The sequence below is a fragment of the Urocitellus parryii genome, chromosome 9, assembly GCF_045843805.1.
Source record: "Urocitellus parryii isolate mUroPar1 chromosome 9, mUroPar1.hap1, whole genome shotgun sequence".
Taxonomy (NCBI): domain Eukaryota; kingdom Metazoa; phylum Chordata; class Mammalia; order Rodentia; family Sciuridae; genus Urocitellus; species Urocitellus parryii.
Window position 1 is genome coordinate 32,255,555 of NC_135539.1, and position 106,785 is coordinate 32,362,339.

The 106,785-nt window shown below is 45.6% G+C and overlaps 2 protein-coding genes across 2 annotated transcripts; one reads left to right on the forward strand and one right to left on the reverse strand.

The window, feature by feature from the left end:
• Nucleotides 1-1,742: 1,742 nt before the first annotated feature.
• Nucleotides 1,743-59,535, reverse strand: Myh16 (myosin heavy chain 16). Its single transcript, XM_026404152.2, has 43 exons — nucleotides 59,326-59,535; nucleotides 56,843-56,986; nucleotides 53,908-54,064; nucleotides 52,868-52,895; nucleotides 52,456-52,552; nucleotides 51,714-51,806; nucleotides 50,742-50,805; nucleotides 50,267-50,365; nucleotides 48,783-48,886; nucleotides 46,950-47,088; nucleotides 46,292-46,560; nucleotides 45,091-45,261; nucleotides 43,751-43,930; nucleotides 42,084-42,210; nucleotides 41,037-41,095; nucleotides 39,666-39,753; nucleotides 39,164-39,281; nucleotides 37,848-37,968; nucleotides 34,531-34,667; nucleotides 34,073-34,154; nucleotides 31,197-31,370; nucleotides 30,225-30,452; nucleotides 29,361-29,465; nucleotides 26,906-26,992; nucleotides 26,488-26,633; nucleotides 25,357-25,447; nucleotides 24,905-24,961; nucleotides 24,179-24,265; nucleotides 22,387-22,632; nucleotides 21,250-21,367; nucleotides 19,338-19,465; nucleotides 18,785-18,981; nucleotides 17,678-17,810; nucleotides 16,607-16,823; nucleotides 14,524-14,660; nucleotides 14,330-14,433; nucleotides 11,646-11,838; nucleotides 10,514-10,717; nucleotides 9,457-9,582; nucleotides 8,141-8,311; nucleotides 7,331-7,531; nucleotides 6,052-6,279; nucleotides 1,743-2,058 (listed from the first exon to the last, which is right to left on the reverse strand). The coding sequence occupies exons 1-42, from the start codon at nucleotides 59,533-59,535 to the stop codon at nucleotides 6,079-6,081; spliced, it is 5,838 nt and encodes a 1,945-aa protein (XP_026259937.1). The 3' UTR covers nucleotides 1,743-2,058; nucleotides 6,052-6,078.
• A 23,687-nt stretch (nucleotides 59,536-83,222) lies between these two features.
• Nucleotides 83,223-106,173, forward strand: Kpna7 (karyopherin subunit alpha 7). The gene is made up of 10 exons (XM_026404185.2): nucleotides 83,223-83,288; nucleotides 85,536-85,664; nucleotides 93,007-93,089; nucleotides 93,497-93,765; nucleotides 95,199-95,281; nucleotides 97,141-97,404; nucleotides 99,038-99,271; nucleotides 101,091-101,273; nucleotides 104,127-104,273; nucleotides 106,123-106,173. Exons 1-10 carry the CDS (start codon nucleotides 83,223-83,225, stop codon nucleotides 106,171-106,173), a joined length of 1,509 nt encoding a protein of 502 aa, XP_026259970.2.
• Nucleotides 106,174-106,785: the final 612 nt, after the last annotated feature.

Here is a 106,785-nt window from a genome sequence, read left to right on the forward strand (position 1 = left end):
ATTATTATTATTATTTAGTTTTCGGTGGACACAACATCTTTATTTTATTTTTATGTGGTGCTGAGGATCGAACCCAGCGCCCCGCACATGCCAGGCGAGCGTGCTACCACTTGAGCCACATTTCCAGCCGGATTACTAGTTTTTGAGGAATGACATGGAGAATTCCCACTTGACTGAGAGTTGGCTAGCTACTCTGTTAAATATCCCATCCAGCCCTAAAATTTTAAAATAATTCCAAAATTCTGTGATTTGGTATCTCCAGAAAATTCACACATGGCAGTTAGAGACCCTGCCACCAGAGGGCAATGTTTCACATTTGATTCAGTTGTAGGAAAGGAAACAAAATTCCCTCTGGAGCTACCTAGATGGTGCCAAGTTTAGAACCATCACAAGGGTGATGTGGACCTAGGGGATGATGGAGATAGACTCACCAAGGAATAGTATCCCTCTCTTCATCGCCATGAACAATGGTTTCTTTTTTCTTTTCTTTTTTTGTATTGGGGATTGAACCCAGGGTCACTCTATCACTGAGCTACATCCACAGCCCTTTTTTGTTTTTAAGACAGAGTCTTGCTGAGGCTAACCTAGAATTTTCAATCCTCCTGCCTCAGCCTCCTGAGTTACTGGAATTATAGGTATGCACCTCCATGTCTGGCTCTGAACAATGATTTCTCTTTCTTTCTCTTCTCTTCTTTCTCTCTCTTTTTTTTTTTCAGTAGTGCTGGGGATCGAACCCAAGGACTTGTACAGGCTAAGCAAGCACTCTACCAACTGAGCTGTAACCCCAGCCCCTTCAACAATGATTTCTGTCTGCCAGTGTGTTAGAAGGCGGTCAGAGGTCAGAAGAAGGACACACCATTTCCAGAGAGCCAGGGTTCCCAGGGCTGTGAAGTGGCAGGAAATCGTTCCTTGTGTTTGCCCTACAGCTGCACTCTGAAGATTAGGAAAGCAAGGAAAGGAACAGGGTCCAGGAGTATTAGAAGGTCATAACAGAAACCCTGCCACACCAGGGAAGGCTGAAGGATCCAGGAGTATTCAGCCTTGAGAAGAGAAAACTTGGAGGAACTGTGAGAACTGTCTTCCATTTGAAACCCAGGACCCTAGGTTTCAAATCCAGGGACATCAGGAGATTGACCATCAGGGGCCAGGTCTCAGCTTGATTTGAAAACTAACTTTTTGGCACCATCAGAGAGGATTTACCTTGGAAGTCAACTCATTCTATCATCTAGTCACTCTACACATATTTACAGTGTGACCTCTTCAGGCCTGGCACTCAGTAGTTGCTGAGGATACAGCCATGAACAAAACACACAAAGCTGCCCTTCAGAAGCTGACTCACCTGTGTTCAAACATTCTGGGAGACACTGAGGCAGAATATGCATCAGCTTCACAGGATGTTAGCCTGGATAAATCTTAATATCCCTCAGGGGGATTCTACAAAGTTTTTGGTCTTAATAAGCCTAGTTTGTCTTCAGTACTCTGTATACTTTTTTGGAGTTTGGAAAGAACCTCATCAAGACTGCGTGGGGATTATGGTATCCAATTGAAGCAAACCTGTGAATATAGGTACACAACAGAAATCAGGTATGTGGCAATTGTAAAAATTGCCTTTGGATTTGGAAATCTTAAAACAATAAAATTCCTTCATTTAAAAACAAGCTCTACTCAATCCCTTATTCATGTTTCTTTTATTTAGGTTATATGGGGACAGAGACAGGCATTACAGTTATCAACATGAGGAATTCTTTCTAGAGAACAGCCAGGTCACATATTCCGTCGTTGACATGAACATGTAAGATCTCAACTAAAACAGACCCATTGTTATTGTAATCCAAATGTTTGATGCAGCCCCAAAGAAACTACATTAAGTTTAATTTCTCTAATGACTGGATGTTACATCCCCAAAATAATTTTCCCCCATTGCTATTCTTATTCTTCAGCACTTGACTTTTTCTGGCTTGTAATTTCCTTTGCATAGTAAACATTCTCAGGATAGACCCAGTTTTCCATTTTCACATTTTCTTCCTCTCAATGGGCTGCTGTTGAAATCTGTATCACCTTCGGGGAGAGAGAGAGAGAAAGAAGGTCCATATAGGTCAGTGCTGAGGATTCTGACATCTTTGTTCCTTCTTGCTACAAACTCCCTGAGATGCCTAGGCTGCTGCTGCCCAGGCTTCCTTGTCATGAATACCACTGGGTCACACCTACCTTGTTCTGCACAAGATGCGGGTTTAGAGACACTTTCTTTGGACTTGGCACATTTAAGTAGTCCTGAACACCTCACAGGCCATTGAGAGGGCCAGATTATTCCCAAGAGCCTGCCTGTGGTTTCTCATGAGGGGCCCAGAGGTTTGCTTTGCCATTGTGACATGAGTATCTCCCCCAAAGAGAAAACCTGCTCCTCATCACATCCCACAACTGGATTTTAAAAATCAGTGAGACTTTCATACAAAGTTTATGGTATGTTTGCACCTAGCAGGTCTTTTGCAGCCTCACCCCTGCTTACCTTGCTGTCTCCTACCACTCTCCAGCTCTCCAGCCTCATCCTGAGCCCCTCTGCTGCAGTCAGGCTATGCCCTTGTGAAAATCTCTCTTTTGTACCATTTTTGTTTTGTGGTACTTGGGGATTGAACTCAGGGGCACTCTACCACCATGCTACTTTTCAAGCCCTTTTTAATTTTCATTTTGAGGCAGGGTCTCACTAAATTGCCCACGCTGGCCTCAAACATGTAATGTTCCCGCCTCAGCATCCTGGGGAGTAGCTGGGATTACAGGTGTGTGCCATTGTGCCTGATACCCCTCAGTACATTTGCATATGTTGGGCTTTCTCTTTGGAATTCCCTTTCTCCTTCTGTGCCTGGTGAAGGATCAGTCTATTTTAGATTTCTTTTAAAGTATCATATTTATTTGATTTTCATTTTTAATTGTAATTAATATTAGAGACTGATTTTCTGTAAAATAGATCAATCATGTATTTGGATGTCATCGTGTAAATCACTCTAAAAATTTCTAAAAACTTCCTCTCAGTTTCTGCACTTCTGTTGTCATGAGGATTAACAAATAGTGAGTGACCTAGAACAGGTCATGTCTCTGTGGAAATGCTCTACCCTGCCATTCTGGGTTGAGCCAGTCACTCCTGTTTTTTGATCCCCTCCCATGAAATGCAAACAGTGTATCACAGAACATTGGCTTGCTTGCTTTTCGTGACTGAGGCATACATCTACTGCTCCACCTGATTCTGAGTATCTCAGGGGAGGACATTCTTTCTTATTCACCTCTGAATTCCAGAGCACAGGCCTAGCCCATATTCAGAGCTGGGTCAATATGTGTGGGAAAGATATGATGCCATTTTAAGAAATTAAATTCTGTTGTAGCTCATGAACATGAAGGCAGGGTCCTGGCTTATTCGCTAGTTTGCTTGAGGAATTCCATTGCACAGATGATGTATCCAGCCCTATAACCAATAAGAGGAAATGGCTAAGGAGGGAGGTGGATCAGTACATGAAGAGCAGACCCCCGTTGCCCAGCCTCATCACCTCTGGACACTGGTGGCAGTACTGGCCTGGTGCCATGGAAGCAGAGCCTTGCTATGATAGAGCAATTGGACCTCCAAGGCCAGCAGACTCCAGGAATAAAGACCCCAAAACAGGGCAGGGTGATCTGCTTTAAAAGTTATCTAATCTTGGAAGATAAGACTTAGGTGTGAGAGGCTGAAATGCCACCTGAGTGGCCTCCTGAATAATCCCACCCAAGTGAGAGCTCAGCAGGAGGGATCCCTATCAGATTAATGCCCTAAAAGGAGTTGGTTACATGTTAATTATAGGACTTATCCAAAAGATAGCCTCTGATTTCCTTAACTTTCTGAGCTATTATTTCAGAATTAGAAAATTAAGAAAAAGATTCTGTGCCTTATTTTTGTTTCCTCCCTACCAAGTGGTAAGATAAGGCTAAGCTTGAATTCAGATGTCATCTGGGTTATCACTTTTTGGCTAAAAGCCAGAGGGTTGATCCTGAGAGATTGTGATCTGTAAGTATGATTCAACCAGATGTTTGAACATAAGGCCAAGTAAATATAACCCAAGAATAAATAAAACTGATCCTTCACCAGGCAAAAAAAAGGAGAGAAGGGCCTTCCAGACAGGAGACCCAGCACACACAAAAATGCAGAAGTGGGACTCTCACGAGGGAACAGCATGACTACAGCAGAGGGGCTCAGATGAGGGAGAGAGCTGGAGAGTGGTAGGAGCCGTAGCCAGCAGGGTAGGCAGGGGTGAGACTGTGAAAGGCCCTATTGGATGTAAGCAAAAGACTAGAAGTAATCCCCAGAATCCATGCAGGTTGATGTTTACGCTCCAAACACCATCTGTCTCCCCTGCCCCCCCCCCCAACCTGAACCAAGCCCTTGATTTTGAGCTATTCTGGTTAATCCCAAGCAGAGGGCAACCTTATCAATCTCCATAATAATTCAAATTAAAAACAAACAATTTGCCTTTTCAGAACATGGGGTTTGCATGACCATGGGCAAATCAGACTTCTCTGAGTTGTGGGGATATTTATACCCACCTCATAGGGTAAATAAGATAGCATTTGCCTTGTCCCTAGCTCTTGTGTAAGTAAGAGAAACCTCTGTTCCCTGACTCTGTTTCTGTAAGGGCAGATTTCAGTTATCTCAGTGGTTCTTAGACTTGTTCACTTATCTGAGTCACATGGAGGACTTGTTATACTCCAGATGCTGGACCCAGCCACAGAGATGCTGGTTCTGTAGGTCTGGAGCAAAGCCCAGTAGATATCTCTAACAACTTTCTGGGTGACCTGGATGATGCTGGTCCAGGGGACCATGTTTTGGGGAAACACTGCTCTAGAATAATGTCCTTTACTGCTCTCCTGATCTTTCCCTTGCATCTCTGCATGGCGAGAGGAGAGATTTAACCTATGTTTGGAAGGAGGAGGCAGAAAGACAGGGTAGAGCCCTATCTACTCTCTGCCTTTGGATCCACCTGTCCTTGGCCTGAGGTGCTTGTTCTATAGGCACCTTTAATTCTGAGGTGAAGTACGAGGATGCCTGTGTGAACACACAACAGAGCCACAGCCTCATTTAGAATTATAGCATAAAATGGGCATTTGAATTTTATATTTTTGTTTCCTATATCTTTTTCTCAATTGTTTTTGAATTAAAGGGAGTAGGAAAGGGCTATTTTAAGTTGTCCTCTTGAAATCCCACCTGAACTCAGTGCTCAAGGAATGGTAGCTGCAACAAGGGTGATTATTTTCTTAATGTTAGAAACTGAAATTCAGCCAGTCTCGATGGAATCCCCATGAAGAATGCTATGGTGGGGGATGTGAAAGAAGTTTGCTCATTGTCCCTGTGCTTACCAATATCCCTGTGGCTCTCCAGTGAAAAAAAAAAGCATGTTGTGGGCTGGGAGTGTAGCTCAGGGGTATAGTGCTTGCCTAGCATGTTCAAGACCCTGGATTCTATCCTTAGCATGTCAAAGAAAAAGAAAAAAATCAAGTGTGTTGGCTGGACATGGTGACGCATGCCTGTAATCCTAGTGGCTTGGGAGGCTGAGGCAGGAGGATCGCGAGTTCAAAGCCAGCCTCAGCAATGGCAAGGTGCTAAGCAACTCAGTGAGACCCTGTCTCTAAATAAAATGCAAAATAGGGCTGGGAATGTGCCTCAGTGGTCGAGTCCCCCTGAATTCAATCCCCAGTAAATTCTCCACCCCTAAAAAAAAGAAGCAAATGTGTCCTGAGCACCTGTGTTCCAGGTCTAGGGTCAGTGGCTCACATGCAGAAGCTGCCTTCTACTCAGCACCTTCCACTACCAGCACCTGTGGTGCAGGTGGACAGCACCCACTGGAAGGGTGTGAGAATCCAGAGGAATGTTGCCACTGAGGCATGGGGAAGCATAGGAGATTAGGACCCAAGAGACTGCAAGCCTTAAAGCATAGGTAGCACCACTAGGTGGCACTCTGGTCACTACCAGGAGCAAAGCAGGTGCTGCGGAGGTGAGATTGGAAACTCGGCAGTGAGAATGGCATTCACACCTACCTGCTATGGTCTCGGACTTGGAGGACCTCACTCCTCAGAAAGGGTTTTGGAGGAACCTGTCTTGGACACTTGGATGATCTCCACGGAGGTGATGCCCTTGCCGGCCACGCGGTGTCTGGTACGCAGCTTGTTGAGGGCAGTCTCCGCCATGCCAGCCCGCTCCTCTGCGTCATCCAGCTCATGCACTGTCTTTCTGTATCGCGCCAAGGTCTGATTGGCCTGCTCCTCCTGTGACAAGAGCACGGTGTGTAAACTTGGCCTGTCCTGGTTGAGTGTGCATTTTTATCAGTTCTGCAGGGATGTCCAGGGGTCCAGTCATTACAGCAGACCTAGGTGGGGGCCATCCTTCACCTTGCCAGGGACAACCATTCGCAACACTTTTAGTTGATTATTTTTGCTTTGTCATCCATATTTTAAATGAAATGTGCTTCTGTGGCTGCTCTGTAATTGGTGGTTTTAGGCATCACCTGTGTCCCACCATGGAAGGTTAGCCCTTTTCCCACCCAATCACACATCTCCTTTCTCCTGGTCTTCTCAAAGAGTTGTAGTAATTTTGGAAATTACACGGTTACAACTATGGTTTGGGTCCCCATCCCCACCCCCTTCTCCAGGGTTAGAACCTGATTTGCTGTCAGTCTGGCTTTTATTGAGCCTTTCGGAAAGAGCATTGGGTGCACATTTAGCTGATGGACTTAGTGTGGTGGCTCCAGACCCTAAAGCAAATGACATCAGAGTCACCCTGTCCTGGAAGGGGAAGTGTGGGATATGAGGTGTAGGGCTGAGACTTGAAACTGCTATTTGCTAACCAGTTGACTTTCACTAACATTAAAATCAGTATTCTACTCTAGATCTGTTTCCTTGCCTATAAAATGGACTAAGAATCTTAATTTTCCTGTCTCAGCATCAGGAGGATCAAATGAGAGAAGGTTCTTGCTACGGTCCATCCAGGAGATAAAGAAAAGCCCTGCCAGAGCCACTGGAGTCAGTGGAAGCAGGACAGAGGCAGCCCAGACCCTCTCCAGATGGCACCTGCAGTTAATGGAAGTATTTGTGGGGGTTATTTTTTGCTTTTTACGTGTTCTTATCTTCAGCGTGCTGTATCTGGTCCCCTTTCCACACAATACTGACAAGGTGCCAAGGACACAAGCCTCATGAAAGTCATCTTTGAATGAATACTTGACCCTTTCCCAATGGTTGGTTCTAATGGAGGCAGATGATGACCTGGGCTGGGGAGTAAGTGTGAGGGCTGGGAGGGTGGGGGAGCCTGCCGAGCACTCACCGCCTCCTCGATCTGCCGCTTGTAGACCTTCAGCTTGTTCTGCAGCTTCTCCACCAGCTCCTGCATGCGCTGGTTGGTCTTGTGATCCTCCTCCGTCTGGAAGACCAGCTCTTTGAGGCGACGTTCATTCTTGCGCAGCGTCTTGACTGTCTCCACATGTCGCTTCTGCTCGCCGTCCAGCTCCGTCTCTAATTCCTTGATCTGAGGAAGGAAGAGAGCAGTGTGGTTGAGGGAACACAGGTTTTTGAACTTCAGAGCTCAGAGACATTAGATGGGCTTATCATGGCTACAGTGTCCACCTCTTGACCAGAGGTGAGTGAATGAGGCATGAATGGGAAAGCGAGGTGGGCTTGGCCTTTCATGGGCCATGCTATGGGTCACCAGTCACTGTCTCCCAGGGTCTCAAGTTTCCTCATCTGGGAAGTGGAAGAGCCAGGAAGTTGTTCAGGTCAACGAAACCTTCTGGGCCTTTCCAGTTCTGATGTTTCACAGGGTAAAGATGAAGGCCTTATAAAACCAAGAGAGTACTTAGAGGGAGGAATAATGTTGGACACAGATGCAGAGGAAGAATAGGAGGAACTGCTCTGCTCCAGGGCCAAGTGCATTTTGGGAAGAAACATGATGGGGCAGAGGATAGGAGAACTTTGAATAAATAAATTAGAACTGTTGTCTATGCTTAATTTTAGTTCCTAGCACTTGTATAATCCAACATCTCATCAAACACACAGGTTTGTTTGTTTGTTTGTTTGTTTGTTTTTTGGCAATAGACATGCTGACCTCCTGGGACAGAGGGCCCAGCATTGCCCTTACCCTGGCTTCCAGTTTCATGATGGTACGTTTCCCTCCCTTCAGAGCCAGCTGCTCAGCCTCCTCCATCTTGGCCTGCAGGTCTTTGATGGTGACCTCATAATTCTTCTTGATTTTCTCCAGGTGCATGCAGTGGTCCTGCTCTTGCCGGAGTTCTTCTGCCATGCGGGCAGCCTGCAGGCAGAAAGGAAAAGAGCATGAGTAAGAGCTGGGGGCCACCCAGGCTTTTTTTTTTTTTTTCTCCTTTCTCTCTCAGTGACTAGGGATGGAGCCCAGGGGTGCTTTACCACTGAGCTGCATCCCCAGTCCTCTCTTGGTTTTTTTAAAATTTTGAGTCAGGATCTAAGTAGCTGAGGCTGGCTTCCAACTTGCAATCATCCTGCCTCTGCCTCTTGAGTTGCTGGGATTATAGGCATGTGCCACTGTGCCCAGCTGCCACTCAGGGTCTTAAGTGCCTTTGAGAGATGAGGGAACTTGTCTGCTGGCCTCTGGGAACCAAGTGGTAGACAACAGGCTCTTTGCTGATGTGTTGATGGGTTTGGGGGAGAGGGGTCCCCATGTTTCCATGTGCCCCTGAGTGAGAAGAGGGAGGCAGGCTCATACACGCATGGCCAGGCTTCCTCCCTCCTGCTAGCTGGGAGCATTCAAGCAAAACCCTTTGCTGTCACCCTGGAAGGGGGTATAGCATTTAGAGCTGGAAGACCTAGGACTGAGTCCATTCCCTGTGTGGCCTTCAGCAAGTTGCATATCTGCTCTCAGCCCCCTTGTTCTTGCATTAATTCCACCAGTTTTCATGGAGACCTACACAGTGACTAACAATGTTCTTGAACTCTAGAAATTTCCATCAAGTGGGAGGAACCTGACACTAAAGATCTGTATTCCTTCATCTTCAACATGGAATTAAACAGAAACTATCACTTAAGGTTGGTGTGAGTACCCAAAGGGATGTTGGGGTAAAAATACTTGGTGGTACATACTGCCAATATCCACCTCTGAGACCTTTTGCCTTGAGTCTGGTTTGCCTCCAGCCCACTTGCCAAGAAGCCTGCCCAGATGAGCCTACTTCAGTGATTCCTTTGATGGAGTCTTCTGGACTCACACTGTAACCTTTCACAAGATCTTGAGTAGTTTGTAATTCCACCCTACTCTCCTGTGTTTGACTTTTTAGAAAAGCCCTGGGCTCCTCCAGAGCAGGGCCCTGTCCCCACTGCAAGACTCCATGAATAAATCTACTCTGGTCCTTCCATTGCAATGTGACCTAGTCCTCAGCAGGTGCCAGGCCCTGGGCACCACTAGCTGCTAGCAACACCAGCACTTACGTCTGTCATGGCTTTCTTGGCTCTCTCGTCGGCAGAGCGGAACTCGCTGATGAGCTCCTCATGCTCGTTGGAGATGCGCTGGACGTCTGACTCCAGCTTGCGCTTGACCACGAGGAGGCTTTGGTTCTGGAGGAGGAAACAGAGTCACTGCCATGAAACAGGGGTCTGCATAGCCCTTCCTGTGTTCAGGAAAGAGAATGGCCCTCTCCCAGAAGTACTGGCCAGAATCCCCAGCAGGAAATGGTCCTGGGCTCTCTGCATGAGTGAGGGTCTCCCTTCAATTTTTCTCTGGGTTTTGAAACAGAATTTGTATCAAATGCACTTCTACCTGTGTGGATAAATCCCTTAGATCTATGAATCTTCTCATCCCTAAAATGACATTGTAACCCTCATATGTCTCACACAGATTTATTCTTTTGGTAATTCACAAGAGATGATGTAAATAAGGAATTGGCTGTTCTGATAAAGGAGTGCACTGTGAGCAGAAGCAGTATAAGTGTTGTCACTGGCAGCAGATGGGGTTCCTAGATGCTGACTATGGGCCATCATTTCTCATTTTAAAAATGAATGTCATAGGGTTGGGGTTGTGGCTCAGCGGAAGAACACTCGCCTAGCACGTGCGAGGTCCTGGGTTTGATCCTCAGCACCACATAAAAAAATAAATAAATAAAATAAAGGTATTGTGTCCAACTACAATGAAAAAATAAATATTAAAAAAATGAATGTCAGGGGAAATAGCTCAGTGGTAGAGCACTTGCCTAGCATATGTGAGGCTCTGGGTTCAATCCCTAACACCACAAAGAAAGTAAGACTACAGAATATTCTAGGTCCTTTCCACTTCAAAGTTCAATTATGTTGAGGATTTTTTTGCTACAACTTTTTTAAAAAGCTCAGCAAATGAATTCTGAGGATTCGCCAAGTGGGGACACTGTCTGCCTTTGAGTTTTGCAGGAGCCCCTGTGGTTTGCACCCATCCTGGTCTCACCCCAGCACCCACCTTTCCCCATGCTCAAGTGGGTGAGTCCGAGAGGCACCAACCCAGGAGATGCTGTCCTACCTGGATGTTGACCTCGTTGTGCCGCTCAGTGATCTCCACCACCTCCTGCTCTAGCAGCTTGCGAGAGCGCTCACTGCCCTCCAGGCTCGAGCGCACCTCCTCCAGCTCTGTCTGCAGCAGGCTCAGGCGCCGCTCCTGCAGGTTGTACTGTTCCCGCAGCTCCTCATGTTGCCGGGCATCCTCATCCATCTGGACCTGAAGGTCCTGGAGGGCAAAAGGACCCAGCCTGAGCCTTCTCTGGCTCTGGTATGAGCTGGAGCTGGACCACAAGGGCACCATGACATTTGTGGACCAGGTTAGGCAGAAAGCTGGGACAAGGACTGAAGGTGAGGCCACAGGGAGAGAGTGAGATATAGGTATCTTAGTTCACAGTGTGGTCCAGGGGACTTATCCATCAAAGGGACAATGTAAGGTCTGGGCATTCCTAATGGCAGAGCACCTGGTGTTCCCGGGAAGGCCCTCCCAAGGCAGCCTTCCCTGACAACCTTGGAAAATTACGGTCTGACTGGCTAATTTTGGCTCCCTTCCTCTGCCCTCTTCTTTCTCCAAGGCACTTATTGCCATTTTTAAATGCTACAGTTTTATTTATTTATTGCTTAATATCTATCTGTAGGGATGATTTCTTTCTTGTCTACTCTTCTACCACTCATACCTAAAATAGTGCCTGGATGGGCAGGTACCAAATAACAAGTGCTGAATGCATAGATCCAGCTTTGTATGCTTTAACCACCAGCTTCCATGATGGAGGGTAATAAAAGGGCCTTCGGCTCTATTTGTGTTTCTTTCCTAAGGTGAGTGGTGGGCATTTGGGTGTTCATTATTCCTTATTTTTTCTATGGCTGAAATAGTTTATAAAGTCAAAATGATTTTTAAAATCCAGACAGTCCCAACTTCATGTTCCCTCCTTTCTTCCCACTTTCCAGTTGTCCAGAATATGAATTTTGGTGGTGAAGGCCTCCTGTTGGAGAGACAGTTCCCAAGTCTCCTGCTCCCTAGATTGCCAGCCATCTGCATGCTCACTCTCATGCATTTATCCTTGCTGAAGACACATGAAGCTAGCTCCCTGTAAGCCTTCAATCTTGACCAATGATGCTTGCTTTGGGATTAGTCCCTCATCATTCAGATTGCTTACCTTGATTTGCTGTTGCAGTCTTTTCAGTGTCTTTACAAGTTCACTGTTGTTCTTGTTAGCATGGTCTAGCTGGATTTCCATCTCATTCAGGTCTGTTTCCATCTTCTTCTTGAGCCTAAGTGCCTCTGCCCGGCCCTTGGCCTCTGCCTCCAGGCTGGCCTGCAAGGACTCGATGGCCCGTTGGTGGTTCTTCCTGTAAGTACAAGCAGAGAAGAAGACCTTGGCATATTGTGCCCACTGATCAGTCTGTGCCAAACCTCCCTGGATAAACTATCTCTGAACATAAGGATGGATATGTCCACCATGTTGTGAGATTAAACAAAACCTTAACACATTTAAATGGGGGAGTACAATGCTTTGGGGAAAGGAAGGGAGGGTCATATTTTCTAACATTTACCATGTGTCTTGTGTGATCTCAATTCATTTACCATGCAAACTAAACCTTCAGGGAAACCCAGGCTCCAAGATACTAAAAGTATGTTAAAGTCCACCCATTTCCCCCTCAATAGAATCATGATTCAAATCCAAAGGCTAAAGTCCTTGGTTTTTCCATTAGAAGATGTGGGTTTTGGCCACACAGTCAGGTTTGCATCTTTCTTTACAAACAATAGTCATGGGGCAAGGAAGTGGCTCAGTGGTTGTACACTAACCCAGCATGTGTAAGGCCCTGAGTTCAATCCCCAGTATCACACCCACACCAAAACTATTAATTGGTGGTATTTAATGTGTATAACCAATAAACATTTAAAAAAAATTTTTTTTTTTAGTTATCGGCGGACACAACATCTTTTGTTTGTATGTGGTGCTGAGGATCGAACCTGGGCCGCATGCATGCCAGGCGAGCGCGCTACCACTCGAGCCACATCCCCAGTCCAATAAATATTTTTATTGTAATCAACTCAAATATTTCTATAAAACCTTCATATAAGTCTCATTAGTCTTTTATAGGAGGAGATCAGAGGAAGTAATTGAGGTGTTCAATAAATACATGTTGAATCACAGAAAGTAAGTGGTTAGAATGTAAAGATTTCTGTCACCTCCCTTTTTAGATCCCCAACCTGTGGGCTTTCAGTTTCCAGATATGGGACACAATATCAAGACATTTGCAAGAGTGAATAAAATAGTGAGTTAAAAAATAAATACAGAAAAAACTACAAAATGTTGTTGAAAAATTAAATAATTGGAAAGATATATATGTTCATGGATCAAAAGACTTACTATTGTTAGGAGGCAATAAAATTATAGGGTTCATACTTTCTAATTTCAAAGCTTATTACAAAATAATAATAAGACAGTACAGTCCTGTTATAAGGATAAACATATACACAAGTGGAATAGAATTTAAAATCTAGAAATAAACTCACACTTATGGTCAATTCTTTTTCAAGAAGGATTCCAGGACCATTCAATGGTGAGAGAAGTCTTTTAAAAAAATTGTGGTGGCATAACTGGACATCCACATGTAAGGAATGAAGTTGGATCCCTACCTCAAACCATATTAAAAATGAATTCAAGATGGATCAAAGACTTAATTATAAGACCTAAAACTAAAAGACTCTTTAGAAGAAGATATAGGCATAAATCTTTGTGACTGAATTAGGCAATGGGTCTTTAAATATAACCCTTAAAGCACAAGTGACCAAAGAAAAAAATAGATTACTTGGGCTTTTTCAAAAGTACAAAAACTTCAAAAAAATCACTTTCAAGAAAGTGAAAAGATAAGTTGGACATGGTGGTACACACCTATAATCCCAGTGACCTGAGAGATGAAGGCAGGAAGATCACAAATTCAAGAACAGCTGGAAACTTAGTGAGACCTTATCTCAAGAAAAAAAAAATTTTTTTTGAAAGGATGGGGGATGTACCTCAACGGTAAAGTGCCTCTGAGATCAATACCCAGTAACAGGAAAAAAAAAGTGAAAAGATAACCCATGGAATGTAAGAAAATATTTGTAAATACATGTTTGATAGAGTCTAGTATCCCAAAGACACAAAGAACTCTTTCCTTTTTCTTTTTTCTTTTTGGAAGTGCTGGGGATTGAACCCATAGCCTTGTGCATGCTAGGCAAGTACTCTACCAACTGAGCTATATACCCATCCCTGATACAAAGAACTCTTAAAACTCAATAATAAAAGTACAAATAACCCAATTTTTATTTTATTTATTTATTTTTAAATTTTTGGTTCTGAGAATTGAAGCCAGTGGTACTTTGCCACCGAGCTACATTCCAAGCCCTTTAAAAACTTTTTTTTTTTTAAATTTTAAGACAGGGTCTTAATAAGTGTCCCAGACTGACCTTGAACTTTGAATCCTCCTGCCTCAGCCTCCCAAGTTGCTAGCATTATGGGTATTAACCACTGTGCCTGACTCAAATAATCCAATTTTCAAAATGGGAAAAAATTAGACATTTATCCCCCAAAAGTTATATAAATGGCTAGTAAACACACAACAGATATGCAGCATTATTAGCCAAGGTAGCTAAGCTAGTTTGTTCTTAAAGTGTTTGTAAACCAGACAGGGCCACCAGTGTAGGGTACCACCATTACTCCCATTTAACAAATGAGGAAACTGAGGTTCACTTAATCTGACCAAGGTCACATTAATAGATGGCAGAGACCCAGATTTTCAGACTTCACTCAGCACCCTACTTAAAGTCAGCTTCCCACCCAATCAGATCCCATACCTTGTAGCTTCAAATTCCTCTTCTTTCTCATGGATTCGCCGGTCTATGTCAGCTTTAACCTGAGCCAGTTCCAGCTGAATCCGAATCACTTTGCTCTCTTCAACCTACCAGGAATATAACCATCAGTCTTCCTGGCCAAGAAGGTGTGCAGTCCCTGGCCAAGGGTCCAGCCCCAAGTGATACCACATGGTTACCTCCAGGGAAGACTCAGCTTCTTCCAGGGCCACCTGAAGTTCTTCCTTCTCAATCTCCAGTTTTTTCTTCAACTTCTGTAACTCATGCACACTCCGCCCTCCTTCACCCAGCTGATCAATGAGCTCCTTTATCTCCTCTGAGAAAGGAATATTCATGTGAATGAGGTAAATGAAGATCATTAGAATCCAGGGTCCTGGCATCACGCAGGTGAGAAGCAGATAATCCTAGCATCTTGGAATCAAAGAAAGAGCAATTTTCTTCACATCACAGACTCATGGAATATCAGGGTTTGGACACTGTAGAACACTGGATTCAAGCTCTTGGTTTTACAGATGAGGAGCCAAGGCCCAGGGGACTCCCCCTGCCAAGGCCTATTAGTCCTACACACTAGGTCTTCCTTTCTCAGAGTCCTACCTGGTGCTCAAACCAACTTACAAAAAACCCCTCTGGGGAGTACTAGAGCCTTTCCCATCTCCTTCCCCAGTTGGAGACCCCTCAGTCGCCTACCCAGAGGAACTCCTGGGAACACACTGCACCTTGGGACAGGTAAAGATCTAGGCCTATGACCAAAGGTGTTCAAGAAATACAACTGTCTTGACTCATCCACAACTCAACTTCTAGATGATGTCTCCTGGAGTACAGAGAAAGCTCTCTTAATCCATGGTTGGGGTTCTCCATTCCAGGTGGCTTTTGGAGAGGATGTCATCTAAATCTCAGTTGTTGCAGTCCACCTGTGCTGGCATTAATGATAAGTCCGTGGCTCACATAGCCCCATCTTGTATCTCTGCACCCCATGGCTGTTCCCTGAACATCACTGCACTGCCATGGGACCGTGAGGAGCTGTGTGCTGCGTCACAACCTCTCAGCCCCAGCAGGCTGCTCAGCCATTCTCTTTCCTGGCTGCCACCAGACTGGGGCTACTTCTCAAGATTTGGTCGCACATGGGGTTCACCTGCCAATGAGGTACATATTCCTCTGCTCTTAACCCCCAGGTTACCAGGGAGCTTCCTCATCTGTATGTGAGTAAGGGGGGCCTGGACCTATTGGCTGAACCAGTGCTTGACCATCACTCCACTCCTATTGATTTTTGCTCTCCTAGCCCAGGCTGCCTTTATTTGGTTCAGCTCCCTAATCCTTACCTCATGTATTTATTATCAAGTCCTTTACTTTTGAGGTTAAGACAATGGAGCCCTTCCAGCTCAAATACATGATTCTCAAGATTCTCTTCTCTAAGCAGATAGATCTCCTGAGAGGGACTCATAGCACCTTGGGCAGGTTTGGGGACCATTGACATCATCTGCCTTTGCCCTCCATTGTAGTGACCCTATATCAGCATGCAATTTAGATACAACTCAAGGAAGAAAGCAGATTGGGGAACCCAAAATTAATCAAGAAATCCTGCAATGACTAAGATTTGTTTTTTGTTGTTCCCTAGAACGAGGGGCCTAAAAGCAGTTCTTTAATATAAAGAGTGACATCTCTTGCACAATTGGGTTTGTAAGAAATGTGTGCCTATGACAAACATACACATACACACACACACAAATAATGACTCAGTCAAATCTTTATATGTCAAAATGATTTGCAAAAGACAGCCAACATTTTAAAAGCAATATCTAATGGAATGGAATTCTAGCCTGAGGGTCCTATATTTCATAAATGTATATGAGGCTGGGGTTGTAGTTCAGTGGTAGAGTATTTGCCTAGCATATGCAAGACCTTGGGTTTGACTCCCAGCACATGTTCTCTCTCTCTCTCTTTTGAGCTCTTATTTGTGTCAGCTGCTCTTTGGAGTTAAGAATGCATACATTTATTTTATTCTATTGTGACAACCTCACAATGAAGTAGTATTATTTCTTTATTTTATTAATGAGGAAACCAAAGCACAGAAAGCTTACGTGATTCTCCTAAAGTTACATTCTCAAGTGCCTCTAGAAAGTATTTGCTAGCCAATAACAAACACTTATTAGGCACCTACAATGTGCCAGACCTGTGTTCAAGCAGGTGATGTACACAGGAGGAAGGGGCTCTGGCTGTCCCCATCCCTGCAGGCCCACCCGCTCTGCCCACCCTCAGACTTACCCTGCAGCGTCTTATTCTCTTTCTTCACTGACTCAAGGTGCTCCAGGGACTCCTCATAGGCGGTCTTGATCTTGAAGCTCTCTGTCATGTACATGCGGCACTCCTTCTGTGAGCTGTCCACCTCCACCTGCAGCTCCTCACACTTTTGCTGCCACTCGGCCAGCATCTTGTCAAACACTCGCTGCTTCTTGTCCAGGGCAGCTGCTGCAGCATTGGCCTGGAGCAAGGTGGAGATGGTTTAGGACCTTTCTCTGGAGCCTCTCATGTGGATGTGAGCTTCCTAGTAGCCACTGGAAATGGCCACATTTTCTGAATCAATTGCACGTGGTCCAGCTGGCATGCTTCAAGGTCCTTTTTAGACCAAGATCAGGGAGGTGTGTGCTAATGGAAATCTAATTTAATTCAGCTCAAGACAGCAGATCAGCATGAACCAAGAATGCAAAAGGAAATAGTTAGCTACACAAGGTGTGCAGGATATGGTTTGCATAAGAAGGAAGAAGAAAGGGGTATTATGTAATCTTGGGGACAAATCTGACCTTTCTCTTGGACCTATCTATCTAATACAGTCAGTCCTCCTTACCTTTGGGTTCTGTGTCTGCAGATTCAACCTATCATGAATCAAAAATATTTGAAAAAAAAATTGCACCTGTACTAGACACTTTTTTTGTCATTATTCCCTAAAACAATATAACAACTGTTTACATAGCATTTGCATTGCATCCATTATGATAAGTAATCTAGAGAGGATGTGCAAATGCTATGTCATTTTAAGTAAGGTATTTGAGTACCCACAGATTTGGGTATCCTCTGAGGTCCTGGAACTAAGCCCCTGCAGATACCGAGGGAAAATGCTGTGGCTTATTGAGTGTTAGGACCTCAGGTCTCAGTTTATAAACAGGTACTCCAACAGGAGCTGTGTCCAGTGCACTACTAAAGACAGGATCTGTGTTCCACCCTCTTGGGCCACGAGTTTCTTCCCGATACCCCCAGACATGTGGCAGTCTTGCCCCAATACTGCTATGGGCCACCTGCCCAGTAAACACGCAGCCTTTGAGCGTTTGACCCTCTAACCTTCTCCAAATCGATGGTGAGGTCCTCGACTTCTGCCTGGAGTCTCTGTTTATTTTTCTCAAGGGAGGCAGCCCGGGCCTGGGCAGCTTCAGCTGCCTCTTCTGCTTCCTGGAGCCTGGCAGCCAGCTTTCTCCTGTGGATGAGGGACAGAGGTGCCATCAAGGAAACCTAGGAGCCCACAGGCATGGCCTCACATTGTTGGGGGCAGGGTTGTATGGCACTGAGTTCTGGTGTCAATGTGGGAAGAGATAAAGATGCGGAGGAGTGTTTAGAGGAGAGTGGTCACTGTCCATTCACTTCTTCATTCAACAGATACTTTTTTTGTCTCTATTTTGTTCTGAGAATATGCAATCCAGACCAAGATCCCTGCCCTCATGAAACTTTTGCAATGTTATATCACACATAGAACTTGAGTGCTATAGAGAGGAATAAAGCAGGAAAGGGGACAGATAGAAGGTGAGGGGTGACTATGATTTTTAAATGAGATGTCAGGAGAGGCTCTTTGGGAAGAGGATAGAGGAGCAAAGACCTCAAGAAAGGGAGCTGGGACCCTGGGAGTTCCTGGGGAGAGGGTTTCAGGCAGAGATGGATGCTTAGGTATTGAGATTTGGTTTAGCCCAGGCTGTTAAGCATGGTATCCACTTCTCTAATTAGTAAATAAGGAAGAAAATTCAAAGGAATTTAGGACATTTGCTACCAAGCTGGTGAGCCTGCAGAGGGGAAACCTTTGCCATTGAGTGTCCTTCCAACATCAGCCCAGCCCACTGCATGGGAGCGTGCATTTAGCAAGGCCCGAGATGCTTGAGCACCTTGAGTCCTGCCTGAAACTAGAGCCCTGGTTCCTGAAGCCCCTGCAGGCAACCTGGATGCATCAAAGCAGAGAACACAGGTAGATAGTCCTGATTACAGGTGAACCCTGAGGACTGGCAGTGCATGCAGCAGATAGCCCACTGAGAGCATAGACGGGCTCCTTTGTCCAGACACTGTCCTCCCTTTCCAGGAGCCCATGGACTTCCTTCTCCTGGGCTTGGCAATGTCCTCAGCAGTGACAGGACACGAGCACCACACCCAGCCCTCCTGGCTCTCCCATCCCAGGCTGATGCTCACTTGGTCTCCTCCAGCTCCTCAGTCCTCTGGATGGCATCAGTCTCATATTTGGTCCTCCAGGTGGTCACCTCAGTGTTGAGTTTGGACACGAGGCGCTGCAGCTCCGACTTGCCTCCCTGCTCTTCCTCCAGCTGCTCCTTCAGCAGGTCCAGGTCATGCTTAGTGTTGGCCAGACTCACTACGGCTGTGCTGCGAGACTGTGGGGATGATGCGGGGATGAGCCTATCACTGCCCCTGGGGGGCCAGTGTAAGGCTCCAGGGCCGTCACTTAGCTCTACGTAACATTGCATTCACAGTGACAGCGGAGAGAGGGTGGGAAAGACACATGATCCCACAGCAAAAGCCACCAGGGCTTTATTTTGCTTCTTCTAATTATTGTCCCCAAGGATATGTAATCTCATTTAGTTGTACACATCACATAATATAGTTTTGTAGTTAAATTTTTCACTTGCTATTGTGTAAAATGTTCTTTGTGTTCCTTCTTCATCTTCATAACCTATAACTTTCTTTAAGGAAGTAGTTCTGTCACTACTAACCCAACCCCTCAACAAACCTTTGACTCTTCATCCAGCTGTCTCTTATAATCATCCACTTGGGACGTCAGAGATGTTTTTATCCGTAGGATTTGATTGAGTCGGCTCTGCGATTCTTCATATTCTCTGCTCAGTTCACTATTTTCCGCTGGGTGAGAAAGGAATGGGAGAAATAAATGGATGAAAAATTGGTAAACTTGTTCCTCAACAAGATCTGAAGTTTCCTAAGGCATTGCTGCTCAAGTGCCCAACAAACATGGCAGCTTGGCCAACTGAACCAGAATGGGGAGCACAGAGAAGCACCATGCCAGTCGCCCAGGGTGAGTCCAGGAGGGCAGAAAGGCCCAGGGGTTGCCAATATCTAAGGGACTAGTCCCCAGGTCTGTCTGATAGGAGATACAGCAAAGGAATTTGGTGAAAACAGCAAAACAGAGTATTTAGTTTTTACCATGTACTCATCACTGTCCTATAACCTACTCTCCCATCATTTGTGGAATGACTACGGAGTCAGAGACCAAGAAGTTCATGAGATAAAGAGAAGTATTTCTAGTTCTATTCTGTAACTCACTTCATCTCACTTTTCTTATTAATCAAATGGAAGTATTTATTTTGAAAAGTATCCAGGCTGGATATGGTGATGCACACTTGGAATCTCAGTGAGTTGAGAGGCTGAGGCAGGAGGATCATAAGTGTAAGGCCAACCTGGGCAACTTAGGGACACCCTGTCTCAAAATTCAATAAAAAAGGGCTGGTGATGTAGATCAGTGGTTGAGTGCTTGCCTAGCATGGTGTGAGGCCCTGGATTCAATCCCCAGGACTATATAAAAAATGTTCAGAATACGGGAAATAAGGTCAAAGAAGATCTTCAAGTTCTCTTGATGTCCCACTGGAGCACAATTTAACAAGCCCACTGAGGGGGACTTAGTGTTTTGTCCGGGCAGTACTGGGGATTGAACTCAGGATTTCATACATGCTAGGAAAATGTTCTCCCACATTCCCAGCCCTCCTTTTTTGTTTTGACTTTGAGACAAGGTCTTGTGAAGTTGCCTGGGTTGGCCTCAAACTTGCTATGCTTCTGCATCAGCCTCCTGACTCACTGGGATTACAGGCATGCACCCCCACACCGGGCCCCAGCTCTTTTAAAAATTTTATTTTGAGACAGGGGTTTGCTGAGTTGTCCAGGCTGGCCTTGAACTTGCAATCCTCCTAGCTGAGATTACAGGTGTATGCCATGGTATTGGGCAGAAAGATTTAGTTCTTTAAGGAAATTCACCTTCATTTGACTTACTGTTTAACCTCGATTAGAATGCAGCCTCTGCAAAGTTAGATGTTAATTTGTATATTGATAAACTGAAAATCATTTTTGTCATAGAGATGCAAAGGATTTCTTCTGATAGAGAAGAAAACAAAACTAAACAATCCCAGAGGCCTACAGTATTATTATCCTATAGGACATTAACCTTTTTACATCTAATTTAGCAAATTTATTTTAGCATCTCTTTCTCAGTTGACGATATAAATCTCTGCTCTTCAAAGTGGCATTTTTCTGATTGTTTCAATAATGAGTTAAATAAATCCTTGACACATGTTCACTTTATACTAGTATGTGGACCCTGTTTTAAGTGTTTGAGAATTGTATTTCATCAATATTAATGTTCCTCTTGCTGCTGTCACTGGGTAAGTGAAAGAGCAGATAGGAAAAGGCTTTAAATAGTGTCCCCTGGTTTACATTGTAAAGACGTTACTTGGAATACTCAGCAGGTAGGAACAAAATCTCCTGTCTCATCATACACAAGGAGATTGGATATGAATTTTCCAAAGCCAAGAATGCTCTGGGGAGAGGACCGGGCATTTTTCTTTCTGTCCCCTTGAGGATTCCAATTTCTTTCCATGCACAGCTCCTTTGGGAGCTGCAGGGAAAAGCACGCTCACCTTGGAGGCGGGTCCTAATGGCATTGATTTCTGCCTGGTTCCTCTCTAGCTCGGCCACCTTGGCGTTGGCTTCTGATAAGCTGTCTTCCAGCTTTCGGACATGGGCTTCAGCGTTCAGCTGCTCAGAAACAATGAACTCAGTGGAGAAGAGTCCCCTGCTTCCCCCTGGACTTTTGCCCTCTGTCATGTTTCTCCTGAATGGCCTCCCAGGCCACCTGCCTGATACTCAAAGAATGTCCTGTTTCTATCAAATGGGGATAGAAAATTGCCATTTTCTACCAACCTAACCCCAGAGCCCTTTGGGGGGGGGGGCACACAGCTACTCCCTCCCTGGTTCATTTCCCTTTCCTAGCTCCTCTGGACTCCTGCGGACCAGAGCCAACAAGAAAGAGCAGTGGGCTGACTTAAGGGAAAACACTGGCATTAACTCCGGGTCGGTAGGTGAAACGGGTACTAGAAAGACACCTTGTGAGCGTCTGAAATTTAGAGACAGTGTAGTTGCCTGGGACAAGGTCTCCTGGGGCATCATCTTTGCTTATCTTCAGAGCCCTGTCTCTCTGGTGTCACAAGAGGGTTGCTTACATGGTAGATGCTCAATAAACACATTGAATGGCTTATTTCACTTTATTTCTTATTTTGCCTTTGAATTGTGACAATGTAAGCATTTGTCTTATTACTTCTACTAGTCTCCAATTCCTTGAGAACATAGTAATACTAATGTAATAAAAATTGTACTAGTACTTTTTTTTCTTTTCTTTTTAATATGGTACTGGGGATAGAACTCAGGGGTACTCAGTCACTGAGCCAAATCCCCACCCTATTTTGTATTTTATTTAGAGACAGGGCCTCACTGAGTTGCTGAGTGCCTCACTTTTTGCTGAGGCTGGCTTTGAACTCTGCGATCCTCCTGCCTCAGCCTCCCGAACTGCTTGGATTACAGGCAAGCACCACAGCACCCAGCATACTAGCACAATTCTTAGTACCAGGCACTAATATAGCCCCATGAGGTAGAAATTGTTGTTATCATCCCACTTTACAACTTGGCCAAGGTTAAATGCCATCTGGGGGCTCTGTGATCAGTGTCCCTCCACAGCATCCCCAAGTGAAGGGGTACCTCTGGGAGGGGGCCTCCCTCACCTTAGACTTCTGTATGGTCTCCACGCTGGCATTGAGGTCGTCTATCTCAGCCTTCATGACTTGCTTGTCCTTCTCCAGCTTGGCCTTGACCCTCTGCAGGCTCTCCACGTGCTCCGTCAGCTCAGCCATGGAGTCTGTGTGTTTCTTGCGCAGCGTGGAGGCTGTCGCCTCGCTTTGCAAGGCCGCCTCCTCCAGCTCCCGCCTCAGCTTTAGCAGCTCAGCCTCTCGCTTGCGGTTCTGCTCAATCTGGTGTCAGAAGAGGAGGAGAACTTAGCAGAACTGTCCTGGCCACTGTCCATCTGCTTCTCAGTCCCCTGATATTCCTACACCCCACTAGAGGAAACTCCTGGTGGAAATGTCAGCCCTTAGCCTCTCCAGGGTTGCTCTGAGGATTTGTGTAGACAGTGTTGCGTGTGGACTGGGTTTCACACAAAGATACATTCAAAACCTAACCCTAGGAACCTCTGAATGTGCTCTTATGTGGGAATAGGCTCTTTTCAGACGTATTAGTTAAGGTGTCATATTGGATCGCTGTAGGTTCTAATTCCTTTTAAGAAGTGGGAAATTTGGACCAGAGGGACATAGGGAAGGAGGCCACGAGATGACAGAGGCAGATTGTAGTGATGCATCCTCTCAGGTGCAGCAAGCACAGCAGGCTGGTCTATGTGTGTGTGTGTGTGTGTGTGGTGGGGGGAAACAGATTATCCCCAGAGCTTCCAGAAGGAACCAGCCCTGATTTTAGGCTTTTGGTCTCCTAACTGTAAGAGAATTCATTTCTGTGGTTTTAAGCCAACCAGTTGTAATCCTTTGTCACAGCAGCCCTAGGAGACTAACAAAGACTGAACTTGACTGTTTCTCCCCTTCACCTCTGTGTAACTTCTAGAGCTTTCCCCACTCCAAGTGCAGACCATAGCCAGGGGCATCAGAATTGCCTAGGAACTCGTGGGAAATGGGAACTAGAATCTATGGAACGAGAATCTACATTTGAATGAGATTCCAGTGATCCACGTGCCCCAGAGTTGGAGGAGCTCTGATCTTGACTAGTATTCCTGGGTGCTGGTTATTCCTCATCTACCCAACTTCTGCATTCATTCTCTACCCAGACCCCTCAGCATCTACCCCCCCCCCCCACCAGACAGCCCTTCCTCCCTGGTCCAGCTTCCAAGGGTCCCATAACCCTGCTTCTTGCCATCTCTTTGGAGAAGAAAAGGGCCGCTGTTGCTAGTGTTGGGACCTCAGCACCCTATTGTTCTCTTAACTTTTCCCTACAGTGGTAGAAGTATCCCTTCATCAATGCCAGGTCAATCAAGCATCTAAGATGATTTTTGTTTCCTACCAGGTTGAAACATGGCTGGGCACAGCTAGGCACCAGTTCTGAGCATGCACCCTCCCTTACAGAAGACTTGGCCAGGCTGGTGAGGAAGTGGACTCAGAGTCTAGAACAACAGGGAGCGCGTGCTCAATCCTCCAGTGATGGTGAAGCACAATGGTGTGTGTGGTCTCCTGGTCTGTTGACCTCAGTATAACTGTACTTTTTCGATAAATGCACTGTATTAAAAACATCTGCTCTCTGCATCCAGTCCATATCCTGCTTCCATAAATACCACCACAAGTAGATGGAACCAGGGACTCTCATGCTTGCCCTTTGTTATTAATTAATTGGTTTCTTCTCAAGTTAGTCCAAGAAATTCAGCAAGAACTGATTTTTATCCCCCGGCTCAGAGTCCAGTGCTTTTACTCCCTGTAGGCAGGCAGGTAGGGCTGGGGTTCCTAGGCCCCCAGGTATGGGTACCTGAGCAGTTGTGGCTCCACCAGCCTCCTCCAGCCTGTCGCTGAGGTCTTCAAGGTCCCGGGACAGGTCACTACGTTGTTTCTCCACCTAGGGTGAGATTCAGTGGTGCTGCTGAGACCCACCCAGAGCTCCTCTCCCCAAGCAAAGAGTGCAATCATGTGTGAGAGCCTGGGTTCTGCTCTTGGGGGGCCCTGCACCCTGCCTGCCCTCCCACATGTTCATCCTCCCCACCCTGAGTGGGCATTAGGACCCATCCCACTTCCAGCCAGTTTGGCTGAACTTAAGAGTTTAGGCACCTTTTGATCCTGGCCTCAGCCCCTTTGCAGGATTCCCACCCCAAGCCTCCATGCTTTTTGTTCTCCTTAACACATGCTTCCTCCTTCTACATCTTTGTACCTGTGAAAACAGGTGCGATTTTATTCCCTTTGCTTATACATTCCTCCTGCATCAGCCTGGTGAATCTAATCTTTGCAGGCAAATGTTTCCTGCTTCAAATGTCCCAGGCAGAACCAGCCTCTGGACCACACACAGCACCTTTGTATTTCATGTCATCCTACACGCGGCTCTATAGCACAGTGCCTGGCACGTACTAGGTGCTCAAGAGACAACTGGTCTTGATGCCTGCCCACCCAGTTGGCTTCCTGGGCATGAGTTTTTACTCTTGGTTGGATGTGTGGTTGGCACTGGGTCCTTTGACTCGGGAAGATGTCAAAGGACTTCATTTACCTTGGCTCGCATTGCCCTCTCGGCCTCCAGCTCTTCCTCCAATTCCTCAATTCGGGCCTAGAAGCCACACAGTGAGACAGATAAGGGTGGTGATGGTGTAGGGGGTGGGCGGGTTAGAAGTTAACTAATGGGAATGGGAAATAGGGACAAGAGCATATGATGGCCATTGTCCAAAGCAGAGAGAAGCAGGGCACAGGGGGCAAGTGGAAAGGCCCCAGGGCAGGAGGGAGCCTGGCATATGTAAGACCCAGGGAGGAGCTGGCATGGCTGGACAGGGAATGGTAGGTGGCAAGATCCAGGGGGATTTGACTCTGAGTGAGGTAATAGGAGTCAAATTCCAAGGATTTCATGGCAGTCTTGATCCTCAAGAAACCTCCTTAGCTGATGTGAACAGAGAGTGCAGAGAGGTGCATTTCAAACAGAGAGCTCAGACTTCTGGGTCCTGGACATACCTGGTGTTCCTTTAGCTTCCGCTGCAGTGTGGAATTCAGAGATTGCTCATCCTCATATTTAGAGTTGACAGAATTTATTTCCATATCCCTCCTGCAAGGGAAGGTTTGCTCTTCTGAGGAAAGGGTCCCAGTAAGCTATCGAGGGAATGGGACCTGAGCTGCCAGAGGAGGGCTTGGACGGCTGAAGCTACTCCTCTCTCAACTTTTGGCCTTCAGTGTCACCCAATGGAGGAGTCAGACCTCAGAATCTACTCACTCACTCACTCACCCATTCACACATTATTATTGCCACATATGTTTATTGAGCATCTATTATGCCAGTTGTTGTTTGGGGCTCTAGGGACATAGTGAACCAAAGAGACAGAAATCACAGCTCTGGTGTAGCTTGCATTTGAGAGGCTCCAGAACCACAGTGATGCTTTGCCTTTTTAGGGAAAACTGTTCCTTAAGAACTTTCCATAAAGTGCTCAGATGTGTGAGTTGCATGTGAGAACCAGGATGCCTGGGATTGAGTGGATGAGGAACATGGGCAGGGCCTCGTGCACCTCCTGGGTATGCCACAGGGGAAATGTGCCAAGATACAGATTTAGCCGACATGCTCCTCTGGTGCTTTAAAGTTACTTTATCAAATGTACTTCCAAGATACAGTCTCCAAATTCTGCTCCCGAAAATCTTTCACCATCCAACTCTACATTTTCTTCTCTTTGGGTACTTACTTGGTTCAGGTTCTTGCCTGGACTATTGCAGTAGCTTCATACTTTTCTTCCTCCTTCCAGATTTTCTCCACTCCACCTGTCCTCTATGTCAACATCAGAGTGATATTGATAAAACACTCTCTCGACTCCTTGCTATCCTCAAGAGCAAGCTCACTGGTATCCATGGAAACTCCTGGGCCTGCCTACTCCTTGGTTTCCCCAGGGAAGTGGTTCTAGTCTCTTTTCCTGTTCCTAAGAGGCACTTACGGTGAGAGTTTGGGAGCTCCCTGCAGTCAGGGCAGTACCTACTCCTTTGCCTGTCCTCCATGCTGGGCCCAGAGCCTGCACGTGGCAGGTGCTTGGGACATGCATTCATATGCACGAGGCCCTTGAACAGTGCCTGGCACAGAGGAGATGAATGCCTGCGTAGGCGTACTTTTTCACCACCTCCTCGAGGTCTAGCTTGGAGCGCTCCATTTCATTGAGGTTGTCAATGGTCATCTTCAAGTCACCCTCAGCTTTCCGACGAGCCTTTTCTACCTCCGCCCGGATTTTCTTCTCCTGCTCCCAATTATCTTCCAGCTATTGAGTCAAAAAAAAACCAAAAACCAAAAAACAAAAAAACAAAACAAACAAACAAACAAACAAAACAAAACAAAACAAAAACAAGGGAAGGTAGAAAAGGGGATTTTTAAGCTAGATTGCAAGAAGGAAGCAGTCTGGGCAGTCCCTTAGCTGTAGCATCAGAAAGGCCCCCACACCCAGGAGATGTGTCACTCTAGCCAAGGACCCTATTCCTCAGGATAGACCTGGCCCTGAGGGGTAGGAATAGCCTCAGAAAGTGGGGGTGTTACCTCATGGATCTGGGTGCTCAGCTTGCTGTTGTTCTTGGTCAGGTGGTTCACCTTGTCCTCCTCAGCTTGCAGGTCGTCTAGGGTTTTCTAGAAAGAAAGATATATACCTGTGTACCAGGAGGCACAGCGAGAGCGGCTGCGCAGACCTGGTTCTAGTCATGAGTTCTGAGCCATGTTGTCTTAGGCCTTGGAGACTCGAGTTGACTTCAGTGAACAGCTACTGGGGGCTGCTCCTGGGCAGTGGGGGAGGCTAGGAAAGACAGACCTGAGCACCCATCAACCATAGGTGGCTCTCAGGGGGGTCATTGGAGGCCCTGGTTCTCCAGGGGACATTGGAAATCTATACAGTGCTTCTGCTTGTCACAATGACTGGAGTCTCCACTGACATTTGTCTCTGGGTGATTCCAGGCCTCCTGGACATCATATCTTCCTCTGGACAATCTGGCCTCATAAAGAACAATTCTGCAGTTCACAGGCCTGATGTCCCACCCAGGAAGTCACCTAAGTGAAATAGCCATTTATATTCATCTGAACCTAAAACCCAAGCCCACTTTACACATAATTCAACACTCTTTTCCATTTAGTCATTTTTCAAGAATGATCTGCCATGGAAGCTGAGAGAGGATTTGTTATTATTCCAAAGAATTTCCCAGGGACTGTTCCCAATTCTATAAAATCCATATAGGGCTGGGGATGTGGCTCAAGTGGTAGCACGCTCTCCTGGCATGCGTGCGGCCCGGGTTTGATCCTCAGCACCACATACAAACAAAGATGTTGTATCTGCCGATGACTAAAAAATAAATATTAAAAAATTCTCTCTCTTTAAAAAAAAATTTTCAGTTTAAAAAAAAAAAATCCATATAGATGACAGCCGCTGCACCTTGGTGGCCAACTTGTAGCGCATCCTCCTGTGTGGCCTGCAACCATCAAAGATGTCTCCTGGTCCATCTGCCAGAGCTTTTACATATTGATAGGTGCATTATTTATTATAATTTACTTTCCCTTAATTTCTCCTTTATATCAAAGGGCATGCTATCGATTTTTTTGGAGTTATATGTTATTTATAATTTTGAGTTCAGGATAGCTAAGAGAGCTTTCCAAAATATACTTGAGCCTCAGTACTCGGATCCCCCCTTTGCCCATTCGCCTACATGCTAAAATGTAGCTGTAATTACAAATCAATACTCTTGGAGCTCTCAGGGTCATTTGTAAATATGCACACAGTGGGGAAATTTTGAATTGCCCAATGTGCACATTCCCAGCTGTGGCTGAACCAGGTGACACCTGCCCTTGTTTCAGCTCTCATAATGTAAAGGAGTGTCATTTTTATGCTCCACTGAGTGCCATATTTTTTTGTTTGCTTTTTGTTTAAAATGGCCCCAAGCATAGTTCTGCAGTGCTGTCTAGCTAGTGTCCTAAGGAGAAGAGGGCTTCAGAGTCCCTTGTAGAGAAAACACAGGAATTAGGTAAGCTTTGTTCAGGCCTAAGCTGCAGTATATTAGCCATGGTTTGATATTAATGAGTCAGGAATGGTATCAAAATAAGACATTTCAAAACAAAAACACATAAAACAAAGTAACATATTGGTTATAATTCTATGTGTTATGTATTGACTGGTTGACAAAAATATTAAGACCAGAGGCTCACAGCAGCTAACCCTGCATTTCCCCCTAGGAGTTGTGGCTTGTATTTGCTAGTCTGATGCTTGTGGTAACTTTATGGTCAATAAAGTTACCACAAATAGCAAGGATCAATTATAGTTGTTATGAAAGGGGGCGCTGGGCCTGATAGGTTGAGAATCACAGCCTATGGGAGGCAGTCTGAGAGGCAGCAGGAAGAGGAGCTCCGGGAACATGCACTGGATTCATGGTGTCAGTTAATATACGGCTCCACCGTCTGCTCTGGGCATTGACTTCCTCTTTTCCCCTGTCTGCAGAGGCACTCTGTGCCCTGGTCAGCACTGGTGGCCAGTCAGCACTGGCTCTGCATTCAGGAACCTCTGTAACAATAGCTTTGGGATGGTAAAATGGGGCTCCCCCATGACCTAAAGAACTTGTGGCCTGCCGTTGTCATGGTATATTGAAGACCCTGGGGCTTTAGAGCTCACAGGGCATTTCCATACAGCTTAAGTGACACACCTCACAGTGTTTCTGGGACCTACCTGACTCACGATAATTAATGGTTCCCCCTTTCATTCTCAAAACTCTCCTAGTTTGGGTGACAAATTAAATAGTCATCCTACCTAGAATGAACCTAGGAGGCAGGCAGCAGGAGGCAACCACACCCACCTCACTGATGAGGGAATTAAGACTTAGGGAGATGCCTTGTTTTCCCCGAAGCCCCAAGCTGAGGGGTGGCAATGGCAGAATTTGAAGGTGGTCTGCAGTCTCCATATGCAAAATGTATTGGACAAACTCCACTTGCTCTGCCAAGGAGAAGGCCAGGGGGTGCCCACCTGGTGCAGCTCCTCCAGGGCCCTCTTCTCCTTCTGGAGCTTGGCGATGTTGTCTTCACGAAGGGAGAGGTCTCCTGACAGGGTGCGGGCCTTGTGATCCAGAGCCTGGAAACAGGCAGGGAGAGAGAGAGGGGTCCTTAAAGTGGGAAATGGCCTCGGTGGGGAGGAGAAAAGGAGCTCTCCACCTGCCTGACTGCACCCTGGGGTCTTCAGGGAGTTTGGGAATTATCAACACCAGGGGCATGTCCCAGACCACCCAAGGCTGGATGTCAGGGGTGGAGGGGAACAGGGAAAACCAACAGTCAGCCTTCTTCTACTCAAACATGGTCCTCAGGCATCAGCAGCGACATCACTAGAAACAAGGACCCTTCAGGCCCTGCAGTCCTGCAACTGCACCTTACCCAGCTTGTGAACCCCACCCACCTGCAGGGCAAGATGGGGGCCTCAGGGCCAAGGGCCAGATAGATGGCATCAGGAGTCAGGGGAGCACCTGGTGGGGTGCAGAAAATGCTTGTTTGGGCAGAATATCCAACATAATGGTGGCCCTCTCACCATTATGAGAAGAGCTCTCTGTCCCTCACTTAGCTTCTCTGTCCCGAAGAACTTTCTACAATGATGGGAGTGTTCTCTGTGCTTTCCAATATGGAAGCACTTAACTGTGTGGCTGTTGAGCATTTGGAAGGTGACTAGCGCAGCTGTGTTTAAGTCCTCTCAAATTCATTGAAGTTACACAGTCCCACATGGCCAGTGGCTAGGGCACTGGGCATTGTCACTGTGGGGACTTTAGGTGTGGCCCCTGCAGGTGAGTGGGCTAGGGGGTGCCCTAGCTTGAGAGGAGCATGGTAGACCCAGGAAGCTGCTCACCTGCTTCTCTTTTTCTGTCTTGGCCAGCGTGGTTTCCAGGCCCTCCAGGTCCCTTTTGAGGTCACTCAGCTCCCCCTCCAGCTTGCGCTTGCTGGCGCTCAACGAGGCCGATGTGCCCTCCTCCTCCTCCAGCCGCTCCCGCATGTCAGAGATCTGGCTCTCCAGCTCCATCTTGGACTTCATCATCTGGGTCAGGCGCTCCTCTGCATCCATCAGGTTCTCCTGCTCCTGTTGGAAGAAAGGGTCTCTATCAAACATAGTCCATTTACCCACAGGGACTCAAAGGGCTATCCCAAGACAGTGGACAAGCCTCAGGCTCCAGACCCTCGGCACGTGCCCTGGGGGTTAGTGGAGGGGCCTGGCTGTCTCTGAGCTTCTTTTGTGAGATATGCGACAGAGCATTGTCTAGGAATGTGGTTCCTGGACCAGCAGCAATAGCTTGGTCTGGAAGCAAAACTTTATATCTTGGTGGTCCTGGGGATCAACCCAACAGCCTCATGTAAGCTAGGCAAGGTTCTACCACAGAGTTATATTTTCAGCCTATGGAAGCAAATTTAGGCCCTGCCTGAGATCTGCTGCATCTGAATCTGCATTTTAATGAGACCCGAGGTTAGAAGGGGAGCTTAAGTTTTCAGCAGGGTGGCGTGGAAGTCAAGGGAGCTCAAGCTCCCCATAATCAGTCATGTTTTGCCACTGTATCTGCTGCCCCTGCTGTGTGTCCATGTCATGTGTCCATGTCACCATTCCTGGAAAGACAGTCTTCATGCACAGGGCCCATAGTGAAATGGGCCCAGCTGGCTGAGTGTGCAAATAATTCATGGAAACTTTTTGGTGGTTGCATCAGTGGTGATATGTAGTGAAGGGAAAGAGAAGGCTGTGGAGTTTCATTGTAATGAAGGGAAAGCTTCTCAAAGAGCTCATTCTCTCTCCCTCCCTGGGTCTGACTGAAACAACCCTCAGGACCCCACATACGGCCTGCAGTTGGATGGTGAGGTCCTTCTTCTCCTGGCTGAGTGTGGCTGTCTTCTCTTCCAGATCCTTGACCTTGTCTACCAGTTCCTGAGCCTTGGCCATGGCATTCCTCAGCTCCTCCTCCTTGGCCTTCATTTCCTCCTCTTGCCGAGCCACATTCAGGAGTGGCTTGACCTGGGCAATAGGCAACACTAGAGTGTTAGGAGGGTGGGCTTTGCCAGGGGCCTAGGTGATGGGCCAAGGGGTGTCTGCCTCAGACTTGACCTCAGAACACCACTGTGGTTATAGTTTTGCAGGAACAGTGCCTCTCTACAGATGCTATCAGTCCCAGTTCCTTGCCAAAAAGTACCTCTCTCCCCACAAAGAAGGCCCATACTTGATTAGGACCAATTCTCCCCCATCCCTTGGTACTAGGGATTGAACCCAGGGCCTCATCCTTGCTATGCAAACCCTCTACCACTGAGCTATATCCCCAGCCCTTTAGGACCAATTTTTAGGATGCTCCTTAATCCCAAGAGACATGAAGTTAGATGTCCCTCATTATCCAGGTGCCCCTATGTATACCTTTGTCATGCCTTTTGGGTACCTTTTGTATACTTTCTTTCTCTCATATTCTCTCTCTATCCTTTCTGTTTCTCTGTCACTTTGTTTCTCTGTGTGTCCCTCTTTGCTGCCTCCCACTTCATCTTCTTTATAACACAAAGTCCCAACTCTCAACCTGGCCTCCCAGGCCTTCCACATAGTAGCTCCTGCTTATCCCATGTGCTGGCTTGCAGGTATTCCCTGCCTCTGACCCATGCTGGCTGTCCCCATGTCTGTAGGGCTGGCCATTCTTTACTGTTGGGCAGTTGCTGTTGGCCTGCACCACGACATCTATCTGGACCTCTCAATTCCCTTGGCACTTCTCACCCTGCATCAGAGTGCCAGGGTCCTGAGGTGGCATCACCTATATTCCTCTGTCCTGTTAGTGTGTGGACCTCTCAAAGATCTCCCTTCTACCCCTCCTGCTCATTCCATACTGAGGAGAGCCAGGGACAAAGGCCACCAGGGAGCATAATAGATCCATTTCCAAGGATGTCAGACGCTGTGGAAATGGATTTGCCAGGCAGCATGGCCTCTCAGGGAAGACAACAGGTAAAGGTGGGGATCTGGGATGCCACAGTGGCCATGTGCACATTGGAGGTCATCATAAGCACCACAACCTGCAGCCATGCAACTCTTTTTAATCTGTGGAAATGGATTCAAGTGTTGCCTCCCCCACCCCACACACATTGACCCGTCCTGTCTGGCTTAGTTAAATAAGATTAGAGCTTAGTTAAAACACTTAAGAGTAAAGGATTTTGAAAAACTAATTAGAATAGGACCTTGATCTGTCACATTTAATTAGTGAGGAGCAGGGAAACTCCCAGCCTCAGCCTCCTCCTCATCTGTTGTCACTGCGTCCTGCACAGGATGACCCTTAAAGGCTGTTGATCTAGATATTCCAAAGGGTGACACATATAGTAAGGGGAAGGAGATGGATCCAAGCATTACATAAAAACCCTTTGAGCTGGGCATGGTGGCGCCCACCTGTAATCCCAGGAGCTCTGGAGGCAGAAGGATTGCAAGTTTGAGGCCAGCCTCAGCCACTTGAGTGAGATCTTGTCTCAAAATAAGAATAAAAAGGGGTGTGGTGCTGGGGTTGTGGCTCAGTGGTAGAGCACTTGCCTAGCATGTGCATGGCCCTGGTTCTATCCTTAGCACCACATAAAAGTAAACAAAATAAAGGTATTGTGTCCAACTACAACTAAAAAACAAATATTTTTTTTGAAAAAAAAAAAGAATAAAAAGGGTTGGACTAGAGTTGTAGCTCAGTGGTAGAGCACTTGCCTTGCAGGTGTGAGGTACTGGGTTCAATTCTAGCACCACATAAAAACAAATAAAGGCATTGAGTCCATATACAACTAAAAAAAGGGGGGGGGGTTGGGGATGTGGCTTAGTGCTTAAGTGCCCCTGGGTTTAATCTCTGGTACAGTAAATACATACATACATACATAAATGTAGCTTACAAAGATGCTTCTCTCCACATCCCCAGCTCTTTTTTTTTTATTTTTTATTTTTTATTTTGAGACAGGGTCTCACTAAGTTGCTTAGGGCCGTGCTAAGTTGCCAAGGCTAGCTTTGAACTTGTGATCCTCCTGCCTCAGCCTCCCAAGCCATTGGGATGTATGCCCGACTGTGCCCCGTAATATGTTCCTTTTTTTTATTTTAATATTTTTTTTAGTTGTTGATGGACCTTTATTTTATTTATTTATATTAGTGCTGAGAATTGAACCCAGTGCCTCACACATGCTTGGCAAGCTCTCCAACACTGAGCTACAACCCCAGCCCCAGTATGCTCCTTTTAATGGTGGCTCCACAGTAGACATGAATGGACTCCCACATGGTGGAATGGCTTGTGACCTCCTGCGGGGGGTTGAGAGCCACCTGGCTGCTCACAATGCCCTCACTACTGTCTTGGGAAAACCTGAGAAGGGTGAGGTCCCATTCCATCATTTCCTGAGCTCCCTCAAGTTCTGAGGCCAAAAACTCACTGAAAGGATTTAAATAGCCACAACATACTTAGGGGAATCTGGTTAATAACTCAAACTACTTTTGGGGTGGCATAGGATAGGGTGGGTGGGGGCTCTCTCCATCCTAAGTGATTTTATTTAGAGGGATAAGATGGAAGGTGGGAAGGCACAGCATGATTTTTCTTAGGTTCTCATTTTCAGGCTGTTCCTACAGCCTCCCGGGCCTCCTTCCCCGAGGGGCACCGCTGCCCAGGATCCAGCTTTCCCCCACTTCTTCAGCCCCGGGCAGCAGCTGGCTCCACTGTCCTGCCCCCCAGCCCTCACCTTGTTGTATAGCTTCCACCAGCCCCACAAACGCAGCTGTAGGAACTTGCGCACATTCCGCTGGATGACTTTCAGGCCTAATCTGAAAAATAAATCCAGGATTTCATGAGTTCAAACGTGTCAGGGCCTGGTCTCCCCAGGCAAGAAGTTTGGGGAGAAGAAGCCCATAGATTTATTTTCTCTAGACACTAAACCCTAACCCTAACCCTGTCCACCCCTTGACTTGGATTTTTGGCCTCCAGAACCATGATAGCATGAATTCCCATGGTTTCAAGCCACCCAGAGGGTGGTACTCAATTATAGCAGCCTCAGGAAACTAAGACAGCCCCTCAATGGGGTTCTGGGCACTGACAAGGACATGAGCATCTGCCCTTCTCCCACCATGTGGTATAGCCGTAGGTGCTGACCACCTCGTGTGCCTGTGGTGCTCCTTCCCTGTGGGTGTCTGTGAGTGCTACCTTCGTTCCAGCATCTTCTTGAACTCGACCCTCATGAGAAAACCCCGAAGTCGACACTGCAGCAACGTCATGATCTTGGCCAGACGATCGTCCCTCATGTCCTCAAGCTTGGCCAGGATGCCCGCTCTGAAGAACACCTGGAGAAGAGGCACTTGTCTGAAAAAAAGTCCAGCCATCTCCCAATGGCAGCTACTTGGGGAAGTTTTAAATCAAAGAGCCATCATGTCTTAAAATTAAGAGACCCGCTGGTGCTGGTGCTGATGTTTAAGTTCCCATGGAAACAGGGGGCCAGGTCTGGACACCTCTGCCAGCATTAACATCAGCTTCCTCTTGTCAGTGTGTCCCTGGCTTCTCTGGGAGTCAGCTGGACTCCAGTTCCAGCTTTGCATTTCCTAGATGGGTCACCTTGGACATATCTCAGTCTCGGTTCCTCTTCTGTGAAATGGGGATGCAAATCCCTTCCTTAGAAGGTTGCTATAAGGATTAAATGAGATAATAGGTAAAAGAGTTCTGCAAGGCTCCAAGTAAAATGTGATAGATCCTTATATAATATGATGATTGCCCTGCAGCCAGGGTAGCAAGGGGCCTTCCTTCTTCACCATCATGTAAAGCAGACTTTAGACAGAATCATTGCATCAGCGTCCCATGGGATCTGGGTGGAGGGAGAGGGGGAGAGTTTGGGGGGAGGGGAATTAAATTTCTCATGAAAATAAGATGGTTTTACTAGGGCTACATGGCCTCAGGCCTCAAGTAGCAGTGAGTGAGTGGGACTTATCCCCAGGAAAACAAGGTCAGCTTTGCAATGTGTTAGAAAGAGCTGGAAATACCCACCCTCAGAGAAACACAAATCAAGGTCAACAAGAAGCCATTTGCCCCAGCCCGGTCCTGCAATACTTAAGACTTGTGATAAAACAGGTGTTCACGAGGGTGTAGACAGAGGGGAGGGTGAATTGGTACTAGCATTCTGGAAAACTGTTTGGCATTCCTTCGTCAAGTTGGGTGTTTGCACGTTACACAGGCCTTTATCTCAACCCTGGATGCGCATCACACCTGTTGGCAGGACTTTTGGAAGATGCTGAGGCCTGGGCGTGGGGGATTTCAAATAGAAGTTTGGGGATGGGGCACAGGGTTTGGTAATTTTTAGAATCCCCCAGATAATTCTAAGGCATGGCTTTGTTCCAGAGAATCTCCTATAAGGAACCACAGGCAAGGATGACCATAGCAGCATGGTTGGTAACTGAGAAAAAAATGGAAATAAGAAAGTAGAAATGTGATCATCCAAAGCCACAGGGTGTGGCAGTGACAATGAATGAAGGTCATGTATCAACAAGGATGAATCTCAGGAACAGTTAATTGATGAAATGACATCCTAGAGGAAAGTTATAGAAGTGGACACCAAAGTATGATACTTCCATGAAACTCAAAACCAAGCAACACCTGGGGCAATCTGAATATGCAAGAAAACTATGTTTTAAAAGGCAAGGGTATGGTTAATGTAAAAGTTCAGAACAGGGGTTACTCCTGGGAGTGGGGAGCAAAGGTTATATTCTGGGCTTTTAAGTGGATTCGTGGGTGCTCTTTCATTATGTTTGATAATGTAATATCTTTTTACATATTTGAAATAGAATGGTAGAAACTTGTAGAAGGATAGGAGGTATGATGACCTGCATGCTGGCTTTAGTGGGCCTTCAATGTGTTATGGGACCTTGATCAAACCTTTCTCTTGTGGGGAGCTAGGCCTCCCTCCTCTCCAGCGAGAGTGCTAATTACAGAACCCCCAAATCCTCCAATTCCAAGAGTCTGCAATTCTACATGAGATCCCCCACCAAATGAGTCTCAATGGAAAAAGAATAGGAAAGTGTCCCACCCCCCACTCTTCAAGAAACTCCTCCTAATAAGCTAGACATCACAGCACAGAGAAATTGATCTTGGTGTCATAAAGTGTTTCTTGATATTTCAACACTAATTGGCTTTGAGGTGTGGTCTTGGGGGCATGTGGTCTGTGGCTGGGCATGGAGCCCACGTGAGCCACCACCAAGGACGGGGAAAGAGTCTACAGGTAGAACCATCCTATTCTTTGTTCTCCCCCTGCTGCCAGAGTCTGCCTGGTCTTTGGGGAGCAAAGCTGTCTCCAGGAGCCCTGCCTTTCTCTGGAACCAAGGTACAGCTGTTTGTTCAGCAAGTGACTGTGTCAGATTTTGGCTTTTGGGCCACATGGGCCTAGAGGCCTACTGTCCTGCCTAGTTCTGTGACGTTGCCTCCACCCCCATCTCCAGGCTTTCTTAAGTTTCCAATCTGTCAAAGGTGGGTGGGGAAAGGAGTGGCACATTGGTATCTAAGGTTCTTTCAGCTCAAGTATTCAATGATTCTGTGACAAAACCTCAAGTGTCCTCCATAAGTCAACGTAGCTACACACAGCACATTCTAATTACGAAAGAGGCCAGAGCAAGCCGTTCTGGCTGTGTTACAGATCTACACACAACGTTGTAAAGCAAGCCCAGGGAGCTGGAGACTCATCCCAAGTCTGTAACCTTGGATCCCTCAAGTCTGTAACCTTGCCTGGCACACAATAGGTGCTCTAAGAGGATTCATAGAGTGACTGGATGCATTGGAGATCTGTGCAGGCTAGAAGCTCCCACATCAGACCCGCATCACACATGAGACTTGGAGAAGGAAGTGATCCATTTGAGGTCCCACAGAGGCAGGCATTGAGCCTGGTACTTCTGACTCATGTTGGGGTGCAGTCTGGTGAGGCCACTGTAGATGGGTATCTTGTACCACTGACCTGAATGGTCCTCACCCTTCTGACAGGACTTTTTCCTTTTTTCCTAGAAGAGCAGGAAATGGGACAGACACAGGGTGGCCCAGGCCCCATGACTCAGGATCAGGAGGCCACTTTGCCTGAGTCACCTGCCAGCTCAGGGACTGGGACTCCCCATGTGGGTGAGCTGGGATTATAGGGCTTCACTAGCCAGGCCCTTCCCACACACACTGCCATGCTCCATCAGATCCAGGACCTCCATTCTGATAGGCTCTTTTTATTTTTAGAAACTGGGACTTCCTACAGTTGTAAGAAATATCCTACCATTGATTGAGTACCATTTTGTGCTGAGCTGGGTTCTATGTGAGCTGCCATTAATAACCCCAAATCCTGTGAAACTGGTATTGTCAGCTCTAATTTTTCAGAGCTGAAAACTGAGGCTCTTATTGGCTGAGGGGCTTGCCCAACAACTGAGCTATAGCTTGTACTCTGAAGCCCACCTTCTTGGGGCAAAGCCGAGTGGGTGTTGGGAGGACATACCCACCAGAACACCTACCTTTGTATGTCCAATTTTGTATTCATTGGTATCTAGTTCGATGGCTGCAAGAAGCAGCTCTGAGGCCTTCTTGTTGTCCACAAACCCTTGGGGAATCACGTTGGGGTTCAGCACTTGGTACCTGCCAGGAGATAGAGGATGGTAGTTATCATCATACCCAAATGGGCAGCACACAAAGTACATCCATGCATTATCCACCGATCTTTGAGAGTCTTGCAGACAGGCATTAGGCTTGATTTATAGATGTCCAGGTTAGGCAGATGGATGATAGAATTTGGCACAAGGGCTACAACTTGGGGGTAAGTGTTGGTGTGCATTGGGATTTCCTAGAAGAAGTATTCCAAGAATGAAGAAACCAAAGTCCTTTCCTTCCTGATAGAGCTGGGAGTACAGAAAAGAGCACTGGCCCAGGCAGAGGACACATTCTTTTCCTGAACTGTCAGTAGCCTCCTTTGTGATAGTGGACAAGTCCTTCCCCAGTTGAGAACTTTAGAGGGAGGAACTTCTAATGACAAGGTGACTTCTAGTGATTTTTTTGATCCTTCCATCTGTGGCCATATGTTCTATGAAGTTGGGGTGTGGAAGAAGGTCATCGCTAAGGTGAGGATCTTAGCTTAGTTTCCCCAGGTGCAGACCTTTGGACAAAAATTCAAGTATAAGTCATTTATTTGGTAAGTGGTAGTATCGGGAAGTGGGCAGAAAGCCATGTTATCAAGGTAGGGGTCTCAATGGGCAATAGGATTTTTTTTTTTGAGAGAGAGAGAGACAGAGAGAAAATTTTAATATTTATTTTTAGTTTTCAGCGGATACAACATCTTTATTTGTATGTGGTGCTGAGGATCGAACCCAGGCCGCACGCATGCCAGGTGAGCGAGCCTGCTACCGCTTGAACCACATCCCCAGCCCGGGCAATAGGATCTTAATGCTACTGAGGAAGATGGCCAGTATTTACACCACGGAAATTTACATCAAATTTCCTACCTATTGGGACTTCTTCTTTTTTAAACCTGAAGAACCCTTGTTCAACCTTTTCCAGTATGCTACTGGCTGAAAGCCAGACTTAGCCCACTGGGAGCGGGAGGGAGCTGAGTCTTTTGTAATTCCTAAGACTTTCAGTCTTCCAGGGAGGGGCAAAACAGTCTCCAGGAGCCTAAGAAGTGCAGGCACTGGTAGCTGAAAGTTGGGCCAACACTCACTAAAGCAGCGACAAGGAGGCAGGGAGTCCACAGTGCTATCACGGGACTCTACTGATCTGCTGGTCAATCCCTCAAACACCGAGCTCTGCGTGCAAGGCGTCAGGGAGACACACCACTCACCTCTGTTTGAACTCTGGGTACTGCAGCCTGTTTGGGAAGCCCTTCCTGCAAATACGGATGCCTTCTAGGACACCATTGCAAGCTAACTGGTGCATGATCAGGTGGGCATCCACCACACCTGCCAAGAGAGGAAACACAGAATGGAAAATCACTGCTTTGGGGTGAGACAGTCCAGTCCTTGCCACCCAAGGAAGCTGAATTAGACAACTATGCTGTCAATTCCAGTCCTCTCCTATCACTGTCCAGGGGGTCCCCAGATCCCCCACAATTTAACCAGTGCTTAAAGTTTACTCCCTGACTGTGATTTCTGGCTGGGTAGTCACCATTCTGCTTTATAAAGCAGCTAGAACATGATTTTTGGATGAACTGTTGTTGGGGATTCTTTCTGAGCCTTCTTTGGTCCTCATCAGCCCTGGTGATTAAAGGTGGACATAATTGGGAATGAATGCTAACTTCACAGACCCTCGGTGTTTCAGCAGGGAGACATGACCCCACCATGTACCTGACTGTTTAAACTCATTGGGGACAATACAGCGGACAAAATGGGGGGCAGTGCTGTGGAGGGTGGTCATCAGCTTGTTCAGCTGCTCCTGGGGATGGAGAAAAAAGAAAAACAGGAAGTAAGACTCAGCATTGGTATTATTGGGCAGTTCACACTCAGAAGTAGTTGGAGTTTAAATAAGTTAAAATTAAAATCAGTGCTCAGGTCACACCAGCCACTTTTTCTAGTACTCAGTAGCCACATGGGGTTAGTGGCCATCATACTGGACAGTGTTGAAGGGATCGTTTCCACCCCTGCAGAAAGTTCTGTTGGACAGAGCTATTCTCAAGGTCCAAGGGGATATGATTTCTCAGAAACAAGGCCTCTCCTGATCCAGGGCTGGTTCACGTAGGATCTCAGTATTAGAAAGGACCACAGGGTCTGAGTGGGCAAGATCCTGCCTTCTATTAACCTCCCCAACAGAGGGCCCCTTTTCCATGGCTTGTGACTGGTGAGGTGGCCCACTCGACTCGGGGGCAGCCTAAACCTTGGGAAATACTGAAGTCTTCACTCAGCCTTTCCTTGTTGACTGTACATCTGCACTCTGTCACGTATTTCCAGTAATGACCAAACTTTGTGGAAGTTGTGGCCAGCTCAGAAGTCCCGTCAGTCACTTCTTGGACACAAGGTCTTGGCGCTAATATCTTAACATTCTTTTTTTTTGAGACAGGGTCTTTCTGTGTTTCCCAGGCTGGCTCCAACTCCCTGGACTCAAGGCATCCTCCTACCTGGTAAGCCACCTGACTAGGTAGTACTACAGGCATATACCACTGCCCTGGACTGGGCATTGATATCTTTGTTTGCCATGTTGTAAAAATTCCTTTAATTCTCCAGGTTTCAGTCTGAAAAGTATATAATTGGACAGGACCCTCTTTAAGGGTCTTTCCCAATCTGGTGATCCTATGATTCTGTGGCCTCTTTGGAAGGGAAAAAAGCCAGGTCTAGTGTTGCACATTTGTAATCCCAGTGGCTCAGGAGCCTAAGGCAGGAGGATTGCAGGTTCAAAGCCAGCCTCAGCAATTTAGCAAGGCCCTAAGCAACTTAGTGAGACCCTGTCTCAAAATAAAAAGTAAAAAGGGCTGGGGATGATTAAGGACCCTTGGGTTCAATCCCTTGTACAAAAAAGAAAGAAAGAAAGAAAGAAAGAAAGAAAGAAAGAAAGAAAGAAAGAAAGAAAGAAAGACTCCTTAAATAAGACACCTCTCCATCCAAAGGCAAAGAAATGAAATAAAACTGCCCTTGGCTGTGAAAGAGCAGCTAGACCATCACACCACTGAAAGGGAGGGATAGGGGCACTGGACTCTAGGAGGCCTCTGGGCAGCACCTACTCACCCTGTAGAAGTTGGAGACTGTCATGAAGGAGGACCCTCTTTTCTGCTTCTTGCTTCCAGCTGAGGAAGAGACAAGCATGTTTTGCATCAGTACCCAGCACAGGGGCCAGTAGCACCATTAAGTGTTCTGGGCCAAAGCACATGCATTTTCTGAAGTTAAAAAAAAAAAAAATTTCTTGGGATGGCCAGGCACAGTGGCGCACGCCTGTAATCCCAGTGGCTTGGGAGGCTGAGGCACGAGGATCACGAGTTCAAAGCCAGCCTCAGCAACAGCAAGGCGCTAAACAACTCACTGAGACTCTGTCTTTAAAGAAAATACAAAATAGGGATGGGGATGTGGTTGGCTCATGGTGGAGTGCCCTGAGTTCAATCTCCGCCCCACCCCCCCCCCCGCCAAAGAGACTTTTCATGGGACTAAATGAGGTAAAACCCTTGACACCAGGAAAATGAAATCTACCAAGGAGTGGGCAGATGGGCTGACTGTGGTGTAATTGTCAGAGGGATGCTGTGCCCCTAGAAAAGCATATAGCCCTTTGTACTTTAGGACTGGCACAAGGTCTTTGAGACTTTTCCCATGAAGGAGGAAGCATGTGCTTATTGGTGATGAAATGTCACTGAGCCCAAGAGGAATGACATTTTATGCCTAATTGAGTGGCAATCCCTTGGGGCAGCTTCCACCTGGGATGTTCCCCTTTGGGCTACATGGGGGCTAGAGAGTAGTGCTGGGCTTGACATTTGCTTCAGACAAGAGAGTGGGGAACAAAAAATAAGCACAGGGAATTTGGGTGTCAGCTTTTACAAAGCAGCATCGTTCTGCCTAGAGCTGATGCAGGACCAGTGATCAGTTCAGCTGATGGAAGCTCCACCCTTCAACATCTTTCTATTGTAGGATCACCCGTGGCCTACCTTGAGCTTCTTGTTATTCATTCATTTACTCGTTCCTCATTCAACAAGAGTTGAATAACAGAGTTTTATTTCTTTCTCCCCATTTTGGTTATTAAAGGGCAACAGACCAGGAAGACTGGACATCAGGAGAGGCCAGTCATACCTGCAGCCTCCTCTTCTTTGAAGAGAAGGGCCAGGAGTCCCAGAGTTGATTTCTGAAACAAGCCCACCACTGTTTCATTCAGGGGGTCTTTGTTCTTCTCCAGCCAGCCTGTGATGTTATAACCAACCTGGAGGGAGAGGCAAATGCCAGTGGGTAAGCTTGGGGCCCAGCCTCCCCTTTCCAGGTCCTATACCTGGAACCTCCACCTAATGCTCTGCCTGCTATGGGCTCCCAGGACCAGCCTTCTGTCCCCTCTCTTGGAGCTTTGGTTCTTGTCCTGATGCATTTCATGGTGTCTGGGATGGCTGAGTCCCAGTCTGAGCTGGGGACCTCGTTATCTGGTTTCTTGGGCATTTGCAGTTTGTCTGTCTAGGACACTCCATCTCTCAGTGCTGCCCATGCACCAGGACTCCTTGGCTACTCTCTCCTGGGCTGTGACCTTTGACAGCCACACTGAGCCTCCCCTAGTCTCAGGTCTTCTGGGCTTGCTGTGAGTGAATGGCCATGGCAGGAGGAATCCTGACCTACATGAAGAAATCTCTCCAGAGGCTTCAGGTATCTCTTTTCTGAGGAGCATATGTTCCCTATGATAATGCTGTAGGGTCATTGCCTGGTGGAAGGAGGCAGCCCCAGGATTGGGAGCTCCATATATGCAAGTAATTGGACACATACTAATTTCCATTTTCCATTTTGCCATGTGGCCCCAGATCCTTCCACTGAGCACTGAAGACTCAAGAAAATAGATGAGAAGCCACAACCTTTGGGCTTTCCAACTCCTATTCAGCATATCAACATTAATCATCTTAGTGCCTTATTCTAGGGCCTTGACTTTAAATAAATATTTCATTGCTATAAATATGGAACTCTTCTCATTCAGTGGGGAAAGGCGAGGACAGAGCACTGCAATTTGGCTCCAAGCCTGCTGTTTGCTCAACGTATCAGCCTGATCCATTTTGAGAGTAATTGGTGTTGTTATGGTTGATGATATAAAATCTTGGCCCTGATGCCCAGTGCAATCATGGCTTTCCTGACAGTGCTATCCTCAGGCAGCTGTTTCCCTGCAGTTAAACCCAAGAGGCCCAACAAACTCTATTGGTAACAAGAGTGTTGGCCCTTCTAGCAATATCAAAATCCCTAGGAAATCAGACATGTTCTTATAAGCTGGCTGGACGAACATTACAACCCCTCTTAGTTATACAAACAGAACCTGAGTCCTGACTGCACTTAATTTCCCTCTCTCCCAAGGACTGCATTTGTCATGAGTAAAAAAGCTACTCTACAGAAGTCACCTTATTGGTTTGGCTGCTACCTGCTGTCAGAGGGACAAATTATTCAGTTGGGAGTAATTCATGGGCTCATGGAAGGTAAAGTACTGTCACTTCTGGCCAAGACTGACATTCAGCCATCAGACTGAGGGCCATAGATACTGTGGCATCCCTGGTAGGTTTGATGGCATGATCTACTGGCTGATCCCCAGTCCTTTGCTGGATTGCTTTGGAATTCTCTGATGGACTAGTGATGAGGAGGTAAGAGCCAGAGTCCATTTAATTGGCTGAGAACCCCTATACATCATGGAAGGAACCTCTGGAGGGGCAGATCAGGTCCTAAATGCTGGGGGTGGCCAGCAGCCAGAAGGTGGTCCCAGAAGGCACCAGGCTGGAACTTACTGTGCCTGCATAATGGACGAGCTCGAAGTGGGCCTCAGGCCCCTTGCCCTTGCCTCCCTTGGGCTTGAGGAAGTTGCTGGACTTGCCCAGGTGGTTGTCATACAGGGCTGCCTTGAACGTGGCATCCGTGGCTTTGGGGAAGACACATTGCTCCTCCAAGATGGAGAAGATACCCATGGGCTAGGGGGGAAGAGGACAGGATGGTGTTAGGAGAAGCCACAGAACCCCAAAGAGACCACACTGGTATTGGGCCAGGGACTAGTGGTGGAGATGAACCAGACACCCATGTGGAGGGCCAGGAAGCAGAACTCTAGGCAATGACAGCTGGGAACAGCTCCTGGTATTCCATGTCCTCATCTTCAAACACTATGGCCATTTAGACATGAAGGAGGCTGGAATCCACTGAATCCAACCGAAGGGGAGACCGAAGACTGAAGGGGCCAGAGAGCTCCTCAAAAGCTAACCCATGGGAACAGTGGCCCTGGGCACACTTGACCTTCAGAAAAATGCTGAAGTCAATGACACCTAATGCCCTTCTTTTGATTCTTTTTTATCTCTTTCTACCAGGGGCCTCATGCTGTTCTAAGTCTCTTTTCACACAAAATGAGGTGCTCATAAATGCTGTTAGGGACCTCATTTGCCCCCTATACATGGGAGGGGGGTCTGGATTTAAAAGAGGACTGATGAAATAGGGCAACACCTAACCCCAAAGCTCAAGAATGAAGGTAGTTCAGGCTCTGGGATAGCTGAACAGGAAAGTATTTGTAGGTGTTGAGCGGTGCGGGGATTGTGCTCACAGTCTACCCTCCTGGGAGGCTCAGGCTGGGCCCATGGTGGAGACCCTTGGTTGCCTTGATGCCTAAATAAAATTGGCCGAGGGTGAGCCTAGGAGACAGAATCAATCTTTCCTTCCATCCTCCCTCCTTCCCTTCCTCCCTCTCTTCCTTCCTTTAAAAACAACAACAACAACAACAACATCAAAACTTCTAACATTGAAATAATTTCAGGCTTGCAATGTTGCACATATAACAGAAAGCCTTCCCATAGACCCTTGACCCAACCCCTCCTAATGTGAATTTAAACACCAGGTGTTCAATGATAAAAACCAGGAAGTTAACATGAATATAATACTATGAACAGACTTTGTTCAAATTTTGTTATGTCCTTTTCCTATCTTTTTTTCCACATTGAAATAAACAATATATATTCTTGAGGTCATTACTAACTGCCCCAAGGCCAATTGCCATCTTCCTGTCTGCCCCAGTAACATCCTTTCCTGAGTCATGTCCCAGTTAGGGCTATGGCTTCTCTCCAAGCCCCTTCTCGGAGAAGCAGGTCACCTTTTCCAGCAGGTCGATGCAGGCCTGAAGGTCAAGGCCAAAGTCAATGAAGGTCCACTCGATGCCCTCCCTCTTGTACTCCTCCTGCTCCAGCACGAACATGTGGTGGTTGAAGAACTGTTGCAGCTTCTCATTGGTGAAATTGATGCACAGTTGCTCGAAGCTGTTGAACTGTGGTGGGAGGACAGAGAGAGGTCATCAGCCCAGGTTCAGAGAGAGCTGCTCCCAGGAGTGGGTGAGGAAGCCATGCATGAGCAAGGATGCGTGAGGGCCCACCAGAATCAGGCACGGCCCTCCGTGCCTTGACACCAACCAGATCACGGTCCCAGCAGCCCAGTGAGATGTGATTCTGTTCTCCTTCTCTGCAGTGGGGATTCTGAGACCTGAATCCCAGGCACCTAGACTCTAGCCCACATGGTGAACAAAAATAACTGTAGGGCCAGGCACAGTGGTGCACTCCTGGTCTCAGTGGCTTGGGAGGCTGAGGCAGGAGAATTGTAAGTTCAAAGCCAGCCTAAATAATAGCGAGGCACTAAGCAACTCAGTGAGACCCTATCTCTAAATAAAATACAAAATAGGGCTGGGGATGTGGCTCAGTGGTCGAGTGCCACTGAGTTCAATCCTCAATATCTAAAAATATAATAATTGTAGTATACTGATAAAGCTAGTCCTGTCCCTTAAACCAGAATACACTCTGATTTTGAGTGTTTGTCAGTGTCTATGAGGTAAATATTCAAGCGATCAACACAATGTCAACTTTCAGAATTCCTGAAATTCCTGAAAATTCAACAATCAGCTCTTGTGAACCAGGACATGTCAGCTCTGGCGCCTACTTATTCTATCCATTAAGTCTATACCATTCTTTTTTTTTTTTTTTAAGTTATACATGAACACAGTGTCTTTGTTTTGTTTATGTATTTTTATGTGGTGCTGAGGATCGAACCCAGAGCCTCACACATTTAAGGCAAGCACTCTGCCATTGAGCCCCAGCCCCAGCCCATAGTCTATACCATTCTTTATGACTTGGCTTCATAGAAACGAGATGGAAATTTCTAGAGTCCAAAAGTCAGAGATCCAATGGCAATCTGAGATTGTCCCATCCCTGAGGCTCCCAGGCAAGAAACAAGACAACCATGGTGAAGGGGAGCTCACAAAAGGATGGCCACCTCAAAGCAGAAACCAAACAGGAGGCCAGGCATACCTCAAAGATCTCGAAGCCGGCAATGTCCAGCACCCCGATGAAGAATTGCCTCTGCATCTTGGTGTCCAGGGTCTTGTTAATCCTGACCACCAGCCACTTGAACATCTTGTCATAAACGGCCTTGCCCAGAGCCCCAATGGAGTTGTTGCATTGCTCCATGTTCTGGCCTTTCTGCACAAACTCATTGCCTACTTTGACCCGGGGCCTGGTGATGCCCTTCTGGAGTTCCCCGGAATTGAGTCCCATGAGATGGGCGACTTTGTCGGCCACTGAGTGGAGATGGAGAAAGTGAATGAGTGAAAGGAAGATGGCATCAAGCCCAGGAGACACCCAGTACCTTCCTGTGTGGTCTTGGAAGGAGGAAAGGGAGCATGGGGGAGACCCTGTTTTGCCAAAAAAGAAAACAAAGATCTTAGGTGGTTTCCATACTTTCTCAGGGTCAAGTGGCAAAGTAGGGGATAGAAACTGGGATCATACTCTGACTCTTTCTGCCTCTCTGAGAAGATCCATATCTGACTGTCCAGGGAATGCCTTGGTTACAGCCATCAGAGAACCTGAGAATCTCCAACATGTCTCTGAAATGGCCATCAAGCTGGGAGAGCAGAGAACTCCTGCCACCAGCCGCCTGGCCCCTATACAGACCCAGCCCAACACCTACCCTCAGTGGTGTCCACTTCAGCTTGCTCCTCTCTGGGCTTCTGCTTGAACTTCATGTTCCCAAAGTGCATGATCCCCCCAGTTAGCTTATAGACCCCAATCTTCTCATCTGCACTGAAGCCCAGCACATCGAAGGCCTCCTGCCAAGCAACAGACGGAGAAAAACACAAGACTTCTGGCTTCTTATTCCACACCATGGAGGTTGGGTCACTGCCATTGCAGGGCTATCCCAAGGGGTCACTGCACAGGGTGTGGGCTCTAGAGTCAGACACACCCTGAATGGGGAGAGGTCTGTTTTCCTCCAGGGAGTTCAGAACAGACTCTTTGCCATATAGTCTTTATTATTATTATTATGAGGATCTAACCCAGGGGTGTTTTACAACCCCTACCCTTAAAAAATTTTCTTTTATTTTGAGGCAGGGTCTCACTAAGTTGCTGAGAGCCTCACTAAGTTTTTGAGCCTGTCTTCAAACTGGTGATCCTCCTGTCTCAGTCTCTCAAGTTGCTGGGATTTCAGTTATATGCCACCATGCCTGGCCATATAGTCTTTATTTAACCTCTCCACTCGCTGTTTAGCCATCTGCAAGATGGTGCAGTCAGTGGTCATAAGCATAGAGCTGAATGATGTATAAAATGTTTAGTTTGGTTCTTGACATATAGAAAGTTTGGAATCAGGGGGATTATTATTATTATTATTATTATTATAACCACTATTATTGTCATTAAGGCTTCATGCCAGGTACCGAAGAGAGGAAGGCCAAGATGAATCAGGAAACTATTCTATGGCCAAAAAGAGGACCTCCTACACAGTACAGTTAGGAGCTACATAATAATGTTTCAGTCAATGTTAAGTCACAAATATGACAGTGTTCCCATAAGATAATAGTATGGCTGAAAATCTCCTGCAACCTAGTAACACTGTAGCCAATGGAACAGTGATGCAATGTGCTGTTCACTTATTTGTGAAGATGCAGCGGTGCACACCAGTAATCCCAGAGGCTCAGGAGGCTGAGGCAGGATGATTGCAAGTTCAAAGCCAGCCTCAGTAACTTAGGGCGGCCCTAAGCAACTTAGTGAGATGATGTCTCTAAATAAAATATACAAAGGGCTGGGGATGTGGCTCAGTGGTTGAGAGCCCCTGAGTTCAATTCTTGGTACCAAAGAAATTTTAAAAATTTAGAAATCCTTTCACGGTTATTTTGGAGTACACTCCTTGTACACATTTAAAAAAAGTTCTCTGTGAAGCAGTATGTATGTTAGGCTGGTAGCAGCCTCGTGCATCTGTGTTTACTGCTGTCTTGATTGCCTCGTTTCTCTTTGGCTTGACTTAATTTCACATCACTTTGCTCATTGTGTCCCTCGGAGCAATAAGCTATGCGCTATGTAAATACCAGCAGCCCGGGTGTGTGCTAGGCCGCTCCACCTAGGTTTGTGCAAGAGCACTCTCTCATTTTCGCCTAGTGCCTTTCTCAGAAGGTATCCCCATTGTTAAGCAATGTATGACTAATCCTAACAGGAGTCCCAAGTGCTTAGTGTCCTGAAAGGAGACACACAGGGGACTGGAAGGACTGAAGAGTCACTTCCAGTTGGACTGGGGAGGAGGAGAAGTTGGACAACTAAGTCCTGTGGAATCCTAGTTCAAGTCTGAAAGAGAAACTCTACTTGCTACAACAGGCTGGGGATGAATGCCAGGTGCCACCTCAGAAATCTACAGGCAAGACTTTGGGCTGCTGTCTGACACCCCCACCCTCACCCCCACCTAGCTCTGGTGCACACCAGGCCCTAGAGCTTCTGTCCTGGTTCTCCCTCCTCTTTGCCAGCCACACCCACTCACATCTGTGATCTGTAGCTCTTCCCCGTCATCCATGTTGTCCACCATGGTGACACCTTGGCTGATCCAGTGGTATTCCTTGGGGTTGGGGACCAGCAGCAAACTCTCTGCCGAGAACAGCAAAGCAAGTTAGCAACTTGGTGACCTCTGGTTATTTTCTCTTTCATTTCTCATCCCTGTCTCTTAACGCCTTTCTCAGGCCAGCCGTGATGGTGGGATCACCCGGAGTCACAGAGGGACTGGAACAACATCACACAAGGAGCTTTAGGGCCATGAGAGGGTTGCAGGAACTTGGCTGTGTCCTCTGTCACTGGCCCCTAGTAGGCACCCAGTAGATAATTTGGGGAATAAGTAAATTTATATCTTTCTCCCTCCTCTCCTATAAAAAGCAGGTCACATTCTAATGCAGAAGGTAACACAACAACGACCTTGAGCAACACCACCATTCGCATAGAGTGCACATGAGAAAGTTGTTGCTTTTACAAAAATGCATGCTCGCTTCTAGCTTCCTTCAGATGTGTGCCTCTCTTGGTCTCACATTTTTAATTGTTCACTTTTGGAAGAGGAGCTAGTACAATAAATATTATTTCATTGTATCTCTACTATATTAAAAAAATTATAGCACAGGAAGGAAGATAAATGATGGCTACCAATTTGCTCCAATGTTAGGGAGGCAACAGGGCTTGGTGGGGAGCATGGTAAATGAGAGAGCTGGCGCGTCAGCCAGGGGGCCACCACCACTCAGCTTCCCAGATTAGTGGGAGGACAGGCTCTGAGGTACTGGCTCTTCTGCTGTTCTAAGAGAAACCAGGAAATTGTTTTTTTTATGTGAAATTTCCCAATTTCAAAATGTCATCCACTGATTTAAAAGTCCACTTGGTTCAACACACATAAAGCCTACCTGTGGGTGGGTTGTGGTACCCAGTACCCGGGTTAGAAAGTGTGTCTTCATCCCTCCTCCCACCTTATTTCCTGAGCAGGTCTGCCATGGATTTCTGAGCATGTCAGTGCCTGCATGAGGGCGTCCAGTTGAGTGGGTGAGTTACTCTGCTCTCCAAGCTGTGCACCATTGTGGGCTGGGTCTGTGGTTATGGCTCATGCAAGCACTGGTCCTGGGATAACCGTGGTCCCAGTCTGACCCCTGTGCTGCTGTCTGACCATCAGGCTCAGGGGCAGCATGTTGGAGACAAGAATCTAGAGCTTTATCTCCCAGGTCTACACCTTGGCCATGAATCACAGGCATGCCAAGGTCCCATCTGTGAAATGGGACAACCATGGCGTGCAGTGTCCCTCGACTATTATAAGAATGAGAGGTGCAAGCAGAACCCTGAGGAAGCTCCCGGCTCCAGTGGTTCCTGTAACTAAATCAAAAGGATCACCAAGAACCACAGGGGCGACCCAAGACCTTTCGCACATGGGAATCTTTTCATATGGACAAGAGAGGAAACGCTTGTTCTGGGGCAGGCAGATGGACACAGGATCTTTACCGACAAGTTCAGGCTTCTTATTGGAGAGAATCTGGTAGAAAATATGGTAGCCTCTCTCTGCTGCCTGCTGGGAGATGACGCGAGACTTCTCTAAGAGATCTGAAAAGCAAGGACACTGTGAGGACCATTCCATCTGGAGTTCAGGTCCCATGGAAAGTGGCACTACTGTCTCCATACAGCCCAGTGAAATTGCCCATGAGGGCCCCACTCTTCCCTCTCCCCAAGACACACAGCCTTGGGGGGGCCTGTCTGCCAAAGAGGGGAGCCCAGAGCCCTTGACAGGTGACCCTCAGAAAGGGCCTCTGATGCATTTTGTTTTATGCTTCTCTGTGACTGTTTTGAATTTCTTATTAAAAAAAAAAACAACAACAACAATGATCCTTCAGTTTTGCTTTGTACTCAAAAGGAAAGGCTTCAAAAACAAAGAACCTCAAAAATGACACAGCTGGTCCTGCCTTGGAGGAGCCTGACTTACAGCTCTCGATGTCAGCTCCGGCCAGCTTGCCTGTAGTCCCAAAGTGGATTCGGATGAACTTGCCCTGAGCAGGAAGGACAGGGGAGAAGATGTGAGGGCGGTGGCTCATACTGTAGGACAATAGTCGCCTCAGATTGGGGACACTTGTCAACAGCCCCTAGGGATTCCCAGGGGGATGTAACCAGGCTCTGCCTGGAGCTGTGATGTCCCGTGACAATGGGCAGAGAAGGAGTTGGACAGGTTGGAGCTAGATCCGGGGTTTGAGTGTTGGGGAGAGGCACGCTCAGCAGGAGAGGCTGGAACCCTTTGCAATTCTACCTTAGAGGCCAGGCCTTGTGGAAGTAGGGCCAGCCAACCAGGTGGCCTGGGGTTTCCTTATCAAGGGACATCCTATTCCTCTCCCTGACTTGTGTCAGGACCATGAATAAACATTCCCGGGAACAGGCTTCTCCTGGGTCTGTTCTCCATCACCTCTTTTTCTCACCTGCCCCCATCTCTGCCTGTTTTCTAGGGTCCCTCAGCTCAATGAGGGGCCCCTGGGAGGCTGGGGTGGCAGAGGAGAGACGGCTGGGATTGCTCTGCCATGAGCAGAACCTCAGGAAGTGACTCAGCTCACAGAACCCTAACCCTACAGCCACTAGTTCCAGAGTCTGACCAGGGACCCTCTCCTAGATCCCTCCATCCTGGAGGAAGGCCCCCACCCCCAGCTTCCTACTGCTATGACTCTCTGGCTTCCCTGCATGACTCCTGAGACCTTCTATCACCCTGTAGCCGAGTCTGGTGCCCTTGAGCAAATGCAAGTGGGTTCTGCTTGCTGATTAGACCCAGAGCGGTACTCCCTAAAACCTCTGGGAAGGAGATGCCCCGACTTGCCTCATCCTCGTCACCTTAATTTTCCATTTTCTTACTCGGAATGGGCTCACCACTCCCACCCTACACCCCAGGGAAGCCCATGCTACTGCTCACACTTACGAAGCGAGAGGAGTTATTGTTCCTGGTGGTCTTGGCATTCCCAAAGGCCTCCAGCACAGGGTTGGCCTGGATGATTTGATCCTCCAGGGACCCCTGGCCCAGAAAGAAACCCAAGGAGATGTGATCAGTCAGCTGCTGTCTGGGGACCCAGGGCTGAGGGGCTGATCTTGCAAAGGGCAATGGCTTATGTGCACAGAACCCAGGAGGGGAACGACCATAGGGAGGCTGGGAAATCAGGGCTGGGGGCAGATATAGATCTTGCCCTGGGAGGAGGGCCACTCCTGAGGAAAACCTGTCCCTCTGTGGCCCTGTGACTTGGAAGGGGGCTGCCTGGGGACACTGACAACCTTGATTCTTAGCTATTGTTCCCATATTTTGCTGATGGTGAAGACACCACTGAGTGAACCCCAAAACCTTTCTTCTCTGTATTTCTGCCTCCAAGGCTCTGCTATTCTCTGTCAGATTTTTAAAGCAGTCATTGTCCCAGGTAATGATCCTTGTGTTCCTGGGGGCAGCCAGGGCCTACGGAGGCAGCTTAATGAAGAGGCTGTGTTCCCCTTTCTCCTCTGCCCCTATCCTTCTGGGGCAGGAACCAAGGTCTGTGGCTGCCTCCTCCTGGTATGACCCCAGCCAAGTCACTTCTCTCTAAGCTCCATCTCATCAGCAGTGAAATGGCCAAGAAGAACGAAATGGGCTCTGCTACATGGTACCCTTGACCCCAAATTTACCTGGTAGGCCCTACCTTCTTATCTGGGGACTGTTTTCCAGTTCCTCCAATATTGGCAAAGTACTGGATGACCTTCTTCGTGTTCTCAGTCTTGCCAGCACCAGATTCTCCACTGCAGGTGAAAAACAACAGTGGTCACATGAAAGTAGGAGAGGAGTGTTGATCGTAGACAAGGGAAACCATAGAAAAGTGCATATTCTATTCCCATCTCACGCCCCAGCCTGGACATTCAAGCAGTGGGGAGGCCTGGGGGACAGGATCCTCCTACAGGTTTAGCAGGCACAGCCTCGGTGGCCCTGTCAAGCCCACTCACTGCCTGCAGAGTTTGTACAAAGTCCCCCAATTAATTCTGAGAAGGCTTAATTATATGTGTAAGGCACAGACCTAATTATATGTACATAGACTAAGAGACAGAAGAGACACTTACGTGATTAGCATAGACTGATTTTCACGATCTGTGGGGAAGAAAACAGCAAGGAGGAAGATGTAATTAGGAGACATTTAGAAAGTAGGCATTTGACAGTAGTCTAACCAAGCAGCCCTTTTTGAGTTGCACCCAGCTTCGAGAGTGGCCTTGTCCACATTTGGAAGCCAAAAACCCAGGATCCTGTGGCATCTGAGTCCATACGCCCATCTCTACATCATATACTTTTGTGGAAAGGGTGAAGAATGTACCAGCCACTCAATTTCTACCAGGCTGCTTTCTTCAGTCAGAAAACTACCCAGTCACTATCAACATCAAGAGAAATGGCCATAAAAATCACCTAAGGGATCTGGGGCTGTAGTTTAGTTGCAAAGCGCTTGCTTAGCATGTGTGAGGCATTGGGTCTGATCCTCAGCACCACATAAAAATAAACAAATAAAATAAAGGCATGCTGTCCATTTACAAGTACAATTTTTTTTTAATAACTTAAGGGAGACAATCTACCAGCAAAGAACAGCAAAGATCATACAGGTAATGGTTAAGAGTGTCAACCTAGCCTGGCGTGGTGACGCAAGCCTGTAATCCCAGTGGCTCAGGAGGCTAAGACAGGAGGATTGTGAGTTCAAAGTTAGCCTCAGCAACTAGTGAGGCACCAAGTAACTCAGTGAGACCCTGTCTCTAAATAAAATACAAAATAGGGCTGGGGATGTGGCTCAGTGGTTGAGTGCCCCTGAGTTCAGTCCCTGGTACCCCTCCCCTCCCCCAAAAAAAGTGTTGACAGCATCCCATAGGTTTGTGAAGACAGGGCATAAGTTGGGGCTGCTGCTTGGTGAGTGTCCAGTGTACAGACAGGTACCTGGTACTAAAACCACGGGCAGCAGCTGCTGCTCCAGGGTGGCAAAGAACCTCAACTGGAATGGGAAGGTGGGGGAGTTCAAGGTCAAGGTTGGGATCAGGTCCTAATGTACTTGGAGCCACAAGGGCCAAGAAAAACTTGTCTCCCACCCCCCCACCCTGGTACCAGAAGACCCCACCCCACTCACCCATGAGCATGTCATGGTAGGCATTGTCAGAGATGGAGAAGAGGTGGGGTGGCATCTCTGTGCGCTTCTTGCCCTTGTACATGTTGGCCACACGGGCCCCATAGATGGGCAGCCACCTGTAGGGGTTGACTGTCACACAGAACAAGCCCGAGTAGGTCTGGTGAAGAGAGAGAAGGAAGATGGTTAGCTGACCCTTCCTCCTGGTACCCTCTTCCCTCAGGTCCCCAGGGTCCCAGCCTATCCATCTCTGAACAGACTGAGAGAACCACTGATTTCTCTGAGACAGATAAAGTGGAGAGCAAAAATCAATCTCTTCATCAAGCAAAACAAAACTTCTCCTTAATACTTATTTGCTTCATTTTCTTTGGGGTTAATTATATAAATGGGTAACACAGTTACTCTATGGACACATCCACAGCAAAAAGTCCCCCCAACCTGCTGGGTGCCCAACTTTCTCCTGCCACAGGTAAGTGCTGCTGTTAAATTTTTTATATATTTTCCATTATGGCTGTGGATGTATATGCAAGCAAACTCAGAGACACATTCTCCCTGTTTTTCAAACAAAAATAATGCTCTATAATGCTACTTTATATCTTGATTTTTTCCCCACTTAATTATCTAGGAGATTTCCCCTGAGAGTTCCCTGAGAGATTTCTGGTGTTTTTAACAGACACAAGAGTCTGCACTTTGTAGACCCAGGTCCTTTTTGGTGGGCAACTGGGTTTAATTTATTCTTGAGAAGAAACCCCAACTTCTCTTTTGGCTCCAAGACTGCAATTTTGTAAGAAATAGTTCCACTTTAAAAAAAAAAGACAAAAAAACCCAATGTAGTAAAATAAATTATTGGAGGGAAGGGAGAATAAATGAGGACAGAAAATGGCCAAATCAATGGGTCTCCAACTTTCCCTTCTCTTTGTTTGGTGGTCACAATAACCTCCAATGCCTCTAGTCTATGCCTCTTTTCAATTCAACCTCATTTGCTTCTACTTGACCTTCTACTTGAGCCCACATGAAAATAATCTAAAAAATAATCTAAAAATAATCTAGAAAATCTAAAAAAATCTAGTTTCTCTTTAGCAGAGCTGTGATATGTTGAACTTTTAAAACGAAATATTAAATAGAACTGGAAGAAAAAGAAATGAGATAAAGAAAACCCATTGACGTGTCGAGAGCATGACACACGGTGTCTCATGTTGGAACTGTGGCCACTGAGTCACTCTTTACCTCCAGCTCTGTATCAGCTGGGAGCGGGGCAGGCAGCAGCCCAGAAGCCAGTTGTGTCCCTGTCCTGGTCAGGAGGGTTACCCGAGGGAAGTAGTTGGGGTTCAGCCCCCACCTGCCACAGAGGTGCTTTAATTTAAGGGGTGTCTCCCTGCCTTAGTCCCTCAGGCCACATTCTGCAGAGTCTACAGTTCCTTAATCCAATGACATGGTGTGTCCACCCACCAGGAACAAGGGCTTGACTATAGAATGGTCCAAAGTAAGCCTCAGCCCCAAGCTTGACCATCAAACCCACCAACATCCTCAGCCCAGGCTCCAGGATTAGCCAGGGATGGATGTAGTTCTTTCCCAGACCCAAGTTTCAGGGACACTCCATAACCTCCAGACCCAGAAAATATCTGTCACAGTTTCCCAGAGACCTTTCAGTACCACTTGGGGCTAGGTGCTTCTACAGGTCTGAATCCAGAAGCAAAATAGTATTAAAGTAGGATAAGACCGGTGAGCACAGCAGCCATCTTGGCTATAACCACAGACCTGGGGAGGGGAGATCCCCAGCAACCCTGACTTTGCAATTAGGCCCCACCTCACTCATTCCTACCACATCTAAAGAGGAAAACATCAAACTTCCTTAGACCAACCCACTGTGGAATTTAGCTACTGACATTTTCAGGAGAAAAAAAAAATCCTTTTGTCTGAGGATTTTTTTAGACACACTCAGCAGACTGCTTGTAGCTTGCTCTTCTCATCACCTCAGATGAACAGAAACTGAACTTCTTCAAGGATGCAGTCTGTTGTTCTTCCTAAGTCCCCTGGGAATGCACTTTTTTTTTTTTTTGTACCAGAGATTGAACTCAGGCGCATAACCACTGAGTCACATATCTAGCCCTTTTTATTTATTTTGAGACAGCATTCCACTAAGTTGCTTAGGGTCTCACTAAGTTGCAGAGGCTGGCCTTGAAGTTGTGATTCTCCCTCCTTAACCCTCAGAGTTGCTGGGATTATAGGCATGCACTTCATGCTTGACCCAGGGCTGCATTTAAGTCACATTTCCTCAATGTTTGTTGAAGAAATGGATGGATAGATGAATGAGTGGAAAGGTAGATGGATGGAGGGATGGGTGGATAGATCTATGAATAGATGTATAGATAGATGGATGGAAAGTTGGGTGACTGGATGGATGTATGGATGGATGAGTGATTGGATGGATGGATGGATGAATAAATGGGTGGACAGATGGATAGAGGAAAAAGGACTTCTAATAAGATGTCCAAGGGGCTGAAGTTGTGGCTCTGTGGTACAGTGTTCACCTAGCATGCATGACGCACTGGGTTCAATCCTCAGCACCACATTAAAAATAAAATTAAAAATGTCCACCTAAAACTAAAAAAATATATATTTTTTTAAAAAAATGTCTGAAATCACTAGGGGGAAATGATATTTTTATTGGAGGTTTTGAGGGATTGGGGGACATGAGGAAGAAGATTTCTGGCTGAAAGTTTTCAGCTGTCTATGGGGATAGTGCCATCATTGAGTTTACTGAAAGCCTGAGGCAGAAGTTGTAACAACAACAAAACTATGATCCCTGTGCCCTCTTCTGAGTCATAATGTACATTGGGAGCTTGGAAGAGTACAGTAGCTGCCCCACCCCATCAAAAGAGGCGCGGAAGACAAGTTCCCTCCTCCCCACCCTCATCCCCAAACTCTTGCTACTCACATAGATCCTCATGTGGGTGTAGCGTTGGCGAAGATTGTCCAGGACACTGGCCTCATTCAAGAAGGTCATGTCTGCCATGTCGCTGGCCTGGTAGAATTTGGGTGGGTTCATCTGCTGGATGTCATCCTTCTTCATAGTGAGTGTCTGGAGGGTCGAAACACAGCAGCATGTGCATTAGGAAATAGTGCTTTCATAGCTAAGACAGCATCCCAGGGTCCCACACACCCTCTGGTGTCCTGGAAGGAGCTGGAGTGAGGTATCCAGGGGGTCCAGCTCCTGATCCAGACACATCCCACTGTGTGACTTGGGATGGGGAAGGACTTCAGAGACCATAGCAGCCTTAACTGTGTCCCCTTTGAAGTAGGGAAGACAATAGCTGGTTGTTGGGAGAATGATACAGACCTAAGTGGGGTCATGAAAAAAGACCTTGTGAGCTATCACATTCCCTCCCTATGGTGCCGAGTGCCCCTGGGCCATGCGTTCTCTGCCAGCTAAGTTCATACTGGGAGTTGATCAGAGCTTGCTCTTTACTCCCAGAGACACTTTGTAGAGATGTCTTTTGGAACTGTCCCTGGAGAGTAAGTTTAAAGAACTTTCCATTGAGAGAGAGAGAATTCGGGGGGGAGGCATTTCCCTGCTCCCACCAAATCACCTTGAAGGATCAAGTTGAAAACAAGCAAGCAGAGAAGACAAAAAATGAAAACAGCAAAGAATGCTGTTGAATGGTATGTTAACTCCTGGGTGAGGCACCCTGATTTTTTTCATCTGTAAATGAAAACTAGCACCAGCTTTTCAGTTTCAGAATCTGAGACCAAAGAGGAAGACACGTGATCCAAAAAGCAAATATCTTTTGGTAGCTGGCAGCCTTAGATGTAAGGCCTGAATACATACTGGGATTTTCTGGGACTTTTAATAATTTATGAGTACAATAGGCAGATAATTTGAAGTCTTGACAGTTCTGGAAAATCTGCCCAGTAATGGACACCACCCCTCTGGAAAATCAAGCCGGGTTTTAATCAGAGTTCTTATCCAGTAGTTTCCAGATCTAAGGACCTCGCCCACATGCTTTGAGCTCCAACAGAGAAGGACTTTGGCTTCATCTTAGGGGCCAGGCTCTGTTCTTTCTACCCCACACCTGGCTGACTGGCTTGTCCACTGTGGATGCTCAAATAAATTGATTGTTTTCCTTAAATTTGCATCCAAACTGCCCCAGAAGCCCTGCTCCTATTGTCCATTATTTCTTGCAACACTACAATGCTCTTCCCTTCTGAAAAATGTTTCCCATGAGAGTCAATCTTGATTTTCTCATTCAAACCCGCTTTATGCCAACTATGGCCTCTTCTCTCTGGTGCCAGGCCTCTCAAACGCAGGCACAGAGAGAAGGGCGGCATGTCCTGGTCATCAAAGATCTCTGACTTCTTTTATTTAAGAAATTAATCAAGGACAGATCTCACACTTGCTCTTGGGAGTTCGCCATGGAGAACTGGCATAGTGATATGGAGGGGTCATGGGGATTTGAACCAAATACTGGGGGTTTGACTCCAAGCTCATCACTTGTTGTCTTTGTTACTAAGTTACTTAAAGACACTTTGTTCCTCTTTTCCCTCCCCTGTAAAATAGCGTCAATAAATCCTACCACATATAATTGTCAAAAGGATTTCAAAAACTGTCAAGTGTCTTCCCAGGAATATGCCAAGTGGGAGGAAGTGAGTTAGGGGTTTAATAAACCAAATTTTCTATCTACTTTCTCAAGTCATACCTCATCATCAGACATAGTATGGACTAGCAGATAAAGTGGTGTGTTGGTAAACCAACAGAGGGAGGTATATATGTAGAAATCCATGATTTTGTAGCATTTGCCAATTTCAGTGGTGAAAATACTTCCATCATGGTTGATATCAGATACCAAAGGTTTAACACAACTGGCCGTGAAGCCCTTGAATGTTTCCTGTTGGGCCTTTGTGAGCCAGCTTGGGTCTAGCATAGCAGCAGCAGCAGCAGCAGCAAGGGGCTCAAGATTCACCACCTGTCACTCATGCTGCTGAAGAGCTCATTGAGCCATGGTTGTCTGAGCCTTGCCCTACATTTCTTATGTCAACATGGGACATGGAACACACAGTTAGACTGTATGTTGGTGGGATGTTCACTTTTACTCTTAGAAAATAAATTCCATGTATGAGGTGCTTGGAACTTTAAAGATAAATGACTATCATGACAGTCCCTTACAATCATGTATCCAAAGTACTTTCCCATATCCTATCTCATTGGAATCCCCAGTCTGATGGAGCCAAAGTTTAGTGACAGAAAGTGTCTTACCCAGGGCCACATATCTTGAGTATAGTTGAGTCTGGAATCAAAGCCAGGATGGGGGACTCAGGGACATCTACTCTTTTTGCCTGCTGAGTAAAAGTGTATGCAGCAGAGGCCTGGGTCCCTGCCATCCCTAACACTCGGTTTCTTTCCAGAGATTATTCTCCACTCACCTGGTTGGTGATCGTCTTCACGGTGACTTGGTCACCTTGTTCAGACTGGATCTCCCCAGCAATAAAGCCCTCCTTCTCGTCTTTGACCCAGCAGGACCTCTTGATGTCGTATGGCTTGTTCATGGCTTCTATCCTCTCCTTGTCGGGAGGTGCCAGGAAGGGCATTGGGTCCACATCGTCCCCACATTCCCCTTTGTACCCACCAGGCATGGCAGCTCAGCTGAAGGAGAATCAGGAAGGAATTGATGGCCGGAAGCAGGATTTCTCCGGGAGCTGTGGAGGGAAACAGGGACAGACTGCAGAGGCTGATTGACAAACTAGAAGGAATATCCTAACAGAGGTAGGACTTGCTTACATCACTTTGGGTGTCTTGGTGACATTAAGTCTTCATAATCAAGAATAAAACATAAGCTAAATTCCTCACAGTCATGTCCTTATCACTAACACAAAATGCTTCTGCATCTCTCATCGTATGTTCCTCACATAAGGCTGTGAGGTAGGGATACAGAGAAGACAGGGCTGGGAGAGGTTAAATCAAAGCTATGGTTATTTGTTTGTTTGTTGTACTGGGGATTGAATGCAGGGGAAACTCTACTACTGAGCTACATTTTTATTTTTTAGCTTGATACAGGGTCTCCCTAAGATGCCCAGGCTAGCCTAGAACTTGCTATCCTCCTGCCTCAGCCTCCTGAGCAGCTGGAATTACAGGTGTGCACTAGCATACCCAGCTTAAATCAAAGGTTTTTAATCAAGGTTCAATGAATGGAATGAGAAACAATGATCACTAGGTGTTCACTTTCCTTCAGATACGAACAGAGGCCACAAACCACAGGGCCTATGCCTTGCTCCTCACAGAAATAACAGCTGTTTCCCTTTCATTTTAGAAAAGTCACAGACATGTCAAAATATTACCCTCACTTCAACTTTGAAAATATGAGACCCTCAGATATTGTTATTTAAATCTATTTATAAAGGACGCTCATTTTTAATGTCTCAGTAGCAGCATTCTGATACTATTGATTTCCTTTGCAGACCTGTGGGTTTTATTTTATGCATTTAAAATACTTATGAAGAGTCTCCGTCTTATGATGGTTCAACTTAGAATTTTTCAACTTTGGGATGAGGCAAACCCGAACACATAGGCATTGTGCTAGATGATTTTGCTCAACTGTGGGCTAAAGTAAGGTTTCTGAGTATGTTTAAGGTTACACTGTGATGTTGGGTGGGTTAGGTGTATTAAATGTATTTTCAACTTATGATATCTTCAATGTGTGATGGGTTTGGCAGGGTGGAACCCCATCATAAATTGAGGAGCCTCTCTAGTCTGAGGGTCTGTTGGCTTTACCAGATGTCAAGGATCTCTCTGGTACAAAATGGTGGCCTGGATCAATGATTATCTCTCCTAAAATAAGGTCAGCCTGGGCTTATGCCTAGGTTTCTTGGCTTCTAAGCCCAGTTTGATTAGGAAGGAGGGTCTCTAGGGACAGAGAAGCCAGGAGCCTCCCCAGTTTACCTTGGGAGTGAAGAACCAACTCAAAGTCAGTAAGGTTCTGAGACCTTTTTCCACAATGCTGTTCTCAAGGCCAGGAGTACAGCCTCCATCTTTAAATAACCCAGTGGAAGATTGAGGGCTTCTGGCTGAACGTTGGGCCCCTGCTCTACAGTGCCTCCTCCTCTCTTATGGAGTTCTTTGGTGTCTCCAAAAGAGGCTGAGTTGGGACAGGTAAGTGGTGGAGGTCAAGCCAGACTCCTCATCTCCCTGAATCCCACACCTCCAAGGCTGGGCAGATCAGCTGCATGAGAAGAGGAAGGTGGGGGTGGATGACTTGTGCCTTCACAGGCTAGGGAGCCCTTTGGCCACCTGGGGTTGAGTGTGGTCTCATTGGACAAAATGTTTCAAATTCAGGTAATAAAACCCGTAGAAATACCAAGGAAACAAAGGATATTAGGATAAAATTACCAAAGTATTAAAAATTCACAATATAGTAATATAAATGCCTCTGTAAAAATGCATCAAATAACATGATCTAGCAGCTGGTCTTACAAACGCTGTTGTTTTGAAGCAACGGTGAGAATTAATGATATTTCAACAATTGTAATCTGATACAAAAATAGTGACTTCCACTGCAGAGAAATGCTGTGGGACTGTGATTTACTGCCTGTGCTATGGAGGGTGGCGGATAGGATATGTTTCAGTTAAAGGTAGAGAAACCATGATGGAGTCACTTTCCCATTGAAGACCCCCAAACTCCAGGCTAAGAACTCCTGCCAGCCCCTCTGGGTCTGTCTTCAGGAGCAAAGCCCTGGCTTCTGCTGATGGCATCAAAGAGTCTTGGCCCACCATCCAGACCTCAAAGTCACTTTGAGCAGCTCAGTCCCCTTGTTGGGCTTTCCCCCTCCCCATTCCCCTTCTGGAAGCTGCAATTGCTCAACATAAACTTCCCTTTTGTCATTTGTCTTCCCTGATAGGACAGCTCAATTACATCATCCTTCTGTTGTCTAGTTTCTCTGTTCTAGTAAACATAGATGAAACCAAAATCCACATGGAAAGGAAATACACATATCAGCAAAGTCAGGTTAAGTTCACTCAACTTGTCATTAAGACCAAACATCTACAGCTGGACGTGGTGGCATACACCCGTGATCTCAGCCACTCAGGATGCTGAGGCAGGAGGATCACAGATTGGAGGCCAGCCTAATCATCTTAGGGAGACCCTGTCTCAAAATAAAAAAGAGTTGTGGATGGAGCTCACTGATAGAGTGTCCCTGGGTTCAGTCCCCAGTACAAAAAAAAAAAAAAAAAAGACAAAACATCTGCCCACATCTGGGTTTCTTTTGGTTGTTCTAAGGGGAAGAATGGGGATAAGGTATTCTCCTTTATTTATACCAGTTAGGAGGTGTATATAATATATATAATTTTGATACATGGTCTCACCGTGTTGCCCAGAATGGCCTCAAATTTGCAATACTCCTGCCTCAACCTCTCAAATACCTGGGCTTCAGGTATGCACCACTATGCCTCACTTTGTCTGTATTTATTTTCTTTTTAATTATAGTTCTTTGATGAACCACAAGCTAAGATGCCATTGCTTTTGTCCCCTGGGACACAGGTCCCTCCAGCCAGTCACTTCCCCGAGGGACATGCAGGTCTCTGACATCATGTTCCGTCCCTTTCGGTGGCCACTGACCTCCTGCTCTGTCCTCCCGGGACCCCTGCATCCAAACCACTCCTGTCTCCCCAGCAAAATAGTTTCTCTCGGGTGTCTCTGATAACCAAGACCCATGTTTAAAATTCACAAAACACAAAACAGAAAAAATTTAGCTCATGAGATGAAAGTGACTTCAGAGGGAAAAATGTCTTTTTCCCAGGCTGGTGTTCCCAAAATGCTCATTGTCACTGCCCCTTGCTCTCCTGTCATCACTATGTCCCCTTTCCTTGGGAACTTCCTGTCTGTTCTCTATCGCACCCCATCCTGGTTTCCATCTCCCCCAGCAGCCCCACGGTACTTACCTGAGACCACACCAGAAGAGACTGGGTGTCCTGTCGAGCCTGGCCATCCCCTTTTAAACCTGCCCAAAAGATCTGAGCCAGCAAAACCTTGAGAAAGTAAAGAACCCCTCAGGGCCCCAGTGGCCCAGCTGGCCTCCTCTTCCAGGGCCTGACGGATGCTCCTGGGTCCCTGTGGGGGGATCGGTGAATGTCCTGAATCCAGGACATTTACTTTCCTCCCATTGCCCTTGTGGGGAAACTGATGACCTCAGCCAGGGGTGCAGGCTGAGGGCAGAAATAGAACAGCTGGGTAATGAGTTTTCCTCTCAAAGATAAAGTTATAACTGCACCAAAGGAGCGGCCGACTCTCAAGGGGCAAAACCTGGGTTGACTCAGCTGCAGCCTTTGGCATGGCTGAGCCCAGGGAACCAACCGGCTGATGACTTGGTCCCTTCCACATGCTCGGGGCCGAAGGCCCATGTCAGCTCGGACTTCACTTCTCCAATAATGCCATGGGCCTCCTTCAGCCCTAGTGGCCAGCAGAGGCCATGTGGCATCATGGCTCAATGCCAGCCCCGAACCCCAAAGCCCCACCTCTAAGTCCTCTATGGATTTCTCTGTGGCAAGTCCCTGCTCCCTCCCAGCTTGCCTTTCCCATCTGTAAAATGGGTGGCTGGACCTACAGACTCCAGGCATCCTCTGTGCTCTCTCAAGTTCAAAGATGGCTTTTGGGACTGGAGGGAGGAACTGCCTGGGGGTTATTCCTCCTGACATCCACTATTAGCCATATCTATCCCTCAAAACTCCCTCATTCACTTTTTTTAAAAAAAATTAAGGTGAAATTTACATAATATAAAATTCACTACTTTAAGCAAACAATTCAGTGGCATTTAGTACATTCACGCTGTTGTGAAACTGCCACCTTGAATTTCACAACATTTTCATGAGCCCAAAAGGAAACCTAGTACCCTGGCCATCCCCAATCTGCTTTCTATCTCTGGATTTGCCTGTTCTGGCCATTTGATACATGGGATCTACACTATGTGGCCTTTTGCCCCTGGCTTCTTTGACTTAGCATGTTTTCCAAGTTCATCCACGTTGAAGCACAACTCGAGACCTCTTCCCTTTGTATGGCTGAGTAATAATCCATTTACGGCCAAGTGCAGTGGCGCACTCCTGTAATCCCAGCAGCTCAGGAGGCAGAGGCAGGAGGATCCCAAGTTCAAGGCGAGATTAGGCAATTTAGGGAGATCCTAAGCAACTTAGTGAGACCCCATCTCAAAATAAAAAGCAAAAAGGACTAGGGATGTAGCTCAGTGGTAAAGCACCCCTAGGTTCAATTTCAAGTACCAAAATAATAATAATAAAAGTAAATAACAATCCGCTGGTGGATATTCTGCCGTTTCAGTTGATGGATGTTTGGGTTGTTTCCACCTTTGGGCTTCTGTGAATAGTGCTGCCATGAGCACACATGAACCTGTATTATTGAAGCACTCATTTTCCATTCTTTTGGATATTTATCTGGAATGGGATTGGTGGATCGTATGGTAATTCTGTCCAGGTTCTTGAGGAAGAGCCAAGTTGTTTTCCTCGGAGTTGAATCATTTTACACTCCCGCCAGCAATTCACAAGGGTTTCAATTTCTCCACATCCTCACCAACACATCTATTTTTCTTTCTTTCTTTCTTTTTACTCTGCCATCCTAGGGAGTATAGAGAGGTACCTCATTTTGATTTTAATTTCCCTAATGACTGATGCTGTTGAACATCCTGTCATACATCTTCTTTCGCCCATTTTTAAATTGGATTGTTTGTCCTTCTGTTATTGAATTATAAGTCTTTAATATTTTGGGTCCTAGACTTTTATCAAATATATGATTTGTAAATATTTTCTCCCATTCCGTAGGCATTTCCAGTTTCTTGATATCTTTTGAGGCAAAGTTAGTTTCAATGGAGTCCAATTTATCTATTTTTGTCTCTTGTCACTTGTACTTTCGGTGTCATATTTAAGAAAACAGTGCCAAATTCAAGGTCTTGAAGATTTGCTCCTATGTTTTGTTCTTAGTGTTGTACGCTTTTTGCTTTTATATTCAGGTTGTTGATCCTATAATTCACTTTTTTTAAAATTGTAGATGGACATGATACCCTTATTTATTTATTTATTTTTCTGTGGTGCTGAGGATTGAACCCAGTGCCTCACATGTGCTAGGCAAATGCTCTTACATTGAGCTGCAATTCACTTTTTTTTCAAGAATTTAACCTTTATTTATTTGTTGTTGTGTATTTTTTTTTTTTTAATGTGGTGCTGAGGACCCAACCCAGGGCCTCAACCATCCCAGGCAAGGGCTCTACCACTGAGCCACGACCCCAGTCCCTACAATTCACTCTTAAAGGAGAAAGGAACCCACCTGGAGCAGGAGCCAGTGAGCAGAAACAGGATCCTGCCCCACCAAGATCCTAGGAAGGGATGTGCCGGGAGCATGAGGTTTTTCTTCTTGCCCCAGTCCTAGTCTCATGGGAAAAGGCACACTCTGGTGGGGTCACCATATTGAGTTTAATAAAGAGAATTTACTGAGCAAGGGAAGGTTAAGGGGACCCAACAGGAGATGTTGAAGCAGTCCCTGGAAAAGTGACAGGAAAAGCCACTGCACCCTGGATCTGGCTGCTGTGAAATCTGTGACGCTCAGGGGCACAGAGCAGCCATAGCCCCCAAAGGCCAGCAGCCCAGGGCGAGCTTGCCTCTCCCTCCTGCTCACCCATGTCCTCCCAGCATCTCCCCTGGCCAAACCCAGCCAGAAGCCAGAGAGCGGGGTCCTGAAGGCACCAGTAGATGTCAGCCTCCTGGGACACAGAATAAAGGGGCCAAGGGTGGCAAATGAATCTAAAACAGGAGCATCCAATGGGTGGTCAATGTGGCAAAACCTGCTCCTTAGTCTCTTGTGGGTTGAGCTTCTCACAGGGGTGGGGTGGGGGTGTTTATGGTCAGCATTCTAGAAAGTTCCATTTTGGAAAATGTGTTGGTCTGTGGAAGGCTCCCAAGGTAGCCATCAGATGATGACCACCTCCCAATAAGTGGGCACACATAACACTTTCCTCCTTCAAAAACACAGTCAGAGCCAGGCATAGTGGCCCATGCCTGTAATCCCATTGACTCAGGAGGCTGAGGCAGGAGGATTGCAAGTTCAAGGCCAGCCTGGGCAACCTGGTGAGACCTTGTCTCAAAGTAAAAAATAGATAGCGCTGGGAATGTAGCTCAGTGGTAGAGAGCTTGACTAACATGCCTGAAGCCCTGTATTTTGTCCCAGCATTGCAAAAACAAAAAACAAAACCAAAAAATTAAAACACAGCATGCACTGGGTAGAACCCCCCAGCTCATGGTATCTGGGGAGAGTTTAGTGTTCTTCTATAGAAAGCAAGAGCTTAGGTCCCTGGAGGAAAAAAGTCCTTGGACTCACGGTTATTGTTGGTACAACAGTAAAAATAAAAGGTTCCTGGGTCCATTAGCTCATTTGGATTCTTCTGACAACCTGGGAAGGTGGATGGGACAGGTGAGTAAGAGCCCCCTTTTAGCAGATGAGAAAACAGAGGCTCAGAGGGGTGAAGCAACTTGCCCAAAGACACACAGTGAGTCATCACTGAGATTTGGCTTCATTTTTCTTTCTAGTGCTTATCACCATCTGACAATGCGTGATAGATCTATTAGATCATTCTCAACTCTTTTTCTCATTAGAATGTAAGTGTGCAAGGGCAGGGGTTTTTCCTCCCACACTCACTAAACACAAGCACAGCTGTATGGGGACATACAGCCAGACCACAAAGTAGGCCTGCTAGCAGCCCCTGGGTGTCCATCTCTCCCCTCTCTTTCCCTTCTTCCTGTCTTTCTTCAGTTCCTTGTTGAGCTCTGTGCCAGTTACTTGCTAGACATTAACTGGATGCTTTCCTCTGCCTTCCAAAATTTGTAGCAATTCCCTCTTGGCCTCTCATGGAGAAATGCTGAGCTAAGACAGCCTGGGAGGGCCGAAGAGACAGGGAGACAAAGGTGGCCAGGTGAGGATCAATCCTGGGTCTCCACTCTACCCCACCCCCGCCCCATGCTGAACCATGCCCTAAGCCTTGGCTAGAACTCAGTTCTCAGGCAAGGCATTTCAAAGTAAGTCAGATCCCTGTCCAGGTCCACAGCCAGGAAGCCAAAGCTGGAGATTTCCTCCGGTGTGCTAGCCCCAGGGCTCCTGGAATAGTCCCCTTTCTATGACTTGGAGTGGCAACTAGTGGATGTTCCACAGGGCTGGCCTTTCCAGCCTAGGAAGCCCCCACCTTGGGACGCTCCACAGCCACCCTCTCCACATACTTCCTGAGCATCCAACAGGGCCAAGCTCCAAGCAGGGTCCTACAGCTTAAGAGGCTGACCTGCCCATCCAGGGTGGTGGAGGGTGGGATGGGAGCCTGGTCTTCTCTCCTCTCTTAGCATCAGAAGTGAGGCCTTGCCCAATGGGCTGCTAAATTGGCTTCAAGAACCTTCTTAGAACCCAGAAGTCTCCCAGGTGGAAAGAGTTGCATGACTTTGAGTTTCAGTTCTGAATTTGGGCAAACTCCTCAACCTCCACGAACCTCCATCTCTTCCTTATAAAATGGGAATAATGATATAATAACCATAGCTGGCCTCACAGACCTCATGAAGGAAGGGATCCAGTGGGATGTCCGACGTGAAAATGCTCTTTACAGATTTCAGCTCCTGGGGCTGGGGTTGTGGCTCAGCGGTAGAGCGCTCGCCTAGCATGTGTGAGGCACTGGGTTCGATTCTCAGCACCACATAAAAATAAATAAATAAAGGGCCACCAACAACTAATATTTAACAACAACAACAAAAAATTCAACTCCTCATTGGGGACTAACCATGTTGGGCATCTTTTCTCTGCTTACTTTCCACAGATGTATCTTTTTTGGTGAAGTATCTGTTTAGATCTTTGCCTATTTTTTTTTTATCAGTTTGTTTTCTTGTTATTGAGTTTTGAGAGTTCTTTATACAGTATCTTCTAGGAAAAAAAAAAAAAGACCATTATCAGAACGTAATGTGTCAACATTTTCTCCTGGTCTATCGCCTGTCTGGAGAATGCTTTTTGGGGGGACAGGGAGTACCAGGGATTGAGCTCAAGGGCATTCGACCACTGAGCCACATCCCTAGGGACAGTATAGCAGGGAAGGAGAGTAAGCATGCTGGGGGATGCACTTCGACCTTAAGCAGGCCTCTCCGAGGTGACATTTGGGTAGAGCCTGGGTGGAATGATGGAAGGACTGGGAAAGGATAACCTGGGCAGAATCAACAACCTGTGCAAGGGTCCTGGGGCTGTGGGTCTGAGTGTGCTCAAGGTGCTGGGGAAACAGCATAGAGGTGGGGGTAACGGGGCAAGTGGAGCGTGGGCCAATGCTGGAGTTAATGGGAGTTTTGTTAAAGGGCTTTAAGCAGAGCATTGTGGTCCAACTCCTGTCTTAGGCTGAGACATAGTCAGGTGACAGTGTCTTGATACAGAAGACCCTTTTAGACTGGACCACAGAAAGTCCAGATCTTGGACCCAGACCTTTAAGCTTCCCCCACATCCTCAGCACACAGTTCTAGTGGGTCCTGACCCCAGGTTGCAAGCTGGAGTCTACCACCCCCTGCCTCTTAAAATGGGCTTCCAGACCCCAATTATTATTGAGGGAGAGCAAGGCTCAGGATTTCCTCTGCAGCTGACTAGGAGCTTATCACATTCTACTAGTGTAACACAGGCCCCAGGAATCTGTATTTTCACACGTTCTGAGTGATCCCTAAGTGGTCATCCTGTCAGGAGGCAGTCTTTGGAAAATGCTCTGTGGGTTGTATGGCTGTGCATAACTAGTGACTTTGCCTCCACGTTTAATAGCCATTTGGCAGGCCATTGGACAAGGCCTCATTTCTGACGTCAAGAGAGGAGAGAAGACCAGGCTCCTATCCCACTCTCCACCACCCTGGATGGACAGGTCAGTCTCTTAAGCTGTAGGACCCTGCTTGGAGCTTGGCCCTGTTGGATGCTCAGGAAGAGTATGGAGTGGGTGACAATGGAGTGTTCCAAGGCGGGGGCTTCCTAGGCTAGAAAGGCCTGCCCTGTGGAACATCCACTACTTCCACTCAGAGTCATAGAAAGATGGCCATTCCAGGCTATGTCACAGGGACATGGTCTTTTGGGGAAAGTTCTAGGGCTATACCTGGAATATAGTCCATATTCAATGTATCGTGCCTATTATTTCATTATCTTAATAATAATCTCCCTTGCCTGCTAGTCTGCTCCCCTGGAGCACTGTCTGTCTGAATGTTGTTTCTAGAAGTTGGTTTACTGGATTCAAGTGGCAGCTCAAGCACAGAGCAGGCAGCTGAAATCTCTCAAACCCCTGGGCTGCTGCCCAAACCCCGTGCTGCCATGAGCCTTGGGAAACCCCGCATGGAGTCAGGTGGCTCTGAGCTGGCTTCTTCTGAAAGGACCAGAAGGAGAAACTTCCTGGAAATGGCACTGGATTGTCAAACAAAGAGCAGGAATGAAAAGTTAGAAACAATGTCCATATTTTTGTACTGAATCAAGTCTTTGCCTTAGCTCTTCAATTTCTAGATGTTTACTCTCAGGAGTTAACCGCCTCATTCAGTGAACCATGACTTAGGTATTAAAAAATCCAACAGAGTTTGCATCATACTAAAGCCATTGAAAATGTAAACACTGGCGGCATGGACCTAAATAAAGCAAAATCAGAAACTTCAAGTATGGTTATTGTTAAAAATCAAAGTTTCATAAGGGACAAATAAGTTTAAAAATCCTGTAATTAGGGCTGGGATGTGGCTCAGTGTTTGCATGCGGGAGATCCTCGGTTCAATACCAGCCCTACCCCCCCAAAAAAAGGTCCTATAATTAAAAAAAGAAAAACCCACAATGTCCATGTCCATCCATAGGGGATTAGTTACATAAAAGCCAGTGTCTCCATAGAGGGGATTTTTTTTTAAACTGAGGATTTTTTTTTTTTTAATTCCTATTCATTGTCATGGAGCAAAGGTCTCTAGAACAACTCAAATCCATTGTTATGCAGTGGGGGCTTCTCTAGAAACCAAGATAAGGTCAGATATAAGAATGAAATAAATAAACACAAGAAAAGTAAAAATAAGAAGAACAAAATAAGGAAAGATAAATAAGATCAAGGAGGGTTTATCTGAAAGGGTGCCCAGCCAGGGAGACAGGGAGAGGTGAGATTTCAGGTGATTTAAAAAAAAAAAAATTTTTTAAACATTCTTTTAATGTATCTATGTTGCCTGATGGCTTTTTTTTTTTAAATGAGAACTATTTTTAGAATCTGAAATTATTTTTAATGAAGAGGGAAAGAAATACCAGTTGATGCCAAGACGCTGTCCTTGGTTTCCACCCCTGGGATGGTAGTGGGAGGGTCCCCCCTGGCAAGCTCGAGAAGGCACATTCCCAGCTGTTGTTTGCCCAGTGAAGGAGGGAGGAGGGCATCCGTGCCCTCCCAGGAGGGGTGCAGGATGAAGCCTTGGCATGTGCACTGTGTGCTCCTTGAAGACCAAACATGGACATAAAGTCTGGGCCCAGAAATAGCCCCTTGCCCCTGAGACCCTTGGAATTCTGCAGGGTCATCTCAGAGAGGGAAGAGCCAAGCAGGTGGTTGCTGGAAACTTCCTTCCTGGCTCTAAAAGGGAAAATGGGGCCTGGGACAAGGGCTGCAGAGGTACTGAAGCCCTTCACAGAAGCCAAGTCGGGGGCAGAGACAAGCCTGGGATCTGGGCAAGGACTTCTCCAATGTCATTTCAGCTTGAAGGATTTCCAAGCTAACTGGAGTTTCCTATAGAATGTGGATTCTATGGGTTCCCAGAAATATGGCAATCGAGTCTGCTGAAGATTTATTCAGGTATACAGACACCTTGTTCCTGTCCACCCTCCCAGCCCCCCATACCACATTTAAATCTATATCTCAATTTTATTTTACTTGGGATTGCCATTTTCATTTTATTATCTTGAAAATATCTAAAAAGTTTTCCAATTTTTTATGACCTTTCCTCTTCTCTTTCACTCCATCAGCCCAACATCATTGCTGTTTGTCAAGAAGTGTTTAGCCGGGGCTGGGGATGTGGCTCGAGCGGTAGCACGCTCACCTGGCATGAGTGCGGCCCGGGTTCGATCCTCAGCACCACATACCAACAAAGATGTTGTGTCCGCTGAGAACTAAAAAAAAAATAAATATTTAAATTCTCTCTTTCTCTCTCTCTCTTAAAAAAAAAAAGAAGAAGAAGTGTTTAGTCTTATTTTTTCAAAGGAGAGAGTCTCTTTGTTTCCTATGAATCTCTCAAGGTCAGATCAAGCCAGTGTCTGGAAATCTTAAGTGGATCCAAACGCCCACTCAGTAGGGGTGAGCTCCCATTCATCCAGCCAGTGCCTACTTAAGACACTCTATCTAGGGCCTGGGACTGGACTCGAACAAACTTTAGCTTTATTTTCCTGTACTCTATGAAGACACCATGTCTCCACGAGACATCACAGGGAATGAAACTTTAAAGACCTGCCTCACAGGAGTGTTTGTGAAAACTGACTGGTTTTCCTGTAATCCCAGTGGCTCAGGAGTCTGAGACAAAAGGATTGCGAGTTCAAAGCCAGTCTCAGCAAAAGTGAGGCACTAAGCAACTCAGTGAGACTCTGCCTCTAAATAAAATACAAAACAGGGCTGGGGATGTGGCTCAGTGGATGAGTGCCCCTGAGTTCCATCCCTGGTACCAGAAAAAAGAAGAAGGAGGAGGAGGAGGAAGAGGAGGAGGAGGAGGAGGAATGGGAGGATATTGCAAATTGTAAGGCCCTGGACAGGTATGACCATGGAACATAGTATGGGTTAGGACCATTGCCCTGTCCTGAAGACTCAGCCCTATAGCTTCCTTGCTGTGCCCCAGAGCACATTATTTAACCTCCCTTGTCCTCCATTACCCCATCTGTGACATAAGTACGTGAATCACCATGCCATGTTTTTTGGCTGGAGGGCGGTTCTAGGGTTCGAACTCAGGGCCCCACCCCTGCTAGGTCAGGGCTCTACCACTGAGCTGCACTCTCACCCCTACCCTGCTATGACTTAAGTGTACCCACCCCCCACCACAAAATTCCTGTGTTGGAACCTTAATTCCTCAGTGTGGCAGTGTTAGAGGTGGGGCCTGGTGGGAAGCGTTGGGTCCTGGGGTGGATTGATGCCCTTCTCGCGGGAGTGGATTAGCTGTGGAGGTTGGTTCTCTTCTCTTCTTCTGCACATGCCCCCTTGTCCTTCCACTTTCCACTCTGAGCTGCAGAGGTACTGAAGCCCTTCATAGAAGCCAAGTGGATGCAGGCGCCATGTTCTTGGGTTTCTCAGCTTACAGAACCATGAACCAAAGTATCCTGTGATAACAGCAGAATACACATATCACCTGTATCACACCTGTGGTTGACAAAGTTCATTGTCTCAGACAAGTGCTGGGTAAGTGTTGGCATTCACTGGTGCCATGGGCTGGCTGGGCATGGTCTTCTGATGCCCCTTTTCTCCTGCCTTGCCCCTCTATGTCAGGCTGCAGCCCAGGGCTGGAGAGCAGGACCCTAGATTGTTCATCTTTTTGAAGGCTGAAAAGCCTCAAGAGACCAGATTGTAAATGACCCATCTTTACTACGATGCTCTGTGAAGTCAATCTGGGTTAGAAATCAATTCCACCTTCTCCACCTTTTTCTGGCTCATTTGTTCTCCACAGACAGGGGTGGCCTCAGTGAGGAGCCAGGCCCCCTCCCTGTCATCCCTACAGGGAAGGCAGGAGCCCTTGGATTTCCATTTTCTTAGAGAGCAAACAGGAGTGCTTTACAGGAAGGACACACTTCCCTCCTTCCCCATCGTTTTCCTGGGAGTGTGCAAAAATCTCCAGGTGTGCTCCCCAGATTCCTATGTACTTCCTCTGTTACAGTCTAGTTATGGCTGGAAACCCAGCAGATCATAAGTTCTGTGAGAGCAAAGAAGATTCCCTGTCCACCACTTTCCCTCGGCGCAAGCGCATCTGTTGGAGAGCAGGTTGAGTTAATCACAGGGTGGACAGATCCTCCATGCTGCCCATCAGAAGCATCTCTCCAATGACCATATATCTCTGCTGCTTCAGGCCCCATAGCTCCCACTACCTACTGAGATCAGGGACAGGAGGATTCAGGGTCAGAGAGTCAAGGTTTTCCTTCTTCTTCAAATATATTTGCCCATTGTTCAAACAGGACCTCTGCTTTGTCCAGTTCTCTTACACTAGGTGCATCCAAAATTGACCTGTCCCCAGCACATCCTGCCTGATAAAGTCTACCCGCCCTGGACAGACCCCTGACTGCAGCCCAGGGGCATGTACTCTCTCTGTCTCTCATCTCTCCATCTCTCTTAAGCTCTCACAGGGCTCTTGTATTGCCTTTAAAGAACTTGGAGAACCCTACCCAGATCTAAGTCCATTGGAGTCTCCAGTCAAATTTTCAAAATGCAGATGGGGCCAGCACCTGGGGTGTCCAGGTGCTCATGGTACAGATGTGGACCAGACACAACAGCTGGACAAGGAAGCAAGGAAGCAGCAGAAAGTGTGACGAATGTGCTGAGGAAGCCCAGAGAGAACCCAGAAGGCAGCACAGAGGAGAGTGGAGGGGCGTCTCAGGCCCTGTGACTGGCATGGGCAGCACAGGGTATGTGTGGTTGAGAATGACCAGCGCCATGTCATGGCCTTTAGATAAGAGCCCCGATTCTAGAAACTTTGCTTAACTACTTACTGCAGAACGTGAGACATAATTTCTCCTCCCTGAGCTCCACTTTCTTATCTAGGATAATAATCCAGGGTCCCTCTGTATCATAGGATTCTGGGAAACACCTCGAATGCCAAGTTTCGTGCATGCACAAGTTTCTTCTGTACAGTATTTGCATGTAACTTCTGCACTTCCTCCTGTATACTTTAAGTTGTCTCTAGATTACTTATAATGCAAGATACAATGTAAAGAAATCAGAAGGCAGAATAGTTGTTATAGTGTATCGTTCAGGGAATAATGACCAGGGGGGAATCTGGATATATTTAGTACAGACATATATAAAAATATTTTTATCTAAGTTTGGTTGAGTCCTTGGATGTGGAACCCATGGATACAGAGGACCACCTGAAATATCCGCCTCATAAAGTTGTTACATAGATGTGTTAACAGTGAACAATAAGTCCCTTATGTGACCCTCAACCCAGACGAGGCGCTCAAGCTCAGGGAGCAGTGAGTTCTGGATTCCTTGGCCTCAGTGATCACATCTGGGTCAGTCCCACACCCCACAGGGGTCAGCACAGAGAGGCACTCAGGACCTGCCTTCCGATGGATCCTTGTCACAGCCTAGTGTCTGAGGTCAGAGGGGGACAGGAGAAAGCACATGTGACCCTGGACCGTGGGCATGGTTTGTGCTTCTGCTATTCTGAGTCCTCCACGAGGAGTAGATTCTACACTCTAAAGAGAACATGCTTCGGAGAATCTGGCAGAGCAATAAGAGTCAAGCAGTCTGTAAATTAAAACACATTCTTAAGAAATAACTTCCATATTGAGGGATTTGGGTTCTGGTTTTATGAGACATCACAGACCTAAGCAGTAACCAGCCTTTGGTCTCCTCTTGCTGGCTTTCCCCACGTTCCTCCTTTTCCCTCCCTTCACGTCCCCTCTCCTCCCCATCTCCTGGTTCTGTGACAAATGGCTTCCACCAAGAATCTAAAATAAGTTCCTTAAGGGACAGCATCCCAAGAAGTCTAATTTCCCCATACCCTGGGGACTTCCTGACACTGGCACAGTGAGAGCATGCATATGCACACACACACACACACACACACACACACACACACACACACACCTGCGCCTACTGTAGCAGAAGTCAAGATGTTGACAGCTGCATTTTTCAGGAGCCAGTAGATTCCCGAAGACTGACCTCAAGCACAAAATCTTTCCTGAATCCCCTGAGGAATTATGACATCAACTCTCCAATTCAGGTTTTAAAAAAATTCATTTTATTCTATAAATGATAGAAGTAAAAGGTGCTTATATGTTAATAACTAGTGATGTACCAAGTCGGGGACAGTAAGAGTAGTTGGTCAGGGCTGTGCACGTCAAGAGGTGCACTGGCTTTAGAGGATTTAAAGGCAATTTTTAAAAACAGCAGAAATTATTCAGCTTTTTTTTTAAACTTGCCCTGCTCTGGCAATTATGAACAATGACAATGATAAATATTCTTCCCTGCTGGGGAGGAGCGCAGCTCCCCAGCCCCCTCTTGGGAGGCCACTGTGAATAACAGTATTAATGAAACCACAGAAATAGGAAAAATTGTGGTTTTAAGAAAGAAATCAGAAGGCAGCAAATTCTGACACCATCTACAACATGACGAACCTTGAAGATGTCATGCTGAATGACACGAGCCAGAAACAAAAGGACAAGCCTCATGCGGTTTCCCCTTTCTAGAAGGTTCCCCAGGGCAGCCACAGTCCTAGAGACAGAGGACAGAAGGTGCTGCCAGGAGCAGGGATTTGAAGTTTGATGGGGATAGAGTTTCAGTTCAGGAAGACAAAAAAATTCAGGAGGTGGATGGTGGCGATGACTGCTCAAAAAATGTCCTTAATGCCACCAGCATGTTCACTTTAAAATGATTGTGTGTATATTTTACAATGATGAAGGATGGAAGGAAGGAAGGATGGAAGGAAGAAAGGAAGGAAGGGGGGGAAGGGAGGGAGGCACAATCCCAGCACCGGGCAGCAGAGCATCAGGGTGAAGAAGTACCACACAGGTCCGGTCTTCCCTCATCCTGTGACCGTGAACTGCTCATTTTGATGTTCACAGCCTCCATTTCCTTCTCTGTGAGACTTCAAATTCCTACCGTAGCAAAAGAGTCAAGACTGGTAAATAAACCAGGAAAATAAACTCCCTGTAATCATTTTTTTTTTCAGTCCTGGGGGTTGGACCCGGGGGTTCTCTGCGCAGAGACAGGGTCTTGTGAAGTTGCAGAGGCTGGCCTTGGACTTGGGATCTTGCCTCCACTTCCTGAGTACTGGGTGTACCGTGGCTCCTGGGACCAATAATTCATTCTTGAGAACAGAAAGTACATGTTGTTGGAGAGGCGTTAAACAAACAGAAGTGCCACCAGTCTGGTGAGCATGTGGGCCCCAATACTCAGTCTGGAGCAGAGACCCAGAGGGACTGAGGAGATGGGCAGCGGATTCCATTTGATTCCTCTGAATGACTCCAAATTTCCTTCCCTCCTGCTTTTCTGACACCTTTGGGTAGCCGCTGTGGGCACTGCCATGATTGGCTAATGAGATATACTCAAAGGCTCCCAGCCTGATTCTTGTTTGAGAGATTTGGAATACTGCCCACCACATGAAGGGTGGTCTCTAACAAGACAACATCTGAACTGTGTCCTAAAGGAAGTAGAGGAGGAGGTCTGTGCCAGGCACAGGGTATAGCAGGTGCAAAGGCCCTGAGGCAGCATGGGCCCTGTGTGCTTGAGGAACAGTGAGGACAGCAGGATGGCTGGAGCTACAGCAGGGTATTGGGGGGGGTGAGGTCAGAAGGAACAGAACGGGTGTGAGCAGATGGATATTTTGTTCCTATTTCCATTTCAATTTGAAACTTTCTCACCATCCCCCAGTGCATCAAGGGCCTTGTAGGGCCACGTTGCGACATTGGCAAGTGCTGGAGTGGCTGAGCAGCTGCAAGAAGGTATAACCTGACTTGATTGTGTATAAGATCCCTCTTGCTGCATGAGGGAAATAGTCTGCAGAGGCACCTGCCAAAGCAGGGATACCTGATATGAGGGGAGAGGGTCACCTTTGGGCATGTGTCACCACAGAAGTGGGAAGATGGTGACTGTGTCAAATGCCTCGAAAGAATAGGGTCATCCCTTGAGACTCCTCCAGGGCTAAACCTTTGGGGATCAGGGCTTGGTTACTTCTTCCCAAACCCTCCTCCTGACTCTACCAATCAGCTGCCACCTCGGCCCGGAACCACAGCATCCGCTGAAACATCTCTGCCGTTCCACTCAGTACCCCTAATGCTTTGCTGCATTCTCACCTTCATGTCCCCCAGGCACCTGGGTGTGAGGAAGGACACTGAGCTCCAGAGTCCTGGCCTCCCCGTGCCCCTCCCCGTCCAGAACCAAAGGTTACGGGGACCAGACCCCTTCTTTCCCACTCACAGGCTGGACTTCTGCTGGCTACTGAGATCCCTCACCCAGAAATTTCCAACTACCTCCTAACCTACCTTTCCTCCAGCCCCACCCTGGAAAAGACTCCTCCCCTTACCTCTGAAAGGCTAGCCTGGATATTCTAGAAAGACATGCAATACTTCTCACTTATAATGGGGTCACATCCCAAGAAACCCAGGGTACGTTTGAAATATTGTAAGTAAAAATGCATTTAATATCCCCTGCCGTGGACACCCTCGCTGAGCAGCACAGCACACGGTAGCGGGTCAGATGCTTGCCCTCGATCACAGGGCCAAGTGACTAGGGCTCCAGAGGTGACCATCCGGATCTCTGCTGAAGACCTCAGCGTTCCCCAGTGCTCTCAGGACAACAGCCAAACCTTCTCAAGGCGGGGTGGGTGTTGTCCAGGCGGCTGCGTCTTCCAGACACTCCTCAAAATTCCTGGATCATGATGTTAATACAAAGCAAACAGACTTTCCGTTGATTTCATTATTGATTTAACATCCCTAGGGACACTGTGAACCCTTACTCCTTCTCCCCTGTTATACCATCTTTGGCCCAGACCTGGCTCCATCATCCCTCCAGCAACATGAGCCAGCTCTTTGTTCCCAAGGGAAGCCCTGGGCCTTTCTCTTGCCTCAGTACCTTTTGCTACATGGTTTCCTCCACCTGGAGCATCTTTCGCAGTTTTTCGCCTGTGAACTCATGTTGTTCCGGAGGACCTGCCTCAGGTACCATCTCCTCCAGGAAGTCCTCCTGACCTCCCTGATCTGTGTTGTTCCAATGGCTGTCTTGGTCTTCCAAGGCTGGGAGGGTTTGTTTGCTGTCACATGGTCGTGTGGCACATAGAAAGGACTCCATAAATATTTGTTGAGCCGGTTGGGCACAGTGGTGCACGCCTGTAATCCCAGTGGCTCAGGAGGCTGAGGCAAGAGGCTGGTGAGTTTAAAGCCAGCCTCAACAATTTAGCGAGGTGCTAAGCAACTCGGTGAGACCCTGTCTCTAAATAAAATACAAAATAGGGCTGGGGGTGTGTCTCAGTGGTGGAGTGCCCCTGAGTTCAATCTCCAGTACCAAAATAAATAAATAAATAAATAAATAAAATTTTAAAAACTGTTAAACATATACCTGAAATATATATTTCCTTGTTGAAATCAGCCTGACTATTTCCATTTCAATTTGAAATATTCTCACCATCCCCCAATCGCCTTGCCTGCTGGGGAGTCAGTGCTCATTGACTGGCAGCTTGAGGTCTAATGCCCAATTTTGCAAAGAGGTCCAAGCCAAATGTCAGAAGCCTTAAACTTCCAGGGGCAAAACTCAGCCAGAGAGAGTCGCATAGCCCCTTTGATAGTTTGAGGGCTTCAAAAAGTGCATTTGCAGAGGCTACAGGTCCCTGGTGCTTCCTAGGTACTCATCTGGCCATGAGAATCACCTGGGAGACCTGGGCTTCCCTCCTGACCAGCCCAACCAGTCCCTGGGCCCAGGTGAGCATGGTTTCCAAAGCTCTCCAAGTGATTCCAAAGTGCATCTGGGCCTAAGAACCACGGATCAGGGCAGCAGCCAGCCCTGTGGGGAAGAACCAAGCACCCGGAAGCACCTGCTGCCTGCTGAGGGCATTTAAGCCTGACCCAGGGGCCAGAGGCAGCGGTTTCCTGCCAGGTAAGTAAGGGATGGGTGTCGGGGCTCTCAGAGTGTTTCTCTGAGCCCTCTGTCTGGGTGTTGATTGCTTTTGTTCAGACAGTGAGCCAGGTGGCTGTTGGGGTTCTCCAGGGAGGCTACCGTGGCCTTGCCCTTAACAATGGAGGTGGCTTTCATGGTCCTCTCCAAAGCTGGGCAGCCTGACCCACAGGGCAATTGCAAGAAGTCCCAGGCTGCCGTCTCCCCTTGTTGGAATCAGCCTTGACTTAAGAGACACGGTGCTAAGTGGCTCTTGGCTTTTGTTTCAGGATGAATATGGAGGAAGGAGACGTTGTTAGGTGTCTATTTTGCTGAGCCCGGACATGGGCTTGCAAGGATCTTGGAGTAAGTCTAACCCACAGCGAGCATAGACCTGAGCGCTCCTAAACTACTAAAGTTCCTAAGCTTTAGAACAATGCTTCTTGGCGCAAGGCCTTGGCTTGTGCTCCCTCAAAAGGAGATTTTTCCTCAAAACACTTTCACCTGTGGGAAGTGTCCACTCATCCAGCCTCCTCCCAAGTAGCACCTCCTTAGCCGGGAGGCCTAATCGCCCAGGTACAGGGCCTGATCTCCTCCCTCCTTCCTGGGTATTACCTGCTTCCCCTTTGGGGAGCTCTGGAGGAAGGTGCTTGCTGAGTGTTTCCTGGCCTTGAACTAGGTGTCTGGAACTCACAGGGTGTCTTGTCCATGTTGGCAAAGCCCCCTTGAGGAGCCAAAGAACAATGAGTGGGTTCCCGTCCCAGGGACGCCACCTCTCCCTGGACCCCTCCTGACACTGGGCAGTTGCTGTCCTTGGGTCCCCACTAGCCCCAGCTGTGGAACCCGTATACCTCAGGGGCTTTGGAGCAGAGGTGGCATGAATCCCTCAAGCTCTTCTTCCTGGGGAATAAGCCTCACCGGCTCCCACTCAATGGATGATTTGAGCTTAATTAAACCCAATCCCGCTTTGAAGAAATGGCTGTTGGTGATGTAGAGCTGAACACACTAAAGTCAAACAGCGTCCCAGGTACAGATGAGTAGATGTGATGCAAAACAGGGTGTCCATCAAGATCCCCTCTATAATGAGCACATGCAGAGCAGGGCATGGGTATATATATATATATATAATTTTGGTGCTGGGAATTGAATCCAGGGATGCTTTACCAATCAGCTACCCACCCCCAACCCTTTTGAGACAGGGTCTCGCCAAGTTAAGCAGGCTGACCTCCAATTTGTGGTCCTCCTGCCTTGGCCTCCCAAGTTGTTGGGATTACAGGCATGCGCCACCAAGGCCAGCTGGCAGTTTTTAAAGGTGAACTTGCAGGAGGAGTGGAGATATTGGACCTAAGGCTTAGTGTTTTTCTGAACTACAGATGGTCCCCAATTTAGGATGATTTGACTTAGCGATGTCTCAACTCTATGGTTTTACATTGATACAAAAATGTTACTCATTTAGTAAAAACTCTGCTTCTGAATTTTAATCTTTCCTTGGGCTAGACAGCTTTCTTTAGTACAATGTTTCTTTAGGATCCTGGGCATCAGCACATGGGATCATAAGGGTAAACAACTGACATTGTACTCTGGAGTGCACTGTATTCAATACATTGCATGAGAAATTCAATCCTTTTTATAAAAATAGACTTTGTTAATTCAAACTAATGTAAGTTGAAGGTAGGCTAGGCTAAGTTTAGGTGTATAAAATGCATTATTATAATAATTATTATTAATTTTGGTACCAAGGATTGAACCCAGGGGTACTTAACCACTGAGTCACATCCCCAGCCCTTTTTATATTGTATTTAGAGACATGGTCTTGCTGAGTTGCTTAGGGCCTTGCTAAGTTGCTGAGGCTGGCCTTGAACTCCCAATCCTCCCACCTCAGCCTCCTGAGCCACTGGGATAACAGGCGTGCGCCAACATACCCAGGTATAAAGTGCATTTAAATGTGTATTTTCAACTTAGGATAGGTTTGTTCAGTTGTGAGCCCATTGTAAGTTGGAGTATTGTATTTATATTCTTTTAAAGCCCCATGAGTATATTACTTTAAAATCTAAAAAAAAAATTATATAGAAGCCAACTCCTGGATGATAAGACATGTCTTAATTTAAATTGGTTCATGAAAGATGCTCACTGTAAAAGCTTGGCTAAATTTAGAACAGTACAGGAAAAACAAAACTGCCTGAAATGCCCCAAACAGAGAGTTACTCAATGCCATTAATAAGACTTGGAAGTTCCCAATGTCCCCTTATACAAAAGGATTCAAAGGGCAAGAGCTGCTTGGGTGCCTGGGTGACCTTGAATGTGCCCAAGGTTCCTTGACTGTCTCTCTGCCACCTGCCACGCAGCAGCAGTGCTGGCCCAAGACTCCAGGAGTAGAGAGCCTGCGTCACCAGTGTGGCTTTCTCTGGATTTCAGACATTGGCAAACTGATGAAGTAAAGTCTTATCTGATTTTTGCACGGATCTCAAAGCCTCTGCCTTGGCCCTGTCATGGTGCTGGTGGGGACGCACACAGCCAGCTGTCCTGGGGGCCTGCAGATCACAATGTGAGGGCAAGGAACACAGGTGTTGAACTAGGGAAAACTGAGAGCAAGGATTGGCTTTGCAGCTGCTTTTTACAGCTAATATTACTCCTGTCATCAGGAAATGATCTGGCTAGATCTGTGGCTTTCAAATGCTCCCCAAAGATGCCCCAGGATTAGGGGAGGACCCTCTGATTGGCAGATGAGCTTTCTGTGTTATCTCATATTTGGTTTCAAAGGAAGGAGGCAAACACCTAAACCACCAAGGTTATAATTGCACCTTCTAGTAGAGGGCAGGGGGATGAGTGCCTTGGGGGCTCTCCAGAAGCAGAAGCCTTTCTTTGTCCCTAACTAACCTCTTACTTTATGCACATTTGGGGATACTTACGAGCTGAGAGCTGTACCTCGAACAGTGGGGAGAGGCAAGGGGGCAGCACATGGCAGAGAGTTTTCAGAAAAGGATTCCATTATTCCCGTTGCTTAAAATGGTCACTTTCCCATCTTCCAACCTCTAGCCCCACATGTCTAGGGCCACTCACAGGGGTAACTTCCTGCCTTCCTAATCAGACTTGGTTACAGGTTATCGGCTACCAGGTTTAGTGGTCAAAAGATGAATGCACATGTCAGATCCAGGCTGAAGTTCTCGTTCTGATACTTTGCATCTCTGGGAACTTAGGGAGATGTCTGAGATGGTTCCTCCACCTTAGTGATAGATGTTTGAACTTTCTGCCTCTAAAACTAGGTTAAATAACCTCTTTCCTTTATAAAGTAACTCAGCCTCAGGTCTTTTGTTGTAGCTGTGGAAAATGGACTAATAGTACCTAAGACACAGATGGTCCTATTGGGAGTAGGGGGAGGAAGATAGAGAAAAAAATTAGGAAGTTATATTCCATGTATGTATAATATGTCAAAATACATTCTAATGTCATGTATACCTAAAATGAATAAATTAAAAAATTCAGAAAACAGTAGATAGTGGTAAAAGTTGGTAAGAAAATAGACTGGGAAGAGACCGATTCTTAGAGAGGCTTTCAGTGATGATTATGTTTGAAACTGAGAGTGAATATAAAGGAGCCAGCTATGTGAGATTCTGGGAGAACCTACTTGTTCAAAGGCCCTTCGTAGGGATAAACTTGTAATACCTGACAACAAAATCCAAGGGTCCAGAGCACAGTGATCAAGAAAAGAGTCACTGGAGATGAAGTGGGCTGGGGCCAGCTCATGCAGAGCATTGAACACCGTCTGAATTTTCTTCTAAGCTCAATGAGCAGACGGCACAAGAGTTTTAAGCAGAGAAGTTTCACGATCAGATTGTTTTCTTGAAAAGATCCCGTGTCTGCTGTACTAAGTGACTGGAAAAAGGAATTGGTAGAAACGGGGAGGTGGCAGTGGTAGAATGTGGGTGAACCATGATGGTGGCCTAAACCAAGCAGAGGAAGTTGACCAAAGTCTTAGTGTCATGCTGGAGTGGATTCTGACTCACTGTGCTGGTGGGTGGGGTGAGCAAGGAGAGGGCATCTTCCTATTGGGTCCAATTGCCCTCTGGAGCATTTTACACATGAACTTTGCTTAGAACTCCTTGAATCAATGGCCAAGTTCAAACCAACCTGCCTTTTTTTTTTTTTTTTTTTTGGTAGTTGGACAGAATGCCTTTATTTTGTTTGTTCTTATGCAGTGCTCAGGATAGAACCCAGTGCCTCATGCATGCTAGGCAAGCACTCTGCCACTGAGCTATGGCCCCAGCCCCCCAACCTGCCTTTGAATGGCTTCCTTTCTTACTCTCAGGGCTGGTCACCTCAGTTCTCGTGGCCTTTTGAATTGGCACAATGACTCTATGGAAGCCGACTTTTGGAGTCTGCTCTCCGATCCCCCTGATCCTTTGGAGAGCAGAACAGTTGATGACTTCAACACAGTAACCCCCACACAGGACACTGAACATCTTGTAATTTCCCTCCCTGCAGGTGGTTTCCTCCTCCCAGTCAATATGTCTACCTTAGATGTTCCAGAAGACAGGCTGAGAAAATTTAAGTATCGAGGCAAAGATGCATCTGTGAGTATGAAGCAACTGCTTCAGTCTGTCAGGGACCAGTGGGGTGAAAATCGCGTGGTTGAAAGGCATCAAGAACCAGGTGGAGAGGCGGGGAGAGAAGGCAGTTCCTAGCAAAATACTTGTTTAGGGGTTCAGATGTTCACTGAATGATTCTTTCAATTTTTTTTTACGTGTTTAAAAATTTCAAAATAAAATATTAAAGGCAGAGAGGACAAAAGTATATGGACTTAGGAGCCAGACAACTTTGGGCCTAAATCAAGGTTTCCATATGACCTTTAAATTATGTAACTTCAGAGTTCTAGTTTCTTCATCTAGAAAATGGGGCTGCTCACTGACTCTGAAGGGCCAGGTCTATAGATGCCGGGCTGTGGCAGCAGGAGGTCTACCAAGGAACTCAAATGTTGGCATGAAGGCAGTAGCATGCCTTGCAGAAATAGGACTGGAACAGAAAAGTCCAGTTTATTGGGCTTGTTTCCAGGGTGGACATTAGGGTGGGGGCAGGAATCTGTGTGTGTGGATTCTCTCATTCAGCTTTTCTGGTCTCATGGCTTTCCTACTCCTATATCCCCAACTGTGTAGCATGACTGACATCTCATATAAGACTGGAAATCTGAAAGGCAGCTTAAGATGAAGGAAGCACTTGGTTGTGGAAGCCTGGTTAGGACATGTCCAGGACCAAATCACAGTTAGGGTAAACTGTTCCAGCGAGCGTGGCTCTCTGGCTTCTAGGACCATTGCAGATTAAAGGAAACCAGATAGAACAAAGGAACTGAACCCTCTCTGTGGGAAACAGTAGGAAAGGCCAGCAGCTGAGAAGAGAGAAGACAAAGGTACAAAACCCTCTGTTCACAAGCAGGTCCCATTTGGTGACAGGACCACGGTACCATTGGTTCCAAGGGCCTCAAAGGTGTGCTGCTTTGCCTTTTAACAGCTAATGACCTTGTTTTCAAGCAAGAATTAAATGATTTGTTTAAGGAACCGAAAGTCTCTAATACATCTTAACTAATTTCTGCAGTCTTGTACCACCTAGCAACCTCATAGATGATGGTGGTGCTGTAAGCTTGCATTGCTTGCTGACGACATAGCTATCTTAGTTGGTGTGAGTACATTCTGTGGTGTTTATACAATGACAGAATTGTCTTGACAACCCGTTTCTTAATGCATTCCCATCATTAGGCAATAAATGATTGTAATTACTATTTTAGTCCTTTTTTAATATTTATTTTTTAGTTGGACACAATGCCTTTATTTCACTTATTTATTTTTATATGGTGCTGAGGATCTCACACATGCGAGGCGAGTGCTCTACCGCTGAGCCACAACCCCAGACCACTATTTTAGTCTTTAAACTCATTTATCCAGGGCTGTGGCTGTGGCTCAGTGGCGGAGCGCTTGCCTAGCATGCATGAGGCACTGAATTCGATCCTTGGCACCACATAAAAATAAACAGATAAATAAACTAATTTATCCAAGAAGTTTAGGTCATTCTCCAGGATTCATAATACTTCTGTGTATTGTTGACTTATTTAAGGAAAAAAGCCTTTAAAAAATTCTTATTATCTACACATGACATTACAATGATCTTGGCAATTCATACATTTGTATCATTGGGGTATAATTTCTCATTTTTCTAATTGTACAAATTGCAGAATCACACTGGTCATAGTCACCTATATACATACATCAATCATAATGTCTATTCTGCCCTTCCTATCCCCCTACTCCTCCTCTCCTCTCCCATCATTTCTCTCTATCCAATCCAATTAAAAATTCTTTTTAAATTTCCATCAATGTCTTTAAGTAAAAGACATTGAGATGGTGCATCTAGTTCATGGGTAGCCCACCAGAGTCCCCAGCCCCACTAATCTGGCTACCACTGGAAGGTCTAGGCCCATTAGGACTTTATAGTCTTCCAAACTAATCAGCATCCATGAGGATATGCTCAGACTTGGATAGTGGATTTCTCTGCTCATGTCTTTATGGCTGAGAATTCTGCCTGTCAAGGATGAACATGACCTTCCTATAATTTGGAGCAGAAGATTGAATTTTTTTTCCTAGAGGTACAAGGTTGGGAGAAAGCAGAGGAGGGCCGAGATGATTTACTGGTTCTGTGACCTTGATTCTTCCAGGCTATTGCAACTGTAAAAAATGAACTCATAGGCCTTGCCACCTGCTCCAAAGGCTAAACGACAAAGCATCGTGTGCTCTCTGACTCTGATTGTTGCAACTGTTTCTTATCCTCCCTAGATGAGGCGACAACAGAGGATCACTGTCAACGTGGAGCTTCGGAAGGCCAGGAAAGATGAGCAGGTCTTAAAGAGAAGGAATATCAATCATGTGTCTGCTGATCCTGCTTCTGAAAAAATAGCCAAAAGGGTACGTCAGAACGTGGCATTGAGAGCAGATGTGTGCAAAATACATCCTTGAGCGAGTTTCTCTGGCTTGGGCGTGTTTAATAGATTCAGGGCTTCTAGACTGATTTAGGGCCTTTCAAGGAAGGAGTGAAGAAATCATGGTTCCAGCCAAAGTGCCTTCCTCAGAATGCTAAGGGTCTTTACGCATGGTGGTGAGTCTGTGGGATCCATGTCTGATGGGAGTAATTGCCACTGCAAACTGGAAACTCACTTGCTGCACTAAGTTTGGTGGGTTAGGAAATGAGGATTCATGGAGGTTACTTCTAAGTAGAGGCATCTAGTCCCTGGACATGACATCTTTCCTAAGACTTGAACACTATCTTTCAGCCTCCATCCTCCCCAACTCCACTGTATATAAATCCTGGGTTGACTTTAAGGCCATCCTTATTTTGTGAATTTTGAATTTTGATAACATTATATGTGTTTTTATTTATTCATACATTCATACATACATATTGAGAGTGAACCCAAGGTATCCTACCACTGAGTTACAGTCCCACCTGATTTTTTTTTTTTTTTTTTTTTTGGTACCAGGGAACCCAGGGGCACTTAACCACAGAGTCACATCCTTAACCCCTTTTATTTTTTATTTTGAGACAGAGCCTTACCAAGTTGCTTAAGGCCTTGCTAAATTGCTGAGGCTGTCCTTGAACATGCAATCCTCCTGCCTCAGTCTCCCCAGTGTCTGGGATTCCAGCTGCTTAGGGCTCTTTGAGGGCAAAGATTGTTTCAATTTTGTCAAGTGGATTCAATAATGCATCCACTTTCATCCATGGTAATGAATATGATCATTCTCTGAATTGCCATAAGGATAAGAACCATATATATCAAGTAAACTTCATTAGTCTAGAGTAGTCCTTGGGGTTCTTCCCAACAGAGGAAGGTGTGAAACAATGAAAAAAAAATTGTTTCCCTATTTATCCTATATTAGCATATTTATTTTTTTAAAAATAATTCTGATCTAATATACATATCTCCAAATTCACCCCTTTAAAGTATAAAATAAGTAACTTCCAGTGTTCACAAGGTTACACAACCATCAGCACTAAAACATTTATCACCTCAAATAGAAACTCCATGCCCAACCAGGTGTGGTGGTGCACACCTGTAATCCCAACTGCCTGGGAGGCCAAGGCAGGAGAACTTCAAGTTCAAGGGCAACCTCAACAACTTAGATCCTGTCTCAAAATAAAAAGGACTGGGGATGTAGCCCAGTGGTAAAGCATCCCTGGGTTCATTCCTCTCCACTCCCCCTGAAAAATAAACTCCATGCCCATTAAGCAATCGGTTCCTATATCTCATTCTTCCCAGCCCCTGGCAAATACGAGACCACTCTCTGTCTCCGTGAGTTTACCTTCTGGACTTTCACATGAATGGAGTCCTTCAGTATGTGACCTTGGGTGCTTAGCTTCTTCCACTCGGCATAGTTTTCAAGGTTCCTCCATGTTGTAGCACATATCTGGTTCATTTTTTTTTTCTGACTGAACACTATTCCATCATATGGAGAGAGCACATTTTGTTCATCCATTCATTAATGGTGGACATTTGGGTTGTTTCCACTTTTGGGGCTGTTAAGATTAATGCTGCCATTAACATGTGTGCACACGTTTTTGCTTGGGCAAGTGTTTTCAGTTCCTTTGGGAGCATACTGAGAAGCATTGCTGGGTTATATGCTAATTCTATGCTTAACTCTTTGTGGTAGGCTGAATAATGGTCCTCTAATCTCTTGTCTTTTAAGCCCTAGAATCTGTGAATGTTACCTTAAAACAAAAAGGAGTTTGCAATTTAAGTTAAGGATCTTAATGAGATTTTCCTGGACTATCTGGGTAGGCCTACCATAATTACATGGTCCTTATAAGGACAAAGGAGAAGTCAGAGAAGTTGAAGATGGAGGGAGATGGGCTGGGTTGTAGTGGGGGAGTGCTTGCCTACCATGTGTGAGGCACTGGGTTCTATCCTTAGTGTCACATAAAAATAGGTACAATACCTTTATTTTACTTACATTAAAAAAAAAAAAAAAAAAAGATGGAGGGAGAGGCTGCAGGCAAGGAATCAAGTGAGCCCACTACAGGTTGAAAAAGGCAGGGAAATGGATTCTCCCTGAGAGCCTCCAGGAGGAATCAGCCTTTCTGATACCTGAACTTTTAGCCCAGTGAAAATGACCTTCCGAACAGTAAGAGACCAAGTTCCTTCTAAGTCATTGGGGCTGTGATAATTTTTGCAGCAGTAATAGGAAAGTAATATGCTGAACTATTTCCCAAAGTGGCTACACAGTTGTACATTTTCACATTCTTAATAATATTTGTTTTCTGTTTTTTTTTTTTAAAAAAAAAACAACTCTAGTGGGTGCAAAGGGATATCCTGTAATTTTGATATGTTTTCCTATTGACTAATGGTAATGAGCATCTTTACCTATGATTGTTGGCTGTGTTTTTCTTTAGAAAAATGTCTATTCAAACCCTACAGCCATTTTTTTAAGGTCAAGTAATTTATATTTTTTATTGAGTTGTAGGAGTTCTTTCTCTAATTTGGGTACTAGACCCATTATCTAATCACATAGGGTTTTTTTTTTTTTGCCTATGTTTTCTTCTAAGAGTTTTCTAGTTTTAGCTCTTATGTTTAAATCTTTGATCCATTTCAAATTAATGTTTGTAAACCATATGACTAAAGGTTCAGCTTCTTTTGTGTGTGGTATCCAGCTGTCCCAGTGCCATTTTTCTTGAAAAGACTATTCTCTACCCGTTGAATATTTCAGCACCCTTGTCAAAAACCTAATATGGTTATCTTTATGTCAGTACAACAGAGACTGGATTGCTGCAGCTTTGTAGTAAGTTTTGAAAATGGGAACCGTGAGCTTTCTTTTACAAGATTATTTTGACTGTTTTGTGTCCTTTATATTTCCCTATGAGTTTTAGAATCAGTTAGTCAATGTCTTCAATAAAGACAATTAAGATTTTGATGGTAATTGCATTGGATCTATAAAACAATTTGAGGAAAATTGCCATCTTAATAATGTCAAGTCTTTCCATTTATTTAGATGCTGTTTAATTTTTTTATAGTTTTCAGCATGTGAGTCTTATACCTTTTATTCCTAAATATTTTATCCTATTGTAAATTGTTTTATTTTTATTTTTGGATTATTCATTGCTAATGTGTAGAAATATAATTGATTTTTTTTTTTTTTGGTGCTAGGGTTAGAACCCAGGGCCTTGTGCATGCAAGGCAAGCACTCTACCAACTGATCTATATCCCCAGCCCCAAAATAAATTGATTTCTATTTATTGATCCTGCGATGAAACTGAACTTGTTTATTAGTTTAGGATTTTTCTTGTTGCAAATTACTTAGGATTTTCTGTATCTAAGATCAAGTCATTTGCAAGTAGAAATAGTTTTATATCTTCCTTTCTTATCTAGATGTACCTTATTTCTTTTTCTTGCCTAAATAGCCTATCTAGAACTTCTAATACTATGTGAGTACAAGGAGCAGAACAGATATCCCGTCTTAGTCCTGATTATAGGGGGAGAAATTTTCAGGCTTTCACCATTAAGTATGATTCTAAGTTTATAGGTGCTATTATCAGTATAAGGAAATTCCTAGTTTTTATAATGGAAGGGTACTGAATTTTGTCCAATGCTTTTTCTGAACTTATTGAAAAGATTTGTGTTTTCCCTTTTATTCTAATAGAGGGTATTACATTGTTTTTGTTTTTTTGTGGGTTTTTTTTGTTTTGTTTTTGTGTGTGTGCTGGGGATTGAATTTGGGGGCACTCAACCACTGAGCCACATCTGCAGCCTGATTGTGTGTTTTATTTAGAGACAGGGTCTCAATCAGTTGCTTAGCACCTCACTGTTGCTGAGGCTGGCTTCGAACTTATGATCCTCCTACCTCAGCCTCCCAAGCTGCTGGAATTACAGGCATGTGCCACCGTGCCTGGCCTACATTGGTTTTTATATGTCGAATCATGATTGCATTCCTGGGTTAAATCTCATGATGAATGTTTCATATGTTGATACATTTGGTTTTCCAGTATTTTGTTGAGGACTTTTTTATACCAAGGAATCTTTTTTATTCAAGTGTAGATTACCAGTTATTTAAAAATACTTGGGAGCATAGTGCGGTGTCGCATGCCTGTAATTCCAACAGCTCCGGAGGCCGAGGAAGAAGGATTGTGAGTTCAAAGCCAGCCTCAGCAACAGCAAGGTGCTAAGCAATTCAGTGAGACTCTCTCTCTAAATAAAATACAAAATAGGGCTAGGGATGTGGCTCAGTGGCTAAATGTCCCCGAGTTCAATCCCTGGGGAAAATGTAACATAGAAAGACAGTGTCTTACATCTAATTTTTAAACTTGATACTATTGAAATATAAAACAATCACTACTCCCAAAAGTCACTTTGCTTACAAATTGATTTTTAAGTTGATCTGCAACTTTATTCACTCAATTTTGTGTATGAATGTTACTGAGTGTTTTGGTTCTACTCTATATCAAAACTCCATTTTTAAAAATGTGTTTACTTTCTCAAATAGTATAGAGCCATTTCTTGCAATTAATGTTAACAACTATAGGTAAATTCCCTAAGTTGCAAGAATTTAATATATTTGCTATTCTAGAAATAGTTATCATTTGGGGTTATTTACACTACGACTCACATATTTAAAGGCAAAATATTAAGAAATGATGAGAGTTGAGAGCAGGAGGACTAAAAAAGACAATACTATCTTTTACTGCAGACCTGCTTTTAAAAAAAAAATTCCATTACTTACTTTGGTATTATTGTAGAGAAGCAGTTTCTGCAGACCATGGGTATTTACATAGTTGTCCATTTTATATTTCCTTTTTTTAGAATAACACTTTACCAGTTAAGTTGCTCAACCAAATAAGCAGACACCTTTAAACTAACACATGCTTTAGCTGCTTGGAATAAATTATTTTCTTAAATGGTTTAGCATCCTAGGGTCTGGAAAAGAAAGGGAAACCCTCTCGGTTCCAAAATACTGATTCAGAGGCTGCCCACAAGATACCTGGCTGTCTTATGTCCCCAGACTATCACGAGGGTGGACTTTGAGGAGCTCTGTAATATCACAGATGCAAAAATCACTTCCTTTCTCAATACACAATACTGAGCCAGCACAAAGAAACACACTCACAAGGTCAAAACTGGCTTGCATAAAACAAGAGGGTATGCACAACCGTATATTTTTCTCTTATTTCATATAAGATATTAAAGCAACCTATAATAAACTTGTATAGAGATGATCCTGGTTTACATGTAAGTCGGCTTAAACAGACTAGGACTGGATGAATACCCATCATGTAAGCCTAAGCTGGTCCTCTATTCTTACAGATCTTATTTCCTTGGATTTATGTACTATGTTACCATCAACTTATAAACTGGGCAGGTCTGCCCAGGCTACCCTGAAAGCCTCTTCAGAAATACACCAGATGCATTAAACAGTGATATGTTTAGTAGAATTCTGCACTTCAAGACAGCATATGAAAAACCAGCAACTGATCTTCTGACGTTGATACCTCCTATTTCACATTATCATGAACGCCGTGCAGTTTACCAAACTACTACTACCTTATAGGAAACTCGGTAGCTGTAAAAGTTTTTGTTCATTTTCAAAACATTTCAATATTTATTAATTCCAAAGATCTGAATGCCACGTAGTTGTGGCATTTGGGAATAAATGCACACAATTGTTGAGGATTTTTTGCATCTGTAGTGATACGGGATATTGGTATGTCTCTCTCTCTCCTCATCATGGCTTTGGTTGTTTGGGTATTGTTAGGGTTTAAATATGATGTGAGAGTGTTTCCCACCCGCAAAGGTTTATGAACTGGAAACTTGTTCTTTCCTGTGTGGTAGTGTTGAGGGGGTAGAACGATTCAGAGGTAGCGCCTCATGCAATGTAATTAGGTCACTGGGGGCCTCACCCTCTGAAGGGATTAATGTAGTTTTTGCAAGATCATGGTTCTCACAACAGTAGATAGTTATAAAGTAACGCTAGTACATGAGCTTGACCTTTTTGCATGCCATTTGTTCTCTTTCCATTACTGTGTCATGTTGTGATGCAGTCAAGGGGCCCTGACTGGGATACCAATACCATGGGATGTTGACCTTCTAGCCACCAGAAGCATATGGCAAATAAACTTCTTTACTTTGTAAGTTACCCAGCCTCAGGTATTTTATTATAGCCACAGAAAATGTACTAATGCAGTTATCAAGGTAATGCTGGCCTCAAATAATGACTTAGAAAGTTCCCATTCTTTGATTTTTCTTTTTTTTTTTCTTTTTTTGCAGGGGGCAGGGGAAGAATTTGTAAAAGTTTGTATTATTTCTTTTTTTGGGGGAGGAGGGTATGGGGATTGAACTTGGGAGCATCCAACCACTGAACCACATCTCCAGCCCTATTTTGTATTTTATTTAGAGACAGGGTCTCACTGAGTTGCTTAGCTCCTCACTTTTGCTGAGGCTAGCTTTGAACTCATGATCCTCCTGCCTAAGCCTCCCAAGCCACTGGGATTATAGGCATGTGCCACGTGACTGGCCAGATTGTGTTATTTCTGATGTTTGGGAAATTCACCATTAAGCCATATAGGCCTAGACGTCTCTTTGAGGGATGTTTTATAGTTCCTAATTCAATCTTTTTAGTTGTTATAGCTCTATTCAGATTTTCTGTTTCTTATCACTTTTGGTGGTTATGCATTTTTAGGAATCTGTCTACTTCATCTAAACTATTTAATTTGTTGTCATTGCTCCTATTTCTCTTTTGTTAATTTCTAAAGTTCAGGAGTAATTCCCTCACTTTAATTTCTGATTTTCAATGACTTGGTTCTCTTTTCTCTCTTGGTAAATCTAGCTAAATGTAGTTTTGTTGATATTTTCAAGAACCAACTTTTACTTTCGTTGACTTTTCTCTATTTTCTCAATCTCTGTTTTTAGTCTTTATTATTTCCTTTTTTTCTACTTGCTTTGAGATTGTCAGTTTTCTCATTGCCTTTACAGAAGATGGTTAATTTGAAGGTCCTCACTTGCTATTTGTTTTTCTGATATCCACTATTATGTTAATGCACAGAGTAAAAGGGTTCGGAAGATCCAAGTGAATTATTCCTCCCTTAAGCATAGAGAGTATCCACTATGACCTATGACCTATGCACCAAAGAAGTTTTACCCCCTTCCCTACTATAGACCTGCATGCACAAAGGGGCATCCTGTTGAAACCAGGATAGATGAGTAGACTAGGTGATATTTATTCTCTCTTTTGACAAAGACTCTGGCCTGACTGTGTCTCTCTTTTGCAGGTCGACCTCACTCTGGATGAAATAATCAAAGGTGTGAATAGTTCTGATCCAGTTGTATGTTTCCAGGCCACACAGGCAGCCAGGTATCACCAAGCAGATTTTTGCTATTTGCAGGTTTACAGCCTGAAATGAGCTCTAATGACCCCTTTGGATTCTTGGCTTTGAGAAAATGCTCATAAAACACAGGAGAAGGCTAGTCCTTCTAAAAGCAAGACTAAGGTTCTATGCTATACTGTTTAGAGGGCAACAGAAAAGATGCAATATGTTATCAGAGATGAATTGCTTAATTTACTGTAGCCTCTACAGGACCTTTAGCTCACAGATAATATGCAAAGAGAATATTGCCTGGTGGCTACACAGTGTTATAGGCTGAGTTAAGTGGCTGTGGGGTCCTGCTGTTTGTTTTCTGTGATGTTAGAAATGCCAAGAACATCGAGAAGGAGGTCCTGAAGGTCTCCCTCCCTGTACTCCCCTCTCTTTCCTTTCATAGGAAAATGCTGTCCCGGGAACGGAACCCTCCCCTGAAATCGTTTGTTGCAGCAGGACTCATCCCGAGGCTGGTGGAGTTCCTGAAGTGGTCACTCCATCCCTTCCTGCAGTTCGAGGCAGCCTGGGCTCTCACCAACATTGCTTCTGGGACTTCGGATCAGACCCGAGCCGTGGTGGAAGGGGGCGCCGTCCTGCCCTTGATTGAGCTCCTGTCTTCTCCCCATCTGACCGTGTGCGAGCAAGCTGTGTGGGCGCTCGGGAATATTGCCGGTGAGGCTCTGTTCTTAGTGGGCTAAGACACATGGTGTGCGACGTGAGCTCTTTGGGTAGTACGGTGCTCTCCATGTTCTGGAATCCTTCCCAGTATGAAAACCTAGAAGTTCTGGGAAAGGTACCATATGCTCTTTCAAAGTTCAGAACCAAGTTCAGAGACCAAACATTGACACTGAAACTAGATGATGAAGTGCATGCTAATGTGACAGGCTGCAGGGACCTTTGCCAATACTAGGATCACACAGCTTCAAATCTTACTTTTTTTTAATAGTGGTTGATGGACCTTTATTTAATTAATTTATTTATATGCAGGACTGGGAATTGCTCACCCATGCTAGGCAAGCACTGTACCACTGAGCCATAACCCCAGCCCAGCCTCAAATCTTAATAGCTTCAGGAACTAAAGCTGAGTCTTTGGCCCATGCAGTACTGGGGTTTCTGTTGGATGCTTGCATGATCCAGGACCCTGAAAGAACTCTTCCTCCAGTGAAAGCACTAAGGTAGAAAAAGTCTTCTTAGCTTGGGGTAAAACCTCTTCCCCAAAAATGCAGTCCTAAAACTGTGTAGATTGGGGACCTCTGGCTATGGCTGCATGTCTGAGAAAGCACAGGGTAGAGAGTGAGTGCTGTAGGGCTGGAAACCCCCAGATTCCTGGCTGAAGTAAATCGACATGCTCTCTGGTTATTGGGGGGGGGAACCTCAATTGGGTGCCTCAGGATTTTGACAAATTAAGAACAGCCAAATATTAGCAATTTCAAGTTTGGAGAAGGAGCCACCCACCATGACGGAGTCTGCAGAAACACAAGTATGATTAGATCTCCAAGGACTTCAGATATTGGAATTAGCAAACAGAATATAAAGTAACTGCTTTAACAAATGCTTGCAGAAATGATGCATCTATTTCAGATGTGTTTCTCATTTTTCTGGGTCTTGTCAAGTACAGGCCAGCCTGGGTGGTATAATGTGACTTCTGCCTTGCCTCAATGGTAAGACTCCTAAGGACACTACTCAGAGATGCAGATGGCTGATTGCCAGCCTCTATCGATTCCCAGATTTTGTTCTGAATTGCGTTTGTAAGTTTCTGCCCCCGCTACCTGTATCTTCTGGGTTTGCATTAGCTTCAATCTTCCTGAGAATAGCACTATGAAAGGCTGCCAACACTTATGGTGTGCCGCCTGGACCAGGTTGGCTCTCTCCTTTGTGTCCACAGCCTCCTCTTTTAGCAAGCGGTACTGTGTGGTGCCTGCTTGTCATATCACGAATGTCCACCCAGCAGATACCTTGGTGACCTCAGATCTAGTCCATGACTATACTGCTACTTGCCAAACCTCCAAGAATGTGTTTTCGTGTCTCGTCTTTGCATAAACTTTTTAAAAGCGTATCACCCACTTTGTTCTCTCTTTGAATGTCATCTTCTGATCTATTTGTAGGTGATGGCTCAGAATTCAGAGATGTCGTGATTGCGAGCAATGCCATTCCACATCTGTTAGCCCTGGTTTCGTCAGCCATACCAGTGAGTGTCTTCAAAGGAGAAGACCTAGCTAGGTGACCGATTCCCAGGGTTGGGAAATTGGAGAAGTAGTTCCTAAGTAATGCCATATCATGTGGCTGCTCCCTAGTCCCTTATGATAGTAGGGGTCTAGGACAGAGGATCATTTTGGTAAAAGACTGACCCAAAGTTGTCCTTAGGGACCAGTAGCACTGATCTTTCTTTTGGGGGTATTAACAGAGGTCCATTAAAGTTTTCTCAAAGCTCATCATCCTGCAAACATTAATGATTAAGAGGTCCCACAAAGGGACCACCAAAAGATGTGATGATGCTCCGGTTCTGTACATGGGTGATAGGGTCTAGGTTTGAAGCTCAGAGTCAAAGTTGATCAACATGTAACAACAGAAAACTCCTGGATTTACGAATTGGGTTCTCAACTTGCCTCCAACAAAAATGCAAAGAAGCAAAGGGAACAAGTACAAAACCCTCAAGGCTGGAGAACACAGGATGTATTTGAGCTTGGAAAAAGGTGGCCATGACCTAGGGAGTTTGCAAGGAGAGAGAAATGTAAGATGGTGGGTAGGGCAAAGGAATTGGACGTCATCCTGGTGGCAAAGGGAAGCCACCAGGATGAGGATGTCAAAGCAAGAAGGAAGGTGGTCTGATCTTTCAGAAAGACCCTCCTGGCTGCCTGGGGTGGGATTGTAGCAGAGGAAGCTGGTGAGGCAGATGGACAGGGTTGCAGTGACACTGGACATGGAAGACGGAGGGAAGCAGGGGTGCTCTGGGCTTCTGGATAGGTTGTTTGGATGACTGTCCTCCTAGAGAAAGAAAGAGGGAGAGAAAAAGGAATCAGAACTTTCGTTATAGACATACAGCAGAGGTTAGTCAGAGGGGACCGTGACAGCAAAGGCAGGTTCATGGATGTGTCATTCTAGATGATCATACACATATGGGACATCCAGTTGGGGGTCCAGCTAGGCAACACCAGTTACCAAACTGAACCTGGCTGGTGCTTATTTTGTAGAATTTTACAGTCCCATGCTGTTGGTTTCCATATCTTCCGTGGCCATGGTTGTAAGATGAGGGCAGATTTGAGTTGTCACAGTTAGAGACACATGTCCTGCAAGGCTGAAAAGGTTTACTAGGCGGCTCTTTACAGTTTGCCAGCCATTTCCTTTTGAAAAAGTTGTTCTTGGCACTGTGACACTGAACCTGGTTTTCTATTGTCAAGGGAGCCATTTCTTCCCCATCCTCTTGCTGGGCTCTGCCTGACTCCTAAATGTTGGAACCCCCAGGACTTCGTCCCATCCCTCCTCATATTGTGGGTCAGGGGCTGGAGAAAAGCCAATGGCAGGATTGAGGAGCAGGGTGTTGAAGGCCCTGGCACACGTTTCTACCCCAGAGGGAGCAATTCATCAAAGACAGATGATGATAGAGGCTGGACTTTTAAAAGCAGAAAGTGATAGGACTCAGAGGTAGGGTAGGGAAAACTGATTTCAAATAAAAGATCAGAAATATGATCGACAGGCCAGTAGAGCTTTAGACGGGCAAAAAGACCAAGTGATTTGTGTTTGATTTTTTTTTTTTTTTAACCAATGAAAAACAAATTAGATCATCCATTGCCCCTAGAGTGGGTAAAGAATACTACAACTTTTTTTTTTTTTAAATAAGAAACCTCCATCTAACATTCAAATATGAAATTAAAAAAAGCTGGTTCTTTTTGTCTCCAATATACACCACTGCCTAGAACAAGTTTCTATTTGAAGCTCAAAAGCTTTGGTTCATGCTGATCAATAATATTGATCAAAGATGGGAAGGGAATGCTGTGATTTGCATTTTCTCTCCTTTGCACCTGATGCTGGAAGCTCTCCTCGTTACAGATCACATTTCTGCGGAATATCGCATGGACCTTGTCCAACCTGTGCCGGAACAAGAACCCATATCCTTGCAGTGAAGCCGTGAGGCAAATGCTGCCTATCCTCTCCCAACTGCTGCAGCATCAGGACAATGAGGTTCTCTCAGACACCTGCTGGGCTCTGTCCTACCTCACCGATGGCTGTAATGAACGCATCGGGCAAGTGGTCCACACAGGGGTCCTGCCCAGGCTGGTGGACCTCATGACCAGATCGGAACTCAGTATCTTGGTAAACGTCTTTCTGGGTCCCACCCGTCTCTGTAAGGGCCTTGAGATTCAAATTTGAAAGCCAGATTCACTTTGCAAGGTTCTGTTCCCCCATCCCTGGTCTCTCCACAGTCGGCTCTAATCCTTTGCTTGGAACAAAGAATGTCATCTGCATTTCCCTGGTCTTTGCCATCCTCTAACCAAAGATTTGGGTCTATTTTGATCTAAAAATAATAGGGTTGTTAAAGGGCCTTTCTCTTGTGGTACTGGGGATTGAGCCCAGAGGCATTTTGCCACTGAACTACATCATCAATCCTTTTTTAAAAAATTTTATTTTGAGGTGGGGTCTTGCTAAGCTGCTGAGCTTGCCTCAAACTTGCAATTCTCCTGCCTTAGACTCCCAAATTCCTGGGATTATAGGCATGTACCAGTGTGCCTGACTAAAGGATTTACTTTTTAACCTGATAACTGGAAAAAATAGAAAACCACCAAGTGAAAATTGCTTATAACCTACCATGCAGGGAACTACTTTTATGTCTTTCCTTCTAGGGGTCTGTACATGTGAATTTAAACAATTTGGTTTGTACTGTGTGTGTGTGTGCGCACACGCGTGTGCGTGCGTGCATGCAAAGTTCACTGTATAATTGAATTTCTTATACAAATATAAAAAAATTATTCCCCCCATCCATATTCTTAAGTTACCTTGATATAGACAAATGGCAACTAAAACTATTAGCAAACACTTTGATAGGTTATTAAACGTGTGCCACCTATATAATATACTGTTTTGAGAGAGGTGGGTATATTCACTCACCTCTAATCTGCCCCTCTTGATTTTTATACCTAATATTATAGATTGTGCAGCCTTAGCAATCATGTTCTGAGCGTGGTAGTGTTTCTCAGATGTTAAGATTGGTTTGGGAATAGAGCTGGGGACACAGAGTAAAGAGAATAAGAAAAGAAGCAACTTCTTATAAAAGTTCTGGGACTCAACTGGAGCTGTCCTGGCAAGGCTGTGATTGGCCAACAGTCCTGCTTTGGCCTCTCGCATGAGTAACAGATATGTAGCCTAATAGGCTAGGAAAACTCTAGAACTCTGGATGGGCTTTCCTGGGGACTGCCACTACAGTGCAGAGAATTCCAGAGAAGTTCACAGTCAGTCTCCCTAGGAGAGTTGCTGCCTTGAATCCAATCATTGACCTTTACAATTATCATGAAGCGGGTGCATGAGTACACCAAGAAATGCCACCATAATCTCATTTGTTCCACTTAAATATATAATAGAAGCTTGACACCAGGGCCACATACAAATGCAGTGGAAGTTATGACATGATCAATGCTATAATCAGTTTAGTGTTTTCCCCAGTTGAAAGTAGAAGGAGCCACAGCATTTCCTGATAAAGGTATCCCTTGACCTCTATCCTACTTAAGCTAGAACTTTTAGGAAACTGGCCAGTACCTTGAAACTATGTAAGAACAGCCATGGATGTGTGTAATTAATAAGAATTGTGGATTTAATTCTGGTTCATGAGCTTTCAGAGAGCTCACTCCATAGCATGACTGATGTTTGGGAGGGCACAGAACCGGGTGTGACTGTCACTTTCTACTGTGATAGATTTGCAATACCGGTTAGACTTCTAACTTTGTTCTTCCAGATTCCTTCTCTCCGCACGATGGGGAATGTTGTCACGGGAACAGATCACCAGACCCAGCTGGCCATCAATGCCGGCTTGCTAACTGTGCTGGCCCCGCTCCTGAAGCACTCTAGTATCTCCATCCAGAAGGAAGCGGCCTGGACCCTGAGCAATGTGGCCGCTGGGCCTCACCAGCACATCCAGCAGCTGATTGCTTTCAACATGCTGCCGCCATTGGTGGACATACTAAAGGACGTAAGTGGCACATTCAAAGTCCACAGCAAGAGAGTATTTCCTATGGCCCTGATTCCTTCAGGGATGTAGATGCAGGCTGAAAAGGAAATTGAGATCACAACAAAGCTATGAATCTGTCTGGAAAAAGGAAGGGGGCTTCCATTGTGAAGAGCCTATCAAATATCTGGAAGACTAAACATTGTTCCATGAAAAGGTTACCCCACAGCTCACACATCCATAAAAATCTTGAGCTAGTAAATAATGGCTTATCTCTAATGGCATGGTCAGAGAATATGCCTGCCAAGAGGGAGGAGATTTTGCTTTGTTTTAAGAGGAAAATCTTATCAGGCTATGGTGATGTCATACACTGGAAAAAAAAAAGGTAGCTTTTCGGTATACAAATAAAGTTGATGAAAGAGGTGATCTAAATGGAAAATGGAAATGCAAAAGTAGAAATATAATAAGGCTTCCTTCCACCTCCTGATTCCTACTTCCCTGGAGCAATTATTATCAGTGTTTCATTTTGCTACATTTAAACCATCTATAGTCAGGAGTGGTTAGCACCGATTGGGGGTGAGGAGGCAGGAGTCATTGCATGGGGAAGAGAAACTTCTCTGTTCTGACATTGGATGTTGGGTTCCCAGGTGCATGTCAAGTAGGAAAAGGTAGGCAGGTGTGCAGTCTAGGTCATGGCATGTTCCAGTCATTTGAGCACTACCTATTCTACATCATACCTGAATCTGTAACTGTTTTAATCTTAAAAATCCAGTTATGAATCAGATAGTACTCATATTTCAAGCCATGTCTTTTGAAATATAATTCATTTGGCACCATACATTATTTATTTTTGTTTTTGTTCAATGCTGAGGCTAGTTTGCCTCCGTCAAAAAAAAAAAGAGCAAGTCCTTCTCCCTAGGAATAGAAGGATCCATGATAAATTAGGTCCCTATTTCTGGGCCAAGTGCTTTTTAGAAATGTAAAAGATTCATTGAGCTGGGCGGGGTGGCACACACCAGTAATCCCAGCGGCTAGGGAGGCTGAGGCAGGAGGATTGCAAGCTCAAAGCCAGCCTCAGCCACAGTGAGGCGCTAAGCAACTCCGTGAGATCCTGTCTCTAAATTAAATACAAAATAGGGCTGGGGATGTGGCTCAGTGGTCCAGTATCCCTGAGATCAGTCCCTGGTACACCCACCTGCTTAAAAAAAAAAAAAAAAGATTCATTGAGTAATATTTCAGTGGTCTTTCTCTCTGCCTCTGGGCTGATTCAGTCCCATAGATCACTTTTGTGTGACCTAGTACAGAATGTGTCCAAAGTTTTACTTGGTCAAGAAGAATAAAAACATAGAGCTGGGTGCAATGCAGCATGCCTTTGATTCCAGAGGGTCAGGCGGCTGAGGCAAGAGGATCACAAGCCAGCCCCAGCAACTTAGAAAGACCCTGTCTCAAGATAAAAAAGGCTTGAGTTGGGGCTTAGTGGTTAAGTACCCCTGGGTTCAGTCAGAAAAAGGCCACTATCATCTACAATTCCAAGCACAATTCCTAATCTATGTAGATTACCTGGATTATGTTGGTTCTAGTTTCCTTGTAGCCTGACGTAGGGAAATGAGTCTACTTGACCTGAGAAACTACCCCCAAGGACCCATTGGAACGGTTTCCTTTTTCATGGTTTCTTAGATGCCATCTTCTGATCCAGAACCAGAGGCAGGTAGCCAGGGCATTCTACTAAATTGCATATAAAGTCCTGACTGTCACCATCCCACCCAGAAAGTTAACCAAGTCAGCACCGCTGTATTTTGGTTCTTTGGGATAAGTAGAGAAGATCAATGTTCTGTCTCTGCAGGGAGAGTTTAGAGTTCAGAGAGAGGCCGTGTGGACAGTGGCTAACTTCGTCTCGGGGGCCACGGTGGACCAGATATTTCGGCTTGTCCACTCTGGAGTCATGGGGCCACTGTTGAATCTGCTCAGCGTCCCGGACGTGAGGATGGTTAACATCATTCTCGATGTCGTCGCTTACATTCTCCAGGTGAGCTCTCCTGAACAGGTTGGTGTGTAAACAGAAGTCTCTAGTTTTAAAACATTGAATTAGGTGCTTCAAACTCAAGTAGGATGCTCTTTCCTCTCCACCCTCCCTAACCACATGTCCTGTGGACAACACAAAACCAAGCAGCTCAATGAAGGATGACTGCCTTCATTTTCTCAAATGAATGACTTTGTGCCAGGCGCCATTGGGAATACTCAGAATATGCCAGTGCCAAGTCCTTGTTCTGGTAGAGTTTCTATGTTAGTGAGGTGGGGGACAGACACACCAGGGAGGGAGTTCTAGATAAAGTCTATCAGATCAGGGATAGTCACTAATTGCTCAGGGTCGGGAATGGATGTAGCTGTCCTATGGGCTGTGGTCAGGAGAAGGAATGCATTTGAGTAAAAATCGAAAGATCCTTTGCCCAGATGCGGACGTCTTGGGCAAAAGGAGTAGCAAGAAGGAGGTGTGGCCAGAACAAATGGATGGAAAATCGTAGGCGATCAGGCTGAAGGCAGGCAGGGGCTGGGTCGTGTAGGGTCTGTGAAGATGTTGACTTATTCTGAGTGAGGCCAGGAAACTAGTGGAAGGTTTGAAACAGGATCAAAGTCACAAGTTCTTTATTTTAGAATAGTTAGTTAATTGTATTTTAGAAGTGCTAGACAATTCTACTCAAGTGTTTAGAAAGATTAAAACATAGGATATCCTGGAAGAGGCAGCCATTTATCAGTGGTCAACCTTGTGGGGCCACCCTGAAGTTCCTGTCCCATTCAGCTATGTCCTTAGGGAAAGGGACTACCAAGGATGGAACTAGAATTCTAGAAAAGTCTTAGTTCTGAAATAATAAAGCAAAATTAAGCCAGTGTTTATATGTTATTTGTGTTAGGTCTATATTGCTGCATAACACATCATTCCTGTGTAGCTTAAATCCAACATGGAGTATCTCACAGAACTTTCTGGAGTTAAGAATCTGGGGCCAGCTTAGTAGGATGGTTCTGGCTCAGGGTCTTGCATGAGGTTCAGTCAAGATGTCAGCCTGGGCTGATATCATCTGAAGGCTTCCACTTGGATCAGTTTCCAAATGGGCTCACTCACCTGGCTGGTGAGTCACTTCCCTCTCCATTGGGCTGCCTGAGCATCTTTCCACCATGGCAGCTGGCCATCTATGAAGCAAGCCAAATTAAAGCAAGCTGGAAGTCCCAATGTCTTTTATGACCTATCCTTGGAGGTCATATGCCATTTCAACAGCACCCTGTTGCTTACACAAGACAGCCCTATTCAATCCAATGGGAAACTACACAGGGCATAAATACCAGGAGTTGGGGATCATTTGGGGCCATCTTGGAGGCTGGCTATATTCATTTGATTAAGCTCCTTTTATATTTGGCTAAGCCATTAGAAGAGCTTCAAAGTAACACCAGGAAATTCCTTTTAAAAATCTACTTTGAGCCTTCTTTTCATGTAACCATCTTAAAATGAACAGACTTCAGTGGAGGCCAGATTTGAAACCTAGCCTAATTACATCCTGACGGTGAGCAAATCAAACAGATAAAGGGTGGAGACTCAGCAGCCAGTAGACAAAGTTGGACATGAAAAGTTTATGAAAACACATTTTCTTGATACCAAGGCTCAGACACGTAGCTCAAATTCTCATTGAATGAACGATGTGGCTTGCATTATGTTTGATTTGATCCATACAACATTTTTTTTTTTTTTTGGTCACTGCTTACAACCTTCAGGCTTTATCTCTCTCTGTGTTCCCCAAATATGGTATCTGGCTGAACTACTCTTTTCTCATATGTGGCATTTGCCTTCAAAACATTGTCCTTACTGTCCCTTCTTTTAGGAATGCTAATATCCCCAAAGAAAAGATACCTCTGACAAAGGGCCATTCATTCAGGATCTGTGATCCCTTCGAAGCCTGCCCTATGCATTTTCTATCACTCAACCCTGATTGTTTATGACATTGTAATTTTTACTCTGTAACAATTATTTACTGGCTGACCCCAACAGTGAGTTATAGAAAGACCTTCTCTAAATCATCTCTGTATTTCTAGCTTTGTGAGCCTTACCCATAAGATAGATAAACATTTGAAGGAATGAATAACCTTGGATAATAAGCCAATGACTGGCGTTGGATTAAATTCATTTACATAGCATTTCTAGAACATTCTTTCAAATTGTATTGAAAACAACGTCCATTAGTTAGAAGGGACTATCTACTAAACAGTGATAATGTTGTATTTATGGACAGTAATATATTCAGCCAAAAAAAAAAAAACCCACCATCCCTTATGAATTGATAGTCTAGAAATATTGTATTTTGGCAAAGAAATGCATAGATTTTATGTAAATGTTTTATATAAACATACATTTATATATGTATTTATGATATTATATACCAATATATGATATGGTATATTTACAAATCATAAATATCTGAAATGGTAAGATCATGCCATTTCTTTTTTTTCTTTTTTTTTTTTTGCGGGGGGGGGGGCAGGTTCAGGGAATTGAACTCGGGGGCACTTGACCATTGAGCCATTTCTCCAGCCCGACTTTGTATTTTATTTTGAGATGGGGTCTGAGTTGCTTAGCACCTCACTTGCTGAGGCTGGCTTTGAACTTGTGATCTTCCTGCCTCAGCCTCTCCAGCTGCTGGGATTACAGGTGTGAGCTACCATGCCTGGCTAGATCATGCCCTTTCTAATCAATCTGGGGAACATGAAACTTTGCTCACGCTGGACCAGGAGCTTTTGGTTTTATTCCCTCGAGGGACACTCCCATGAGGGCTGGCAAGGTTCTACCTCCCTAGGACACTGCCCAGGGTCTCATTATCTTTTGTGTGGCCTCCAGAAAGCAGAGAGAATATGTGAGAAGGAAAACATGTGCATTCTGATAGAAGAGCTGGGTGGGATCGACAGGATCGAGGCTTTACAACTGCACGAGAACCATCAGATCAGCCAGGCTGCTCAGAACCTCATTGAGAAACACTTTGGTGAGGTAAGTGACTTCCAAGAGGAAAGAAGTGCCCGTCCATGCTGGCAGCCCACGTCTGCTAGTGACCACCCTGCTGGTGATGCTGCTATGAGTCAGGTGACCAGGCAGATGGGCTTCCCTCCTGACCCTCCTCTGAACTTAGCTTGGTGACTGCTTACCATTGCTGTCTAGTTGGCCTTGGAGTGTCAGGAAGCTGGTCTAATACCAGAGGGGCTTGTCCTGATGCCTCTGGCTTAAAACCATTTGCCTGCGTTGGGGAGGGGTGGAGAGGGAGAACATGGGGTAGGTACTAAAGAGTCTTTCTACTGAAGAATGCAAACAGTGAAGTCGGGTCTAACTTCTGAAAAGCCATTTTTTCTCTTTCTGGAACACAATGTTGGGTGAAGCATTCAACAAAAGGCTTCTAAATTTTCAGCAACTGCAGAGAGTAATGATCAGATATTAGATGTTTTTAAAAGGTTTTATGATAGAATGTTTATAATATGAAGTATACCCCTGTAACACCAGTGTAGCTTAGTGGTGTTATGTACACTCATGTTATGTACAACCATCCATCTTAACCCATCCACCTTCAGAACATTTTAATCTTCCCATACGGAAACTCCATACCCAGGGAACACTAACTCCCTGGTCTCCTATTTCCAGCTCTTGGTAGTTGCCATTCTACTTTGTAGATTTGACTACTCTTGAGGCATCATTTATGTAGAACCATAAAATATTTGTTCTTTTGCACTGACTTATTTCTGCTTCTCAGGATGTCTTCCAGTTTCATTCATCTAACAATCTGTGTCAGAATTTCATTCTTTTTTCAAGGCAGAATAATATTCCATTGAATGTATACCCCATGCTTTGTTATAAGTCTTCCACTAATGGACCCTTTGGGTTGCTTATGCCATTTAACTTCCGTGACGCATGCTGCTATCCACATGAGTGAGCAAATATTGATTAGAGTCCCTGCTTCCAATTCTATTTTTTTCAAGGTGGGCTTTTAAGAAAATTCTGTTTTATTGGTGTGTTATAATTACATATATTAGTGGGATTTGTTTTTACATATTGAAACATGCACACAACATAATTTGGTCAATTTCATTCCCCAGTATCTTCTGCTTCAAATTCTTTTGAATAGATACCCAGAAGGAGAATTGCTAGATCACATGGCAGGTCTATCTTTAACTTTTAAAGAACTACCATACTGTTTTCCACAATGGATGTCCCATTTTATAGTCTTACCAACATTATACAGATTTCTAACTTCTCAAATCTTTGTTATTGTCTGATTTTTTTATGTATTTTTTTTTAGTTGTGGGTGGACACAATACTTTTATTTTACTTTAATGTGGTGCTGAGGATTAAACCCAGTGCCTCACACATGACAGGTGAGCACTTTACTACTGAGCCTCAGCCTTGACCTTCTTTTTTTTTTTTTAATCATAACCATCATAATGGGTATGAAGTAATATCTTATGGTTTTGACTTGCATTTATATTAGGTACTGTTTTGTGTTGCTATAACAAAATACCTAAAGCTGGGTTCTCACAAAGAAATGAGGTTTATTTAGCTGACCGTTTTGGAGGCTGAATGCCCTGGATTGGGCAGTCTCATCTGTATGGCCTCTGGTGAGGGCCTCCTTGACTACATCAGAACATGGTGGATGGCATCATGGTGGGAGCACATGATGGTGGGCCAGTCACGTGGCAAGACTTGAGGCAAAAGGGATTCAGGGACCAGTCTTGCTTCTTTTCATAGCAAGTTTCTTTTGTGACAACTAACTGGGGTCCCTTGAGAACATTAAGGATCCTAGGGTGAGGCCTCTAGTGACCTGACCACCTTGCACTGGGCCCATCTCTTAAAGGTTCCACCACCTCAACACCAGCATACTGGGAACAAGGCTTTCAGCACATGAACCATGGGGAGCATGGGACACACTTAATGACCATCTTTCATCTTTGTGGGTTAAAGATTCTTAAGAAAACTTCACAAATAGGAGACATATCCCATATGGCTTTATCTCTTGGACTCATCTGAGAGCTCTAAAAGTAACCGCTACACCCATTATATCCATTTTCATGGTTTAAGAATAATGTTCTATGTATATTAAAACTGCTTTTAAAAATAATCCAGGAACAGTGGCACATAGTAGTCCCAGCTATTCAGGAGCTGAGGCAGGAGGATCACAAATTTGGGGCCAGACTGGGCCCCTTACTGAGATCCTGTCTCAAAAAATAACAACAACAAATTAAAAGAGCTGGGGCTATAGTTCAGCAGTAGAGCACCCCTGGGTTCAATCCCCTGTACTTCAATAAATAAATTAGTAAATAAAAAGACAAATGTGACTTGATTTCACTTCTAAGACATCTTTAGAGCAGTCAAACTGATAAAGACAAAATAGAATGAATGGTACATGCCAGGGTCGGAGTGGAGGGGAAATAGGAAATCGGTGTTGAATGTGGGGAGTGTTTCAGATTTGCAAATTGAAAAAGTTCTGGAGGTGGATGGTGGTGATAGCTATATAACC

Bases quoted from the DNA above. Each gene is read 5' to 3' on its own strand.
- Myh16 (XM_026404152.2), bottom strand. From the start codon at position 59,535: ATGCCTGGTGGGTACAAAGGGGAATGTGGGGACGATGTGGACCCAATG. The intron at 39,282-39,665 runs GTACATGGTGGG...CTCTCTTGGCAG, and splicing joins CAATGAGTTTAAACAGTCAG to GTGTGGTGGATGCCCACCTG. The intron at 19,466-21,249 runs GTGAGCGTGCTT...TTTCTCACCCAG, and splicing joins CATTAGGACCCGCCTCCAAG to CGGAAAATAGTGAACTGAGC.
- Kpna7 (XM_026404185.2), top strand. From the start codon at position 83,223: ATGTCTACCTTAGATGTTCCAGAAGACAGGCTGAGAAAATTTAAGTAT. The intron at 95,282-97,140 runs GTGAGTGTCTTC...TCCTCGTTACAG, and splicing joins TGGTTTCGTCAGCCATACCA to ATCACATTTCTGCGGAATAT. The intron at 97,405-99,037 runs GTAAACGTCTTT...TTGTTCTTCCAG, and splicing joins GATCGGAACTCAGTATCTTG to ATTCCTTCTCTCCGCACGAT.